This window comes from Notamacropus eugenii, chromosome 3 (assembly GCF_028372415.1).
Source record: "Notamacropus eugenii isolate mMacEug1 chromosome 3, mMacEug1.pri_v2, whole genome shotgun sequence".
Classification (NCBI taxonomy): Eukaryota; Metazoa; Chordata; class Mammalia; order Diprotodontia; family Macropodidae; genus Notamacropus; species Notamacropus eugenii.
Window position 1 is genome coordinate 367,018,012 of NC_092874.1, and position 144,179 is coordinate 367,162,190.

General features: G+C 35.4%; 3 pseudogenes; 2 read left to right on the forward strand and 1 right to left on the reverse strand.

The window, feature by feature from the left end:
- The first annotated feature begins 33,223 nt into the window (after positions 1 to 33,223).
- Positions 33,224 to 33,979, forward strand: LOC140531677 (kallikrein-14 pseudogene; annotated as a pseudogene).
- A 31,060-nt stretch (positions 33,980 to 65,039) lies between these two features.
- Positions 65,040 to 74,828, reverse strand: LOC140531678 (large ribosomal subunit protein uL3-like; annotated as a pseudogene).
- A 15,498-nt stretch (positions 74,829 to 90,326) lies between these two features.
- LOC140532201 (fructose-bisphosphate aldolase A pseudogene) lies at positions 90,327 to 109,442 on the forward strand (annotated as a pseudogene).
- Positions 109,443 to 144,179: the final 34,737 nt, after the last annotated feature.

A 144,179-nucleotide genomic window follows, 5' to 3' on the forward strand; every position in this document is an offset into this window, starting at 1 on the left:
TAATTGCTATGGCTAACATTTCTAGTACCATATTGAATAATAGTGGTGATAATGGACATCCTTGTTTCTTCTCTGATCTTATTGGAAATGCATCTAGCTTATCCCCATTGCATGTAAAGCTTGCTGAAGGTTTTAGGTAGGTACTGCTCATTATTTTATGGATGGTTCCATTTATTTCTATGTCCTCTGGTGTTTTCAATAGGAATGGGTATTGTATTTTGTCAAAAGCTTTACCTGCATCTATTAAGATAATCATGTGGTTTCTATGAGTTTTGTTGTGGATATGATCAATAATGTTAATAATGTTCCTAATATTGAACCAGCCTTGCATTCCTGATATAAATCCTACCTTATCATAATGTATTATTCTCATGATTAGTTGCTGTATTCTTTTTGATAAAATCTTATTTAAAATTTTTGCATCCATATTCATTAGAGAAATTGGTCTATAAATTTCTTTCTCTGTTTTGGCTCTTCCTGGTTTGGGTATCAAAACTGTATTTACATCTTAAAAATAATTTGAGGTGGTGGAGCCAAGATGGTGGAGTAGAAAGATGCACATACTCTAGCTATTCCCCCACCGCCCATAAAATGCCTGTAAAGAAAGACTCTCAACAAATTCTAGAGCAGCAGAAGCCACAGAATGACGGAGTGGAGGAGATTTCCAGCCCAGCGTGACCTGGAAGGCCGACAGGAAAAGTCTGTCTCACCTGAGGCAGAGCAGAGCCCAGCCCAACCTTCACCATGCAGAGCCGGGAGAAGGACTGGAGCAGGCCTGGGGTACAGAATTCCCAGTGGCAGCTGTTCACAGACCCCTCAACTCACAGGCGTCAAAGGCAACTTCAAAGGTCAGTGAAACGGCTTTTTCACTGCAATGACAAGGGAGTAAGGTCCTCCCCTATCGTAGTCCCCAGGTGGCTGTGGCAGTAGCACCAGTAACAGCAGGGGGCAACATCTCTAGTGGCTTGGCAGGCAGCAGGCAGGATCCATGGTTGAAAAAAGTCCCTGGGGGAATTGAGCAGCTGGTCTAAGTCTAAGCCTCAAGCACCACCAAGGATTAAACACCTCTCCCTTGATTGTGTCACCTTGGAGGAACTGAGATCTTACACGTCCCCAGAGGATACCCTACTCTTGACAAAGGACCAAAAAATTAAGTAATTGATTGGAAAAATGCCCAAAAAAGGTAAAAAACAAAATGATAACATAGAAGGTTCCTTTTCTGGTGAACAGCTATTATCTCCCATCCTTTCAGATGAGGAAGAACAATGTTTACTATCAGGAAAAGACAAAAATGTCGAGGCTTCTGTATTCTAAGTCTCCAAAATAAATATTCAATGGTCCCAGTTCATGAAAGAACTCAAAAAGGATTTTGAAAATCAAGTAAGAGAGGTGGAGTAAAAATTTGGAATAGAAATAAGAGCAATGCAAGAAAATCATGAAAAGCAAGTCAACCGCATGTTGAAGGAAACTGAAAAGAAAATGCTGAAGAAAATAATGCCTTTAAAATAAGCTAATTCAATTGGCAAAGGGGTTCAAAAATCCAATGAGGAGAAGAATGCTTTAAAAAGTAGAATTAGGGCGGTCTCCCCACGTAAGCTGGGAGCTCCTGGAGCACAGGGGATGCTTATCACCTTTTCGTTTATTTTATTTATTTTTATTTATTGCCCCAGCCCTTCGGGCCTGGTACGTCGTAGGCGCTTAATAAATGCCCACTGAGGGAAGGGACCTGAGAAGCCCGAGAGCGGCGGGCGGAACCAGTGGAGCAGGAGACCAGCCAAACCAAGCCGGTGAGAACCGCTGAGCGCCAGATATCAGCGCAGCAGCCCTTGAAACCTTCATCCTGAAGACTAAACTTCAGTAAGTCACCTACTTGAACTTACGGGAGCCAGGATGGCGGAGTGATAAGTAAATGCTCTCTCCTCCCCCCTGATGACCGTGAAAGAACCATAAAATATTTCCCCAGAAAAATCCTGGATCAGCGGGAACAGCAGAAGGGGGCAAATAGTCTCATAACACCAGAGGCTAGGAAAATAGCAAAGGGGGATTCTTCCTACTGTGGTGGAGGCAATCCGGAAGGACAGAAGACCCAGGGCAGAGAAAATTCGCACGGAGACCCAGGCAAGCCTCAGCACCAGGAGACCAGCCCCAGGAGGGGAGGAAACACGCATTAGCATCTAGGCGTGCCTCAGCCCTCCAGGGGAAAAGGGAAGACAATAGAGAAACTGGGATTACCATCCCCTGAGCTTGCCTTTGCCTCAGTTCAGCTGAGGAGATCTCCTGTGACCAGACCACCTCTCCCACACACTTAACAAGCTAACCCCAGGGTTGATCTGGGAAACAAAAAACAAAAACCTGCTTTTAGCTTTTTCACACATCAGCTCAACACAAAGTTCTATACCTTCTGACTGAAAGAACCAGAAGCTACAACACTCAGCCAACATCATGAATAGGAAAAAGCAGAAGGGAGAAAAAATGGTAGAATCATTCTATGGGGATAAGGACCAAAACACAAACACCAAAGAGGTCAGAGCTGAGACTGTACTTCCATCTGAAACTTCAGAAGGGACTATGAACTTCTCGCAAGCACAACTAGCTTTCCTGGAACAGCTGAAGAAGGAAATAGAAGAAAACCTGGCCAATGATTTTAAAATTATAAAAAAAGAATTCACTGATGAGAACATCACTTTGAAAAGGAAAATTGAACAAATGGAAAAGGAAACACAAAACCTAACTGGGAAAATTGGTCGAATGGAAAAGGAAGTACAAAAATTAAATAGAGAAAATAGCTCCATAAAGGGAAAAGTCGGTCAGATGGAAAAGGAGGTGCAAAAGTTAACTGAAGAAAACAATTTGATAAAGATTAGAATTGGGCAAGTAGAAACTAATGACTCAATGAGACAGCAAGAATCAGTCAAACAAAATCTAAAGAATGAAAAGATAGAAGAAAATGTAAAATATTTAATTGGAAAAACAACTGACCTGGAAAATAGATCCAGGAGAGAAAATTTAAGAAGTATTGGCCTGCCAGAAACCCATGATGAAGAAAAGAGTCTGGACAATATATTCCAGGAAATCATCAAGGAAAACTGCCCAGAAGTACTAGACTCAGAGGGCGAAATAGTCATTGAAAGAATCCACTGTTCCCCTCCCGAAAGGGATCCCAAACTCAAAACCCCAAGAAATATCGTGGCCAAATTCCAGAGCTATCAAGTGAAGGAGAAAATACTACAAGCAGCCAGAAAGAAACTATTCAAATGTCAAGGACATACAGTCAGGATCACACAGGACCTTGCAGCTTCTACATTAAAAGATCGAAAGAATTGGAACCCAATATTCCGTAAGGCAAAGGAGTTGGGACTTCAACCAAAGATCAACTACCCAGCAAAGTTCAGCATAATATTTCAGGCAAGGAGAAAGTCATTCAACGAAATAAGGGATTTCCAGAGCTTCCTGACCAAAACGCCAGAACTCAATAGACAATTTGATCTTCAAATGCAGGTCTCAAGAGAATCATAAAAAGGTAAACAGGGGGGAAAAACAAAAACAAAAACTTGTTACTCAATTAGGGCAAACTGTTTACCTCCCTATAAGGGAAGATGATACCTGTTAATCTTGAGAACTGTGCAGTTATTATGATAAAAAGGATATACATAGAGGGAACGGGTATAAAGTAATTGATGTCATGTCAAAAATATGATTTAAGTATGAGAAGGGATTGTAATAGGAGGTGTGAAAAGGAGGAAGCAGAAAATGGCAAATTACATCACAGGAAGAAGTACAAAACTATAGTAGAGGGAAGGAGGGGAGGGAGATGAGCATTGTTTGAGAGGTACTCTCATATGATTTGTTTAAAGGAGGGAACAATAATCTTAAGTAGATATTCCTAACTAGCTCTATAGGTAGTAGGAGGGGAAGGGGGAAGAAAGGGGAGGGAGGCTAAAAGGGAGGGAAGCAGCAATAAGAGTAAAGGGGAGTAAAAGGGAGGGGTGCTAAAAGAAGGAGTGGAAGGCTGCAGGAGGAGGGGGTGACAAGTGAATACTATTGAGGAGGGGAAGGGAGACAGGAGAGCTAAAAGCACAAATGGTGGGAAAGAGGATGGAGGGAAATACACAGATTGTAATCATAACTGTGAATGTGAATGGAATGAATTCTCCCATAAAACGGAGATGGATAGCAGAATGGATTAAAAGCCATAATCCAACAATATGCTGCTTGCAAGAAACACATTTGAAAAGGGGGGATAAAAATAAAATAAAGGTCAAAGGATGGAGCAGAATATATTGTGCTTCAGCTCATGTAAGAAAGGCAGGAGTAGCAATCCTAATCTCAGACAAAGCAAAAGCAGAAATAGATCTAATCAAAAGGGATAAGGATGGAAACTATATCCTGCTAAAAGGCACCATAGACAATGAAGCAATATCATTACTAAACATGTATGCTCCAAGTGGGATAGCATCCAGATTCTTAGAGGAGAGGTTGGGGGAGTTGAAGGAAGAAATTCACAGCAAAACTATACTAGTGGGGGACCTCAACCTCCCCCTCTCTGAACTTGATAAATCTAACCTCAAAATAAACAAGAAAGAGGTTAAGGAGGTAAATAAAACTCTGGATAAGGTAGATATGATAGATCTTTGGAGAAAGTTGAATGGGAATAGAAAGGAATATGCCTTTTTCTCAGCGGTACATGGAACATTTACAAAAATTGACCATGTACTGGGACATAAAAATCTCACAATCCAGTGCAGAAAGGTAGAGATAATCAATGCATCCTTCTCAGATCATAATGCATTAAAAATTACATGTAATAAAAGGCCATGGAAAGATAAACCAAAAATCAATTGGAAACTAAATAATCTAATCCTAAAGAAGTGTTGGGTTAAAGAAGAAATCACAGAAACAATCAACAATTTCATTCAAGAGAATGACAATAGTGAGACAACATACCAAATCTTATGGGATACTGCAAAAGCAGTTATTAGGGGAAGTTTTATGTCTTTGAATGCTTACATAAATAAAATAGAGAAAGAGGAGACCAATGACTTGGGCTTGCAGTTTAAAAAGCTAGAAAAAGAACAAATTGAAAATCCCCAAGTAAATACCAAATTAGAAATACTGAAAACCAAAGGAGAGATTAATAAAATTGAAATTAAGAAAACTATTGAATTGACAAATAAAACCAATAGTTGGTTTTATGAAAAAACTAATAAAATTGATAAACCTTTGGTCAATCTGATTAACAAAAAGAAAGAAGAAAATCAAATGACTAATATTAAAAATGAAAGGGGTGAACTCACCTCCAATGAGGAGGAAATTAAAACAATAATTAGAAATTACTTTGCCCAACTTTATGCCCACAAATTCGATAATCTAAATGAGATGGATGAATATTTTAAAAAATACAAATTGCCCAGAGTAACAGAAGAGGAAGTTGAATACGTAAACAACCCAATCTCAGAAAAAGAAATAGAACAAGCCATCAATGAACTCCCTAGGAAAAAATCTCCAGGGCCAGATGGATTCACAACTGAATTCTATCAAACATTTAAGGAACAGTTAATTCCAATACTATATAGAGTATTTTTGAAAATTGGGGAAGAAGGAGTCCTCCCAAATTCTTTCTATGACACAAATATGGTTTTGATACCCAAACCAGGAAGAGACAAAACAGAGAAAGAAAATTATAGACCAATTTCCCTAATGAATATAGATGCAAAAATTTTAAATAAGATTTTAGCAAAACGAATACAGCATCTTATCACGAGATTAATATATTATGATCAGGTAGAATTCATACCAGGACTACAGGGCTGGTTCAATATTAGGAAAACTATTAGCATTATTGATCACATCAACAACAAAACTAACAAAAACCACATGATTTTCTCAATAGATGCAGAAAAAGCTTTTGACAAAATACAACACCCATTCCTACTAAAAACACTGGAGAACATAGGAATAAAGGGAACTTTCCATAAAATAATAAGCAGTATCTATCTAAAACCTTCAGCAAGCATTATATGCAATGGCGATAAGCTAGATGCATTCCCAATAAGATCGGGGTGAAACAAGGATGTCCATTATCACCACTATTATTGAATATGGTACTAGAAATGTTAGCTGTAGCAATCAGACAAGATAAAGATATTGAAGGAATAAGAATAGCCAAAGAAGAAACTAAGTTATCACTCTTTGCAGATGATATGATGATTTACTTAGAGAATCCCAGAGATTCAAGTAAAAAATTACTTGAAATAATAAACAACTTTGGCAAAGTTCCAGGTTACAAAATAAACCCACACAAATCTTCTGCATTCCTATATATTGGCAACAAAGTCCAACAGCAAGAGATAGAAAGAGAAATCCCATTTAAAGCTAGGGTAGACAGTATAAAATACTTAGGAGTCTACCTGCCAAAACAAACCCAGGGATTATATGAACACAATTACAAGACACTTTTTGCACAAATAAAGTCAGATTTAACTAAATGGAAAAACATTAGTTGCTCATGGGTAGGCCGTGATAATATAATAAAAATGACAATTCTACCTAAATTAATTTACTTATTTAGTGCCATACCAATTAAACTATCAGACAATTATTTTCTAGAGCTGGATAAAATAATATCAAAATTCATTTGGAAAAACAAAAGTTCCAGAATATCAAAGGGACTAATGAAAAGAAATGCTTGGGAAGGTGGCCTAGCGCTACCAGACCTCAAATTGTACTATAAAGCAGCAGTTATCAAAACCACTTGGTATTGGCTAAGAAACAGAGAGGTAGACAAGTGGAATAGACTTGGCACTCAAGACGCAGTAGGCAAGGAATATAGCAACCTCCTGTTTGATAAACCCAAGGACCCCAGCTTCTGGGATAAGAACTCACTGTTTGACAAAAATTGCTGGGAAAACTGGATAACAGTGTGGCAGAAATTAGGCATAGACCCATACCTGACACCATACACAAGAATAAAGTCCAAACGGGTACATGATTTAGGTATAAAGATTGATACCATGAATAAACTTGAGAAGCAAGGATTAGTGTATTTATCAGATCTATGGAGAAGGGAAGAATTTTTTACTAAAGAAGAGATAGAAAGCATTATGAAATGCAAAATGGATAATTTTGATTACATTAAACTGAGAAGTTTTTGCACAACCAAATCCAATACAACCAAAATCCGGAGGGATGTAGTAAATTGGGAAAGAATTTTTACAGCTAAGCTCGGGGATAAAGGCCTCATTTCTAGAATATATAGAGAACTGACCCATATGTATAATCATACAAGTCATTCCCCAATTGATAAATGGTCAAAGGATATGAACAGGCAATTTTCAGAAGAAGAAATTAAAGATATCTATAATCATATGAAAAAAATGCTCTAAATCACTATTGGTTAGAGAGATGCAAATCAAAACAACTCTGAGGTACCACAATCACACCTATAAGATTGGCAAACATGACAGAACAAGAAAATGATAAATGCTGGAGAGGATGTGGGAGAGTTGGAACACTATTTCATTGTTGGTGGAGCTGCGTGCGCATCCAACCATTCTGGAGAGCAATTTGGAACTATGCCCAAAGGGCTACAAAAATGTGCATACCCTTTGACCCAGCAATATCGCTAGTAGGACTGTATCCCCAAGAGATCATAAAAATGGGAAAGGGTCCCACATGTACAAAAGTATTTATAGCAGCACTCTATGTAGTTGCCAAAAACTGGAAGTCAAGGGGATGTCCATCAATTGGGGAATGGCTGAATAAATTATGGGATATGAATGTAATGGAGTACTATTGTGCCATAAGAAATGATGAACAAGAAGACTTCAGAGAGGCCTGGAAGGACTTATATGACCTGATGCTGAGTGAAAGGAGCAGAACCAGGAGAACTTTGTGCACAGCAACGACCACAGTGTGTGAGAGTTTTTTCTGGTAGACTTAGATTTTTGCAATAACACAAGAACTTCTTACAAAAAAAAAAAAAAGAAAAATCCCAGTGGTGGTTCTCAAAGCAAAATGCTTTCCACACTCAGAGAGAGAAATATGGCAGTCACTCACATAATGTAACAGATCATGTTTGTGTATGTGTATGTGTTTGTGTATCATGTTCTGATTTGTTATACGATTTCTTTCATTTATCTTAGTCTGACTACATAGCATGACTATAGTGAAAATATACTCAATAGGAAAGTATATGTAGAATCTATACAGAATTGTATGCAATCTTGGGGAAGGAAGGGGGGAATGGGGGGTAGGGGGGGGATAAAATCACAATTGTATGGCAGTCATTGTTAAACATTAAAAAAAAAAAAGAAAAAAAAAAGAGAACTGACTCAAATGTATAACCATACAAGTCATTCCCCAACTGATAAATGGTCAAAGGATATGAACAGGCAATTTTCAGAAGAAGAAATTAAAGATATCTATAATCATATGAAAAAATGCTCTAAATCACTGTTGATTAGAAAGATGCAAATCAAAACAACTCTGAGGTACCACATCCCACCTATAAGATTGGCAAACATGACAGAACAAGAAAATGATAAATGCTGGAGAGGATGTGGGAGAGTTGGAACACTAATTCATTGTTGGTGGAGCTGCGAGCGCATCCATCCATTCTGGAGAGCAATTTGGAACTATGCCCAAAGGGCTACAAAAATGTGCATACCCTTTGACCCAGCAATATCGCTAGTAGGACTGTATCCCCAAGAGATCATAAAAATGGGAAAGGGTCCCACATGTACAAAAATATTTATAGCAGCACTCTTTGTAGTTGCCAAAAACTGGAAGTCAAGGGGATGTCCATCAATTGGGGAATGGCTGAATAAATTATGGGATATGAATGTAATGGAGTACTATTGTGCCATAAGAAATGATGAACAAGAAGACTTCAGAGAGGCCTGGAAGGACTTATATGACCTGATGCTGAGTGAAAGGAGAAGAACCAGGAGAACTCTGTGCACAGCAACGACCATAGTGTGCGAGAGTTTTTTCTGGTAGACTTGGAATTTTGTAATAACACAAGAACTTCTTAAAAAAAAAATAATAAAATCCCAATGGTGGTTCTCTAAGGCAAAATGCCTTCTACACTCAGAGAAAGAAATATGGAAGTCATTCACAGAATGTAGCAGATCATGTTTGTGTATGTGTATGTTTTTGTGTATCATGTTTTGATTTGTTATATGATTTCTTCCATTTATTTTAGTCCGACTACATAGCATGACTATAGTGAAAATGTACTCAATAGGAAAGCATATGTAGAACCTATACAGAACTGTATGCAGTCGTGGGGAGGGAGGGGGGTAGTCGAGGGTAGGTGTGGGGGGGATAAAATCTCAATTGTATGGCAGTGATTGTTAAACATTAAAAAATAATTTTAAAAAAGTATAATTAGCCAAATTAAAAACCAGGTTCAAAAGCTCACTGAAGAAAATAGTACTTTAAAAATTAGAATGTAACATATGGAAGCTAAAGACTTTTTGAGAAACCAAAATCTTGCAAAACAAAACAAAACAAAAGAAAGAAAAAAATGGAAGATAACGCGAAATATCTCATTAGAAAATACACTGACATGGAAATTAGATGTAGGAGAAAAAATTTAGAAATTATGGGACTACCTGAAAGCCAACATCAAAAAAATGGCCTAGACATCATCTTTCATGAAATTATCAAGGAAAACTGCCCTGATATTCTGGAACCAGAGATAAAATAAATATTGAAAAAACCCACTAAAATAAATATTGAAAAAACCCCCTAAAATACATATTGAAAGAACCCACTGATTACCCCCTGAAACAGATCCAAAAAGAGATATTCCTTGGAATATAGTAGCCAAATTTCATAGTTGTCAAGTCAAAGAAAAAATATTGCAAGCAGCCAGAAAGAAACAATTCAAGTACTGTGGAAATACAATCAGGATAACCCAAGATCTTCCACCTTAAAGGATCGAAGGGCTTGGAAGATGATATTCCAGAAGTCAAAAGAACTAGGATTAAAACCAAGAATCACCTACCCAGCAAAACTGAGTATAATACTTCAGACTAAAAATGATCATTCAATGAAATAGAGGACTTTCAAGCATGCTTGAAGAAAAGACCAAAGCTGAAAAAAGATTTTACTTTCAAACGCAAGAATCAAGAGAAGCATGTAAAGGTAATCAGGAAAGAGAAATCACAAGGGACTTATTAACGTTGAACTGTTTACATTCCAACGTGGAAAGATAATATTTGTAACTCTTGAAACTTTTTGCAGTATCTGGGTAGTTGGAGAGATTACACACACACACACATACACACACACACACACACACATACACACACACATATATATATATATATATATATATATATATATATATGGAGAGACACATACAGAGAGAGAGAGAGAGAGAGAGAACAGGGGGAGTTGAATAAGATGGGATCATATCTAAAAAAATAACATTTAGGTGTCAGAGAGGAGTATATTGGGAGGAGAAAGGGAGAAATGGAATGGGGCAAATTATCTCTCATAGAAGAGGCAAGAAAAAGCTTTTCCAATGGAGGAAATAAGAGGAGAGATGAGAGGGAAAAATTGAAGTTTACTCTCATCACATTGGGCTCAAGGAAGGAATAACATGCAGAATCAATTTGGTATGAAAATCTATCTTACCCTACAGGAAAGTAGGGGAGAAGAGGATAAGCAGGGTCAGAGAGATGATGGAAGGGAGGGCAAATAGGAAGAAGGAGCAATTAGAAGTAAACACTCTTAGGGAGAGACAAGGTCAAAGGAGAAAATTGAAGAAATGGGGGCAGGTTAGGATGGAAGGGGAAATATAGTTAATTTTTACAACATGACTATTATGGAAGTCATTTGCAAATCTACACATATATAGCTTATATTGAATTGCTTGACTTCTCAGTGGGGATAAGTGGGAAAGGAGGAAGGAAGAGAAGTTGGAACTCAAAGTTTTTGGAACAAGTGTTGAGAATTGTTTTTGCATACAAGTGGGAAATAAAAAATACAGATAGCAGGGTATTGAAATTTATCTTGCCCTACAGGACAAGAGAGAAGATAGAGATAAGGGAAGGGAGGGGTGTTAGGAGGAAGGGCACATTGGTGGAAGGGGCAATCAGAATGTACAGCCTTTGGGGGGGAGGGGATAGATGGGGAGGAAATTTGGGACTCAAAATTTTGTGGAAGTGAGTGTTGAAAACTTAAAATAAATGAATAAAAGACTAAAAAAAACAAATTTGGGAGAATTCCGTCTTTTCCAATTTTCCCAAATAGTCTTTATAGTATTGAAATTAGCTGTTCTTTAAATGTTTGATAGAATTCACTTGTGAATCGATCTGGCCCTGGAGATGTTTTCCTAGGGAGTTCATTGATGGCTTGTTCAATTTCTTTTTCTGAAATGGGGTTATTTAAGTATTCACCTTTCTCTTCAGTTACTCTGGGCAATTTGTGTCTTTTAAAATAGTCATCCAACTCATTTAGATTGTCGAATTTTGGGCATACAGATGGGCAAAGTAATTTTTTATTATTGTTTTAATTTCCCCCTCATTGGAGGTGAGTTCACCCTTTTCATTTTTGATATTGGTAATTTCATTTGTTCCTTCTTTTTTAATCAAATTGAACAAAAGTTTATCAATTTTATTGGTTTTTTCACAAAACCGACTCTTAGTTTTATTTATTAGTTCAATTGTTTTATTAATTTCAGTTTTATTAATCTCTCCTTTGGTTTTCAGTATTTCTAATTTGGTGTTTACCTGGGGATTTTTCAATTTGTTCTTTTTCTAGCTTTTCCAGCTACATGTTCAGTTCATTAATCTCTTCTTTTTCTGATTTATTCATGTGGGCACTAAAAGATAGAAATCTTCTGCAAAGAACTACTTTTGCACTATCCCATAAAATTCGGTAGGTTGTCTCATTTTTGTTATTCTCTTGAATGAAGTTGTTGATTGTTTCTATAATTTTTTTTTGTTTATCCCACTCATTCTTTAGGATTAGATTGTTTAGTTTCCAATTAGTTTCCATGACCTTTGATTGCATATAATTTCTATTGCGTTATGATCTGAGAAGGATGCATTGACTATCTCTGCCCTTCTGCACTGGGTTGTGAGGTTTTTATGCCCTACTGCATGGTCAATTTTTGTATATGGGCCAAGTATCACTGAGAAAAAGGTGTATTCTTTTCTATCCCAGTTCAATTTTCTCCAGAAATCTATCATATCTACCTTATCTAGAGATCTATTCACCTCCTTAACTTCTTTCTTGTTTATTTTGAGGTTAGATTTATCAAGTTTAGAGAGAAACAGGTTGAGGTCCCCCACTAGTATAGTTTTGTTTTCTGTTGCTTCCTGTAACTCCCTTAACTTCTCCTCTAAGAATATGGATGCTATACACTTGGAGCATATATGTTTAGTGATGAAATTACTTCATCATCTATGGTGCCTTTTAGCAGGATGTAGTTTCCTTCATTATCTCTTTTGAGTAGATATATTTCTGTTTTTTCTTTATCTGAGATTATGATTGCTATCCCTGCTCTTTTTACATCAACTGAAGCACAATAAATGCTACTCCAGCCTTTTATCTTTACCCTATGGGTATCTCCCCTTTTGAAATGTGTTTCTTGTAAACAACATATTGTTGGATGATGGTTTTTAATACCTTCTACTATCTATCTCCATTTTATGGGAGAGTTTATGTCATTCACATTCACAGTTATGACTCTTGTCTGTGTCTTTCCCTCCATCCTCTTTCCCCTGCTTTATGCTTTTACTTCTCCTCTCTCGTTTCCCCACCCTATCATAATTTTAATTTTTGACCTCTGTCTCCCTCAGTCTTCCCTCCCTTCTTTCAGCCCCCCTCCCTTTTAACCCCCATTCCCTTACTACTTCTTCCCTCCCTTTTAGCTTCCCTCTCTTTTCTTTGACCCTTCCTCTCCTATTGCCTATAGAGCTAGTTGTATTTCTATACTTAACTGTATTTGTTGTACCCTCCTTGAATCCAATCAGATGAAAATACCTCTCAAACACTACTCATCTCCCTCCTCTCTTTCCCTCTACTGTAAAATATTCTTGTGCTCCTTCTTGTGAAGGAATTTTTTTCTGCCTCTTTCTTTTCACATTTCCCATTATGATCCCTTAATATCCTTAAATCACATTTGTTTTCATCACATCATTTATTTTATACTCACTCCTTCTATATATGGAAATCCCTTTTACATTTCATAATAAATATACTATTCTTAAGATTAACAAGTATCATCTTCCCTTATAGGGATGTAATCAGTTTGCCCATATTGTGTAACAAGCTTCCCCCCCCCCCCCCCCATTTACCTTCTTATGCCTCTCTTGAGACCTGTGTTTGTAGATCAAATTTTCTATTGAGTTCTGGCCTTTTCATTAGGAAAGTCTGGAAATCCCTTATTTCATTTAATGTCCATCTCCTTGTCTGAAATATCATGCTCATCTTCACTGGGTTGGGTTGTACTCCCAACTTCTTTGCCTAATGGAATGTTGTATTCCAATTTCTTCCATCTTTTAAGGTAGAAGCTGCAAGATCTTGTGTCATCCTGACTGTAACTCGTTGATATTTCATTTGTTTTCTTTCTGGCTGGCTGCAGTATTTTCTCCTTCATTTGATTGTTCTGGAATTTAGCAATAATATTCTTTGGTGGTCTTAGTTTGGGGTCCCTTTCAGGAGGTGAAAGGTGGATTCTTTCAATGTCTGTTTTGCCCTCTAGATATAGGACTTCCAGGCAATTTTCCTTGATGATTTTTTGGATGATATTGTCCAGGCTCTTTTTATTCATCATAGCTTTCTGGTAGAGCAATAATTTTTAGAATTTTCTCTCCTAGACCTATTTTCCAGGTCAGTTGTTTTTTCCAATTATATATTTTACATTTTCTTCTGTCTTTCTATTCTTTAGATTTTGTTTGACTGATTCTTCATGTCTCACAGATTCATTACTTTCCACTTGCCCAATTCTATTTTTTATCACATTGTTTTCTTCAATTAACTTTTGTATAAATTTTTCATCTGTCTAAGTGTTCCTTTTAGGGAGTTATTTTCACCAGGTAAGTGTTGTATTTCCTTCTGCATTTGTCTAATTTTCCTTTTTAAGGAACTGTTCTTTTCGGTGAATTCTTTTTTCATATTTTTAATATCATTGTTCAGTTTTTCTTCTGTTCTGTAATTTTGGTTTTAAAATCCTTCCACAGCACTTTCAAGAAGGGTCTTTGTTCTTCTGAGCAGCTCATATTCCCTTCTAAAGTGTCAGATGGGAGCACAGTCTCAATACTGACCTCTTTGATTTTTGTATTTTGGTCCTTGTCCCCATAGAAAGATTCTATGGTCTTGTCTTTTCTGCTTTGCTTTTTGCTCATGATAATAACACTTTTCCTGGCTTTTAAGGTAGATCTCTGCGTTTGTGGCATAGGGAGTTCTATTTCACAGTTCTTGTGTCTAAAACTTGAGGCTTTTTGTGTTGTGGTCTATGGTTATTTTAGCTAGAAATTAAATGCTGCAGTTTACCTGGTGTTGAGTTCAGTGTTTGAAAGCAGTGGCCAGTTAGGTCTTTTTCGGTTTCCCCACAGTCACTCTGGATGTAACTTATTAAGTGTGGGGGAGGTGTGATCTGGACACCAGAGGCTCCTCTGCTGAGCTAGAGCATAGACAAATTCAACTTTCTGTGCTAATGTCTTCCTGATTCCACTGGTTTACTGAGGCACTGGTTTACTTGTGTTAGCGGTTGCTGGTTTCACCCTCTGGGGTTCAGGATCTTCACACAGGTTGTTGAGGTGGAACTCTCTGGGAAAGCTCCAATCCTGTGCTGGTCGCTTTTGGCCACAGCAAGAGGAACTCTCCTTAGCGATCTTTCTAACCTCCTGTACCGAGAGTCTTTTTACCCCTTCTGCTACTCCTACTGTGCCAGGGTTTTTTTCTGGGGAAGTAATATCTGAGCTGGTCGAGGTCAACAAGGTGAGGGATAATAGTTATTGATCACTCTGCCATCTTGTCTTCCAGCACCAAAAATCTAAAGAAACGTCAGAAAATTTGACTTTCAAACACAAGAATCAAGAGAAGCATGAAAAGGTAAACAAGAAAGAGAAATCATAAGGGACTCACTAAAGTTGAATTGTTAACATTCCTATATGGAAATATAATATTTGTAACTCTTGAGACTTTTTTCAGTATTTGGTTATTTAGAGGGATTATATACATGGAGACAGAGAGCACAGGGAGAGTTGAATAGGAAGAGATGATACCTATAAAACAAGAAGGAAAGAGAAGGAAAAGTCAAAACCTTCCAGTATCTTTGCTTATCATACATCAAATGGGGTCATGAAGAGTCAGATATGACAGAAATGACTGAAAAACAACTATGTACCAGGTACTTTGCTAAGCTTTAGTGACTAAAAAAAAGTGGCAAAAGACAATCCCTGTCCTCAAGGAGTTCACAATCAAGTGGAAAAAGTTACAGTTTAATCCAGGAGCTTGTAATCTAATAAGGAACTGTTTTCTAAGGCAGCAAGTTTTGTTTTCAGCTAGTTCTCATTGTTAGGAAGTTTTTTGTTTGAGTCTTTTATATCTGCTATCTTTGCAACTTTCCCCCATTGCTCTAAGTTTTACTTTCTATGGACAAACAAGGCAAGTCTAATTCCTCTTCCATAGGAGCTTCCATCACGTATTTGAAGATAGCTATCAAAATCACAACCCCCATTTTCCCCCTAAGTTTTCTCTTCTCCTGAGTTAATGTACCCAGTTACACAAACCAGGCCCTATATTACATGAATTCAAGATCGTTCACCATCTTAACTTCCTCCTTTTAGATGTTTTCCTGATTATAAACACGATTCCTAAAATGTGATTTCAGAAATGAATATAATACTAACCACTGGGTCTGGTCAGATAAGAATACATTTGGACCATTATCTTATTTCCAGAACATATGACTTTCTTTTTACAGTTGAAAATGATATTCATTAGGTTGGACAAGGGAGTACCATAGCACATTGTTGAATTGTTGAATTTTTAGTATACCAAAAAAATATGTTTTCAGTCAAACATGCCTCTCTAACAGTATGGTTGGGAAGTAAATCTTTTGAAGCATAGTGTGTCATTTTATGTCCATTAAATTTTATCCCTTTATAACTTTCATTCAACTTTATTAACAAGCATGTATGACGTGTTTGTGACATTTTAGGCTCTGTGAAAAGCCTCAGGAGAGATTGAGACTGGATAAATAAATCTTAATATTATCTATGTAGTGATGGTATTGAATCTCTGAGAGTGAATGAGACCACGAATCAAAATAAAACACATAGAGAGAAAATAAGGAAGTTTTGGATAGATCCTTAGGGAATTGTTTACTGAGTGTGACTTGACTGAAGATCCAAGAGAGGAGACTGGTAGGAGAAGAACCAGAAGAGAGCAATGTTACAAGGACCTAGAGAAAAGAGAGTATCAAAGAGAAACAGATGATCAAAAACACCAGAAGCTACAGAGAGTCCAAAAATGAAGATTGATAAAAGGCATTCTGATTTGACAATTAAAATATTATTGTTAATTTTGGAGAGAAGAGTTCCAGTTGAATGGTAAAGACAGACTCAAAATTTCAAGAAATTTAGGAAAGTGTGAGAGAATGTGAAGAGGTAATACAAGCATTACCTTGTATATGACTTGCTCAAGTATAGCCAGTAAAGCAAGTAGTAGTAGGCAATTATATAGTTCCTACTACATTCCAGGCACCAATACTAAGTACTTTTTATAAATGATATTTCATTTGATCTCCTCAACAATCCTAAGAGTATTAGTATACCGATTTTATAGTTGAGGATGTTAAGACAAACAGGTTAAATGATTTGCCCAAAGTCACACAGCCTATAAGTATCTGAGGCCAGATTTGAACTCAGGTCTTCCTTACTCCATGCCCAGCATTCTATCCACTGTCCCACTTAGCTGATGATAGAAATATAGAATGATAGGGAAAATGGTTAGATTAAGTGAGGGTTCTTTAAAAGTGGAGAAAGACAGCGTGTTTATAGACATTAAGTAAACAACAGATAGATACAGAGAGATAGAAGGTTACTAGGAGAGTCTGGGTAATAGAGAAGTCTTCTGAAGAAGGTGTGATGAAGTTGGATCAGAGTGAATATTGAGAGGTTTGCCTTGGGAAGGGAAAAAACATGTCTTAGTGTGAAAAGAGTGTAAAAGAGCAGTACTGGTGGAAGACATTTGACATTTGAAATGAGGAGGAGGGAAGAAAAAAGATCTCTCAGTAAGTAACCTCAATGTTTTTGGTAAAATATGAAGGAAGATCCTTAGCTGAGAGGGTGGGAAAAGGAATGTCTTGGAACTTTTGAGGAGGGATAAAAAGGTTTATGGGATAGTGAACTGATTGAGGAGGTACAAAATGATTACCTTGGTTTAATGAGGACCTAGCTTACATAATTTTACATAAATTTATAGTGGACCCAGTCTTCATGATTTTCTCCATTTTTTTCAATAACAAATGAAAATGAATAAAGACAAATACATAGTCTGAGTAACCTAAGGTTGAGTCTTGCAAAAGTATTGTTAATTATAGGATAAAGGGAAAAGGAACTTGAATGTAGAGTAGAACTGGTTCACTCAAAACTCAAGAAAATGAGGGAAAATAATGTAGAGTATATGTGTATGATAACTTCTTATTACCAGTTTCTTCCAATAATCTCATAGAGAATTTTGTTGTGGTGTCTATTCCTCTCACCATCCAAGAGACTAGAGATAATGTAATTACAATGCCAATTAGAAGTATGGGTTGTTATCTCCTTCCATCAAGCCTCATAGTCTTCATGCCCCAGATTTCTGGACCACAGTAGCATTTTTTCCCACAACTTACTCCATCTCTCTGGTACAGGAAAGAATCATCAATATAGGAGCCAATGATTATTTTCACGTTTTGGAGAAAAATAACTCCTAAAAAGTGAATGGAAATTACTATTAAAGTCTGAGCCTAGTTATTCAAGCAAATTCCAGAGCTGAGGACTATTTTTAAGTCATAGAATTATATTCCTCTTTACTTTTCTCTCCTTCCCAATACTATCTCTTCCTATCTGGATTGGTCTTAAACATGCCTTCCTAGACTAACAGTAGACAGAATTCCTCCTTTCCAATTCATTTAAGGTTGATTAGAATATTTTGCCCCACAATGTCCTTGATTGTAAAATGAGGCATAATACTCAAAGTGGGACCATTTTCATAGCAACAAATTCATGTCACATATACAGTATTATGATTTCACAAACTGGAAAGGAAATACAATACACGTTAAGAACACACATATTGGTAATAGATGTATTCACCAATGATGTCAAAAACAAAAAAAGTCAAAATGAAAAAAACAATTAATTAGATTTGATTCATGTTGATTATGTTGAAGTTTTATTAGTATTGTGTTTCTGTATACTTTTATTAGTTTGACAATGTTTTTGTAAAGCATCATGCCTTTCAATTAACCCTGATAAAATAATAATATATATTTGCATAAAGAATTTTCAGTTTCCACAATGTGGAGAAAATCTATCTATGTCTTAGCTTTTTAGTTATAGATCATTATATTATGGTATTATAGAGAGTGATTAGGGATGAGACCTCAGGTTTCATCAAATAGTGCTAATTATCTCATCAAATGTTCTCTTATTCAGGAAAATGAGTTGGTCACTTTTTAAAACTCCTGTAGTTATTCTATGTTAGATATTAATTTATAAGTAGAGATGAAATGAAATCTTTCAGACAAGAAGCCAAGAGATCAAAGGCCAACTTTTAACCAACATTTGCATAGGATTTTAAGGTTTGAAAAGTGTACTAAATATGTATTGTTTCATTTTATCCTTACAGCAACCCTTTGAAGTAAATGCTATTTTTTAATTTAATTTTTATAAATGAACAACAGAACTTCAGAAAGATAAAGCAAGTTGCCCAGGGTCACATTGCAACCAAGTGTCTAAGCAAGACTCCAAGTTCTAGTCTATTTCTACTATACAATTCTGCCTCCCTGCTTCTACGTTTTCTTAAAGGGAAAGAAAATAGGGCAGGACAGGCCATTTGAATAATTAATAAAATTTGGTTTAATTAAATGTTTAAAGTGAAAGGATAGCCTTATTATATCATCATATTTCAAACATAGTGGACATAGTTATCAGCTACTCCAATAATTTGTCAAGGGCAAAGGTTCAGGGGTGCAAAGGATAGGAGAAAGGCAATAAGAGAATCAAAAGAGTTTAAAAGGAATTGAGAAGTATGGTATATATTAATTCTGCCAGGCAAGAATGTATATGAATTATCTAAGGCAAATTATAGTGTTAGATTGTAAATGACTTAAAAAGAAGACCTGCCATTCATTTTTGTATCCCCTAAAATCCCTAACTCTCTTGCAGATAGTTGGAGATAATAAGTGTTATATGAATGAATTTACCAATATAATTTACTTAGGAGTGAACCAGTGAATATTAATCAGTGATAATTTTAAATTAAAGGGTCTATGACTTTATTGGTAACAGTTTTATTATGCATCATTTTGACTTTTTCCAAAGTTCAAAAGCAAAACAAATTTAATCAAAATTACTAAAACCTGCAATGCATTTTTATCGATTCTGATTTTAATACTCCATTACTGCAGCACCATGGGGCAGCTAGGTGGTGCAGTGGATAGAGCACCAGTGCAGGAGTCAGGAGGTCCTGAGTTCAAATCTCACCTCAGACACTTGACACTCATTAGTTGTATGACCTTGGGCAAGTCACTTAACCCCAATTGCCTCATCCTGGGTCATCTCCAGTCATCCTGATGATTATCTGGTCACTGGATTCAGATGACTCTGGAGGAGAAGTGAGGCTGGTGACCAGCACAGCTCTCCCTCACTCAAAACAAAGTCAAATGCAAGTCTTTTCATTACTTCTCTGATGGCATGGTGGTCTTCAGCAATGAAGGATGAACACACACTGCAGCACCATAAAGTTGGAAGTCAATTATCATAATAGTGGTTATTGATCTTCAGATATTTTATTGCTATTTATTTTCTAAGATACTGCAAAATATACAATAATCAAGAATGTAATGGATCTGACTTATTAAAAGATGCATAATAAAAACATAAATATGGTAAACATCTTATAGATGTTTTTCAAAGCAACTTCTTAAAAATATGTACTACATCCCTACCCAACCCTCACTTTCGTCCACCCCTGAGTACTCTAAGAAAATAGATATTTTTATGTAAACTGATGCTATAAAAATGAGACTGAGAAAAAAAAGAAAATATTAAGAGAACTGTTTCCCAAAGTCAGAATTGTATTTTTTAAAAAAACTGATCAGTGATATATTAGTACATCTCCAAACTTTGAAAGACTTAAATATTAAGTTAGGATGATATGCAACCACATAGTCATTTACATATATGCATACATACTCAATGCTGTCTGCATAATGCAAAGAAAAATGGAGAGGAATAAGTAATAACTGGATAATTTAGAATGAATGAAATAGATAATCTGTGGTAAAAAATATGAAATGAAAAAAGGAAATGTGGCATATTGAAACATATTAGGTGGGGTGTTTTGTACAAAAAGCATAAATACAGCTAATAGACAAATTCAAAGTTCATCTTGCTCCTAACATTTTATAATTTGACCTTGGCTAGGTTGCTTCACTTTGTCAAGTATCACCTTTCTCTTCCAAAATATGGAGTTCCATTGTGGACAACAACTTGGAATTATGATTTCAAAAAGACAGCTAAAATACACATACCCTTTAGTGTATAGATACCAAGAATGTCCAAAATAGTCCTGATTCAGGCTGGTTCAATAGCTCAGAGTTGAGATTAAAACAAAATGACCCATTCATAGATCATCTAACATCTAACAAAAGGACTTTGCTTTCCAGAATTTCGGGTGCTAGTAGATGCTACTATTTTCAAAACTTCAAAGACAGAAAGAAAGGTCCTATACACACTACTATTTTTATATTGACCCTTTTTTATGACAGCAAAGCATCAGTCAGTCCATCAGGTGGAAAATGGCTAAATATATTGTGACATGAATGTCATGAATTCTTACTGAGTGGTACAGAATGTTTAATAAGAAAAATTTCCAGGAACCTGGGAAGTCTGGTTGATGTGGAGTGATATATGTAGAAAAACCAAGGGAATAATATGATCTGTAACTACAAAAATACAACTGGAAAGAGCAACAACAAAATTCTATATAGTTATAATGACTAAGCTTGACTAGAAGAGACAAGAAAATTCACCTCCTTCTCTTTTTGCATAGGCAGGGTACTCTGAATGTAGGACCTCATTTATCAGCATATTCAACTGATGTGTTGTGTAGTGTTACTGAATTACTTTTTTTCCTCTCATTTTATTCTGTTGTACAAGAAATGTATGATTCACTGAGAGGGGGAGAATGAAAGGAGGGACATATTTGGAAATAAAAATGACATAAAACAAATATGTTAATAAAAATTTTAATTGATAAGAAAACAAATTTCACAAAAATAATGAAGGGATTAAACTAAATGATCTTTATTAGGACACACTCAGCTGTAAAATTTTTGTTCTGTGAAGTTTCATATGTCCTTTAAAAATTTGGCCAGACACTTAAATTTATACATGTAAATATTCTTTATATTGATCACCCTTCAGATTAAGCACACACAATTGTCCTTCTGATTTTAATTTTGCAGATTGTAATCTTGTACTTTGGAGCAGCCTTGATTATATGCATCAGTTTTTAATTACCTGAAACTTAACAAATCATTACCAAGGCATTTGCTTTAAAAGTGTAAAAGTATTTACAAGTGCTAATCTATTGCCTGTGGGCAAGTTTTCCTTTCCTTTTGGCCCTAAAATCACAAAGCCTTCTACAAATATTTGCTGAAGATGACCGGTCCCAAATGTGAAAGCTGTAAAGTCTTTCGACTGCTCTGTTTGAATCCTCCCTTCACTAATGATACAGAAAACCTTTTGAAAAGAAGTCATTACAGAAAGTATATTTTCTCTGTGTCTCTTTTGAAAACGAATGGTAGCTGCTATTATACTTCACATCTCTACAGATGCAACCTTCACAAAGCGGTGGCCAACATTTTGAGGGATAATTACTCTGTGCTCATTATCAGATTATCAGCTGTGTGCAGTCATTACTACATAATCTTCATAATGGTGTTTACCTAACTTTTTTCAGTAATGAACTACTCATAACCTCACCTAACTGAAAAGAGTATCCAATGGAAAGATTTGAAAAAATATTTTTCCTAATACTAAGAAGTGATTATTCTATTCTAACTGCTCATGTCTCGTATAAAGTTGAACTTAAAAAAAACGGTGCATTGGGAATCAAACTCTAGGCTCCAATGTTGATGTGAATTCTTGTTTTTCAACTATTTCCTTAATTTTTTTCTATTTTAAAAATATTTTATTCTTTCCAGTTACATGTCAAGATAATTTTTAACTTTCATTTTAATTGATTTTGACTTCCATTTCTCTTCTTTCTCCCTCTCCTCCTCTCTTCTGAAAATGGTAAGCAATTTGATAAAAGATTATACATGTGCTATTATGTAAAACATAGTTTCATATTATAGTTGTGAAAGAAAAAAACAAATAAAAAAAGTCAAAAAGAATCACGTAAGTGAAAAAATGTGCTTCGATATGCATTCAGATTCCATCACTTCTTTGTCTGGATGTGGATACCATTTTCCTTCATGAGTCCTTTGTACTTATCTTGGATAACTGTGTTGCTGAGAACAGTTGAGTTATTCATGTTGATCATCACGCAATGTTGCTGAAACAACAACACAGTGTGAGTTGAATAGAAAGGGATGTTACCTAAAAAAATTAAGGGGTGAGAGAGAAATATATTGGAAGAAAAAGGGAGAAATGGAATGGGGCAAATTATATCTCATAAAAGAGGCAAGAAAAAGCCTTTTCAATGGACCGCTCCATTGAAAGAGGGGAGGTAAGAGGGGAAAAAGTGAAACTTACTCTCATATTTGGCTTAAGGAGGGAATAATGTGGCCACTCAATTTGGCATGGAAATCTCTTACACTACAGGAAAGAAGGGGAGAAAGGGATAAATGAGATGTTGGAGGGACGATAGAAAGACACTCTGTGCCCTCTGTCTATTTCCTGTTTCTTCTCATTTCACTTTGCATCACTTTGTACAAGTGTTTCCAGATTTTTCTGAAATCTTTCTCTCCATATTTCTTATTGTACAATAGTATTCCATTACATTCATATACCACAGTTTGTTCAATCATTCCCCAATTGATGGACATCTATCTGAAATTGATGAACTGAGGGCAATTTCCAATATTTTGCCAACATGAATAAGGCTGCTATAAATATTTTAGGACATATAGATATTTTTTCCCTTTTTAAAGATTTCTTAGGAATACTGACTAGTAGTGGTATTGCTTTGCTGGATCAAAGGGTATAAACAGATTGGTTGCTCTTTGACCATAGTACCAAATTACTCTTCAGAATGACTGGATCAGTTCACAACTCTAACAACACTGCACAAGTGTACCAATTTTTCCACATCCTCTGCAATATTTATCATTTTTCTTTTCTGTCAGATTATCCATTCTGACAGGCATGAAGTGGTATCTAAAAGTTGCTTTAATTTTCATTTATTTAATCAAAAGTTATTTAGAACACTTCTTCATATGTCCATAGAGAGCTTTGATTTATTCATCTGAAAACTATCTGTCAATATTCTTTCACCATTTATCAGTTGTGGAATGGTTTGTATTCATATAAAGTTGACTCAGTTCTCTATGTAGTTGAGAAATGGGGCCTTTATCAGAGAAACCCTATAAAGTTTGTTTCCCAGCTTTCTGTTTTTCTTCTAATGTTGGTTACATTGGTTTTGTTTGTACACAAGTTTTTTAAATTAATTAATTTATTTTTAATTTTTAGCACTCATTTCCACAAGATTTTGAGTTCCAAATTTTCTTCTCATCTCTCCCCTCTCATTACCCTAAGACACCAGGCATTCTGATTACACCTTCCACCAATCTGTCCTCCCTTCTATCACACTCCTCCCTTCCATTATCCCCATCTTCTCTTTTTTCTTGTCTGCCAAGATAGATTTCTATACTCCATTATCTGTATTTCTTATTTCCAAGTTGCATGCAAAAACAATTCTCAATATTCCTTCCTGAAACTTCTTCCAAAACAATTGCAACAAAGAGTTCCAAATTCTCTCCCTTCCATTCTCCTATTCCTACTGAATAAAAAAGCAATTCAATATAGGCCATACATCTGATCCTGCTTCCCATTTATTCTCTTTTGACTTTGTCCATCCTCAAAAGTGTTTACTTCTAATTATTCCTTCATCCCATTTGCCCTCCTTTCTATCGTCCCTCCAACATCTCATTTCACTTTTTCCCCTCTTACCTCCCTTCTTTTCCCCTCCATTGAAAAGGCTTTTTCTTGCCTCTTTTATGAGATATAATTTGTCCCATTCCATTTCTCTCTTTTTCTTCCAACATATTCCTCTCTCACCCCTTAATTTTTTTAGATAACGTCCCTTTCTATTCAAATCACTCTGTGTCCTCTGTCTATATCTATCTATCTATCTATCTATCTATCTATCTATCTATCTATCTATCTATCTATCCATCTATCTATCTGTGTTTGTCTGTCTGTATGTATGTCTGTATGTATGTGTATATGTATGTATAAAATCCCTCCAAGTAATCAAATACTGAGAAAAGTCTCAAGAGTTACAAATATTATTTTTCCATGTGGAAATGTAAGCAATTCAACTTTACTAAGTCCCTTATGATGTCCCTTTCCTGTTTACCTTCTCATGCTTCTCTTGATTCTTGTGTTTGAAAGTCAAATTTTCTTTTCAGCTCTGGTCTTTCCATTGAGAAGGCTAGAACATCCTCCATTTCACTGAATGTCCATTTTTCCCCTGAATTACTATAATCAGTTTTGCTGGGTAGGTAATTTTTGGTTTTAATCCTAGTTCCTTTGACTTCTGGAACATCATATTCCAAGCTCTTCAATTCCTTAATGTAGAAGCTGCTAGATCTTGTGTTATCCTGATTGCTTTTCCACAATGCTCAAATTGTTTCTCTCTAGCTGTTTGTAATATTTTCTCCTTCACCTGGGAACTCTGAAAATTGGCTCCAAAATTCTTAGGAGTTTTCCATTTAGGATCTCTTTCAGGAAGTGATAGGTGGATTCTTTCAATATTTATTTTACCCCCTTGTTCTAGGATAACAGGGAAGTGTGTTCTGATAATTTCATGAAAGATGATGTCTAGGCTCTTTGTTTGATCGTGGCTTTCAGGTAGTCCTATAATTTTAAAATTGCCTCTCCTGGATCTGTTGTCCAGTTCAGTTGTTTTTCCAATGAGATATTTCATATTGTCTTTTACTTTTTCATTCTTTTGGTTTTGTTTTGTAATTTCTTGGTTGCTCATAAAGTTATTACCTTCCATCTACTCCATTCTATTTCCTTCAGTGAACCTCGTTTTCCATTTGGCTGTTTCTGCTTTTTAAAGCATTGTTCTCCTCATTGGCTTTTTGGACTTCTTTTGTCATTTGGGTCAGTCTATTTTTAAAATAGAGAGATTTTCAGCCCACAGAAGCCTGGAAGGCTAAGAAGAAAGGTCTGTTACACTGGTCTCAGAGCTGAGCACAGTCCACAGAACACAGCCCAACCTTGGCAACGAGGGGCAGCACAGAGCAGCAAAGACAGGACTGGAGCAGACTTTAGTGCACAGAATCAGGGGCAACAGCTAGGGTTCTCAGATTCCTCAACTCACAAACACCAAAGAAAGCTTCAAAGGTCAGTGAGAAAGCTCTTTCACCCAGGTGAGAACAGAGCAGGGTCCGGCCTTAGCCTCAGCCCCAGGCACTAGCAGTGACCATTTTAGGAATCCTTGATCTAAAGACCCTGGGAGAATTGAACCACTGATCAAGAACTCAGCCCTGAGTGGAGGTCCTGGGGTGAGGAGGAGTACTCGATGGTGCAGCTGGTGGAGGCTCTGGAAAGAGAATCTATTTGCAGATCCTGGGCAGAAAAAATGCTTGTGTTTTCTCCCAGAGCAGAGCACAGACCAGGAGAGGGGTAAACTCCTCTCCCTTGATTTTTCCACCTTGGAGGAACTGAGAACTTATAGGTCCCTAGAATATATCCTCCACTTTACAAAGCAATCAAAAGTCAAGTAGCTGGCTTGGAAAATGCCCAGAAAAGGGGAAAAATAAGACTATAGAAGGTTACTTTCTTGATGAACTGATATTTTCTTCCATTCTTTCAGATGAGGAAGAACAATGAATACCATCAGAGGAAGACATAAAAGACAAGGCTTCTGCATCCCAAATCTCCAAAATAAATATGCAATGGTGTCAGGCCATGGAAGAGCTCCAAAAGGATTTTGAAAATCCAATAAGAGAGGAGGAAGAAAAATTGGGAAGAGAAATGAGGGCAATGCAAGAAATCATGAAAAGTGAATCAACAACCTGTTAAAGGAGACCCCAAAAATGCTGAAGAAAATCTCTTTCACTCTGTCATTTTCTGGCTTCTACTGCTCTAGAATTTGTTTACAGTCATTTTTAGAGGTATTTTATGGGCTATGGGAGGAGAGCTACAGTAGTCAGTCTTTCTACTCCACCATCTTGACTCTGCCTCCCACAAGTTATTTTGAATACGATCAAAATTACCAGTTTTGCATTTCATAATGCCTGTAACTCATTTAGACTTCTCCTTTAAGAATTTGGGTGGTATAGTACTTGGTGCATATATGATTAGTTTTGATATTACTTCATTATCTATGATACTTTTTATCCAGATGAAATTTATCCCCTTATTTTTCAATTAGTTTTATTTTTTTCTTTTATTTTGTCTCTTTTTTTTTGTTTCAGTTAAAGTAAAACAGTTTCTAGTCCAGGCCTTATATTTACTCTGTGTTTGATTTATGGTTGCTTGGAGGTGATTATAGGAGAGTTATGGGAATTTACTGCTTACTCTGCCACCTTTACTCCTAGAAGTCACCAATTATCTTCAACAATTATATATTATATGCAGATTTTTAATGTTTCATTGTGTTCCATAAAAAGTTACTTCTCAATATTATAAGTGTCATGAAGATGTTATTAACTAAGCAGGTCATATGATTGTCAGGGGACAGAATCAGAAGGGGGAGGGAGAATGAGACAAATTTAGGCTTGATGTAAGCAAATAAACAGAAATAACATTTCTAATAATTAGAAGTATGTGAAAGTAAAATGAACTAAATTGAGAAGTAAAGGAATTTCCACTACTAGAGATCTTGAAGCCCAGTTTAGCAGTTCAGTTATATCACATTGATTATTGCATGCATAAGATTTTGCCAGTGAAGTCTCTTCCAACTCTATAGTTTTGTAAGTCTCTGGTTTTTCACCTGTTCTAACAACAAGAAGAAGCTACATTTTTAACGTGCTTTTATCCAGGTGGATATTCTCTTATCCTGAAGCAGAGATAAGGGGTTAACACTTAGTCTTATACGTATAGGTATTAAACTAGCAGTTAATCTTGTACTTATACTCATCCATTCCATCTTATTGGTAAGAACATGTTCCTTGTCCTCCTATAAGGGTCTACTCAATCTGCCGAGGTGTTTCCTTAATGTCTCTTGAAAATACCAGGGGTGCACATGGGCTGTTGACAAGCTATCCCACACTTTCAGCCTGTGTCCACCCTATCTTCATTTTAGCTCATAAATTTAAGAGTTTTCCTTTGGGATTCTGTTTGCAATCTGTTGTAGTTTGCTCACATCTTCTGCCAATCTCTCTACTTCTTTCAGGGTGATAACAATTTTCAATTCCGAGACTATGGTGCTCTGTATCAAGCAGCCATACAACTCTAGGATAATATTACTACTAAAAAGGGGGAGGAATTTGTTTATTATGTTTATTGAAAGGACTTTGGACTTTATAAAAAAAAAGTCTTACTTTCTCTTTTCTTCCTTTTCAGTTCCCAATGATAGTTAGAAAATACAGTGGATAGAGTGTTGGTCCTGGAGTCAGGAAGACATAATTTCAAATCTCACCTTAACATTTGTTGACTGTGTGACTCTGGGAAGATCACTAAAACTCTGTCTCAGCTGATTATTGAAAGGATCAAATGAAATAATATTGATAAAATTGATACCTGGTAAACAGTAATAGTCAAAAATAATTATTCCTTTTTTTGGTTGGTTGACTGAGTGCTTGTTTTCCTCCATTCTCAAAGAGTACCAAAATGACATAATAATGTTGCAGTCAAGGTACAGCATACACAGTCAGATGACTGTGGCTGGTCAGACTGATAGAAACTTGGAATGCTACACCACAACTCAGATGAAAATAGTTCATATAAGCATTTGGGAGTGGGAATTCCTCTAAATGTGTGCATCTCACATGTCTTTTGAGCTACTTCTGAGTTACTCCTGCTTTACTTATACAAACAGAGTTTTCTTTGATGCAGATATACCATGCTGTGCAGTCCTTGGCCAGCATCTCTCATGTCATGCAATAAATTTCCTTTTTTTTTCAAAATGATCTGCTACATTCTGTGATTGAATTCCATAGTTCTTTTTCTGAATGTTGAAGGCATTTTGCCTTAAAAGACAACTGGTAATTTTTTTTTTTAATATCCTTGAATTACTATGAAGATCCAAGTCTACCAGAAAACACTCTCTCACACTGTGGTCGTTGCTGTGTACAAAGTTCTCCTGGTTCTTCTCCTTTCACTCAGCATCAGATCATATAACTCTTTCCTGGCCTCTCTGAAGTCTTCCTGTTCATCATTTCTTATGGTGCAATAATATTCCATTACATTCATATATCATAATTTATTCATTCATCCCCTTGACTTCCAGTTTTTGGCCACTACAAAGAGTGCTGCTATAAATATTTTTGTACATGTGGGACCTTTTCCCATTTTTATGATCACTTGGATATACAGTCCTAGAAGCAATATTGCTGGGTCAAAGGGTATGCACATTTTTTAGCCCTTTGGACATAGTTCCAAACAGCTCTCCAGAATTGTTGGATGAGCTCACAGCTCCACCAACAATGAATTAGTGTTCCAACTCTCCCACATCCTCTTCAATATTTATCATTTTCCTGTTTTGTCATGTTTGCCAAAATAATTGGTGTGATGTGGTGCCTCAGACTTGTTTTGTTTTGCATCTCTCTAATCAAAAGTGATTTAGAGCATTTTTTCATATGATTAATGATATCTTTAATTTCTTCTTCTGAAAATTACCTGCTCATATCCTTTGACCATTTATCAATTGGGGAATGACTTGTATTGTTGTACATTTGATTCAATTCTTTATATATTCTAGAAATGAGGCCTTTATCCCTGAGATTAGCTATAAATATTTTTTTCCAAAATACTACATCTCTCCAAATTTTGGTTGCATTGGGTTTGGTTGTGTAAAAACTTCTCAGTTTATTGTAATCAAAATTATCCATCTTGGGCTTCATAATGCTTTCTATCTCTTCCTTAGTCAGAAATTCTTCCTTTCTCCATAAATCTGATAAATACACTATCCGTCGCTCCTCCAGTTTGTCCATGATATCAATCTTTATACCTACTCATTTGGACTTTATTCTTGCGTAGGGTGTCAGGCATGGGTCTATGCCTAGTTTCCACCACACTGTTATCCAGTTTTCCCAGCAATTTTTGTCGAACAGTGAGTTCTTATCCCAGAAACTGGGGTCCTTGGGTTTATCAAACAGGAGATTGCTATATTCACTGCCTACTGTGCCTTGACTACCCAGCTTATTCCACTTGTCTACCCTTCTGTTTCTTAGGTGGTACCAAGTGATTTTGATAATTGTTGCCTTATAGTACAATTTGAGATCTGGTAGCACTAGGTCAACTTCCCTAGCATTTCTTTTCATTCATCCCTTTGACATTCTGGACCTTTTATTCCTCCAGATGAATTTTGATATTATTTTATCTAGCTCTAGAAAATAATTATCTGGTAGTCTAATTGGTATGGCACTAAATAAGTAAATTAATTTAGGTAGAATTGTCATTTTTATTATGTTGGCTCGGCCTACGTATGAGCAACTGATGTTTTTCCACTTATTTAGATATGAATTTATTTGTGCAAAAAGTGTCTTGTAATTGTGTTCATATGGTCCCTGGGTTTGTTTTGGCAGGTAAATTCCCAAATATTTTATAGTGTCTACCCTAACATTAAATGGGATTTCTCTTTCTATCTCTTGCTGTTGGACTTTGTTATTAATATATAGGAGTATAAAAGATTTATGAGAGTTTATTTTATGACCTGCAACTTTGCCAAAGTTGTTGATTATTTCAAGGAGCTTTTCACTTGAATCTCTCTGATTCTCTAAGTATATCATCATATCATCTGCAAAGAGTGATAACTTAGTTTATTCTTTGCCTATCTGTATTCCTTCAATTTCTTTATCTTGTCTAATTGCTACAGCTAACATTTCAAGTGCCATATTGAGTAATAGTGGTGATAATGGACATCCTTGTTTTACCCCTGATCTTACTGGAAATGCATCTATCCTATTTCCATTGCATATAATGCTTGCTGATGGTCTCAGGTAGATACTGCTTATTATTTTATGTAAAGTTCCCTTTATTCCTATGTTCTCCAGTGTTTTTAATAGGAAAGAGTGTTGTATTTTGTGAAAAGCTTTTTCTGCATCTATTGAGAAAATCATGGAGTTTTTGTTAGTTTTATTGTTGATATGATCAATAATGCTAATAGTTTTCCTAATGTTGAACCAGCCCTGCATTCTTGGTATGAATGTTACCTAATCATAATGTATTATTTTCATGATAAGATGCTGTGCTAAAATTTTACTTAAAATTTTTGCATCTACATTCATTAGAAAAATTCGTCTATAATTTTCTTTCTCTGTTTTGTCTCTTCCTGGTTTAGGTATCTAAACAGTATTTGTATCATAAAAAGATTTGCGGAAGATTCCTTCTTTCCCAGTTTTCAAAAATAATCTATATAATATTGAAATTAACTGTTCTCTAAATGTTTAATAGAAATCACTTGTTAATCCATCTGGCCCTGGAGAATTTTTCCTAGGGAGTTCACTGATGGATTATTCAATTTCTTTTTCTGAGGTGGTGTTGTTTAAGTATTCAACTTCTTCTTCTTTTAATTTGGGCAATTTGTCTTTTTTAAAGTACTCATGCATCTCATTTAGGTTATCGAATCTGTGGAAGTAAAGTTGGGCAAAATAATTTCTAATTATTTTTTTAATTTCCTCCCCATTGGAGGTGAGTTCACCCCTTTCACTTTTGATATTAGTAATTTGATTTTCTTCTTTCTTTTTTTAAATCAAATTGACCAAAGGTTTATCAATTTTATTAGTGTTTTCATAAAACCAACTATTGGTTTTATTTATTAATTCAATAGTTTTCTTAACTTCAATTTTATTGATTTCTCCTTTGGTTTTCAGTATTTCTAATTTGATATTTACTTGGGGATTTTCAATTTGTTCTTTCTCTAGCTTTTTCAGCTGCATGGCCAGGTCATTGTTCTCCTCTTTCTCTATTTTGTTCATGTAGGCATTCAAAGATACTACTATCCATCTTCATTTTATTGGAGAGTTAATTCCATTCACATTCACAGTTATGATTACAGTCTGTGTATTTCCCTCCATCCTTTTCCCCACCAGTTGTGCTTTTAGCTCTCCATCTCCCTTTGCCTCTTGGATGGTTTTCATTTTTCACCCCCACCTTCTGCAGCCTTTCCTTCCTTCTTTTAGCCCCCCTCCTTTTTACCTCCCTTTACCCTTACTGTTTCTTCCCTCCCTTTTAGCTTGGCCTCCCCTTTCTTCCCCCTTCCCCTCCTACTGCCTATAGAACTAGGTAAAATATATACTTAAGTTTATTGTTCCCTCCATGAAGCAAATCAAATGAGAGTTCCTCTCACACAATGTTAGTCATACCTCCTGTTACAATCCATTCGCATACTTGAATCATATTTTTAACATGACATCATTTACTTTATATCTGTTCCCTCTATGTATATCCCTTTTATATTTCACAATAGATGCATAATTCTCAATATTAACAGGTATCATCTTCCCTTATAGGGAGGTAAACAGTTTGCCCAAATTGAGTAACAAGTTGGTTTTTTTTTCTACCCCCTGTTTGCCTTTTCATGCCTCTTTTGAGACCTGCATTTGAAGATCAAATTTTCTATTAAGTTCTGGCATTTTTATCCAGAAGGCCTAGAAATCCCTTACTTCATTGAATGACTATCTCCTTGCCTGAAAGGTTATGTTGAACTTTGATGATCCTTGCTTGTAGTCCCATCTCCTTTGCCTTCTAGAATATCAGATTCCACTTCCCTCGATCTTTTAATGTAGAAGCTGCAAGGTCCTGTGTGGTCCTGACTGTATCTCCTCAATATATGAATGGTTTCTTTCTGGATGCCTGTAGTATTTTCTCCTTCACTTGATAGTTCTGGAATTTGGCAATGGTATTGGGGTTTTGAGTTTGGGAATCACTTTTGGGGAGTGAACAGTGGATTCTTTCAATGAATATTTTGCACTCTGGATCTAGCACTTCAGGGCAGTTTTCCTTGATGATGTCCTGGAATATATTGTCCAGACTCTTTTCTTCACAGTGGCTTTCTGGCAGGCCAGTAATTCTTAAATTTTCTCTCCTGGATCTATTTTCTAGGTCAGTTTTTTTTTTCCATTTTCTTCTATCTTTTCATTCTTTAGATTTTGTTTGACTAATTCTTCCTGTCTCGTTTTGCCATTAGTATCTCCTTGCTGAATTCTAACTTCTATCAAATTTTTTTCTTCATTTACCTTTTGCATCTCCTTTTCCATCTGTCCAATTTTTCCTTTTAAGGAATTATTTTTCTCCAGTTAATTTTTCTACTTCCTTTTCCATCTGTTCAATTTTTCTTTTTAAAGACGTGTTCTCGGAGACAAGAGGAAGAGACCTTCTCCTGGACCAGTCCTTCTTCCCTTTCTTCCTGTGGGGACTTCTGGCTCTCGACCACCTCTTATCTGCTTGTACTTCCTTCTTCATTCAGCCTCCACATCCTCTATCCAGTCAAGGGCACTGTCTGTCTGCCTGTGGTACTCTGTCTATCTCACTCCATTGATTTCTGTATCTGCATTTCTGAGTAGAATTGTTTCTGTTAGCCATTTTTTTTTTTTTATCTACTTGTCCTCGGACCTTCCCAACCCCAATTAGATAACTCTTAAGAAATGTTCTTTTTCTTCTTAACACTGCCTCTTCTGTGGGTCACTGCCACAGCCAATGCGGAGAGGAATGAAGAAAAGATCATTGGTGGTCATATGTGTATTCCCAACTCCCAGCCCTGGCAGGCGGCACTCTTAGCCAATCGACAGTTCTGCTGTGGGGGTGTCCTGCTGTCCAATCGTTGGATCCTCACCGCAGCTCACTGTAACCACTGGAATCTTCGAGTGGTCTTGGGAAAGCACAATATTAGATGCCTGGAGCCCTCTCAGCAGTCAGTTGGGGTGGAGCGTCGAGTTCCCCACCCCTCCTATAGCCCCAGAACCAGCAACAATGACCTCATGCTCCTCTATCTGGAGAAGCCAGTGAAGTTGACCAACCAAGTAAAACCCATTCAGCTGGCAAAAAATTGTGCCAATCTTGGCACAGACTGCCTGGTGTCCAGCTGGGGTACTGTGTCCAGTCCTTTCGCCAAATATCCCAGCACCCTCCAGTGTCTAAAGATCAGTATCTTTTCTGAGGAAAGCTGCAAAAATACTTACTATGGAAAAGCCATCACTCCTGGTATGGTGTGTGCTGGGGACAAGAAAGGTGGCAAGGATTCCTGCCAGGGTGACTCTGGAGGCCCCTTGGTGTGCAGTGGGGTCCTGCAGGGTCTGGTATCTTGGGGCATGGAACACTACGCCCTGCCTGGGTATCCTGGTGTTTATACCAACCTGTGCCATTACCGGACCTGGATCTTAAATGAAATGCAGAAGAATTGAGCTGTCTCAGCACCACACCCCTACAAAGTAACCTCCTCCTCCCCCAAGGACAGGACTTAGCCCTCCTGATTTCCCTACCATGGGCCTCTAGAAGACCCAGATTTCCTAGACCCATTTCTAGTCTAGATTTGGATGGATGGGAAGAGAATCAAAAGGATTTAGAGATGTAAAGGACTTTAAACCCTGAAATAGCAGGTCTGAAAAGGACCTTTTAGAAAAACCATATACTTGAATTTTTACAAATGGGGAAACTGAGGGTAAAAGTGACTTCCTAATGTCATATAGCTGGGGTGTAACAATTCAAGACTAGTGTTCTCTGCCTGATGCTGGGGTCTGAAGGCAAATCTATCCTCAACTTCCCAGGTATCCTCACTCCTTTCATGAATCCACTGCCTTGCTCAGATATCGAGAGTGATAGGTAACTTAGCAGGTCCCTCTTGGTCACTCCTCCCCCAACAATTTTAGATTAATAAAACCTATGAGACTTTCGTGAAAAAAAAAAAAAGAGAGGTATTCTCATCAGTGAATTCTTTTTTATATACTTTTTAAATCATTGGCCAGTTTGTCTTCTATTTCCTTCTTCAGCCATTCCAGGAGAGCTGTTTGTGCATGTGAGCAGATCATAGTCCCTTCAGAAGTTTCAGATGAAAGTACAGTCTCACTACTGACCTCTTTGGTATTTGTGTTTTGGTCTTTGTCCCCATAAAAAGATTCTATGGTTTTCTCATGCTTGTTTTGCTTTTTTCTTGTTCATGATGGTGATTGTGTGTTGTGGCTTCTGGTTCTTTCAGTTAGAAGCTCCAGAACTTGGTGTTGAGCTGACTTGTGTGGAAAAGCTAACAGCAAGTGTCTTTTTATCTTTTTGCTTTGTATTTCCCCAATCTGCCCTGGGGTTAGCTTCTTAAGTGTGGGGGAGGGATGGTCTGGTCACGGGAGATCTCCTCAGCTGAAGTGAGGCAAAGGCAAGCTCAGGGGATGGTGATCCCAGCTGCCCTATTGTCTTCCCATTTCCCCTGGAGTGCTAATGCACACCTAGATCCCAGTGCATGTTTTCACCCCTCCTGGGGCTCCTCTCCTGACACTGAAGCTTGCCTTGGTCCTAGTGCGAGTTTTCACCACCCTGGGGCCCGTCTTCTTCTGGTTAGCCTCTGCTGTAGTAGGAGGAATCCCCCTTAGCTATTTTCCTAGCCTCAGGTGTTATGAGACCATTTGCCCCCTCTGCTGTTCCCATTGATCCAGGATTTTTCTGGGGAAATATTTTATGGTTCTTTCAAGGTCATCAATAGGGGAGGAGAGAGCATTTACTTATCACTCTGCCATCCTGGTTCCCAGAAGTTCAAGTAAGTGACTTGCAGATCTTTAATCTGAGGGCTGAAAGTCTCAGGAGCTGCTGTGACTGCTATCTGGTGCTCAGTGGCTGTCACTCGCTCAGCTCTGCTGGTCTCTCACCCTGAGCTGCCCTTGCTTCCACCTGCTGCTGTCTCAGGTTTCCCCTGGGGCCCTCCTGCCCCACTGCACTGGACATGCTGGGGTGTGTGCTGTGGGCTCACTCCTGCAAAACAAATCCTTCTCATGCACCTTCCAGTCTGTCCTTGGCTTTGAATCTGCCACAGTCTGTCTCCTATTGGATTCTGTACGTCCAAAGTTTGGTCAGATTCTCTTTTTAGAGGTATCAGAAGGAGTTTGTCTAAGAGCTTAGGTGAGCTGCTGCTCTCACTCCACCATCTTGGCTCTGCCCCTCGAGCAATCAATTTCAAACTTCTTCAGAGGGACTTTGAGTGTGTCCTTGTATCACTTCTTCTGAACACCGTGTGAACATTTTCCTTGCATGAGGTATCCATAAAATAATCTGTTAGGCAAATACACTTTTAGGTATTTGAACAATGTAGCCAGCACCTTAGAGTTGTATTCTCTGCAGTAGAGTTTGAGTGCTTGGCAGTTTAGCTTGAGAGAGGATTTAAGTACCTAGGACCTTATCTTGCCAGAACCTTCCTGAGATAATTGAAATGCAAGAGATTTGGTTTCCTGGCACAGTGCTGTGGTACTGTTCAGGTTTCACAGGCATACAACAGTGAGGTCAGCACAATAGCTCCATAGACCTTCAGTTTGGCAGGCAATTTAATATGAATTTTCTCTCAAACTTTCCCTTGGAACCTCCCAAACACTGTGCTGGCTCTGGCAATTCATGCATCGTCCTCATTATTAATGTGAACATCCCTAAAAAATACACTCCCAAGATAAGTGAACTTATTCACAATATTTCAGAAATAGATGTAGTACTGGTTGGTGAAGAATATTCTTTCTTGATGTTAATCTAGGCCACATTTAGCACAAGCAGCAGAAAAATCAACCTATGCTCTGTGGCATCTTAGCATCAGAAGTTGCACTGTGTGCACAATCATCTGCAAATAAAACATCACACACTAACTCTCCTTCCATTTTAATCACGTCTTGTAACCTTTTGAAGTTAAATAATTTACTTTAATGTGGTAGCTGACTTTGATGTCTGACAACATCGGTGAAAAAATCATATTAAAAAGCACTGGAGCAAGCACATAGCCTTGCTTCACTCCATTAGTGACTGCGAAAGTGTGAGAACATCATCCATTATCTAGAATCCAGGCAATTATGCCATCATGAAATTTATGTACAATACTGATGAACTTGTCCAGACAATCAAATATTGTCATATATTTTCATAAACCCTTAGGACTAATAGTATCAAAAGCCTTGTGTATGTCAATGAATTTTGTCTACAGACCTCTGTTCTGCTTCAGGCATTTTTCCCTGTAGTTGTCAGTAAACAAACACCATATCAAGCATTCCTCAGCCTTTTCTGAATCCATACTGGCTATCAGGTAGATTACAGTCTTCCAGGTGAAGTATCAGCTATTAAGGAAGAATATGGCAAGAATTTTGCCAGCAGTGATGAAGAGACAGCCTATGATTGTCAGAGGACAATCTATTTTCTTTCACTTTATAGAGATGAAAAATGGAAGCATCCTGGAAATGCAGGGGAATTACATTATCTTGCCATATATCCCTGAAAATTTGAGTCAGCTTTTGTGTGAGCAGTGGACCCCCTGCTTTGCAAATCTCAAGTGGAATAGAATCAGCATCAGATATTTTGCCACATGAGAGGATCCTGATGGTATTCAAAACCTCTTCTTCAGTTGAAAATTTGACTGCAGAAGGAATGACTTCAACTTCCAGTATATGGTCAATGACTTCAGCATTGCTTGATGATGATCTGCTGAGAACACAGTGAAAATGCCCAGCCATAGGATCATGTCCTTATCAATGTGGATCTATCACCATTGGATAGTTGAGAGGCATCATAGATCTTTGGCCCATAAATAGCCTTCCAGGGATCCTTAGAGCCCTTTGGATTATTACTATCAGCATAAAACCAAATTTCATCTGCCTTCTTACTGAGCTAAGAAGACTGCATGTTTCTATGCTTTGTTTGTGCTTTATTCTCTAAAAATTTAAGTTTTCAACATTCACTTCCATAAAATTTTGAATTCCAAATTTTCTCCTCATCTTCCCACTCCCACTCCAGGACAGTATATATTCTGATTACCCTTTCCTCCAGTCTACCTTCCTTTGTAACACCACCCCCTTATCCCCTTTCCTTCCCTTTTCTTGTAGGGCAAGATAGATTTCTACATGCCTTATTGTTAAAAACAATTTTTAACATTCATTATTAAAACGTTAAGTTCCACATTCTCTCCCTTCTCCCCTTCCTATCCACCCTCATTGAGGAGGCAAGCAATTCAATGTAGACTGCACATGTGTACTTATGCAAAATACTTCCATAACAGTCATGTTGTGAAAGACTAACTATATTTACCTCTTTCCTGTCTCATCCTCTGTTTATTCTATTCCCTCTTTTGACTGTCCCTCTACCAAAGTATGTGTTTCCAATAACCACTTCCCCCAATCTTCCATCTCTACGATTATGCCCTATCTCTTATTCCTTTTCTCCCCTGCTTTCTGTGGGGTAAGATAAACTTCCATGCCTAGTTGAGGGTGTATCTTATTCCCTCCTGAAGCCAAATCCAATGACAGTAAGCTTCACTTATTTCCTTGCTTTCATGATTTTCTTTCATCACTCATTTCTCTTCCCAGTTTTTTGCCTACTTCTCTTACTTGATTTTCGAAATTCTTTTTGAGTTCTTCCATGGTCTGAGACCAATTCATATTTTTGTAGGCTTTGGATACAGGAGCTTTGGTTTTATTGTCTTCTTCTGGTTGTATGTTTTGATATTCCTCACCAGTGATGTAATGAAATACCTCTTCACTTAGAAAGTAAGAATCTATGGTTTGTTTCTTTTTTCAGTTTGCTCATTTTCCCAGTCAACTACTTGATTTTTGAGCTTTTGGTTAAGTAGAGGGCTCCAGAAGCAGCCTCAGCTTCAGTAATGGCTGCCACCACCCTGTTGAAGGGGTTTGGGGCGGGGGATGTATGCCAGATTGGACCACTCTCCCCTCTCAGCCAAGTGAGAGACCCTGTCCACTGACCTTCGAAGCTGTGTTTGGCATAAATGGGTTGAGAAGTCTGGAAACCACAACAGTCGTATTCGGTCCCCTAAGGCCTACTACAACTCTGTCCACATCATTGTGACTCATGCCAAACTACACTCTCCTCTCTGCCTTGTGTGATAGACCCTTCCCACTTTCCAGTTTGTCTTAGGCTGGAAATTTGCTTCAGTCTGTCATTTAATGACTTCTGCTGCTCTTGAATTTGTTTAGAGTCATTTTCCAGGTTTTTTGATGGGTTTTGGAGGAGAGCACTAGCAGGTCCCTGCTTGTATTCAACTATCTTGTTTCCACGCCATTTTTACTTTATTTTCCATGGAGTTGCATACTTCCTTCTTAGAGATGGATGAACTATTCTGTTGGCAAACCTTGTGGAATTTTCATTTTTCATTACAAGGTTTTGAATTTCCCTGTCATTTTCATCAAACTAATCTTGATGTTGCAAGTGTTCTGATCCAGATGAATAAAGGCATATTAAAAACTAAGTTTCTGAAAAGGTCTACTTCTTTTCTAGTCCCCTATTGCCAACTATGTGTTGACTAAATTTGCCCTCCAAGTTAACAATTAATTTTTACTTCTCAGAGAAGCACTGTAATCTGTTGACATTAAGTCTTCTGGGAGTCATTTTGCCTTGAGGTCATTGCTTTTGTTGAATGTGAATATTTATTTAGAGAGGATAAGTGTATGATCAATCCAGCACACTTTGCCACACATTGCTCACACTTTCATCACTCTCACGTTATGTCTGTTTCTTTACATGTAACTGGAAAACACGATATAGTGGCAATGGGGTATAGAAATATTTCTTGCCCTGCAAGAAATAAAAGGGAGGAGAATAGGAGGGAAATTGGTTTATAGAAGGGAGGGCAGACTGGGGGAATGGGTAATCAGAGTGTATGCCATCTTGGAGTAGGGGGAGGGAAAATTTGGAATTCAAAATCTTGTAGAAATGAATGTTGAAGACTAAAATAAATAAGTTAATAAAAAAGAAGAATTCTAGAGATCACCTTGAAAAGTTGTGAATGACTTTCTATTATTATTATCCATGACCCCCCCCCATTTATTTATTTTCAATTAGCCAGCCAAAGATAATCAGCTTTTAAAAGAGAATCATTTACTAAGATGATGTAGTAGGAGCAGTTGGTACAAAAACATCCACGTAAACGTATTGGACATTTTTTTTCACAAGTGCATGCTCTTCTTAAGAAACAATGGCCTTGAGATGGAAGAGTACATTGGCAATGGAGTAACTTGTAACTAAATTTCTTCTTAATTTCTTTTCTCTCTTCTTTGAATCTTCATGAATTTCCTTTAATATATAGGAAACTCTCTCTTTTGCCTTCTAAGGATTGTGGCCTCTGCAGAATTCTGAAGTTGCTCCTCTTTCTGTGCCAAAGAGGTCGCAACTTGTAAATCTGTTTTTCCTCAGAGTCTGGTTTGTCTCTTTCATGTCTCATCTGGATGCATTACTTATTAAGTTGATCTTATCTCTGATGATATATATGATGATGGATAGGTAGAGGGAATATGGGACACTTTCTGTGTGCTCACTTCTCATCCCCTTACTTCTCTCCCCAGTATTGAATAAGGTCCAATTTGTTTAATTGTATTTTGGTAGGTAAATAGGTTTGAGAGCTAATGTATATATCCTGTATATGTCTTTCTTGTAACTTCCACTCCTTCATCATTTATTACCTATTGGACATTTTGAACATGTCCCTTTGGCATCTCAAATTCAAAGTCAAGAACACTTCACTATGTTTTGCTAAAAAAATTCACCCCTCATCTGATTACTATCAAAGAAGGCACACTCACCATCAGAGCCATATGGATTATCAACCTCAGATTCATCCTTTTTTCCATTTATTAGTTAGTTGACAAGTTTTGTTCAATCTACTTCAACGACATCTTTCATATCTTTCCCTGTCTCTCAGTTCACTCTACAGTTCAGGTCAATGGTCCTATTTGCAGTTCTACACACATATATCATGGCATTTCTATTTCCAAGGCTTAGCCCTGGTGTTACTAATACCTGAAATAATTCTTTCACCTCAATCTCCTTCATTCTGTTTATAAATATATGTGATTATATGCACACAAACAATACAAGAATATAGCTTCTCCTATAATAGAACATAAGCTTCTTGAAGGCAGGGGCTATTTAATTTTTGTCTTTGTGTAAGTAACACTTCCATAATGTGTAACACATTATATGCATTGGGCAAAACTAGGACCTGAAAGGAAAGAACTATTTGCAGTGAAGGAAAAGGTGTACACTTCAATCATGGAACATAAATTATGCAAAGGTGTAGAAAGAGGAGTTATAATGTAACATAATGTATACAAAACTGAAAATGACCAGTTTGGTTTGAATGTAGAGTGTGTGGGGGGAAAAATGTGAAAGAAGCCTATAAAATAAGCTAGAGAAGATCATGAAGCAAAGCCTTTAAGTGTCAAGCAAAGGAGTTTATATTTACCATAAAAGCAATAGAGAATTCTATGATAGAATGTATCTAGCTCTAATAATAAAGCAACGCAAATCAAAACATACCTGAGCTTCCAGAAAATTGGTAAAGATAATGAAAATTGAGAAGAGTGAACATGAATTAATGTATTATTCTTAGATCTGAAAATTAGTATGACCATTTTGGACAACAAAAAATAAACTAGCCAAAATGTCTTTATTTTGACTCAAGCATTTAACTGTCAGTTCTACACAGCAAGAGGCTTACTGAGGAAAAAAATGAGGCTCCATATAAGCCAAAATACATATTGTGGCAGCAAAATTGGAAACAAAGAAGGCACACATAAATTGATGAATAAATTGTGGTAAATTAAAGCAATGGAATATGCCCGTGCAATAAGAAATAACAAACCTAAATGACAAAAGAGAATTATTAAAAGTTTCAAATATGTTGATGCAGAGTTAAATCAACAGAGTCAGGAAAACAATCTATACAATGACTACCGCAACAAAAATGGAAAGAATAAGTGCAAAGCAATTAAATAAATGAATGTTGGAAAATTACAAAGAATGAGCCTAACCACAAACCAGAGATATCAAAAGGTATGTTTACTGTTCCTTTGCAGAGGGAAGGGGAGGAAGAAGGTTCATGTATATGTATTGACTGTAAACCATATGAGATTTTCTGATTTATTGTTCAATTTTGCAGATTTTTCTCTTCCTCTTCTTTTTTCTTAAAAAAAAAAAAAACAACAACAAACCTTTGTTATGATGAAGGGTTCACTGTGGAGGAAGAGGAGGAGCAGCAGGAGTGATAAGAAGAAAACCTAGATTATATAAAAATTAAAAACATAAAAGACATATTTTTAAAATGTTCTTCTGAATTTAAAGCAGAGACAATTTAATTTTATCTGTCCACCCACCCCCACTTTATTTTGTATGGTTAACAGGTGTACAAAGAGAAACATGACTTATAATGAAAATCTATCATGTTTTACTTGGAGTTCTTTACCTGGAGTCAGGAAGATCTGAATTTGAATCCTATCTCAGACAATAGCTGTTGTTGTTGTCTTTTGTTCTCAAAGAGGAACAAAATGGCATGATCATGATAAGGTGAAGTTTCAATGTATATGATTGTTACTGATCAGACCACTACAAGCTTGGAATGCTCTACCACAGAATAGGCACAGATAGTCTATGTGAATATTTGGGGTGGATACTCCAAATTCATGCATCCTACATTTCCTTTGTGCTGTTTCAGTTCTGCTTTGTTTTTAGAGCATAACACCCTTTCTGATGTAAGCACGCCATGCTGAACAGTCCTATGCCAGTGTCTCCCATGTCACACAATCAAATTCAAAGTTCATGAGAGAAACCTAGAGAGTGTCATTGTATTGCTTTTTCTGACCACCATGTGATCGTCTGCCCCATGCAAGTTCTCCATAAAATAGGTTTTTTGGCAAGCATACATTTTACATTATTATTGAACAAGGAGACCTGCCCATCAGAGTTGTGTTCTCTGGAGCATAGTTTGAATGCTTGGCAGCTCAATTTGAGCAAGGAACTCAGTGTCTGTTACCTTAACCTGCCAGGTAATCTTCAGAATCTTCCTAAGACAGTTCTGATGGAAATGATTCAGTTTTCTGCCATAGTGCTGGTAGATGGTCCATGTTTCACAGGCATATAGCAATGAGGTCAGCACAACAGCTCTATAGCCCTTAAGTTTGATAGTCAGTCTAATATGTCTTCTCTCCCAAACTTTTCTTTGGAGCCTACCAAACACTGAGCTAGGTCTAGGAATGCATGCATCATGCTCATTGTCAATGTGTACCTACCTGAAAACTACACTACCAAGGTAAGTGAACTTATCAGCAGCATTAAGAACTTCTCTGTTTGTTGTAACTGATGTTTCCATGTATGAATGGTGTGGTGTTGCCTGATGAAGCACCCAACTCTCACCCATGGCTCCAAAAAGTTGCAGCATGCACAACGGCCACACCCTGGTAAACTGTTCTGACAGACCAATCAAACCAGGTTGAGGGTAACTAAGGGGTCTCACACCCATTGGTGAGTTAGGGGGATGTCTACTACAAACACGTGAAGACTTCCCTCTTGGAATGGATGGATGAGAATAATTGAATCCTATGGCCCTGAAGGCAGGTGAAACAGGCAATGTGGAGCACTTACAGCTTGGTAAGACACCAAGGTTATCCAGTGCATCCTAAGCCATTGCCAGTCGTCTTGATTCTGTCCTGCCACTGTACTATGATGACTCTGGAGGAGAGGGTGAGGTTGACAAAATTGTGCAATCTGTCTCAATTAAATCCAGTTTACAAATGAATCAAGACATCACCCATACCATTTCACTTTTATACCTCAAAGTCCCATGGAAACAGGCAAGTGATGAAACAACAGGTGTGGATACTTTGGAAATTGTAGTCACAACCCTGCACACAGATGGCCCAGGTTGTAGGGTCTTTTCTCACTGGAAGCAGCAGTGGGATGCAGCAGCCTCCTGGGTGTCTGAGCAGTCATTTAAGAATTACACTGCTCACCTCCTGACATGAGGAAGGGGGCTAGAAAATGTGCCCTAAAAACTGTCTGCTTACCTAACCCTGTCCTGATTACCACAGTAGGCAGGGAATCCCACTCTGTGATTGAAACACAAAAAAGTGTACAAAATGTACAAAAACATCTGCAAAGATGATTCCAATCACCATTGGCACATGGAACATGTGCACACTTATAGACAACACAAAATCCATTTGGCCTGAAAGACCAACTATACTTGTTCCAAGAGAATTCAACAGGTATCAAATATAAATGGAGCCCTGAGTGAAACAAGGCTGGTAAATGAAGGCCAGCTTACTGAAGTTGATGCTGGATACACATTTTTCTAGAGTGGCCAAAGAGAAGGGAAGCACCATGAAGCTGGCATATGTTTTCCTATCCAAACTAATCTAGTCAGCAAGCTAGTATGTCTGCCACAAGGTGTTAATGTTATTCTAATGACAAAGGAATTGCCACTGGTAGGAAAATATCATGCCACCATTATCAGTGCCTATACTGCCACCATGACAAACACAGATGAAGTCAAAGAAAAATTTTATGAAGACCTAGAGACTCTAATCATCAAGGTGACAAAAGAGGACAAGCTTATAATTCTGAGTGACTTTAATACTAGAAGAGACCCAGACTACCAAATTTGGCAGGGAGTCCTAGGGAGAAATAGAATTGGAAATAGCAACTGCAATGGTCATTTGCTGCTGAAGACATCTACATCACATGACCTTCTTATCACCAACATCGTTTTCCATTTACCTAAACACAATAAAACTTCATGGAAGTACCTTTGCAGCAAACATTGGCATCTAATAGACTATGTGGTTATAAGGAGAAAAGACAAACAAGATGTGAGAGTGACAAAAACAATGTGTCCTTCTGGCTATGTGATTCTTGGTTTCAATTCCAGTTCCTTTGACTTCTGGAATATCATATTCCAAGTCTTTCAATCCCTCAATGTAGAAATTGCCAGATCTTGTGTTATCCTGATTGTATTTCCACAACACTTGAATTCTTTCTTTCTAGCTGTTTGCAATACTTTCTGCTTGACCTGGGAACCCTGAAATTTGGCTACAGTGTTCCCAGGAGTTTCTCTTTTTTGAGTCTCTATCAGGAGGTGATGGGTGGATTTTCTCAATATTTATTTTGCCCTCTGGTTCTAGAATATCAGGGCAGTCTAGGCTCTTTTTTTGATCATGGATTTCAGGTAGTCCCATAATTTTTAAATTGTCTCTCCTGTATCTATTTTCCAGGTCAGTCGTATTTCCAATGGTATGTTTCATATTGTCTTCAATTTATTTTTCATTCTTTTGGTTTTGTTTTGCATTTTCTTGGTTTCTCATGAAGTCATTAGCTTCCATCTGTTCCATTCCAATTTTTAAAGAACCATTTTCTTCAGTGAGTTTTTGAACCTTCTTTTCCATGGGGTTAATTCTGCTTTTTAAAGCATTCTTCTCCTCATTGGCTTTTTGGACCTCTTTTGCCATTTGCATTAGCCTATTTTTAAAGTTGCAATTTCTTCACCATTTTTTGGAATGTCTTTTAGCAAACTGTTGACTTGCTCTTCATGATTTTTTTTGCATTGCTCTCATTTCCCTTCCCAATATTTCCTCCACCTCTCTTACTTGATTTTCAAAATCCTTTTTGAGCTCTTCCATGGCCTGAGACCACTGCACATCCACTTTGGAGGTTTTGGATGCAGAATCCCTTACCCCTAGGTCTTCCTCTGATGGCATGCATCACTCCTCCTCATCAGAAAAGATGGGAGAAAATACTTGCTCACCGACAAAGTAACCTCCTATTGTCTTATTCTTTTTCCCTTTTGGGGACATTTTCCCAGCGAGTTAGTTGACTTTTGAGTCCTTTGTCAAAAGGAAGGTTTACTCTGGGGACCTGTAAGTTCTCAGTTCTTCCAAGGTGCCACAATCAAGGGAGAGGTGTTTCTTCCTCTCCTGGCCTGTACAATGATATGGGAGCAATCAAAAACTTTTCTGCCCAGAATTTGGAAGTAGTAGAATTCCCTCTGCACAGTTGCCCTCAGCTCTGCCAGTGCTCCTCCTCCTCACACCAGGGTCCAGCTCAGGGTTGAGATCCAGATCAGCTGCTCAATTTCCACATGGGTTTTAGGTGGAGGGCTCCAAAAATGAATACTACAGTTGCCATGGCTGCTGCTGGTGGGGCCAGACCACATTCCCTTGTCATCCAGACAAAAAAAATCTTTCTCACTGCACTTTGAAGCTTTCCTTGGCATTTGTGAGTTGTGGGATCTGAGAACCGTTATTGCTCCTGGGAATTTCCTGTTCCAGTTCTGTTCCTGCAGGTGCTGAGTAGCCAGGGCTGGCCTCCATGGGCTGCACTCTGCTCCATGCCCCATTTGGTAGACATTTCCAGTCAGATTTCCAGTCTACTTTGGGCTGGAAATCTCTTTCCCTCTGTCGTTTTGTGGCTTCTGCTGCTGTAGAATTTGTTTAGAGTCATTTTTACAAGTATTTTATGGGCTGTGGGGAAAGAGCTGGAGTATGTGAGTATTTATATTCTGCCATCTTGGCTCTGCCCAACCTGGCAAGATTCTTGTTGGAGTCCTCCTTAGTGAGCTAATCCTTCACCTGGAAGATGTCCACCTGTTCCACCCAACAATCACTCTCACCTCAGATACTAGCTGCATGATGATGGGGAAGTCACTTAATGGTATATGTATCATTTTACTCATCTATTAAAATGGATGTTAATACATGAGAGAATTTTTATGAACTCACTTGTAATTATTTTATCACTATATAAATAACAAATCTTATTGTTAAAATTATTATTATTTATTATGAATTTGACTTTTATTTTGTTGTATTGAATCTTTCAGTTTAAAATACGGAAATATAGATTTAAAAAGGCAAAAATAGAGATTTCCAGTTCTGGGAGTCAAGATGGCTGATAGATTGGTAATTGCTGTCTGCCTCCCCTTGTTGACCTTATGAGCCCAGAGAATATCTCCCTGGGAAAAACCCTAGAACAGTGGGAGCAGCAGAAGGGTTGAAATGTCTCTTAGTCCATGAGGCTAAGAAAGTTGCTAAGGAGAGTCCATATTGCTGTGGCTGAAGAAGACCAGTGCAGGACCACATCTCTCCCACACAGCCCCAATTCAGCAAACTGGAAGAAGATCCTGAGCTCCATGGGTCTGAAGACAGCAAAGACCAACATCAGGACCCCAGGCAAAATCCAGAACCCCAGGGGAATCAGGAAAACACTAATGTAGAGTAGATCACCAACCACTGAGCTTGCCTATGCTCTAGTTCAGCAAAGGAGACCTCCTGTGGCCAGATCACCCCTCCCCCACACTTAACAAGGAAGCTACAGAATAGCTGCCAGGAAACCAACAAAGATCTCACCTGGCCTCTGCTTTCCAATATTAACCAGCTCAGCACCAAGTAAGCTGCAGCATTTTAGCTTCTAGCTAAAAGAACAAGACACCACAAGACACAAAGTTTAAGTTTTAGGCTCAATAATTGTGGGACAGAACTCCCTGTGTCCCAGACACAGAGGTCTACTTTAAAATCTAGGAATAGGATGATTATCATAAGTAAGAAGCAAAGCAGAAAAGAAAAGACCATAGAATCTTTCTACAGGGACGGACCAAAACACAAATAACAAAGAGTTCAGCATTGAGACTCTACTCCCATCTGAAATTTCAGAAGGGAGTATGAACTAGTCTGAAGCACAAAGAGCCTTCTAGGAGGAGTTCAGAAAGGATTTTAAAAAAACGAATTAGAGAAATAGAAGAAAAACTGACAAATAACATTAAAAATGTGAATAAAGAAATCATAGAAGAATTTAGAAGGACAATTGGACAAATGGAAAAGGAAGTACAAAACCAAATTGGAGAGAATAACTCCTTAAAAGGAGCAGTTGGGCATATGGAAAAGGAGATGTAAAACTTAACTGAAGAAAACAATCTGATAAAAATTAGAATCAGGCAAGTAGAAGATAATAAATCTATGAGACATCAAGAATCAGTCAAACAAATCTAAAGGATGAAAAGTTAGAAGAAAACGCAAAATATTTTTGGGAAAAACAACTGACCTGGAAAATAGATCTAGGAAACAAAATCTAAGGATTATTGGTCTAACAAAAATCGATGATGAAAAAAAGACCCTGGACAACATCATCAAAGAAATCATCAAGGAAAATTTCCCAGAAATCCTAGATCCAGAGGGCAAAATAGTTATGAAAACAATCCCCTGTTCATCTCCCAAAGGAAAACACAAAGGAATATAATTGCCAAATTCCAGAACTATCACATGAAGGAGAAAGTGCTTCAGGCAGCCAGAAAGAAACAATTCAAATATCAAGGAGCTACAGTCAGAATCACACAGGACCTTGCACCTTCTGCATTAAAAAATTGAAGGAACTGGAATACGATATTCCATAAGGCAAGGGAGATGGGACTACAACCAAGAATTAATTACACAGCAAAGTTGAGCATAATATTTCAGACAAGGAGATATACATTCTATGAAACAAGTAATTTTCAAGCCTTCCTGACCAAAAGGCCAGAACTCAATAGAAAATTTGATCTTCCAACACAGATCTCAAGAGAGTCATAAAAGGGTAAACTAAGGACAAAAAATTTGCTACTCAATATGGACAAACTGTTTGCATACCAATAAGCAAAGATGATACTTGCTAATCTTGAGAATTATATATTTATTATGATATATAAGAGGAATACACTAGGTAGATGTAGTGGGTATAAGTTAAATGATGTGATGATAACAAATGTGATTAAAGGGTGTTAAGGGATTGTAATGGGAGATGTGAAAACGAGGAGGCAGAAAAAATAAATTACATGACAGAAAGAGGCACAAAAAAATATTACAGTAGAGGGAAGGAGGGGAGGGAGATGAACATTGTTTGAGAGGTACTATCTGATTGGATTCAAGGAGGAAACAGCAAATTCAGTTAAGTATAGAAATACAAGTAGCTCTATAGGCAGTAGGAGGGGAAGGGGGAAAGAAAAGGGAAAGGAGGCTAAAAAGGAGGGAAGAAGTGGTAAGGCTAAAGGGGATTAAAAGGGAGGGGGATTGAAAGAAGGGAGGGAAGATTGAGGGAGGCAGTGGTCAAAAATGAAAACTTTATTGTGGAGAGAGAGGGAGAACTAAAAGCATGAACAAGGAGAAAGGGGATGGAGGTAAAGACACAGAAAGTAATCCTAATTGAATGTGAATGGGATGAACTCTCCCATAAAGTGGATATTGATAGCAGAATGGATTAAAAACCATAATGCAACAATATTTTGTTTGCAAGAGACACATTTGAAATGGAGACATCCACACAGGGTAAAGGTAAAAAGTTGGAGCAGAATATATTGTGCTTCAGCTGATGTAAAAAAAAGCAGGGGAAGCAATCCTAATCTCAGTCAAAGCAAAAGCAGAAATAGATGTAATCAAAAGAGATAAAGAAGGAAATTATATCTTGCTAAAAGGCACCATAGACAACGAAGCAATTTCATTAGTAAACATGTATGCTCAGCATGATATAGCATCAAAATTCTTAGAGGAGAATTTAAGGGAGTTACAGGAAGAAATAGAGAGCAATTATATTAGAGGGGGACTTCAGCATCCCCCTCTCTGAACTTAATAAATCTAACCTCAAAATAAACAAAAAAGGAGCTAAGGAGGTGAATAAAACTCGGGATAAGGCAGATATGATAGGTTTCTGGAGATTTTTGAATGGCGATAAAAAATGAATAAACCTTTTTCTCAGTGGTACACAGCCCATATACAAAAATTAACCATGTAGTACGTCATAAAAACCACACAATCCAGTGCAGAAAGGCAGAGATAGTCAATTCATACTTCTCAGATCATAATGCAATAAAAAATATATGTAATCAAAGGCCTTGGAAAGGCAAACCAAAAATTAATGGAAACTAAACCATCTAAACCTAAAGAATGCATGGGTTAAATAACAAATTATAGAAGCAATCAAGAACTTCATTCAAAGAATGACAATAGTGAGACCACATACCAAATCTTATGGCATACTGCAAAAGCAGTTTTTAGGGGAAGTTTTATATCTTTGAATGCCTACATGAATAAAATAGAGAAAGAAGAGATCAATGAATTAGGCATGCAGCTGAAAAAGCTAGAAAAGCAACAAACTGAAAATCCTCAAGTAAATACCAAATTAGAAATACTGAAAACCAAAGGGGAGATAAATAACACTGAAATTAAGAAAACTATTTAACTAATAAATACGACTAAGAGTTGGTTTTATAAAAAAAAAACAATAAAATTTATAAACCTGTGTTCAATGTGATTTTAAAAAAAAGAAGAAAACCAAATTACCAATATCAAAAATGAAAAGGGTGAATTAACTTCCAATGAGGAGGAAATTAAAATAATAATTAGAAATTATTTTACCCAACTTAATGCCCATCAATTCAACAATCTAAATGAGATGGATAAGTATTTACAAAAATAGAAATTGCACAGGTTAAGAGAAGAAGAAGTTGAGTAATTAAATAGCCCCATCTCAAAAAAAAAAAATAAATAAATTAACATGGCATCAGTGAATGCCCTACGAAAAAATCTCCAGGGCCAGATGTTTTTACAAGTGAATCCTATCAAACACTTAAGAAACAGTTAATGCCAGTATTATATAGACTACTTGAAAAAATAGCTGAAGAAGTAGTCATGCCAAATTCTTATTATGATAAAAATATGGTTCTGACACCTAAGCCCAGAATAGTCAAATCAGAGAAAAAATTATAGACAAATTTATCTAATAAATATAGATGCAAAAATTTTAAATAAGATATTAAGAAAAAGAGTGCAGCATTATATCATGAGAATAATACATTATGACCAGGTAGGATTTATGCCAGGAATGCAGTGCTCTTTCAGTATTAGAATAACTATTAGCGTTATTGATCATATCAGGAACAAAACTTCCAGAAGCCACATGATTATCTCAATAGATGGAGAAAGAGTCTTTGACAAAACACAACACCTATTCCTCTTGAAAATACTGGAAAGCATAGGAATAAATGGAAATTTCCATACACTAATAAGCGGTATCTACCTAAAACCATCAGCAAGTAATAAGGACAAGCTAGATGCTTTTGCAATAAGATCAGGGATGAAACAAGGATGTCCATCATCACTACTGCTATTCAATATGGTATTAGAAATCCTACCTGTAGCAATAAGAGAAGAAAAAGAAATTGAAGAAATTAGAATAGGCAAAGAAGAAACTAAGTTATTACTCTTTACAGATGACATGATGATATACTTAGAGAATCCCAGGGAATCTAGTCAAACACTACTTGAAATAATAAATAACTTTGGCAAAATTGCAGGTTATAAAATAAACTCGCACAAATCTTCTGCCTTTTTATATATTAGTAATAAAGTCCAACAACAAGAGATAGAAAGAAAAATCTCATTTAAAGCTAGGGTAGACATAAAATATCTGGGAGTCTACCTGCCCAAACAAACCCTGTGACCATATGAACACTATTACAAAACAATTTTCACACCAATAAAGTCAGATCTAAGTAAGTGGAAAAGCATAAGCTTCTCGTGGGTAGAACAAGCTAACATAATAAAAATGACAATTCTACTTAAATTAATATGCTTATTATACTTATTCAGTGCCATGCCAATCATACTATCAGACAATAATTTTCTAGAGCTAGAAAAATGTCAAAATTCATCTAGAAGAACAAAAGATAAAGAATACCAAGGAAACTAATGAAAAGAAAGGGAGGGTGGCCTAGCCCTACCACATCACAAATTACATTGTAAAGCAGCAATCATCAAAACCACTTGGTACTGGCTAAGAAACAGAGAGATAGACCAGTGGAATAGGTTAGGTATGCAAGACACAGTAGTTAATGAATATAGCAATCTACTGTTTGACAAAACCAAGGACCCCAGCTTCTGGGACAAGAACTCACTATTTGACAAAAATTGCTGGGAAAACTGGATAACAATGTGATGACAATTGGGCATAGACCAAAGCCTGACACCATACACAGGAACAAACTCCAAATAGATACATGATCTTGGTATAAAGATTGAAACAAGAAACACATTAGTGGGTCAAGGAATAGTATATTTGTCAGATTTATGGAGAATGGAAAAATTTTTGACACAACAAGAGATAGAGAACATTATAAAGTGAAAAGTGGATAATTTTAATTACATTAAATTGAAAAAATTTTTCAGAAACAAATGCAATACAAGCAAGATTAGGAGGGAAGCTGAAAACTGGGAAAGAATTTTTGCAACTAGTGTCTGTGATAAAGGCCTAATTTCTAAAATATACACAGTACTGAGTCAAATGTACAAAAATATGTCATTCCCCAATTGATGAATCATCAAAGGACATGAACAGGGAGTTTTAAGAGGAAAAAATTAAAGCTATCTCTAATCATATGAAAAAATGCTCTAAATCACTGTTGATTAGATAAATGCAAATCAAAACAACTCGGAAATACCACATCACACCTATCAGATTCCCAAACATGGCAAAACTGGAAGATGAAAAATGTTATAGAAGATGTAGAAGAGTTGGAACACTAAATCATTGCTGCTGGAGCTGTGAGCAGATTCCAACCATTCTGGAGAGCAATTTGGAACTTTGCCCAAAGACATATAAAAATGTGAATGGCCTTGGACCCACCAGTATTGCTTCTGGGACTCTATTCCAAAGAGATCACAGAAATGGAAATGGGTCCCACATGTACAAAAATATTTATAGCACCTCTCTTTGTGGTGGTCAAATACTGGAAATTAAGGGGATGCCCATCAATTGAGGAATGGCTGAACAAATTGTGGTAAATGAATGCAATGGAATACTATTTTGCTATGAAAAGTGATGAACAGGAAGGCTTCAGAGAAGCCTGGAAAGGCTTATATGAACTAATACTGAGTGAAAGGAGCAGAACTAGGAGAACTCTGTACATAGTAACAACTATAGTGTGTGAGGAATTTTTCTGGTAGACTTAGTATTTCATTGAAATGGATGGCCTTAAAAAAATTTCCCATTAACTCTTGAGGAAAAATGCCTTTCACATCTAGAGAAAGAACTATAGAACTGGATCACAGATAGAAACAGACCATTTTCTTTTGTATCATGCTTTATTTTGTTTTATTTTACAGTTTCTTCCATTCATCTTAATTGTTCTCTACAACATGCATTTAATAGGAAAGTACATGTAAAACCTATATAAAATTGTACACCATATCAGGGAAAGAGTAGAGATGTAGTGTGAGGGAGGGGGAGAGATGGGAAAAAATCTAAAATATACGGAAGTGATTGTTGAGCACTGAAAACAAATAAAATATTTTAATTTAAAAAAAGGCAAAAGAAAGTCAGATGAGCTTCTTGATTAGGTCAGTGAAGTGATCAGATTTATCCTTTAGAAATATCAGTTTAACAGTTGTGTGAATGATTGATTGGAGAGGGTAGAGATGTGAGACAAAGAAATCAATTAGGTACATATTACAATAGTATAGGTGGGAGGGGATGAGGCTTGAACTGAATTGATAACCTTATCTCAATCAACTGGGGTCAAAATCAGGATATCATTTTGAGTTCCTTCCTCTCTCCTATTTTTCTGTCCATATGCAATCTGCTATCAAGTCATGATGATTTAGCAATGGATTGGTTATGGAGGAGCATGGTTCCTTCCCAATGTCTTCTATATACACTCCCTTCTCTCCTTTCACAGTGCCACTACTCTAGAATAGATCCTCATCATTTAATGCCTGGACTATCAAAATAGCTTTCTGTTTGGTTTCACTGCATTAAGAATCTCCCTACTTCAATCTATCCTTTTCTCAGCTATCAAATTGTTTTCTTAAAGTGCAGGTCTGACCATATCATCACCTCTTTACCTATTAGCTCCAGGATAAAATACAATACCTTGGTTGGGCTTTTAAGGCCCTTCCTCAACTGACACTTTCTTGCCTTTTCAGTCTTCTGATTCAAAAACTGGCCTTTTTGCCTCCTGTCCTCCAAGGAACAACTTAGAGAAAACACTGCACCTCCAGAGTCTGTATTTTCACTGGCTGTCTTTCATGTCTAGAATGGACTGTCTCTTGTTCTGTACCAATTGGCTTCCCTAGATTTCTTTATGTCTCAAATAAAATTCCACCTTCTACAAGAAGCCACTACCAGTCCCCTTTAATTTTAGTGTCTTTTTTTTCTGAAATTATCTTAAATTTATCTTGTATTTGGGCTGGTAGGTGGGGAAGTAGTTAAAATACTAACCATGCAGTCTTAAAGAATTGAGTTCAAATCCAGCCTTGGATATTAGTTCTGTCACCCTCCACAAGTCATTTAACCTTTGCCTTCCTCTGTTTAGTTTTCTGCGAAATGGAGGTAATAATAGCATCGACCTCCCAAGTTTGTTGTGAAGATCAAATGCGATACAATAAAGCACCTTACAAACCTCAAAGTTTTATATAGATTTTTGCTGCTGTTACATATCATATATATATATATATATAGTTTTTATGTAATCTCATCTATTAGATTATAAGATTTTTAATTTAATATTCAAACACAAAACTCAAAAGAAACATAAAAAGATAAATGAGAATGAGAACTTATAAGGGACTCAACAAGGTTTTTTAACAGTCCATATTTGATGATGATACATGTAGCTAAGTCACGAGGGAGCTATTAGGACAGTTAAAGGGAGTTTACATGGATAAAGGACATGGGTGTTAGTCAAATATGTTTGAAGGATTTAAAAAAAAAGAAAGACATAAGAAAGAGGGATGTACTGGGAAATGGCAGAAGAAAAAGGTAGAATGTGGAAATTTTCCCACATAAAACCAGCAAGCAAGGAAGAGCTTTTAATGTGGAGGGGAAATGGAAACACCGTGATTATTTCATCAGAATTAATTCAAAGAGGGAACTACACACACACACATAAGTATATGTACACACATAAATAAACATACATACGTACATATACATATGAATTTAGTTGTGCAAAAAGTATATCTTGCCTTCCTTACCCAGAATATAGGAGGAGAAAAGAATACTAGAAGGGGTGGAGTAGGGTGGGAATGATCAGAAGGAAACTGAATTAAGGGAGGCAGTAGTTAGAAACAAAATAGACTTTTGAGGAAAGACAATAAAAAAGAAAGAGAAGAACAAATAGAAGAAAATGAAATACAGGGAAGTATAGAGCAATCTTGGCTGTGAATGTAAATGGGATGAACTCACTCATAAAATGGAAGTAAATAGCAGAGGATTATGAACAAGAATTCAACATTGTATTTTTGTTTGTTTTTGTTTTCTATAAAAGACACATTTGAAATAAAAAGATGAATACAGAGTTAAAATAAAGGGCTGGAACAGAATCTAACACACTTCAACTGAAGTAAAAAAAAAAGGAGGGATAGCAATTACAGCCTTAGACAAATCAAAAGCAAAAATACGCTTAATTCAAAGAGGTAATTGGGGAAACTACATTTTGCTAAAAGGTACCATATGCAATGAAATAGTATCAGAAATATTTACAGTTAAGTTTCTCTGTTAAAGATCTCATTTCTCATATTTATACTGAGCATAGAAATGAGTCAAATGCATAAAAAATAAGAGCCATTCCCCAACTGATATATTGTCAAACGATATAAAGAAGTAGTTTTCAGAGTAAGAAATCAAAGCTATTTATTGACATGTAGAAATGTTCTAAATCACTATTATGAAAGAAAGGGAAATTAAAACAACTCCAAGAAAGCAATTACATCTATCTGAAATGACAAATGCTGGAAAGGATGAAGGAAAGTGGGGACACTAATGAACTGCTGGTAGAGTTGTGAACTTGTACTATCAATCTGATTAACAGTTTGGAACTATACCCAAGAGGCTATAAAACTGCCAACCACTTTACTCAGAATTGTCACTACTTCTTTGTATACCAAAGACATAAAGGAAAAGGAAAATTTTATATATACATGTAAATATGTATATGTGTATATATGTATATGCATATGTATATATATATATATGTATGTATATATATACACACATATATATTTGAGATTTATATATATATGTATATGTGTATGTGTATATGTATATGCATATGTATATATATATATATATATATGTACATATATATATATATATATACATATTTGACATTTATAGCAATTCTTTTTGTGGTGATAAAGGATAAGAAATTTACAGGCTACTCATCAATGGGGAAAGGATGACCAAGTTGTGGCATATGATTTTGAAGAACTTTTCTGCTACAAGAAATGCTTGGGATGTTGGTTTCAGGAAAGAAAAATGCCAAGAGCTACATGAACTGATGCAAACTTCAGTGAGAAGAATTGGAAATAGCAGAAATCTCACAATAATGATCAACTGTGAAGGAATTGGTACTTTGATCAATAAAATGACCCAACACAATTCCAAAGCACTTATGAACAAGTACTGTTCCCTTCCAGAGACAGAAATGATGAACTCTGAGTGAAAATGTAACTAAAATTTTCTCACTTTATATTTTTCAATATGGATAATAGGGAACTACGTTTTATAAGATTTTACACATGTAATTAATATCACATTTGTTTACTTCTCTGTGGGAGGGGGAGGTGATGGGAAAGAATATGAAACTCAAAATTTTAAAAGAACAGAACGGTTAACATATATAAATAATAATTTTAGGAGAACTACAAGTCTATTCTGTTCAGGGTTTAATACTTATCTGTATAATGATTCTACTCATTTTCACTTATCGTGAAAATTTTTGACTGTCTCAACTTCACATGTACTTGACATTCACAAGAATTTATTTGTTTCCAATGAAAGTCTACTCATGACTAAGAGAAAATTTTTTAAACTTGAGTCTAAATTAAATTTTCATTGATATGAAGCTCTTATATGAAATAGAGTGATCACAAAAAAATGAATGTGCATTTATTCCTTAAAAAAGCTGTCTAATTCAATACCAACATTCACTAATCTACAGTAAATTAAGGGTCTGAGAAACTAAACAAAGGTCAAGTGGTACTTATCACTGTTTCCTTTCCAAATAAGCAATAACATTATTTAGATTAGATTATATGAATTAGCATCAAAAAAGTAGTCAGATTTTAGCAGTATGTTAGGTAGTTACAAAACATATGATACAGGTGATGTTTTGAAATTATTGGTTTTGTCTTTGGTATAATGGGGCAGCTTATTCTCTGCTATAACCACTGAAACAGATCCAGAGAATTTGATATTCTTTGCTTTGTAAATTAAGGGTATTGTCTCATGGACTTTTATTCTACGATTGTTTGTGTTTTTTTTTAAATCAATTTTGCATCACAACATCACACAAGCCCCTACCTGCTTTCAATTAAATCGCTCAAAATGAACACAGTATCTGAAAATAGTTAAATAAAATAACATAAAAGTGACTTGAACCTCTTTACACTTTAGTAGTTTAGCATTATCAAAGGAAAGATCAACTGGATGTTTATATTTATCTTAACAATGTTCAGAATTTTAATTAATTTAATTCAATTAACATTGTTAACTGAAGTTTGCTTACATCTAAAGCTGTTTTAAATATAATGCGCAGTTGTAGTATTTTTCTTTCATCTTCATTCACTTGATATAACTTCATAAAGGCCTTTTATGCTATTTCTGTCTTTACATTTTTTTAAATTGAGTATTTTATTTTCCCACAATATAAGTAAAAACAATTTTCAGAATTAATTTGTAATTTGAGTTTCAAATTCTCTCCCTTCCTTTACACTACCTTACTGAGACAGCAAGCAATTTGATATAGGCTATACATGTATGTCAGGCAAGTATATTTCTTTTTTTTTCCAAATGATTGGCAAGTTTATTGATTGATTGATTGATATTATTCATTGCTTTCAGATACAAACTATCAAATACGAAACAAGAAAAATACAAGACTATAGTAATTAAAACCTGAATCAACCAGATGCAAGATAAGGTATTCAAAACTAAACAATTTAAAATCTATTTGAGATATAATTCACAACTGAAATGCTTAAAGTTCTTCCTCACTCAACAATGGACATAGCCAGTATGATTTAATTGCCTTTTCTCCCTATAACTGTCCTCAGAGTCTGGTGCCTTAGTGTTCTAGAAAATCCCTCCACCATGCTGGACTCTTTTTCCCACTGGCCAATTCTTTCTTGGGTCTTCATTTGGGAAACAGGCCCAAGATGTTCAAAGTTCATTTTGCTCTTTGGCTGTGCTTTTGACTCAAAGGACTTTGCCACAATGCCTCTTTTTGGGTACCTTCTCCACTACTAACTTGTTAGCTGTTTTTATGTGTTATTTTCCTCCACTAGAACATAATCTCTTCAAGGGCAGAAAATTTGCTTGTTTTTATTTTATTTATTTTTTAAGTTAATTTTATTTATTTTCAGTGTTCTACAATCACTGCCATGTAACTTAGATTATTATTATTCCCTCCCTCCCCCCATCTTTCCCCTCACTCCCCAGACTGCATACAATTTTATATAGATTCTACACATACATTCCTATTAAATATATTTTCACTATAGTCATGCTGTGTAGAAGAATTTAAAAGAATGAGAAATCATCTAACAAACCAAAATGCAATACACACATACACACACACACACACACACACACACACGCACACACACACACACATGCACACAAATGATCTGCTACATTCTGCTGTTGAATTCCATAGATCTTTCTCTGGATGTGGAAGACATTTTGTATTAGAAGACCATTGGAAATGTCTTTTTTTAAATCCTTGCATTGCTATGAAGTTCCAAATCTACAAGAAAAAAACTCACACACTGTGGCCGTTGCTGTACACAGAGTTCTTCTGATTCTTCTCCTTTCACTCAGCATCAGATCATATAAGTCATTCCAGGCCTCTCTGAAGTCTTCCTGTTCATCATTTCTTACAGAGCAATAGTATTCCATTACATTCATATACCACAATTTATTCAGCCATTCCCCAATTGATGAGCATCCCCTTGATTTCCAGTTTTTGGTACCCTTTCCCATTTTTATATCTCTTGGGGATGTAGTCCTAGAAGCGATATTGCTGGATCAAAGGGCATGCATATTTTCATAGCCCTTTGGGCATAGGTTCCAAATTGCTCTCCAGAATGGTTGAATCAGCTCACAGCTCCACCGGCAATGTATTAGTGTTCCAGCTCTCCCACATCCTCTCCAATATTTATCAACTTCCTATTCTGTCATATTTGCCAATCTGATAGTTGTGATGTGGTACCTCAGAGTTGTTTTGATTTGCATCTCTCTGACCAAAAGTAATTTAGAGAATTTTTTCCAAAAGTATAAATATCTTTAATTTCTTCTTCTGAAAATTGCCTTTTTGACCATTTATCAATTGGGAAGTGACTTGTATTTTTATACATTTGACTCAGTTCTATATATATTCTAGAAATGAGGCCTTTATCACTGACATTAGCTGTAAAAATTCTTTCCCAGTTTTCTACATCCCTCCAAATTTTGATTGTGTTGGGTTTGGTTGTGCAAAAACTATTCAGTTAATGTAATCAAAATTATCCATCTTTCACTTCATAATGCTTTCTATCTCTTCTTTAGTCAAAAATTCTTCCCTTCTCCATAAATCTGATAAATGCACTCTTCCTTTCTCCACCAATTTGTCCATAATTTCAATATTTATACCTAGCTCATACACATTTGGATTTTATTCTTGGGTACAGTGTGTGGCATGGGTCTATGCCTAGTTTCCACCATACTGTTATCCAATTTTCCCAGCAATTTTTGTTGAACAGTGAGCTCTCATCCAAGAAGCTGGGATCCTTGGGTCTATCAAAAAGTAGATTGCTATATCATTGTCTACTGTGTCTTAAGTATCCTAGCATATTCTACTTGTCTACCCCTCTGTTTCTTAGCCAGTACCGAGTGGTTTTGATAATTTCTGTTTTATAATACAATTTGAGATGTGGCAATGCTAGGCCACCTTCCCTAGCATTTCTTTTCATTAGTCCCCTTGATATTCTGGACCTTTTGTTCTTCCAGATGAATATCGATACTATTTTTTCCAGCTCTGGAAAACAATTATCTGTTAGTTTAATTGGTATGGCACTAAATAAGTAAATTAGTTTAGGTAGAATTATCATTTTTATTATATTGGCTTGGCCTACCCCTGAGCAACTGATGTTTTTCCACTTATTTAGATATGAATTTATTTGTGCAAAAAGTGTCTTGTAGTTGTGTTCATATAGTGCCTGGGTTTGTTTTGGCAGGTAAACTCCCAAATATTTTATAATGTCTACCCTAGCTTTAAATGGGATTTCTCATTCTATCTCTTGCTGTTGAACTTTGTTACTAACATATACAAGTACAGAAGATTTGTGCGAGTTTATTTTGTAACCAGCAACTTTGCCAAAATTGCTTGTTATTTCAAGTAGTTTTTTACTTGAATCTTTGGGATTTTTTAAGTATATCATCATATCATCTGCAAAAAGTGATAACTTAGTTTCTTCTTTGTCTATTCTAATTGTTTCAATTTCTTTATCTTGTCTAATTGCTATAGCTAACATTTCTAGTGCCATATTGAGTAATAGTGGTGATAATGGACATCCTTGTTTCACCCCTGATCTTATTGGAAATGCATCTAGCTTATCTCCATTGCATATAATGCTTGCTGAAGGTTTCAGATAGATACTGCTTATCATTTGTGGAAAGTCCCCTTATTCCTATGCTTTGCAATGTTTTTAATGGGAATGTGTGTTGTATTTTGTCAAAAGCTTTTTCTGCATCTATTAAGATGATCATGTGGTTTCTGTTACTTTTGCTGTTGATATGATTGACAGTGTTAATAGTTTTCCTAATATTGAATCAGCCCTGCATTTCTGGTATGAGTGCTACCTGATCATAATGTATTTTTCTCGAGATAAGTCACTGTATTCTTTTTGCTAAAATCTTATTTAAAATTTTTGCATCTATATTCATTAGAGAAATTGGTCTATAATTTTCTTTCTCTGTTTTATCTCTTCTTGGTTTAGGTATCAAAACTATATTTGTATCACAGAAAGAATTTGAGAGTACTCCTTCTTCCCCAATTTTCCCAAATGGTCTAAATAATATTGGAATTAACTGTGATAGTGATAGCATTCACTTGTAAATCCATCTGGCCCTGGATTTCCTAGGGAGTTCATTGATGGCTTATTCAATTTCTTTTTCTGAGATGGTGTTGTTTAAGTATTTAACTTCTTCTTCTGTTAATCTGGGCAATTTGCCTTTTTTAAAGTACTCCTGCATCTCATTTAGGTTGTCAAATCTGTGGACATAAAGTTGGGCAAAATAATTTCTCATTATTTTTTTAATTTTCTCCTCATTGGAGGCGAGTTCACCCCTTTTGCTTTTAATATTGGTAATTTGACTTTCTTCTTTCTTTCTTTCAATCAAATTTACCAAAAGTTTACCAATTTTAAGTGTTTTTTTCATAAAATCAACTATTAGTTTTATTTATTAGTTCAATAATTTTCTTAATTTCAATTTTCTTGATCTCTCCTTTGATTTTCAGTACTTCTAATTTGGCATTTACTTGGGTATTTTCAATTTGTTGTTTTTCTAGCTTTTTTTGGCAGCATGCCCAAGTTATTGATCTCCTCTTTCTCTATTTTATTCATGTAGGCATTCAAAGATATAAAGCTTCCCCTAACAAGTGCTTTTGCAGTATCCCATAAGTTTTGGTAAGTTGACTCATTATTGTCATTCTCTTAAATGAAGTTGTTGATTGTTTATATGATTTGGTGTTTTATCCACTCCTTCTTTAGGATTAGATTATTTAGTTTCCAATTAATTTTTGATTTAGCTTTCCATGACCTTTTATTACAAATAATTTTTATTGCATTGTGATCTGAGAAGGATGCTTTGACTATCTCTGCCTTTCTGCACTGGATTGTGAGCTTTTTATGCCCTAGAACATGGTCAGTTTTGGTTTATGTGCTATGTATCCCTGAGAAAAAGGTATATTCCTTTCTATCGCTGTTCAGTTTTCTCCAGAGATCTATCGTACTTATCTTATCCAGAGTTTTATTCACCTCCTTAGCTTCTTTCTTGTTTATTTTAAGGTTAGATTTATCAAGTTCAGACAAGGGGAGGTTGAGGTCCCCCACTAGCATAGTTTGCTGTCCATTTCTTCCTGCAACTCTCCCAACCTCTCCTGTAAGAATTTGGATGGTACACCACTTGGAGCATACATGTTTAGTAATGATATTGATTCATTGTTTATGGTGTCTTTTAGCAGGATATAGTTTCCTTCCTTATCACTTTTTATTAGATCTATTTCTGCTTTTGCTTTGTCTGAGATTAGCATTGCTCCCCCTGCTTTTCTTACATCACTTGAAACACAGTATGTTCTGCTCCATCCTTTACCTTTACCCTGTGTGTATCCCCCCATTTCAAATGTGTTTCTTGTAAACAATATGTTTTTGAATTATGGCTTTTAATCCATTCTGCTATCTGTCTCCATTTATGGTAGAGTTCATCCCATTCACATTCACAGTTATGATCACAATTTGTGTCTTCCCCTCAATCCTCTTTCCCAACGTTTGTACTTTTAGTTCTCCTGTCTGTCTTCCATTCTTCAATAGTTTTCACTTTTGACCACTGCCTCTTGCAGTCTTTCCTTCCTTCTTTCAGGCCCCCTCCCTTTTACTGCCCTTTATCCTTACTATTTATTCCCTCCCATTTAGCTTCCCCTCCCCTTTTTCTCCCTTCCCCTCGTACTGCCAATACAGCTAGTTATATTTATACATTTAATTAAGTTCATTGCTCCCTCCTTCAACCAATTCAAATGAGAGTTTCTCTCATGTAACAGCTCTTTTGCCTTATGGAATATCAGATTCCAATTCTTTTGATCTTTTAATGTAGAAGTTGCACGGTCCTGTGTGATCCTGACTGTAGCTCCTCAATATTTGAATGGTGTCTTTTGGGCTACCTGCAGTATTTTCTTCTTCACTTGACAGTCCTGCAATTTGGCAACAATATTTCTTGGTGCTTTTAGTTTGAGATCCTTTTGAAGAGGTGAGAGGTGGATTCTTTCCATGACCACTTTGCCCTCTTGATCTTGCACTTCTGGGAAGTTTTCCTTGATGATTTCTTGGAAGATATTGTCCAGACTCTGTTTTTCATCAGGGCTTTCTGGTAGGCTAACGATTCTTAAATTTTGTTTCCTACATCTAGTTTTCAGGTCAGTACTTTTTCTAATTAGGTATTTTACATTTTCTTCTATCTTTTTATCCTTTAGATTTTATTTAACTGATTCTTGATGTCTCATAGAATCATTAGCTTCTACTTGTCCAATTCTAATTTTCATCAAACTGTTTTCTTCAGTTAACTTTTGCATCTCTTTTTCCTTCTGTCCAATTAGTCCTTGAAAGGAATTATTTTCTCAAGCAATTTTTTTGTACTTCCTTTTCCATTTTTCCAATTTTCCTTTTTAAAAAGGTGTTCTCTTTAGAGAATTCTTTTTGCATACTTTCAAAATCATTGGCCAGTTTTTCCTCTATTTCCTTCTTCAGCTACTCTGGGAGAGCTCTTTGTGCATATGAACAGTTCACAGTCCCTTCTGAAGTTTCAGATGGAAGTACAGTCTCACTACTGACCTCTTTGGTAATCATATTTTAGTCGTTGTCCCCATAGAAAGATTCTATGTTCTTTTCCCTCCTCCTTTGCTTCTTGCTTGTGATGGTGAGACTTTATGTTTTGTGGCCTCTGGTTCTTTCTGTTGGAAGCTGGAGAATCTGTTGTTGAACTGCTAATGTGGGAAATCTAAGGACAGGTGCCTTTGCTTTTCCTTTTGTTTTGTGTTTCCTGGCTTAGCCCTGGGGTAGCTTGTTAAGTGTTGGGGAGCAGTGGTCTGGTCATGGGAGATCTCCTCAACTCAGCTAGAGCAAAGGCAGGCTCAGCTCATGCTTAGGTCCTACTGTGATTCTCAAGCTTGAGTTCTAGTGGGAGTTTTCACCCCCTCTGGGGCTCCTCTCCTAGCACTGAGCCACACCTGTATCCTAGTGCAATTTTCCACCCCCTTGGGGCTCCTCTCCTTCCTGTTAGCCTCCAACACAGTAAGGAATCCCCACTTAGGTGTTTCCTATCCCCAGGTGCTCCAAGACTTTTGTCCCTTCAGCTGTTCCCACTGATTCAGGATTTTTCTGCGGAAATATTTTATGTTTTTTTTGAGGTCAATGAGGGGAGGGAGAGAGAGCATTTACTGATCACTCTGCCATTTTGGCTCCCAGAAAATCAAGTAGGTGACTTACAGATGTTGAATCTGAGGGCTGAACGTGTCAGGGAGTGGCTGCAGCTGATACCTGGGACTAAGAGGCTGTCACTCACTTGGCTCCGCTGGTCTCTTGCCCTGGGCTTCCACCCTGCCTTTTCACTGTGCTGCTGCTGCCTGTGGCTGCCCCAGGGTTTTGCTGCTCAGCCAAGTTACTGTGGAATCACCTGCACTGTGTTCTGTGAGCTAACCTGGGAGGAATAGATCCTTCCTGCCAATCTTTCAGTCTGTCCTGTGCTGTGAATCTTCCACAGTCTGTCTCTTATTGGAGTCTACACCTCCAAAATTTGGTCAGATTCTCTTTTTAGCGGTATCTGAAGGAGTTTATCTAAGAGCTTAGGTGAGTAGTTGCTCTCACTCCACCATTTGGGCTCTGCCCCCAAAACACATTTCTATATTAATCTAATTTATATTAATTTCTAATTAATCAGTCATAATCATATAATCTATACTATTGTAAAAAAAAATCATACATCAAAGAAAATTTAAGTGTAAATAAAGAAAAATTTAAAAAAATTAAAAAATATACTTTGATCTGTATTCAGACTCCATTAGTTCTTTCTCTATGGATGGATAGCATTTTTCATTACAAGTCCTTCAGTTTTCTTGGATCATTGTATTGCTGAGAAGAGCTAATCATTCATAGCTGATCATCTTACAACATTGCATCAATTCATGTAAGTCCAGATTTTTTCTGAGAACATCTAGTTCATCATTTCTTACAGCCCAACAGTATCCCATCACAATCATATATCACAAATTGTTTAGCCATTTTCCAATTGAAGGGTATCCCTACCATTTCTAATTCTTTGCCAATCTCAAAAGAGCTGCTATGAGAATATGTATAGGTTCTTTTCCTTTTTTTTTTCTTTTTTCAATCTCTTTTCAGGATACAGGCCTACTAGCAGTATCACTAGTCAAAAGACGTGAGTGGTTTCATAAGCATTTGGTTATAATTTCAAATTGCTCTGCACAATGGTTGCATCAGTTCACAACTTCACTAAAAAATGTATTAGTGTCTCAATTTTCCCACATCCCCTCCAACATTTGTTGTTGTTGTTTTTTTCCTTTTCTGTCCTATTAGTCAATCTAATAGGAATGAAGTACTACCTCATTATTTTTTTTCAATTGTGAAAAATTTATTGAGAATCCACCAGCTCCAAATTGGTCTGGAAACATCAGGCAGCTTCTTCTTTTGTGACTCAGTCCTTTTTGAGTGGTCCCATGAAAGATTTTTTCTTCTCCACAGTCTGGAACCGACCATGGCCAAATTTGGATGTGGTGCCAATAAACTTCAGGTCGATCTTCTCCAGGGCACAACGTTTGGTCTGTACCAGCAGAGACTTTTGCAGGGTGAGGACATGCTTCTTGGTCCCAACGACACAGCCTTTCAGCATGATAAAGTCATCAGTCACTTCACCGTAGTGGTCAAAGCCTCCCAAAGGATTGATGCTCTTGTCAGACAGATTATAATCTGTGGATGCATTGTTTTTTATCAGTTTGCCATCCTTGATCTGGTAGCCCTGGCCAATCTTGTAGATCTTTTTGCTGATCTCAGTGCGATGGTGGTAGCCCTTCTGACCAGCTCGAGCCACAGAGAAGGCTACCTGGAAGGGATGCCAAGCTCCAATACATGCCACCTTACGCAGTCCTCAGTGGATTTTTCAGGGCAGTTTCTTGGTATGCCAGCAGCTAGTGACACCTTTGCAATCCTTGTCCTTCCTCTTCCCAATGACATCAATCATCTCATCTTGCCCAAACACGGTGGACATGGGCACCTGCTGTTCCAGCTTCTCACGGGCCCAGTCCAGTTTCTCAGCCATGCTAACCACCATTCACCTGGATCATCAGGTGAGACTTTTTCTGCCTCAGAGGGAGCAGACGCATCTGGGTGTGGGCAATGATGCAGATCACCTGGCAGTACTTCTTCATGCTGCTCAAGTCTTTCTCCAGCTGCTTTTTGCCATCCTCATCTTGCCACTTTTTGCAATACTTGGTGAAGGCCTTTTTCTTGGACTTATGGCAATTCTTATAGAATCGTCTAAATCGTCTCTTAACACTCATTGCTGATGTGCTCAGCAAAGATGGTTTTAAAGCCCCGCAGGCCGCGTGGGGTTTGCACGAAGCCCACGATGCCCACAATGACCATTGGGGGGGCATCTCCATGATTGTCACAGCCTTGACTACTTCCTTCTTATTGACCTTTGAGCCAGGCCTGTCTGCTTCTCGAACAATATGGGTCATGCTTGCCTTGTAGCCCAGAAAGGCAGTCAGATGGGTGAGCTTGGAGGGGTCATCTTTGGGGAAGCTCTTAACCTTCTCCTGGTGCCTGCTGCTTCTTTTTCGAGGCAGGAAGCCCAGAGACCAATGCCTGGGGAGCAGATAACTTCCAGTGGGACATGCTGCTGCTGATGTACCTGTGGCTGCTGCTGAGGCAAGTTTGGAGCCTACCTCATATTTTTTAAATAGTATGTTTAAAGCATTTTTTAAAAAATATGGCTATAGATGAATTTTATTACTTTTGCTGATAATTGATTTAATATGCTAGTTTTTTTTAATAACTGGAGGATGGCTCTTATGTTTTCAAATTTAACTTATTTTTTATGTATTTGAGAGATCAAGTCTTTATCAGAGAAACTTGCTAAAAATTTATGATTGCCAACTTCTGTACAATATTTTCCTCCTGCTTATTCGATTCTTTCTCTTTTTGCCCTATCCCTCTTCAAAAGTGTTTTGTTTCTGACTACCACTACCCAAAAACTATTCTCCCTTCTACGAACACTTCCCTTTTCTCATTCCCTTCCTTTCCTACTTTCATGTAGAATATGATTTCTAACCCCAAATAAGTGTCTATATTAGTCCCTCTGAGCCAATTCCAATGTGAGTAACATTCAATCATTTCCTCTACTACCCCTGTTTCCCCTCCACTGTAAAAATTCTTTCCTGACTCTTTTATGGAACGTAATTTGCTCCATTTTACCTCTCCCTTAAACCTCTTTCAATGCTTTCCTCTTTCTCACTCTTTAATTTTATTTTTATTTATAATACCAACATGTTCAACTTACACCTGTTCCCTCTATCTACATATATTTCTAACCACCCTCATAATGAGAAAGTTCTTATGAGTTACAAATCTCATCTTCCCATGTAGGAATGTAAACAGTGTAACCTGATTAAATCTCTTATAATTTCCTTATCCCATTTACCTTATTAGCTTCTCTTGAGTCTTGCATTTGAAAATCAAATTTTCTATTTATATCTGGTCTTTTCATCAGCAATTCTTGAAACTCTTGTAATTGAATATTTCTTTTTTTCCTGAAGGATTATATTCAGTTTTGCTGGCTAGATGATTCTTGATTATAATCCTAGATCCTTTGACTTCCAGAATGTCTTATCCCAACCCCTCTGCTCCTTTAATGCAGAAGCTGATAAATTTTTTGCTATCTTGATTGTGGTTCCACAGTACTTGAATTGTTTCTTTCTGGCTACTTTCAATATTTTCTCCTTGACCATGGAATTTAAGTATAATATTGCTGGGAGTTTTCAGTTTGGGATCTCTTTCAAGAAGTCATTAGTGAATTCTTTCAATATCTCTTTTACCCTCTGGTTCTGGAACATCAGGACAGTTTTCCTTAATAATTCCTTAAATGATGATGTTTATATGTCTTTTTCCTCATGTCTTTCAAGTAGTCTAATAATTTTAAAGTTATCTCTCCTGGATCTATTTCCCAGGTCAGTTGGTTTCCAATGAGATATTTTACACTGTCTGCCATTTTTCATTCCTTTGGCTTTGTTTTACAATTTCTTGATTTTTCATAAAGTAATTAGGCTCTGTCTGCTCCATTCTAATCTTTAAGGAATTATTTTCTTCAGTGTGCTTTTGTACCTCTTTTTCTATCTGGCTAATTCTGCTTTTTATGACATTCTTCTCCTCATTGGCTTTTTGGATCTCTTTTGCCATTTGGATTAGTCTATTTTTAAAGTGTTATTTTCTTCAGCATTGTTTTGGGTCTCCTTTAGCTAGCAGGTGACTCATTTTTCAAGATTTTCTTGCATTGCTCTTATTTCCCTTTCCAATTTTTACTCTGCTTTTCTTACTTGATTTTCAAAATCTTTTTTCAGTTTTTCCATGGCCTGAGGCCAATTAATATTTTTTTGGAGATTTTAGATGGAGAAGTTTTGACTTTGTTGTGTTTTGTTTGTATAGTTTGGTCTTCCTTGTCACCAAAGTAAGATTCTAAAGGTTGATTATTTTTTTTTCTGATTTTTGCTCATTTTCCCAGCTATTTACTTGACTTTTCAGCTTTTTGTCAAGGTAGTTCTCTGCTTCCAGTGGGGGTGGATGGTGTACTGTGAGCAGCTTGATTCCCCTACAATCTGTGGGCCTGGAGATCAAGAAATGGTAGCTGCCACTGCTTCTGTCCCTGCCTGTGCCTCTGCTGCTGTTGCTGCTGATTCTACCTCCTCCATCCCCTTCACCACTCTGGAGTTGGGCCCTGACCACTCTATTCTCTCACACAGGTCCCACTTTTGCCTTTAAAGGAAAAACTTTAAGATTTTTTTCCAGTAAAAATGTATTCAAATTTCATTTTGTTAATTTTTTGAGAATTTTCTTTTTCATATTCTGAGGAGAAATCGAATTAGAAACACTTTTAGGTGCCTGGGTTTGGGAAAACCAGACTTTAGTCTTTTCCAGAGCTGTGATTCTATGACCTTACTTCATTATGCAAGTAAATGCTCTGCTTATTTCAGGAGGTTTTAAAGAATTGCATTGCTTGCAGAAACATTTGGTTAATGTGCTGTTACCTGTTTCAAGGAGATCACTATATAGAACTTTATTCTTGGTCTATATTTCTCATACTTGTGTCATTGGATGGCCAGTGATGAAACAATAGGATTTTGTCTCTGTGAAATGAGACAGAGCATATTATCATCTTTACCTTAATACCTTGAACACCTCAATGTTAAATTCTAATTTCTATTCTACTACCTCCCTACCCCAAATTAGAGAGTGTGAGATGAAAGGGGGAAAAATGAAGACTGGTTCTGGAGATGATGATTTTCCTGCTAGTATAACTTACAAAGACTATCTATTTTAAATCTTGAAGAGATATTATTTGCATTGGTAGAATGAGTATTCAATACTGATGAAATCAGAACTTCTTGAAGTATGAAATTTAGCACTAAAGTTAAGTTAAGACATCTTATCTTACAAGTTGTTTTTACATATTTGTCTCAGTTATCTGGCTCTTCTAGTTAAAAATAAAAGATAGGGATATATAATTCCTTAATTTATTCACTCTGTGTAAATATTTACATGTTACTCCATTGTTCTCCAGATTCATTTGGCTTTTCTTCCATTTCTAGTCTTTTTGAGGGTAGATGTCTCCAGTGAACTATATGTGACAAATAATAACAGGATGAAAGAAATTTGCATTTAAATTATTTGCCTACCACCAACCAACTATTTAATCTTGGACAAGCAATTGTCTTGTACAAGACAATAGTTTCATCTTTAAATAAGAGGGTTGGACTAAATTATCTCTAATTTCTAAAATATCTAAAAAAGATTTCCTGTTTTATACACATACACACACATATATACATATAAATATATGTACATATGTAAATGCACATACTACATATATATACAAATACACACATACAAATATATATTTATATACATTTGTATATGTATATACATGTATATATATATATATATAAATTATTCCAATTTATTTTTGAAGACTACATTTTCTGAAGCACATAAAACTCATCTTATTGAATCATTCTAAAATTTACACTGATAAGAGTTTGTTGAAAACATCTTTCTCTCATAAAGTGAATCATTTCACTATATCAAGCTACTATTTCTTCCTTGAAACATTGTTTCCTTAATCTGCACCATTATGAAAGATTCCATCGATGCAATGCATGTTTTCTGATATTGCACTTTTACTCATTAATAAAGTGAAGCATTATTTAAATAATTTGGCCCCAAACATGCCCTTTCTATAGTATAATGTCCATAGGAGGAAAGTAACAAAGTTTCAGTGTGTTGTTTTATTATGTATGTTTTCCCCCTCGAATATGTATGGGGAATTAAAGTAAATATATGACCAAAATCTTTCCCTCAGTTGTTAAATTGCTAAAGTTCATGAACAAGCAGTTCTCAAGAGGAAATGCAAATGAATTGTAAATGTAAATGAAGAAGTGTTCCAACTTAATAATGGTAAGAAAACATGAAAACCAAATATTTTTGTGGTTTCACCACAAACACCAGAAAATTGGTAAGGATGACAAAAGGGGAATAGTCATTGTTGCAGGAAATGCAGGAAAATAGAAAAAAAATACACTTTTTGTGGATTGGTAAGATAGCCCAAGGATAATGGAAAATAGTGAGAAATTATACTGAATAAATGACTAAAATAAAAAGGGGGCTTATGTACAACCAGATGTTTATCTCAGCACTTTCTGCAGTACAATTGTTTGTTTGAAGGGGAGGAGGGAAAATTTATCAGGGTAGGCCGTGTAAGTTGATTTGCACTCAGCCCAGAATACAAAGACCAGTGATCAAAACAGTAAGGTGTTAAAATTTTAAAACATAAGAAGGCTTAGTTCTTTTTTCCTTCTTTACAAAGTATGAAAAAGTTCTCTGATGTATCTAGAGTTAGAAGGCAGCTAGCTATCTGCTGAACAAAGTTCAGTCTCTGGAGGCTCTTTAAAAAACAAGACACTGTGAGACTATAGTTAGTCTTGTTTATGATGAGTCAAGCTGTTAGGAAAGCCACTCCTCTGGAGTCCAGCTGAGTGACCTTCCCAGAAGGGACATTGTTCCCAGGAGGATGAGCATGAACTCATGTATAAGAACAGCAATAAACTTAAAAATGTGACAAAATTATAGTTTCTTTGTCCAGTACAAAGTGATCCATTGGAGCTATTGGCATTCTTGTAGTTTTCCCAAAACCTTTCTAATGTCAAGGGTAAAATTCCTTAAGTATCTCCTCTAATACTTCTTGGCTTTTCTTTTGACTAAGGGTTAGGGAAATAGCAGTACAACACTAAGGAAACCCATCAAGATTTTCTGCTGCTATAAATATGAATAAAAGCTATGTGGAAATAGTTTGTTACCAATAGTACTGTAAATGTTGGCGAGTGTGTTTCTTTTCCCTTTTCCTTTTTCTTTTTCCAATAAATTAGATTTTTTTAAAAATCACGAAACACAAGATGATTGTCTTTCCCTCCATAAACAGCTTTGATCTTAGACATCTGATAGTTTATGTAAATTTTGCAGTGTTCCAAGAGGTTGAGTGCCCTCCACATAATCTTATGTTTTACTTGAATCTCCTCTTTTCTTGATATTTAGGAAGATTTTTAAAATTATATTACTCTATTTTATTTAGAAAGTGGTTGCAGGTCATATCAAAGCACAAATCTCCAAAATACACACAGCAAACATGATGATTAGTTAATAAAGACACTAGGTAAATGGAAGCGTCACTCAAATCAAAAGCTGGATATGAAAATGAATGAAAGCAAATTCTCTTTTCAAACATTATCCGACGTGGCTCCTTCTTTTCTCTGCAAAAATTAAGCTCTTGCTTGACAAAACAAGAAAAAAATAGAAATATAAGTAATATGTTTCCCAAATATATTTGTCATTTTTCTTTGCAATCAGAAAGTCCATTAGAAAATCGACTGCCCCATGAAGTCAAAATGCCTACTAAAAAGTCAACCACATAATTTTAGGCTGATTTCCAGGATACCAATTAACAGATTTAAGAGATAACTTTCTTTTGAGTCAAAAGAACTGGCAAATTGCTGTTAGCGTCATACTTTGAGTTATACTTCTTAAATGCACAGAAAAATGAGAATATATAGCAGATATATGCAGATGCAGATAAGTAACCTGTTTATAACTTTTAGTGTTATGGAATTCTCTGGCTTACTGAAAAGTTAAGTGATTTTCCTATGGTCACACTAATAGTGTTTCAGAGGCAAAATATCAATCCGGGTCTTCCTTATTTCAAGAATAATCTTACTCTTACAGGGAGAATATGTACCCAAAATAAACAAAGCACAGTATAAATAGGTTAGTTATTTAACACTAATATAATATTTAAGGACAAAAGAGGCGGGGAGGTGATTCAGGCCTTTGTGTCATTGACTGGATAACTTCGAATCTTCATCATCATAGTGGATTCCCACTCAAACATCTTCAGTTTAAGCCTTTACTGTATTAATCATATAGGAATCCCAAGATATTGTTTGACAAATCTACATATTTCAGCGACATTTTCCTTTTAACCTCTTCTGTTCTATTAAGTTAATATTATATCTAAAATTGAACTTACCATCTTAGCTTTAAAACTAGCCCCTTCTATTCTTCACTGTTTAAAAAAATATGTTTTCTAATCATCCAGCTTAGAATTTCAGTATGTCTTACTGATTCTTCCTTTCTAATTATTTTGTGTGTGGCATATGGAAAGAATGACTGATTTGGCATTAGACAACCTTGGTTCAAATCGTGTTTTTGACACTGACTACCTGTGTGACCTTGAACAAGTTCTCTGACTTTTCTGGAATCTCAATTTCCTCATCTGTAAAATGAAGAAATTTAAAAGCCGTTATATCTCTAATATATGATCCCATAACACTCCCCTTTTTAGACTTGATGCCACTTTTATAAAATTTAAACTTTTATTGTATATCATAACTATGTTGATTATCTTCTAATAGATCTTACTGTTCATAGTCTCTACCCTCACAAACCCATCCAATGCAATTACCAGATTTGTCTTTCTACAGTACTCCTTTTTTATCATATCTTTTCTCTGCTTAGGACATTCAGTGTTTTTTTTTTTAATTTATAAGTGAAGTCCAAATTCTTTAGTCATTAAGCAAAGTTTTCTATAATCTATCTCCTCATACATTTCTAACTTTTCCTCTCAATACTCACCAGGATAGAATCTCATCTTTAGAGAGATTGCTATCATCACTGTTACCTTAAAAGAAAGAAACAGACAAATGAAATACTATCCACCTTACTTCCTTCATACATTTGCATATTCAATCACACTTCGTTCATTCTCACCTGCCATCTCTTAATATACAAGCTTTAATGTCATTAAATAATGTGATATTCCCTGGAAATTATTGTTAGAATATGTGTTTCTTTTTTTTATTTAAGTTCTATAATGATTCAGGTAATATAACAATTGAAAGGGAAAACAGACCATTTGCTATATAATTGGACCCTTTCTAAAATGACATTTTGACAACATCTTAGAGGCATGGTCAACAATTCCTAAAGCCTATTAAAGATTATAATTTAATATGAGGGCCTAATCCACATTCTTAGAGCAAGTGAACTGGAGAGGCCAAAATCTAAATCCCGTTATTTAGAGTTTGTTTGGGGGGTGCTGATTTTCATATTCTCTTTTCAGTAATAACTTATAGTGGGTAAGAATATGTTATATTTCTTCATTGACAAGATTTCTTTTTTCCAGATCTCAAACCTCAGTAGGATTACTACTGTTAACTAAACATGAAACTTCAATCTCTTACCAGTGGAATACTTTCATTGGAGATATTCCATTGGGCAATACAAGTTTATTAATTTGGAGGCCTTCTGATCATTCACATCCTCCTGTGAAATGAACTCTAGGAAGAAAGAAAAAAGGTATTTGTTACTTACCTACTATTTGCTAAGCAGTTTACAAATATCATATCATTTTATCCTCACAGTAACCCTGTGAGATAGATACTTGTTTTCAAAAAAAATTCAGGCAAATAGACTAGGCCAGACTGGGATGGAGAAAGATTCCAGACAAAGAAGCTTATATCTGATCTTGGGAGCAAGAGAGAGCTATCGAAATCTGATGACCAGGAAGACAGCACACTCAGATTTGTCCTTTAGAAACATTATTTTGGTGACTGTGGAACTATTGATTCTATAGAGCCAACTTAAGGTGTACAGAACAATTAGGATGCCGTTAAAATAGACCAGACAAAAAGAGATGAGAGACTAAATAAGAGTGGCAGTCATGTGAGTAGAAAGAAGAGAATATGTAAGAGAAATGTATTGCAGATATAATGTGAGCTAATGATGTGACTAACAAGACAACCATTTTTTTCGACTCTTTACTCAAAAACAGGTCTTTCTAGTTTTGAATGAATTATGCAACAAATGCAACAATGAATCATGTAACAAAAAAACCTAAAAAGACAATTTGCCTTACAAACACTTCAAAAAAAGAAACAAAGAAATACCAAGGAAATACCAGTAATGAAACAAATCACTGCAATTCTAGTTAGTATTTGTTTTTTTAAATAGATATCTACGGAGTTTTTAAAAAGAAAAATAACAACAAAGGCATCATTAAATTAATTTCACTCATACATATACTTAGATAAACATAAAATTACCATATTAAAACAGTAGAAATAATGGTAGAGGAACAGATCTGAAATGTCATGAACTAAACCTCACAATCACCTTCCTCTTTATCAGAGGTTCCCAAAGTGGGTGACACCACCCCCTGGAGGGCACTGCAATGATCTAGGAGGGCAATTGTAGCCTTGGGTACAATTTGGGGGCATTGAATAAAAACAAAGGAGGGTGAAAACATAAGGAAGTAAGAAAAATAAGAAAATATTGAAAAGCCATTCATATATGTTCATCTTTTGTGTAATAGAGGTAAAGTAGGAGTAATTATATTATGTTCACAATAAACATACAAAATGCAAGTCAGTGATCAAGTCTACTGATAGGCCTTAATGAACTAGTCTTGGTAGTTGAGTGTGTAGGCCATTGTTCGTAAGTCCAACATGCATCACCAGGAATATGTGTGTTTAAGGATTTGTTTACAATATACTATACAGTTACATGATGTTGCTTCAAAATTTCAGTGCAGGAACAACCCCCCACAAATTTACAATAAATTACTAAATTTAAGATGTGTCATAGATAGATAGATAGATAGATAGATAGATAGATAGATAGATAGATAGATAGATAGATATTTAAGCATTAGGGGGTTAAAGAAAGTAGATTTCCAAGAGACATTGTCATTTTTATTAAAGGGGGCAATAGGCTAAATAAGTTTGAGAACCTCTGCTCTAGATGAACCAATGTTCTTTAAGGAATTAACAATAGAATGGGAATGGTTATAAAATGAAAGAAAGGGAAAGTAGAAGGAAATATATGTTACCTCAAGAAAATCAGTGGTAAAAAAATGAAGTGAAAGCTACTCCTGTAGCTTCAGGAAGAAGAAGGTCTACAAGAGAGATGGTAAACTAAGGAATGGGAACAGTGAAAACGAAAGAAAAAAAATCTTGGTTCATTGTGGAAAAAGGTCTGTTAGAAGCAAACTTCCACAGGATGAGATTCTGTACTAAGAGATGGGGATTTAATGATGGACATAATTTGTAAGGATTTGATATTCAAAGAGATCATCACTTTGAAACAAGATAATATGTCCATAGACTCCATCCTAAGGAGAAGATAAATTGGAGCTCCTGTGGGACATTCACATCAAGAAAGTTTCCATGATATGAATATAGATTTAATAACAAACAAGAAAGAAGAAAATGGTCTTGCAGAATATAGTGGGGTCAAATTAGAGTGTACAATAAGGGACATGGGGAAATTGTTATTATAGGAAAATTTTTCAATGCTCAGAATCTACAGGAATTGATGCTGCCAAGAGTAAGGGAGGGGGAAAAATGTACAAGCAAATAGAAGTAGTTTAGAAGAGGGATCTCAAAATCAGTACTTTAGATACAGAAACTAAAGAAAAATAAGTATTAACTATAAGTATAAAGAGGATGATTCAAAATACAAAAGTCAAGAATAAATAGAAATTTGAGAAGAAACTCTAATCTTTTAGAAAATGAAAAAATGATTAGAAAAATAAAAGGAGAGGTGGAGTAAATTTAAGTAACTAACTGACAGGAAAACAAGAGAAAGCTTTAGATAATTAAAAGGAATAAAGGAAAAAAATATAAGTAGAACTCCAAAACTAGAGAAATAGTGACAAATGAGGGGAAGGGATGAAGGGCAAGTCAATGTAACGAGGGTTGCTAACTAGATATAGTGAAAATAACTGAAGTGACAATACACTGTATTAAAAGAGGAAAGGGAACTATACCAAAAATTTTAATTCAGAAAAAAAAAGCAGTGTTAAAAATACAGGGAAATAAAACTCCAAGTGGAAGCATTAAATAACCCTATGGAATGAGATTGAAATATTGAATAAAAAACAAAACCCTGTACTTTTTTTCCAACAAGAAACTCAACTAAAATGTTAAAATGTACACAAAATAAACACGAGGAAGTAAAATAAAGTTTCCTATGCATTGGGTGTATTGAGATACAGCAAAAATTACAATCATGCCATCAGAAGAAATAAAAACAAAATTCAGGAGAAACAAAATCTTAAAGGAAATTATATTAAGTTTAAAGGAATTCTAGACAACAAAGTAATCTCAATATTTAGTTTGTATGCTCTAAATGTCATAGTTTTTCATTTGATGACAGAAAAAATTAATTTGATTATGAGAAGGTATGCATAGGAATGCAATGACAGTAGGAGACTTTAATGTATTCTCAGTTCTGAACAAATCTAATAGAAAAAAATAAATAAAAATGAAGTTGTAAAGTTGAAACAGAAGAAACTAGGGATAAAAACTATCTTTTTTAAAAATAGGACTTCTAAATGATAAATGAATTTCCATATTTTAATGTTCAAATTTTATCAAAATTTTAATAAAATATTTTTGCAAAAATTTATCAGATTTTACCAAAAATAATGATGCAGATATTAAGGCAGAACGCTACTCCAAATAAATGAAAATAATAAGGATGATCATACTATTAAACTAACATTTAATAGCTACCTAAGTTTTGCAAAACACTTTTCCTATTTTAACTTATTTAGTCAGAAATAATGATATTTTATGCACTACAAACAGTAAAATTATTAAACAGTTCACAGAGCACAAACAATATACATGGACCCAAATTGAGAATTTAAAAAGAAATATGAAATATGAGTGAAAATTATTAATTTTATGGGAAAAACGAATTATGGGGAAAATTCTGCATTAACAGTAACAGTTATGAAAAAGGCTAAAACTGAGTGGATGATGATGAAGCAAAAATTTTCTTTAAAGAAAAAATTTTTAATGTTTTCCTATGCATGTCACTAAAACAGATTATTAAAAAGCAGAAAAAGAAGGGATTAATTAATTGAATATGGATTTTTAAAAACTTAGAAATCCAACTGAAAACTTAATCATAAAAGAGGAGATATTAAAAATAGAGAATAAACAGATAAATTAGAAGCCAAGAAGTCTGCAGAAGTTATAAACAAAACTGATGTTTTAAATAGTATTAAGACATAGATGAAACTTTAGGAATGTTATGAAAGAGAAGAAAGCAGAAAATCAAACCAATATTACAGTAAATGGACAAGTTGAAAATCACATTCAGTAAAAGAAACTAAAATAATTTTGGAACCTACTATGTATAGCTCTATATTAACAAAACTGAGAATATACAAACAAAATGAAAGATAGGTAAACCTCCTTTCTGTTAAATGTTCAACCACTTGTGGGTGTCTGAAATCTAACCTGAACAAGACAATGCTAGTGTCAACAGCTGGGCCTTCTACAGTATCCAAGCTATAAAAATGTGACCAAAAGTCATTTCTCATTTGATAAAGGATTCAAATTATACGAACAAATATTTCTCAAAAGAATTATTCTAAACTATTAAAATTGTGTAAAAGAGTGTTTCAAATCCCTAATACTAAGAGAAATGTAAATCAAAACAACTTTGATATTTCACCTCACACCTAGCAAATTGGAAAAGGTGAAAAAAGATTTGAATAGTCAACATTCAAGGGAGGATAGAAATATAAGCACACTGCTGCACTGTTGTTGCAGCTGTGAACTGATATAACAGCTTTGGAAAGCAATTTAGAATTATGTAAATAAAGTGATGAAAATTTCCATACCTTTGACCCAGAAATTTCATCATTAGGCATATACCCCAACAAGGTAATTTACTGACAGAAATAAATTTCTCTTTTACAATAAAATATTCCTAGAAGCATTTTTTTTTTTTGCATGTGTGGTAGCAAGGAATTGAAAACAAAGTAGATATCCACTGGTTGTTGAATATCTAAATAAATTATTGCACCTTGATATAATGTAATATAACAGTTATTGAAGAAATGACAAATATGATAAATATGGAGAAGTATGGAAAAAGTTATAGGAACTGATTCACCAAGAAGTAAGCAGAGGCAGGAAATTTTATGTATGCATGTATGTATGTGTGTATGTATGTGTAATATATATATATGTAATATATATATATACACACAGATATATGGATATATAGGTGCGTGTGTGTGTGCGTGCGTGCATGAACACCATGATATAAGGTGAAAGAACAACGGTAGCACACCAATTCAAAGTGAATGGTGCAAAATTACAAAGAAAAAACATGACTTCAAAGAAGATATATTGATATGACACACCCTCCCACTCCTTTGAAGGAGCAGGAAGTCCACAGGTTTGCCACACACACACACACACACACACACACACACACACACACACACACACACAAATTCTTTTTTAATTTACCAGTTTTGCTGATTTTTTTCTCTTAAAACGTAGTTGTGGCTTTTTTGTTCGTTTGCTTGTTTTCTGTTTGTTTCTTTTTTTCCTAGGATAGCTTACTGGGAGAGAATGGGGGAGAAATACTGGTGAAAATTTAGGTGATTAGATATACATAAGATATAATTTTTTAAAAGGCAAATTTACGTTAAGCATACTACTCATTTTTTGAAAGCAGAGACTGTCTGACTTTTGTACGCATATGCCCAGAACCTAGTCCTATGTATAGCCAATGACAATATTTAAAACATATTCATTGAGTAAATGATTATTGACTAAAGCAGAATCCACAAGACTTTAAACTGATTAGAAATATTGGCTTGATGAACAGTTATGAATCAAGGATGACTGCAAAGTTGAAAACCTATGAAATTGGAAGGATGATTTTGTTTCTCCTTTATTTTTGAAGAGGACCAATGACATCACAGGATAGTCTTTAGTTGTAAATGCATTGTATTTAAGTGAGGCAGAGTTGCATAAGGTTGTCTGCCTCACTCTCTCTTCCAATCACTGAAGTCCAGTGGAAGACAGAAGTCAAAATAACTAACAATGACTCAGGATGCAGCAGATGACCTTGGTGTCTTCCATGTCTGACCAAACTCAAAGTACTACAGAACAGCAACTTCAACTGTCTCAACTGCTATTGGATTAAATTGTTTTTATGTCAATTCCACAGGAGATGCCTTCACATGCTAGACATCCCCATAACTCACCAATGGATTTGAGGCCTTTTGGTTACCCTCATCCTGGTTTAGTCCATCTGCCAAGAACATTTACCAGGGTGTGACTGCTGAGCATACTACAGTTTTGGGGACCCACAAGTGAGGGTTAAGCGCCAGTTAAGACACCAAAGGTGGATGAGCAGGCCTGAAAAGGCTTTGGCAAGCCTTCACCCCAGAGACACTAGTCTTCTTTGAATAACTTTTATTATCCAAGATGGATGACACTGCATTAGATATGAAAAGTGAGACTGTTACTAGAAGTCTGAAGCAAATTCATCACTCATTAAAATAATCTAGACGTATAGTAAGAGCAATATCTACTAAAGTCCCTGCTATGTATATTAGGATGATTTTCTTTACAGGGTGATGAAACTGTCTTTGAATTTTGATTTGTCCAACTTAAGAGAGTTCAAGTCATCAATTTAGATTCCACATCAGGTAAGTACAACAGTGCAGCACATGAGTCATCATTGACTCCTCAAGCTTTTAACTATGCCTTACCATTATGACAAATGTGGAGTTAGAGAATACTACTTTGTTACTAAATACCTTTGCATGATTTTGTTAAGCACACTTGTTTTTGTTAAATGTTATATGACCCATAAGTGTCTCATTTTGTTCAAAAACTGAGCCTGAGCCATAGAGTTGAGATGAGTTACATATAGTCCAGAGCATTTAACTTTGGTCCAACAGATTGAATCTATATGACTTTATGATTCACCAAATAGTTGAACCAGAAGGCAAAAATCGAAATAGAAAGGCACTTATTGAAAAGAAAAACTCCAAAATAGAATCTCTAAGAAAGATTATCGTCAACATGCAGAGAGTCAGGATCAAAGAAAGAAGTACTAAAAATAGTGAGATAGAAAGAAATCAAGTATTTAGAAACCACAATTAAGATCACAGAAGATTGAGCAGTTGATATTCCAAAGGCAAATAGTACAAACCTATAACCAAGAACAAATTATTAAGGCAGCCAGAGTATAATCCAATAAAGGAAAAAAAATGTAATTGTAATGAAATAGAGGACATCCAAATATTTCAAAATAAAAGACCAGTGCTGTATAGAAATTTTGATGTACAAAAATAGAAGTCAAGAGAAGCACAAAAAAATAAACAGGAATTATCAAGCATAAGGGACTAAAAGAAGATAAACAATTTTCATTCTAATACAGGAAGATGATACATATGTTTTCTCAGAATCTTATCATCATCAGAGAATCTAAGGTTGATTGAGGAAGCTTAGAAGGAATTTTGTCATTTTTTGATGATTTTAAAAACAAAATGGAGAAGGGAAGAAGAACACAATAGGGTAGGATATAGATAAGTATAGTTAAGGAAATTGTCTCATATCTCAGGATGTACACGTAGAAGTTTATATAAATAAAGAAGAAGAGTTGAGGGGAGTTGATGACACTTGAATCTCACTTTCATACTAACTGATCAAAGGAGAAATTTATAGACACAAACATATACATATATATATATATATACATATATATAGGTACATTTGTGTGATACATATATTTATACATGTGTATCTCTGTGCATATTTTTGACTACCCACATATATGCATATAATTGAGTACAGAAATACAAAATTAGGAGATGACAGAAGGAGTTCATAAGAGGCAGGATGGATTAAAGGAGGAGTTAATACATATGTATATACATAGACATACACACACATAAGTACATCTATGTGTAGGTATGTATGTAAGTGTGGGTACACATATACACACACTATGGTAGTGTAGTACCTCTTCTAGGCCTATTCCTCCAAAAGAGAAAAGACTGAGAAAAATTACACATAAGTACCAAATACTTAAAGCAGTTTTGTACCCACCTCCTGAAAGAAGGTTAGGGATGAAATATGACATATTTTTTTGGAGGGGAAACAGACAATGAAGGAATATATTTTCTCTACATATGCACATTAGTTACAAGATTTTTTGCTGATTTGGAAGGGAGAAAAAAATCAATATTATTTCAACAGAAAAATATAATTAAAATTAAACATTTGTGACTGACTTACAAATACAGCATTTATCAAGTGTATACTTAATATCCAATGCAATATTGTGATTTCATGATAAAAAATAAAAGAATCTCTATTAAAAACAAGTAAGTTCAATGCCCAGTCATTAAAACAGGTATTTGAAGTAAAAGGATACATTGTATGCTAAGTTTTTTTAAGATGGAAAAAGCAATAATGTTTCTTGTATAAATCCATAAATTTACCTATTTCATTTTGTCTGAGTTAATTCATGCACTGTGTAGGTATTCAAATATGTCCTCGTGGGTTAACTTAAAAAAAGTCCATGAATATTATTATAAGAAGATTTATACGAACTGATGCAAAATGAAGTGAGCAGAACCATGAGATAAATTTATGCAATAAAAATAATGCTGTAAGGACAATCAGTTCTAAAAGACTTATTAGCTCTAATCAACATAACAGAATCAACTAGTTCCAGAGGACTCAAAATAATGGCAACAGGTTTTGTTTTTATTGGTTTCTTATGGATAGAGGAAAGCAGGTATTCAGAACTGAAAACTAAGTAAAATGGGAAGAGGGAAAATATACTGTCCCTCAAGCCTGATTGGATAATGTGCCATCACAATCTTTACTGTGCTAATCTCCACTAAATTAGGACAAGCTTTGGCTTTAAAATATCCATAGACTATCATTAATTTTTGTTTCTAGGATTCTCATATACACTAAGATCGTGTTAACAGTGAAAACGCTAAAGCAAATCTAGTATGCTGTGTCAGCTTCAAAGGCTCTTTTACATCTATAGAGAATCTCCTTTTTAATGTTTTTTTCCTAAAAAATTGAAATTCATGATAGATACTGTGTATCTCTGAAAGAAAATGTGATACGACACAGGAAAAGACTGCTTAAAAAGAGGAGACTTTATCCTTTTTTTGGAAAAGTAAAGGTCTTTATTTAGGTGGTGTCAAATATATAGCTAATCAACAAATCTTTAATAATAACTCCTTAAATTAATGAGAGAAATTAAAAGCTCTTCAACTTTAAGATAGAAGTAGAAAGGATATAAGAATCAAATCCCAAAAGAAATAAAATGAACATATTTCCATTTTTACCCTCTAAAGTTGACTGTCAACATTTTATCAGTGTATTCTTGGATTAAAAATCCAGCGTTGTGTGTGTCAATCCAACTTCTTTATAATGGAATACATATTTTCTGAACCTTTTCCCTAACATGCCACTTAGGAAAAAAATAATCTATTCTATAAAATACCCCCAGGTTGAAACCTTTCTTGACTTTACTTCAAATTATCAGAGCTATTTGGCATTTTCTCCCCTGGATAATTCTGAAACTCAATGAGGGGTGCAATTCAATCTATTACATCAGTGCATTTTAGTACAAGATTTAACAGTAACCCAGTCAAGGTCCCATTCAAAAAGTGTAATTGTGGATGCAAATAGCTATTAAAGACTCTTTGTAGCTCTTGAAAAGCATTTTACAAAAGCATTGTATAGTGAGACCAAAAATGTGCTTGAAAAACCTTCTGTTAAATACTTTTTTACATTCATATCATTAACTTTAAACACATGGCCTGCTTCTTTTGGCCAAATGTTCTTATATATAGATCTTGGACTAATTTACATCTCTCAATTCTGATTTTCATCTCCATATTGCACTTTCAAAGAACTTCAGTAGGTGCTAAAACCTGTCAATTCTTGAGCAGAATCACAGGACCTTTCTTCCTTCAGCAAACATAGTAAAATGGCCCAAATGATGAAAATACCTGTATTTAACACTGTTAAGAACAAACCAATGTTTTTATCCTTAATGTATTTTGTCTTATTGAAGCTAGTATTTCCAAGAGGATAAAGAGACCAATAAAACAGAATGATGGAAAAGTAATTACATTCTCCATTATCATGCCACATTTATACTTCCATTTTATTGAAGCAGAAAGAAATACCCTTCATATTTTGAGCTCTCTTTGTGAAGATGATGGAGAAAGAGGAGTAACTTATTGGGTTTACCTTTATCCCCAAAATGTAGGAAAAATAGTCTTCCAAGCCATAAGTGTGCCTTAATATTGAAATTTAATCATTGAAAACTAATTGGTATTTAAAGATTAGTTGAGATAACTTTTCTTTTAAAATTTCAAACATATTCTTTTCTGTTTTATTCTGAGATTCAGAAAGGAATACGAACTGCTGGAGGCCAAATATTGAAGGTCCCATATGGAAATGTAAAATGATCTTCATTGAATATGAAGGATGTTTAATTTACATTTGAGAGTGTCATCCAAAAAGAGGTTCAGTAATCTTAAAACACTCAGCTACATTGATGTTTAGGTTCAGCCCTGGCCTAGATAATTAAATACATAGCTTTAAGAATGAATTTTGTAGCCTCTCTCATCCATTGCACAGGACTCTGAAGGATTAACTCTGATTAACAGCATCTTGTTAGCCAGAAACATAAATGTACACATCAGTGATTTAAATTCAAAGGTAGCTGAAGAAAAGTGACAATTTAGCCCCAAAATTTTAGCCAGATGGTTTTATCCTCTGAGTAGAAATAATACAATTGGATTAATTCAAGCATTTCAACAGTTTCCATAATTTGAGTAAATACACATCTAATGAAAATGTATGCAAATACAGAGTTTAATTTTACATTGCATTGCTTGATTGACTTTGAGCTATTCATGTGTTCACACATAAAGGAATTTTCACTTGGTTTGGTTGAGAATTTGTAACTTTTGACAATTTCAAAAAATATATCCCATTGCCTAAAAGGTCAGAGTTAATGAATATCCTTTAAAATATCACTGTATTACTCACATTTAGAATATAACTGTGAAAAATATCTCTATCAACTTCTATGAAGGTGCATACATACAGCTTTGGCACAGAGGCAGTACTTAATGCAATGTCTGATTAACAGTACTGAAAAAGCCAGCTGTCTTGTTTTCTTCAGTTTTCAAGTTTTATACCCCTAGGATTTCTTGTCAATTACAAAGAACAAATAGATTTAATGGATCTTATTTCAAAATAACGGAATTTAAAGCTGTGATACATATGGATCTTTGGAGGAGATAATGAACTTTTCATGAAATATTCCTCAGCGTGTGTGTCAAAATCTAGTAGCAAATCTATCTTGTCTCATTTTTTAAATTGAGAACATTACTGATCAAAACTCATCTAAAGGTTTGTGTCACCTAGAAACTGGAATGAAAATGATGAAGTCCTCCTCTGAAAACAAGAGCTATAAAGTGAACAGAGCTCCAATGAAATTACAGCATCTGTAATGGGTTGTAATTCAAACAGATCCTGTTTGAAAAAAAAACAAACTATTGGACTACCTCTATGAGGCCATTATTTGAGACATTTTAGTTAAAGTCTTTAACATCCATCTACAAGCTTGCAACAAAAAAAATAAACAAAAGAAAGGGAAGAAAAAAGAAGGAAAGAAAGAAAACATTTTATGAAGCAGAGAAAGAAAAGGGAAATATTGAAGACTGAGAAAGAAAGGCCAATGCATACATACATACATCAACACCCAGCCTGTGGAAAAGGGGCATGGGTTAATAATTGAAAATGATAAATGAGAAAGACGATCAAATGCATTCTTTGATTAGTTTACTAGCCTCTTTCATTAATATTAATATGGAGAGAAGGAACTCTTTAATGCAATTTTAGATAGCTCAGATGGAAATTAAGTCATTAGTTTTAATGTTATCAATTCATAGGCATAATCCTGGTCTACACTTCTGCTGATTATATAACCTATGGAGTAGATAACTTTAATATATTGATCCTTCAACTAATCAGCTGTATAAATAGGACCCCCTATACCACTTATGAATTGCTTCAGTCAGTCTAGGCATTTACTATGATATAGAGAAAATAATCAAAACTTAATGTTGTATGGTCATGTGTAGTCATGTGTGGCCCACGGTTTGATTTTTAATATTCAGAATTATCACACCAATTTAATTCAGATGAAAAATACCAAATGAAAAATTCCTTAGGACAATTGGCATGCAAGATACATAGGGATTATGAAATATTATGTGATTAAAACTTAAAAGAAACAGTCCTTTTTTTGTTTTTCCAGAAAAATAAAATCCATCAAACAACACCTTGTTTCTACTGAATTAAATAGCACCAACCCTTTGATCCATATTCTCTATCATTGGGACAAATTGCTTCAGAAAATTTATAGTAAATTTTTAAAAATTCATTTCTTTTAGTTCTATTTTGTAGTTACATATAAAAACAAAAATAACAAAATGCTGTTCCAAAAGCAAGGTGATTAATTGATAGAGTTCTGCTCTGAGGTTACACTGAAATCACATATTGTTTTTCTTAATGCAAGATGGATTCTAATTTTAGTTGTCCAATTTTGAAACTACATCAATATGACAAGTTTCATAAGTACTAAATGGGTTGTAACTTTAGTCTTTTCTCTAATCATTATATGCATTTTGAGGAAGGTAATGTTCATGAAAACAAATGACTAACAACATTAGTTAGAGCCCAACAAATGCTTTTCTTTGTTGTCTTTCCACCCTCCCTCACTCCCTTTCTCCTGTATCCCAATCTTCCTTCTCCTTCTCCTCTTCTTCCTCCTCCTGTTGTTCTTCCTCATCTCTTCTTCTTCCTTTCTTTCTCCCTTCCTTCCTTCCTTTCTCTCTTTCCTTTTATATCTTTTCTTCCTTTCTTTTCTTGTCTTTTCATTATTGCTCTTTATTTCTTTGAATCAAATAATGCCTTTGCAAATGTACTTGTGTCTTAATAATAGCTTCATTTTATTCTTAGACTTTATCTAAGACATTCGTTATCACTTTAGACTGACAACTATATTGATAATTGTTTGGGACAGCTAGGTGATGCAGTGGTGATTAAGTGCTGGGCTTAAAATCAGAAGACCTGAACTCAAATTCAGGCTCAGACACTAGCCAGTTATGTGACCTTGGATAAGTCACAATCTCTGTTTGCATCAGTATCCTCAATTATTAAATGGGGATAAAAATAGCACCTACCTCATAGGGTTGTTGTAAGAATGAAATATAATGCAATTTTTAATGCATTTAGAATAGTGCATGGCACACAGTAAGCACTATGTAAATACTGGTTATTATTATCATAAAAATAAAAGGCATAAGAACTGGATTCTGGTAATATTATTTCTATTCTATTTCCTTATAGAATATAAAATTCTAACTATATCATTTATAGTTCAATGGAAAGTTTTCTATCTATTTTCTAGGATTGGGTCAACCTTCCTAAGAGATTTGTGTGATATATACTGTGGGGATAAACTTCTGGGCTTGAGACATTAGAGTTGAAAGGCAGCAAAATTTAAAATTACCAGGCAACACTTAAGAATACTTGTGATTAATAAAACAGCAAATACTTTTATATGACTGGTATTCTATTTCTTTCAAATATTACTTGAAATGACATTTATTTTAATATTAAAACATAAATGTCTCACTGAATCAAATTTATTTCTGTATATAGATAGATATATTTATCTATGTTGATTTAATAGTAATATTTTTAAATATTGAAAATAGAACTTGGCTGTGCCCTTTATAATATATCTGAGTCATAAGTTGGTTTGAATCAATAGTGTAGTTCTAATTCTAATGAGTTTGTTTAATAGATAGTGTCACCACCACTACCACTTGCTGGCAGAAACTTTATTTTCAATCTTAAAATCTCAGGGAAAAAGCATTCATTTCCTGTGGGCAATATCTTGCCAATTCAACTTCATTTAGTGATAAACTCTGTCACAGTTTCACTTTTTGTCAGTTCTAGGTCTTCTAAATTACATAATCCCTAGTCCTTTTAGTATTTGAATAAGGCGCATCTAATCAGTTTCCTCCTTAAAATATGTGACTATACCTAACCATAGTATTCTATATGTAGTCTGGTATAGATTACAAAAGGGCAATCATCTTACCTTACCTAGTAATTACAGTGTTAATTCTTACTAAAAATAAAGTCAATTAAAAATCTTTTTTATAAGAACTGACCTCTAAACATATTTCCCACAAACTGTACTTTCACAGTGGATTAAAAAAAAAATTCAAAAGCAATTCCCTTCTTCCCCCTTCCCATCATTTAAGTCTGTTGAGATTATTTGATTTCCTGATTCTGGAATGTAATAAAGTAGCTATCCTTTTTCACAATATTCACACGTGCTGTAGAAAAATGCTTAATTTTACTTCCATAGAAAATTGACATTTATCCCCAAAATTCCATGTTAAGGCTACAAAAATTATGAATTAAAGCAAATTTGTTTTCATACCTTTATCCTTCTCCTGTTTCTTCTCCTATCACCCTCATTTCAGTCCCTTCAGTACTCTTATTGTCTTTTATAATCTCTTCATTCTTAAAGAAAAGTAGTTTGATAAATTATGCATGTTGTCACATTCAGAACTGAAGGAATGAACGTTGCTTGAGGTTTTGAAAGACTACTAAGGAGAGTAATGATTAGTAAAGAACAAAAAATTATTAATAGTCAAATCATATGAAGTAGACAGAAAGTTTGAGTCAGGGAACTCCTTAGCCTGTGTAGATATGGCTTATATATGATCAGGTTTAATTTTATTTAAGTCTTAAGTTCACTTAGTCACAATTAAAATTCTTCAGTATATTCTGTACGGTAATTATCACACGGACAAGGCCTCATACTTACTAAAATTATGATAATGATGGAATTTAATTCTTTTTGTGTCTTCTGTCTTTGTTTCTGGCAATGTTTCTCATTCTCTTGTATATGGTCAATGCCAAGCTTATCTTTTCATTGATCCCTTTCTCTGAAAGTTTTGTACTTCTCAAGCACCTGCAATTCTGAAAAGTATTAAATTAATAATAATAATAATAATTTAGTTTATGTCTCTTAGTCTTTCATGGGCTATTGCAATCATATCGTCACCCTCTTCTTTAAACTCTCTTCTCTCTAGGTTTTTGGGTTACTACCCTCTCAAGACTATTTTGCATTTTCTGATGGCTCTTTCTTGCTCTTTTTTGCTGAATCTTTATCCAACTTATACTCATAAGCTAAGGATATCTCAAAGGTCTGTATCCTAGATCCTTTTCTCTTTTCCCTCTATATTATTTTATTTAGTGATTTTATCATTTCCCATGGCTCCATTTGATATCCCTACATAGATGATTCCCAAATCTATTTACCCAGCTGTAATCTTTCTGCTGACTTCCCATCTTGCATCTCTAAGTGTCTGTGAGACATTGAACTAACTGAATGTCCTATAGACATCATTATCTCAAAATATGCAAAACTGATCTTTTCCCCCCAAAATGTGATTCAATCAGTTAATAAACATTTATTTCACACTTAATAGGTATCAGGCATGGTGCTGAGCACTCAGGATACAAAGAGAAGATAGCGCTTACTCTCAAGAAGCTTGCAATCTAATAAATGAGATAACAAGCAAGCATGTATGCACAGTGAAGCTACATAGAAAATAAATAGAAAATAATTAAAAGAGGAAAGATACTAGAATTAAGAGAGATTGGAAAAAACTTCTTGTAGAAAATGGCATTTTAGTTTGGATATAATGAATACCAGGAAAGGTAGTAGAGAGAAATGAGAAACGAGCATATGCCAGGGACTCCAGAGAAAAATGCTCAGAACCAAGAGATGCAGTGTTTTTTTCAGGGAACATCCAGGAAGTCAGTGTTATTAGACTGAAAAATTCGTGAAGGGGAGTACAAAGTAAGAATACTGGAAAGATAGGATGCCAAATCATGAATCACTTTGAATACTAACAGAGGATTTTCATTCTGGAAAACTTAGGAAGTCACTAAGGTTTGTAGATCATTTTGATGTCCAAATGGAAGGTGAATTGGAGGAGAGAGAGACTTGAGGTAGACAGACTTACAAACTGCTTATTACAAAAGTCTAGCCATGAGGTAATGAGGACCTGATCCATAGCAGAGGCAGTGTCAGAAGTGATAAAGGGGATACTCAAGAGATGTCACAAAGGTAAAATTGATAGAAATTGGTAACAGATTGTATATGAGGAGTGAATGACACAAATTGAGAATGGCATATAGCTTGTGAGTCTGAGGGTCTGAGAGGATGGTGTTGCCCTTGGACATGAATAGAGGAAGTGGAAGTGTGGAGGGTTTAGAGAGAAAGATAATGAATTCCATTTTGGATATGCTGAATTTAAAATGTCCACTAAATGTCCCAGTTTGTTGTGCCTTAAAAGTAGTTGTAGTTGTGAGACTAGAGGTCTGTAAAGAGGCTTGGATAGGATAGGTAGATTTGAATATCATCAGCACAGAGATGGTAAGTAAATCCATATTGGAGCTGATGAGATCATCCAGTGAAATATCATAGAGGGAGATAAGAATGTCCATGACAAAACCCTATGGGACACCTATGATTAATGGGTATGATCTAGATGCTAATTCAATAGTGGAGACAGAAGTAGTCAGAATAGGTAGGAGGAGAAGCCAAAAAGAATATTTACTGAAAATCTAAAGAGAGGAGAGTATCAAGAAGGAGAGGGTAATCAATAACATCAAAGGATGATAATTGTCAAGGAGAATGGTAATTGAGAAAGTACTATTGTCTTCAGCAATTAAGATATACATATATCATATATATCTATATATATATCATATATATATCTTATATATATGATATATATAGATAGATATCTATATCTATATACAGATATAGATATATATAGATATATATATACACACTTTGGAGAGAACAATTTCTGTGGAATGATGAGGTATGGAAGCCCAACTGTAAGAGATTAAGAAAAGAGTAAAAGGAGAAAAAGTGAAGGCACCTATTACAGACAATCTTTACAAAAAGTTTGAGCACAGAGAGCAGAAATGATAGAGGATAGTAGCTACTGATTTATCTAGATAGATAAGAAAAATCAAGGGAGATTTTTTTTTTCTTTTTCAGGACTGGGGACACTTGGATGTTTGCATACAGTATGGAATGACCTAGTAGAAAAAGAGATATTGAAGATGAGTCATAAAGGGGGATAACAATATGTGATCCGATGGAGGAGACAGATGTGAATAGGTTTACTTATGCAGGAGGAAGGATACACTATGGTAAGGATCAAGATAAACTTTTTGTGTGAGACAGGAGTGAAGGACAAGTTAGTAATTGACAATCTCTGAAAGATGTGTGATGAGGCAAAGGGCACAAGAGGGAGCTGTGATGAATGGCCTCATTTATTTTTCTGGAAAATAGAAGACAAGGTTCTCAGGAAAGCGTGCAGAAGGGAGATTTGAGAAGGGATAAAAAGTTTTGGAAAAACTACTGTGGAGAGTAGGAAAGCGAATTTATCAGGGAGATGTAGAAGGATTTACTAATCACACTAAGGGCCTAGTTGAGATTGTTTAATGATAATTGGTAATGATTGAGTCAGAATAATTGCACAGAGGAAATATAATGAATTATGAATGTAAGTAATAAATGTCAAAAGAGATGTTAGGGTTGAATAAACAGATTTTTCCAGTCATAAATGAATGTAAAAATTGAATTTCTCTCAAAGTTAGAAGGTCCCCTTGTAGTATAACCTCTCAAGAAGATACATGTTTTACTTCAAAATCCAAGAGTTTACAATTCTTCTTTTGAGAATTGTTTATAACTTTTGACTGCTGCTCATTGAGAAATGGCTCTTGGTCTCATATACTGCTTTAGTTGACTATATCAAATATTTATCAGAGATATTTAACACAAATATTTTTTTCTAAATATGTCTCCTTTTATCCTAACTGAATAAATTTTGTTCACATAAAAGTTTAATCTAATTGAAATTATATGCTTTGCATTTTGACCAGTTTTATTCCTTTTTTTAGTTAAGAAATTCTGTGCTAATCATAATTTTTAAGGGTACATAAACTCATTCTTTTTTCTCCACTCATATATTTTATCACAAGTAACATTACGATAATGTCTTTCCTATCTTTTTATTTGCTTATTCCTCCTCATTCTCTTTCCTTGTGTTCTATTCTCACATATCTTTTGCATAATGCATAATAAATGCACTTACTTTTTCTTTCTTTTCTCTCTGTGTTAGAAACCAAAAAAACAAAACAAAACAAAACATGTTTATTGGTCTACAAATTTGTTATATAACCTCAACTGGACTTCCACTGAACAAGGCAATCTTTTTGATCTTCCTAATTGAATTACACTCCTACCTGTTAGAGGAGCTTTTCCAAATCTTTGTATTCCTCCTCAAATCTTCCATAGTTCCACTACCACCCACCCTCTCAGTTAGGAACTTTTTACTACATTACACAAAAAAATTAATGCCATTTGTTTAGAACACTATTTTATGCTTTGCTCATTTCATATTAATCAGATAAATTCTATCAATATTTTCTCCATCACCCCTGTCTTATATCACCATATGGTCTTTCTTCTTGCCAAAACAAACTTCCTACATCCCAGATAAACACATTTCATCCTGACTTTTCCAGCATATTGTCTCCTCTGTCATCCCTACTTCCTTAAAAATCTTAAATCACTTCTTGTTTAGTGGCTTTATTCCTACTACTTAAAAACACGTCCATGTCACTGTCATCCTCAAATTCTTACTTCATCTATCCATCTCTTCCAGATATCACCCAATATGTCTCCTTCCTTTATGGTTTAAATAACTTAAGAAAGTCATCTACATACTGTAAGCAAATTAGTAGAGCAAGGAATAGTTTACTTGTCAGATCTATGGAGAACAGAAGAATTTATGACAAAACAAAAGATACAGAACATTGTGAAATGTAAAATGGATAATTTTGATTACATTAAATTAAAAAGAGTTTTCACAAAGTCAAAGCAACCAAGATTAGAAGGGAAGCAGAAAGGTGAAAAACAGGTTTTATAGCCATTATAGCTAATAAAAGCCTCATTTCTAAAATATATAGAGAACTGAGTTGATTTTATGAGAATACAAGTTATTCCGCAATTGATAAATGGTCAAAGGAAAATGGTACAGGCAGATTTAAGATGAAGAAATTAAAGCTATATATATTCATAGCAAAAAAAGTACTCTAAATAACTTTTTTTATTATAGAATTACAAATGTACCACATCAACCTATCAGATTGGCTCATATGACAAAAAAGGAAAATGAAAAATTTTGGAAATGTGGTAAAATTAGAATGCATTGTTGGTGGAGTTGTGAACTGATCCAACCATTCTGGAGAGCAATTTGGAATTATGTTCAAAGGATGAAAAAACTGTGCATATCTTTAGATACAGTAATACTACTTCTAGATCTGTATCCCAACAAGATCATAAAAATGGGAAAAGGACTCACATGTATAACTATTTATGGCAGTTCTTTTTGTGGTGGCAAAGAATTGGAAATGAGGTGGTGTCTTTCAGTTGGGGAATGGCTGAACAAGTTGTAGTATATGATAGTAAAGGAATACTATTATTTCATAAGAAATGATAAGCAGGTGGATTTCAGAAAAACCCAGAAAGACTTACATGAACTGATGCTGAGTGAAGTGACCAGGAACAGGAGCACTATGTGATGACAACTTTGAGAGACCTAGCTTTTCTCAGCAATGTTATGATCAAGACAATTCTAAAAGAGTAAAGATGGAAAATTCTATCCGTTTCCAAAGAAAGAACTCTGGAGTCTAATTGCAGATTGAAGGATGCTATTCTCTCTCTCTCTCTCTCTCTCTCTCTCTCTCTCTCTCTCTCTCTCTCTCTCTCTCTCTCTCTCTCTCTCTCTCTCTCTCTCTCTCTCTCTCTCTCTCTCTCTCTCTCTCTCTCTCTCTCTCTCTCTCTCTCTCTCTCTCTTGCTTTTCTTTCTTTCTTGTGTTTTTTCCCTTTGGTTCCAATTATTCTTTACAACATGAATAATGTGAAAATATGTTTATTATGATTGTACATGTCTAGCCGATATCAGATTACATGCTGTCTTGGGGAAGAGGAGGAGGACAGAGAGGGAAATTTTAGTACTCAAAAATCTCATAAAAGTGAGTGCTGTAAACTAAAAATAAAAAAGTAAAATCTTAAACACACAAAAAAGAAAGCCAGCTATAGTCTATGCCTCTACTTCCTTTCCTCTCTCTTTGTATTATTTTTCTACTTCTTCATTCAACTCAAACTGATCTCTACCTATGATATCTTAATTGCCAGATTCATGATTTCTGTAAAACCTCTGATTTTGTTCTCCTTGATTCTCTCTCCTCTCTAAATATTCAATACCTTTCTTTCCTGATTCTCCTCCTACCTCTGTTAATTCTACTTCTCAGTCTTTTTTTTGTTGTTGTTGTTGCATATTCAACCATGTTACACTCACTAGTCCTGGTTTACTCTTAAAGTTCTTTCCTGGGCTGTCTTTAATTTCTATAAAATTCCATTTGATATAGCTCCCATATATTCCATTATCATTGCTATTTTGATGATTCATAGATTATTGATTTAACTAACCCTGAGTTCTCTGCTGATTTTCAGTTTTGATTTTGATTTCTCCTACATCCTATTAGAAATCTCAACCCCATCTTCTTGAGACATTTTAAATGAAATATATGCAAAACAATTTATTATTTCCTTCCCCTTCCTCCCCCAAAAAACTTTCAAAAAACCTTTTTTATGCTCTGAGAGCAAGGCTATCCTCCATCATCCAGGTTTACAAGCTAGGTGTTTTCACTTTATCCTTAATTTTCTCTCACTCACATTACCCAAACGAATTACCAGTCCTCTTTATTCTACCTTTGCATCATCTCTTCTGTGTAATATATTCTCTTCTCTGACAGTTGCCACCCTGATGCAAGTCCTCAATCACCTCAATATCTCGATTATTTCAATAGACTTCTGGTTGATCTCCCTGACTCTTTCTCCTCATTTCAGCCCAATTTTCACTCAGTTTTCAAAGAATCTTCAAAATCAGAAGTCTAACCATGTCGTACTCCTATCAATAAACTCAGTGTCTCTCTCTTACCTATAGGGTCAAATATAAAATCCACTGTTTTCACCGTCTAATGCCTGGAACTCTCTCCCTTACAATATTTGTCTTATTGACTTCCCTGTCTTTGAAGTCTCAGCTAAAAATTCTACATTCAATAAGAAGCCTACACTGATACTTCTTAATGATAGTGAATTGCTTTGATATTTTCTCCAATTTATCCTTCATATACTTTTGGTTTTGCATGGTTCTTTATTGTCTTCTTCAATAGATCGTGAACTCCTTGAGATCATGAAGGTTTTTCCCCTTTTTTTTGAAACCCTATCATTTAACATTTTGTCTGGCACATAGCAAATGTTTAATGAATGGTTCTTGACTTGACAATTTTTCATTCATTAGGATAAAAGTATATGTAGGACCACATTTAAACTCTCTTTTTCTATCCCTTTAATATGGTATTGCCTTCATAAATCTCACCCCATATCCACTCTCTGCTGCTATGCCTCACCTTAAGAAATGCCAATTTGTGAATGAAACAATTTCTTGGGAGTCATATGATCTAGTGGGAGTCTTATCTCCTACTTTTGCTAGGATTGATCTTTATTGACAAGTAAACATTTACCTATCTTTGGTTCTGCACCTCTCTTAGAATTTTTTGTGCTGCCCTTGAAGAGACATATATAGAATCTCCTACAGTGGGATGCCATCCAAGAGGGTATAATCCTTTCTCAGAGATGGTCTCCTATTGTGCAAGGTCCTCTCAAATGAAATCCATTATAAGGTCCTATGTGTCTTCCTGAGGCCATGGACTTCCTGTCACAATTAAATGTTATTTTATTGGTATCCTAACCTTGCTTTAATATTTTTGCTTTCCTCCATCATCACTATCCTATCCCAGCATGGTTGTTACCTTTTTATGAAACTTAAAGGGATTCTGATGCCTTCATTTTTTTTCATTTATATATTCGGTTAGAATATGTTAGTCACCTCTGTTACTTGACTTTATCATTGTTTTTGAAGCTTTTCTCTACATTATTCCTTCTCACAAAAGATGCTAATTCCCTTACAATGCATTAGGGATTTTAGTGCATGAGATATTGAACCAAATCTCTCCCTAGGTCACTTTACATTTTTCCTTCTTAGATATTTTCTTCTCTCTTCATGGTCTCTCTTTCACCACTCAGAATGTCTGTTTAAAAATCTCTAAATGTTGGTAATCTTTAAATATCAAAAGATTATTTTAATTTTTTATTTATTTTTTCACTTAGTAGTATTTTATTTTTTCTGAGTATATGTAAAGATAACATTGACTTTTATAAGATTTTGAGTTCAGATTTTTTTCTCCCTTCCTTCCTCTTCTTTCCTCCTCACTCCCGAAGATGGCAAGCAATCTGATAGAGGCTATTTGTGTACAATCATAAACATATTTCCACATTAGTCATGTTGTGAAAGATGAATCAGAACAAAAGAGAAAAGCCATGAGAAAGGAAAAAAAAACAAACAAAAAAAGAGAAAATAATATGCTTCGATCTGTATTCAGACTCCATAGTTCTTTCTTGGGGTATGGACAGCATTTTCCATCATGAGTCTTTTGGAATTGTCTTAGATATTTTTATTGCTGAGAAGTGCTAAGTCTATCAAAGCTAGTTATTTCACAATGTGGCTGTTACTAGGTATAACGTTCTCCTGATTCTGCTTACCTCACTCAGCATCAGTTCACCGAAATATTTCCAGTTTTTTCTGAAACCTGCCTGCTTATCATTTCACATAGCACAATAGTATTTCATTACATTCACATACCACAATTTGCTCAGTCATTTCCCAGTTAATGGGCATCCACTCAATCTGCAATTCTTTACCACCACAGAAAGAACTGCTATAAACATTTTTGCATACATGAGTCCTTTTCCCTTTTCCTGTATCTCTTAGGGATACAGACCTAGCAGTGGTATTGCTGGGTCAAAGGATATGCACAATTTTATAGCCCTTTTAGCATAGTTCCAAATTGCTCTCAAAAACAGTTGAATCAGTTCTTAACTTGTGGATTTTAAATGAGTGTTTTCTTGTCTTTTATTAAAAGTTTTAGATAAAATTATTTTATTATTTCTTACAGTAAGACATTTATGTTTCCTGATTTATTATGTTTTTCTTGAAGAACCATTTTCTGTGAATCTTACCTTCCAATTAAATCACAATACTGAAAGTTCACTTGTACACACTGCATCTGATATAGTGGTGATTTAAGGGAAAGGATGGGGTAGGTCTCTATTTAAATTCCTTGATTATAGTTCCTCCCACTTTTACTTTGCATGGTGTTTGTGTTTTTATTTTGTGAATTCACCTATGGTTACTCTATATAAAAGACAATCCCTTTTTCTGAAGAACTTGGCTTGTTGAGGTTACTGAAAGTAACTGAGGTACCCTCTAGAAGGCCTTGAATTCTCACATATTATGCATATGGAAGATATACCTATATACTGAAGAAAATAATTTGCTTTATGAATTATGTGCTTTATTTGATAGCTTTTTTCAAACAATCAGCAATTAATGGCTAAACTAGCACTTTGGTTATATTTCCATAGTTAGGGATTACTAGAAACAGTAAATCTATTCGGGTCACTTTACTTAGACATAACCTGTGATTTCTCTTTATTAGCTATTTTAATTTCCCTTATGCAGAATCTGCCTCAGATAGTTCACACTAGTGCTTATAAGTCAGACACTTTAACTGTGGTTACAGTACCACAGTTCTCAAATGGTAGAGAAAAATATTACTTACTCAATTATAAACTATATATCATGCATAGCCTATAAAGAGGTTGTGCTCTTGCAAGATGCTATGCATGAATAAGTCCATTCCCATCCAGTCACCTTTAATTGAAATGAATTTTCCATTGGCTCCTTTTCCACTTGTTTGCTAAATAAATGAAAATGTCCTTTAGCCAGAAACCAAATGAGTAATTAAATGAGAAGTTTCTATGAATGAAAATTGAATGACCTAATAACATGTGTCTAAAACAGTTCAGAACTTTTCAATACGTAAGAAAGACAAAGAGAGGAAACAATTAAATTTGAGGACAAGAAAATAATGAATTAAAGAGATTTTTTAAAATCAAATCAGAAATATCAAAATAGACTTAACTGAGTTAGGTAGAAGTAGAACCAAAAATCAGTACTGTGATAAACCACCTTTAAAACTCTTTTTTTCTATTAGAAATAAAATGCTTGATGTTGATGCAGTAAAGAAATATGGATTTCTTTCTCTCAGTCAATGTTTTGATCCAGAAAAAAATAATGAACTGTCAATTACTCAATTTTTTGAATCATTTAAAACATACTCACCATTCTTTTGAGTGGGAACTATGATTCTTCGCCTGTAAGAGAATAAAAGGATATACAAAATGATTGATCAAGGATCATTTGGAGAATTAGTCTGTGGATATAAATTGCTAGGTTAGCCATTGGTTACTACTTGTAATTTGCTTCTTTGTTCCTTGGATGTTGTAAAATGGAGACCTATAAATGGACTAGGTACAATTTTAGGTCTTAAAGCATTTTTCAAGAAAACTTGTCAGAATAAAAATAAAAACACAGTAACAGAATACTTTGGAATCACTCTCTGAATTGTAATGTAGTAAAACTACAGAGTTTTTTGCCTTCCTAATTACTTATTCTGATTCACATTTAGTTTTGGGGTACTTGAAATTATTTCTGATAAGCTTTTATGCCTATTTGGTACTGAACTTTTTCTCTATAAAACTCTTACAATACTTTATTTATTCCATTATTTTTCTCTTGTCATACTTCATTTCATATCATAGTTATTTGTGTGCATGTTTTCTCTTTTGCTAAATTACAAACCTCCCCTTGAGGATGGGAATAATATCATATTTAATTTTGCATCTGTCTTATAACCTAGCACAATGCTTTGCAGATTATAGGTGGCTGTTAAACATTTCAAATTGGATATCTATAGGACATCTCAAAATCGGTATATATGAAGCAGAACTCGTTACACACCCCTTACCCAAGTTGTCTATGTCTGTGTTGGTCAAATGCTCCATCATCTTTCCAGTCACCTAGGTTTTATCCTTAACTGCTCATTCTCTCATTCTACATATAAAAGTGTTGCCAAATCAGGTCCATCTCTTATGTTCATTTCCTTTTCTCTGCTCACACAGCCACCACCATGGTCCAGTGGCTTATAACTTATACACCTGTACAAATGGTCTCCTAATTAGTCTCTAATTAGTCTCCTAATTCGTCTCTCCACAACATCTCTCCACTCTTCAATATGTCCCACACAGTTGTCAAAGGAATTTTGCTGAACATATAATTTGACAAAGTATAATGTCTCCCTACTACTTCTACAATGAAATAGATATTATGTTTGGCTTTTAAAACACTTTGCAACTTGCCCCTACTTTTTTAACCTTATGAGAAATTTCCTTTTTTCACAGTCTATAGCCTTTTTGCTGTTCTTATCATATGACATTTCATCTCTATATATGTGGCTTTGCCCTATCTATATGTCTCATGTCTAGAATAAACTCCTTCTTTATCACCTCCACTTCTTAGAGGCTTTGGTTTCCTACAAAAATCAGTTTAAACACCACCTTCCATAGGAAATATTTCTTGTTTTCCTCATCTCCCTCACCCATAAATCACTTCTTATTTAACTTGTTTTTATTTTGTAAATACTTATAAATATATTGGCAGTCCTGCCCAATAGGATGTAATTTCCTTAAGGACAATTTTGTTTTTCTTAGACATTAACATAATGTGTGGCACATAGAAGAGTCTTAATTAATGCCTTAAGGCAGGTAGATATTATAGTGGATTAAGTATCTGGCCTGAAATCAGGAAGACTCATTTCTTACTATCGATGTGAATCGGGGCAAGTCACTTAATGTTGTTTGCCTCAGTTCTTTACCTGTAAAATGAGCTAGACAAGGAAATAGAAAACCACTCCAATATCTTTGCCAAGAAAACCCCACATAGTGTAATATGTGGCTTGAAAACTACTGAACAGTCATAGCAATAAAGTAAATTTGATGTTGGTAAATTTGAGTAATTTTTTATTTTTGCATTTGATTTCACTTCATCACATATAGATGCATAGAAAGAGATTCAGTGTTCTTAAGTATTAGTATTCTGACAACAGGAAGAACAGCAACAAAGAAAGTGTTAGAAATTTTCTAACATTGATATTATGAGACTAAGACCAGAATTATGGATTTGAGATCTAGATGTAACTTATCCTTCTTCTTATTGTTCCTATTGTACAACAACAATAAAGTTGGAACCCTAATATAACTATCATAATGGAAGTAATTCAACCTTACAATTTGTGATGGGAGTTGAAATATACAATGAGGCTGGACAAGAGTATGGAATATATTCTGAAGTAATCATATTAATATTCCTTTATTGTTTGAAGACACTATACAACTAAAATCCAAATTGAGGCATAGCATAAACCATTAATGAGAAATGTTTTTTTTAGTTACAGGTTAAAATTCAAAGCAAGGGTGAAAGAAATTGTTATATATCTCTAGCCTCAATTTGGTTCATCCAGGATAAGACTGGAGAACATTTCAAGCAACTAAACTGTTAAATGTTAAATTTAACTGTTAAATTAAACTGTTAAAATGTTAAATGTTAACATCCCCCAAAATACTGATGTTTCACAAAAGGACTGGGCAATTATTATAAAGTACCACAGAAGAAACTTGTGAAGGAATTTAAACCATAACAATGTTGAACTTAGTCTTCTTGACTTAGTGTTGACAAGTTGTAAGAATAAAAAAAAAAAAAGAATTGACAACAATTGTAGTCACACACAAAACTCATTTCTTTTCCCATTTTTCTTCTACCTCTCTTATATGATTTTTAAGTTTCTTTTTGAGCTCTTCCATGAGTTCTTTCTGGGTTTGAGAATACTTCCTTTTATTCTTGGGGGTTTTGCCCATGGATTGGGTATTTGTGTCTTCTTTTTGAGTTTGTGTCTTGATTTTCCCTATTACCATAATAACTTTCTATGATGCGATTTTTTTGCTGTTGTTTATTGCTCATATGTTTTGGACATTTTCCTTTCTTATAAATTTGAGCTCTGCTTCCAGGCAGGAAGGGGTACTGTCTTGGGCTTTTTGTGATGAAACTACAAAACCTGGCTTTTTATCTGATTCTGCAGTGATGTTGCCCTGAGACACACGGACACCCTCATGTCTAGTGTTGTGCTGAGGAGCTGGGATGAAAAGTGTCTGGCGCTGCTCGAAGTCTTAGGGGTCTAGCAACTTAACCGGTGTTGAACTGGGGTCTGGCATATGCTGAGACTGGTGATATGTTTCTGTATTTTTCCAGGGCTACACTGGAACATGTGACCATTCTCAGAGTTGGCTTCAGTCCATTCCCTTGGCTAAATTAAGGCATGTGTGCAATCCCGGTTTTGGTGTTTGCTGATCCACCACACTGGAGCTCAAGATCTCTTGCTCATTTGTTAAGTAGGCTTACTGTCCTGTTCTGTTGTCCCCTTTTACTTGAAAGAGAATGACCTTTCTTGACAATTTTCCAGGGTTTTTGGGCTAAACGACTGTTTCACCAATTCTTTCTGCTGATCCTGCTATTCTAGAAATTGTTCGGGGAAACTATTTTATGGTTGTTTAGAGGAGAATATAGGAGAGTTATGGTGATTTACTGGTTACTTCTCCATCTCAGGTGATGGAAATTCCACCTTAACTCAGGAATTCTTATTTCAAAAAAGAAATGACACGGAATTTGTATCAAATTCATTGTCTTGATCCAATAAACTGCAGTGGTAAAAAGAAAAACAAGGACATCAAAAAAATTTTATGAAGCAGGACTAAGAGCGAACAAGCATTTATTAAGCACCTATGATGTACCAGGCACTGTGTTAAGCAGTTTACAAATATTATCTCATTTAATCCTCACAACAAATCTGAGAGGTAGGAACTATCATTTTACCCATTTCAGAGTTAAGGAAATTGAGGTAGACAGAGATTAAGTAACTTGTCCATGGACATACAGCTAGAAAGTGTCTGAGGCTGAATTTGAACTCTAGCTTTCCTGACTCTAGGTGAGCACTCTATCCATTGTGCCAACTGATTAGGAAAAAACTGCAAGAAATGGGCAAATAAGTTAGAAAAGATGTCAAAGCAACATCTTTACTCAGATGCTATAAAAAACTTATTTTATTAAAATTATAATTCATGTTATTTTAAATTTATGTAACAGAAAAGCATTTCTGTAGCATAGCATAATAAAAAAGCTCATTGTATAAAAAACTGTAAACTTATTATGTGCAAATAACTATTCCTTTTAAATATATAATAAAGTTACCACATAATCTTTTTTCTTCCCTCTCCTCCACCTTACCATTAGATACAAATGTGTACATACATAGAAAAGCATTCAACATGTGCATCAACTTATCAGTTACTTCTCTGGATGCAGACAGTGTCTTTCTTCATATGTCCTTTGTAATTATTTGAGTGATTATAATAGACAAAATGACTTATTTGCTTAAAGTCACTCTTTTAAAAAAAATTGTTTCATTTTTCCAAATTGCATATTAAAACATTTATTAGGATTCATTTTTAAAACTCTGAGTTCTGAATTCTCTCCTTTCCACTATCCTAAACAGCCCAGCAGTCTCCTACCTCATGGAGAACGCAAGCAATTTGATTTAGACAATATGAGTAGTTTTTCCAAACATTTCCATAGTAGTAGTGTTGTGAAAGAAAACAGATAAAAACAAACAAACAAACAAGCAAAAATAAGACACTTCAATCTGTATTCAGAACCAAAAGTGCTTTCTCTGGGGAAGAGGCATTTTTTATCATAAGTCCTAATGAATTTTCTTGGATCACTGTATTTCTGAGAATAGCTAAGTCATTCACAACTGATCATCTTACAATATTGCTGTTACTCTGTGTGCAGCACATTTCTTATTCCATCACTTCATGTATGTCTTTTCAGATTTTTCTGAGAACAACCTGTTCATCTTTTCTTATACTAAAATAGTATTCAATAATAATTACATATCACTATTTGTTCAGCCGTTCCCCGATTGATTGGCATCCCCTCAATTTCCAATTCTTTGCCACACAAAAAAAGGTTCTATAAAAATTTTTGGAGAGGATTCTGTGAAGATGATAGAGCAGATCAGAAAATTGAAAGCTCTCAAGATTTTTCACCACCAGAGATAATATTGCACCTTAGGGCAAACAAAGTGGATATAAAAGCAAATAAGAATAGGGGCACAACAGGGATCTTCCTGGGGCAATTTGAAAAGATCAGAAGAACCATCCCAGGATATGGTTTGATACCTGTGAAGAGTAAACCACATTGAACTTCCAGGAGTGATGACTGAGTAAACTGTAAGTGCTTTCATCCTCCCTTGTGGACCTTGAAAAACCCAGAGAATATTGCCACAGGAAAAATTTGGGAATAGTGGAGCCAGCAGAAGTACAGCAGTCTTTTAGCTCAGGAGGGTAGTGAGATCAAAGGGAAGGGTTCCTCTTTCTATGGCTGAAGAGGACCAGTGCGTTATTCCCTCCTTAAGCCAAATCCCATGAAAGTAAGGCTCACTCAGTCCTGTTCATATACCCTCTCTTCCCCTTCACTGTAAAAGTTCTTTCTTGTCTCTTTTATGTGATGTGATTTGCTACATTCTACATCTCCCATTTTCTTACTCCTAGTATATTCCACTCAAAAGTAAATTTTATTTGAGGTATTCTACCTTCATATTCAGATCATCTTGTGCCATATATATATATATATATATATATATATATATATATATATATATATATATATATATATATATATAGTGTGTATATATATATATATAGTGTGTATATATATGTGTGTGCATATTTACATATATAGTATATATACATACATATATATTCACACATATACACACATATATATATGCACACACACACACACACACACACACACACACACACACACACACATATATATATTCCCTCTAACCACTCTAATACTGAAAAAGGTCTCATGAGTAACAAGTAACATCTTTCCATGTAAGAATGTAAACAGTTCAACTTTAATAAGTCCCTTATGGATTCTCTTTTCTGTTTACTTTTTCATGTTTCTCTATAGTCTCTTAATTTGGAAGGGGAATTTTCTATTCAACTCTGGTCTTTTCAACAAGAATACTTGGAAGTCCTCTATTTCGTTGAAATTCAATTTTTTCCCCTGACGTATTATACTCAGTTTTGCTGGGTAGGTGATTCTAATTTTTAGTCCTATTTCCTTTCACTTCTGGAATATCATATTCCAAACCCTTCCTTCCCTTAGCTTAGAAGCTATTAAATCCTGTATAATCCTGATTGTATTTCCACAATACTTAAATTGCTTCTTTCTGTCCACTTGCAATATTTTCTCCTTGACCTGGGAACTCTGGCATCTGGCTACAATATTCCTAGGTGTTTTCCTCTTGTGGTCTCTTTCAGGAGGTTATCAGTGAATTCTTTCCATTTCTATTTTACTCTCTGGTTCTAGAATATCAGGGCAGTTTTCCTTGATAATTTCTTGGAAGATGATGTCTAGGCTCTTTTTTGATCATGGTTTTCAGGCAGACCAATTATTTTTCAACTATCTCTCTCGAATCTCTGTTCCAAGTCAGTTGTTTTTGCTTTTTGTTTTGTTTTGGTTTTGCTTTGTTTTCATATTTTCTCTGTTTTTTTATCATTTTTTGGTTTTGTTTTATAATTTCTTAATTTCTCATAAAGTCATTAACTTTCATCTGCTCCATACTAATTTCTAAAGAATTACTTTCTTCAGTGAGCTTTTGGACCTCCTTTTCCATTTGACCAGTTCTGCTTTTTAAGACATTCTTCTGCTCATTGGCTTTTTTGGACATCTTTTTTTCATTTGGATTAGTCTATTTTTAAAGAATTTATTTTCTTCAGCTTTTGGGAGGGAGATCTTTAGCAAGCTGCTGACTCATTTCTCATGATTTTCTTGCATTGCTGTCATTTCTCTTCCCATTTCTTCCTCCACCTCCCTTCCTTGATTTTCAAAATCCTTTTTTAGTTCTTCCATGGCCTATGATCATTTCATAGGCCATGGAAGAACTTACAAAAGATTTAGAAAATTTTTGGAGGTTTTTAATGTAGGGGCTTGACCTTGCTGTCTTGCTCCAGTTGTATGCTTTGTTCTTCTTCTGATTGTATGCTTTGCTTTTTCTCCTCCATAAATATGGAAGAAAATACCTTTTCACCCAATTGTAACGTTCTATAGTCTTATTTTTTTCCCTTTTGTGGCATTTTTCCAGCCAATTATTTGACTTTTTTTCCTTTGTCAAGTGGAGGTTATACTACCTCCAGCTTCAGAGGTTTTATGCAGCTGTTCTCTGAGACACCTCTAGGCATCTGTAAGTTTTCATATTTTCCTAAGTGGTATAGTCAAGGGAGAGGTGTTTACTCCTGTCCCAGCCTCGTCTCTGGTCTGTGAGCAATCAAAAGCACTGTTTTCTGGCCTGAAAATGCTAATAAGATGCCTTCTCCACAGCTGCCAACAGCTATGTCATGCCAGCCCTCCTCCTCATCCCAGGACTGCCACTCAGGACTTAGACCCAGATCAGCTGCTCGATTCCCCCAGTTCTCTAAGCTGAGAGCTCCAAAATTGGATGTTGCAGCCCCCCTGGGGCTGGAACTGGGGACCAACTATGCTTCCCTCTAACCCAGGAGAAAGAACTTTCTCACTCACCATTGAAGTTTGTTGTTTGTGGATTGAGAAATCTGGAAACAGCAGCTGCCCGTGATTCAGCGCACTGAAGCCTGTGCCAGTCCCATCTATTCCAGCACAGCCCATGCTGGGCTATGCTCCATTGAAAGCTCAGTGCAGTAGACCCTTTTTGTCATCCTTCCAGGCTGTCTTGGCTTGGAAATAATTTTCACTCTGTCATTTTGTGACTTCTGCTGCTCTAGAATTTGTTTAGAGTCATTTTTACAGGTATTTTAAGGGCTTTGAGGGAGAGCTTGAGCAGGTCTGTACTTCTACTCTGCCATCTTGGCTCCACTCTCCACCAATCACTTCTTGAAATCTGATCATAAGTTGAAAATGCCAAAGGAGATTGTTGCCAAATTCTAGAAATATCAGATCAAGTAGAAAATATTGCAACCAGCCAGAAATAAACGATTCAAATATCAAGGAACTTCAGTGGGGATCACTACACTGGATCTTGCAGCTTCTACATTAAAAGATAAGAGGGATTGGAATATGATATTCTTTGAGGCAAATGAGATAGGAGTACAACCAAGTATCAATTACCTAGAAAAATTAAGCATAGTCTTTCAGGCAAGGAGATGGACTTTCAGTGAAATAACAGATTTCCTGACTTTCTGATGAAAAGACCTGTATTAAATAGAAAACTTGATTTTCACATACAGGAATCAAGACAGGCATAAAATGTGAAGCAGGAAAAACAAATGATATTTAATACGGGCAAACTTTTGACATCCCTATATGGGAGGATTACTCTTGTTAATCTTGAGAATTGTATATTTATCTTTACATTTAGAAGGGATACACATAGATAGAGGGAGTGGGTGTAAATTAACTGATGTGATGATAAAATCTAATTTAGATTTTATGAAATGAAGGAAGAAGAGGAAGGGAGAAGGCAGAAAAGGGTAAATTACATCATATGAAGTGACAAAAAATATTATAGTAGAGGGAAAGAAGGGAGAGAAATTAGAATTGCTTAACCTTTACACTCATTGGATTTGGATTAAGAAGGGAGTAACATACTCATTTAAGTACAGAAATTTAATTGGTCTTACAGACATCAGGAGGGGAAAGGAGAGAAAAGGGAAGGGATGGTTAGAAGGAAGGGAAGAAGTATCAAGGGAAAAAGGAAATAAAAGTGAGGGGAGCTGATGAAAAGGAGGGAAGATTGAGTGAGGTGGTAGTCAAAAGTAAAACTCTTTTGAGGGGAGGAAGGGAGAAGGGAGAAATGAAGAATAAATGGGGAACGGATGGAGAGGAAGAAACATATAGTAATCATAACTGTGAATGTGAATGGGATGAACTCTCCCATAAAATGGAGATGGAAAACAAAATAGATTAAAAAACATAATCCAACAATATATTGTTTACAAGAAACACATTTGAAACAGGGGAATACATATAGGGTAAAGGTAAAAGATTGGAGCAGAATATATTGGGCTTCAGTTGACGTGAAAAAAAGCAGGAGTAGCAATCCTAATCTCAGACAAAGCAAAAGAAGAAATACATCTAATCAAAAGAGATAAGGAAGGAAACTATATCCTGCTAAAAGGCACCATAGGTAATGAAACAATATCATTACTAAGCACATACTCCAAGTGATATAGCATCCAGATTCTTCGAGGAGAAGTTAAAGAAGTTACAGAAAGAAATAGACACTAAAACTATACTAGTGCAGGACATCAACCTCCTCTTTTCTGAACATGATAAATCCAACCTCAGAATAAACAGAAAAAAAGTTAAGAAGGTGAATAAAACTTTGGACAAGGTAAATGTAATAGATCTCTGTTGAAAACTGAATGGAGACAGAAAGGAAAATTCTTTTTTCTCAGCAGTACATGGCACATATACAGAAATTGAACATGTACTAGGGCATAAAAACCTCACAATTCAATGCAGAAAGGCAGAGACAGTCAACTATTGTACTATAAGAAATGATGAACAGGAAGACTTCAGAGAGGCCTGAAAGGACTTATATGAACTGATACAGAGTTGAAAGGAGCAGAACCAGGAGAAGTTTGCACACAGCAACAAGCACGGTGTGCAAGAAATTTTTCTGGTGGAATTAGTCCTTCACAACAATGCAAAGACCTAAAAAATTCCCAATGTACACTTGAGGCATAATGTCTTCCACATCCCAAGAAAGAACTATGGAATTGGATCTCAGAATGAAGTAGATCATTTTCTCTTGTATTATGTTTTGTTTTATGTTATGGTTTCTCCCATTCATTTTAACTCTTCTATGCAACATGACTAAGATGAAAATGTATTTAATAAGAATGTATGTGTAGAACCTATATGAAACTGCATACCATTTTGGGGAGTGAAGCAGGGGGAAGGGTAAAAAATCTAAGATATATGGAAGTGATTGTAGAAAACTGAAAACAAATAAAATAATATAAAAAAAGAATTAGTGAGTCAAACAACAAATCATAGAAACAATAAGAAAAAGTAGTTTTTAGGGGAAGTTTTATATCTCTGAATTCTTACATGAATAAAACAGAGGAAGAGGAGATCAATTAATTGGTCTTGCAACTGAAAAAGCTAGAAAAAGAGCGACTTGAAAATCCCCGACTAAATGCCAAAATAGAAATACTGAAAACCAAAAGATTATTCAATTAAATTGAAATTAAGAAAACTATTGAACTAATAAATAAAACTAAAACTGGTTTTATTAAAAAACAATCCAATTGATAAACCTTTGGTCAATCTGACTTAAAAAAAGAAAATGAAATTACCTGTATCAGAAATGAAAAAGGTGAATTCACCTCCAAAACAGAGGAAATTAAAACAATAATTACAACTTGTTTTGCCCAACTCTGTGTTCATAATTTTGACAAATTTAATGAAATGGATGAATATTTTCAAAAAACTAAATTTCCCAGATTAACAGAAGAAGAAGTAAAATACTTAAAAAATCCAAACACAGAAAAAGAAGTTGAACAAACCATAAATGGAAAAAGGAAAAAGTCCCTAGGGGCAGATGGCTTTACAAGAGAATTCTATTAAATATTTCAAGAACAGTTAGTTCCAATACTATATACACTATTTGGGAAAATTGGTGAAGAATGAGGTCTACCAGATTCTTATTATAATACAAATATGTTGCTTATGCATGAACTGGAAAGAGCCAAAAGATAGAAAGAAAACTGTAAATCAATTTACCTAATGAATATAGATGCAAAAGTTTAAATAAGATATTAACAAAAAGATTATGGCAATTTATCATAAGAATAACACACTTTGGGCAGAAGTTTGATTCTTGACCATAAGAGGTCTGCTTTCTGCCGGTAAGCCCAACACTGAGGTCTGCAGCCCCACTAATGGAGGCCAGAAAACTACCAGCACAGCCAAGGAAAACATACCTCACCAGTAACCAGCATTGACACCAGAGCAAAATAAAAAACTGTCTGATATAGGTCACTGAATTGTTGCTCCAGGCAAGGAAATCTTGGCAGCAGACGAGTCCACTAGTAGCATTGTAAAGTGGCTGCAGTCCATTGGAACTGAGAACACAGAGGAAAATCGACGCCTCTACAGGCACTTAATTCTGACAGCAGATGATCGAATGAACTCCTCTATTGGAGATGTTATCCTTTTCCATTAGAAACTCTTCCAGAAAGCCAATGATGGCCATCCCTTCCCCAAAGTCATAAAGGATAAGGGTGGCATTGTGGGCATCATGGTGGACAAAGGTGTAGTGCCTCTGGAAGGGACCAATGGTGAGACTACCACCCAAGGTCTGGATGGGCTGAGTGAGCACTGTGCACAGTATAAGAAGGATGGAGTTGACTTTGCCAAATGGCATAGTATACTGAAGATTGGGGATACTACATCTTCCCCTCTTGCCATCATGGAGAATGCCAATGTGCTGGCTGAATATGCTAGCATTTGCCAGCAGAGTGGCATTGTTCCCATCATGGAGCCAGAGATCCTCCCTGATGGAGAACATGATCTGAAATGTTGTTAGTATATCCCCGAGAAGATCCTGGCTGCTGTCTACAAAGCTCTGAGTGACTACCATTTCTATCTGGAAGGGAACTTGCTGAAGCCTAACATGGTCACCTCTGGCCATGTCTGTACCCAGAAATATTCACATGAGGAGATTGTAATGCCACCTGTAACTGCCCTTTGGCAGACTGTGCCTCCTGCAGTTATTGGTATCACCTTCCTCTCTGTGGGTCAGAGTGAAGAGAATGCCTCCATCAACCTCAATGCCATCAATACATGCCCCTTGCACAAACTAGGGACCTGACCTTCTCTTATGACCGAGCTCTGCAGGTATCTGCCCTCAAGACCTGGGGTGGAAAGAAGGAAAATGTTAAGGCTACCCAAGAGGAATATATTAAGTGGGCCACAGCCAGCAGCCAAGCTGCTCAAGGCAAATATATTCCTAGAGGAAAGTCAGAAGCTGCAACCAGCGAGTCTCTCTTTGTCTCTACCTATGCCTACTAACTTAAGTCAAGGTCTTCCACCTTAGTATGCCCTAATAGTCCAGGCCATCCCTCACAGTCCAGGAAGAGGCTGAGATCCGAGAGCTTTGTGCTGACCTCTCCCATCACTCCTAATTTATGTGGTATTGTTGCTCTATAGTGAACCTAGTGACCCCTCTTCAGCCCACTTTTTCCAATAAACAACTATTTAACAAGAAAAAATAGAATAACACACTTTGACGAGGTAGATTTTATACCACGAATACAGGGCTGGTTCAATATTAGGAAAACTATCAGAATAATTGATCATATTAACAACAAAATGAACAGAAACTTTATGATTATCTCAACAGATGTAGAAAAAGCTTTTGACAAAATAAAACACCTATTCCTATTGAAAGCATGGGAAAGCACAGGAAAAAACAGAGCCTTTCTTAAAGTGATAAGTTGTATGTACCTAAAACTGTCACCAAGCACTATATGTAATGAGGATAAGCTAGGTGCATTTCCAATAACTTTGGGAGTGAAATAAGGATGTCCATTATCATCACTGTTATTCAATATGGTATGAGAAATGTTAGCTTTAGCAATGAGAAGAAAAAGAAATTAAAGGAAGTAGAATAGGCAAGGGAGAAACTAAGTTATCACTCTTTGCAGACAGTATGATGACATGCTTACAGAATCCCAGTGAATCAAGTAAAAAACTATTTGAAATAATAAACAAGTGTGACAAAGTTGCAGCATGTAAAATAAACCCAGATAAATCATCTACATTTCTATATATTACTAACAAAGTCAAAAAGCAAGAGATAGAAAGGAAAATCCAATTTAAAGTTATTGTAAACACTATGAAATATTTGCAAGTCTATCTGCCAAAACAAAGTCAGGGACTGTATGAATACAATTACAAAAAACTATTACCACAAATAAAGCCAGTTCTAAATAATTAGAAAAACATCAGTTGTTTGTGGGTAGGCTGAGCTAATATAATAAAAATGACAATCCTACCTAAATTAATTTATTTATTCAGTGCCATATCAAACAAAAAGTTATTTTATAGAGCTAAAAAAATAGTATCAAAATTTATCTGGAAGAACATAAGGTCCAGAATATCAAGGGAATTACTGCAAAGAAATGCTATGGATTATGGCCTACTCAAACCAGATCTTAAATTGTATTATAAATTGTATCATCAAAACCACTTAGTACTGGCTAAGAAATAGAAGGGTAAATCAGTGCACTAGGTTAGGTACACAAGACAGTGGTGAACGACTACAGCCATCTACTGTCTGATAAACCCTAAAACCCTAGCTGCTGCGATCAGAACTCATTGTTTGACAAAAACTGCTGGTAAAACTGGAAAATAGTGTGGCAGAAACCGGGCATACACCAATGCCTGATACTGTATACCACAATAAAATCCAAATGGGTACATGATTTAATTAAAAAAGCTGATACTATAAAGAAAATAGATGAGCAAGGAATAGTTTATTTGTCAGATTTGTTGAGAATTGAGGAACTTATGATAAAACAAGAGGTAGAGAACATTATGACATGCAAAATGGATAACTTTGATTACATCAAATTGAAAAAGATGTTTTGCACAAACAAAGCCTTTGCAACCAAGATTAGTAAGTAACCAGAAAAGCAGGAATGAATCTTTACAACTAGAGTCTGTGATAAAGGCTTCATTTCTAAACTATATAGAGAACTGTTTCAAATTTACAAGAGTATAAGTCATTCCTCAACTGATAAATGGTGAAAGGATATGAGCAGGCAGTGTTCAAAGGAAGAAATTAAAGTTGTCTATAGTCATATAAAAATGCTCTAAATCACAATTGATTAGAGAGATGAAAATGAAAGCAACTCTGAGGCACCACATCACACCTCTAAGATTTGTTAACCTTACAAAACAGGAAAATGATAAATGTTGGAGATTTGGGAGCTTTGGAGCTCTAATTCATTGTTGGTGGAACTTCAAACTGATTCAACCACTTGGGAGAGCAATTTGGAACTATGCACAAAGAGACATAAAAATGTGCAAACTCTTTGACCCAGCAATACCTCTTCTAGGACTGTATCCCAAAGAGATCATAAAAATGGAAAAAGGACCCACACTGTACAAAAATATTTATACTAGCTCTTTTTGTGATGGTCAAGAACTGGAAAATGAGAGAATACCCATCAACTGGGGAATGGTTGAATAAGTTGTGATATATGAATGTAATGGAATACTATTGTGTTGTAAGAAATTACAAAAAGGCAGACTTCAGAAACCTGGAAAGACTCACATGAACTGATGCTGAGTGAAGTGGGCAGAGTCAGGAGAATATTATACACAATATTAGCCACAGTGTGTGAGAATTTTTCTGATAGACTAAGCCCTTCACAGCACTGCAAAGATGTAAAACATCCCCAAAGGATTCTTGATGGAAATGCCATCTACATCCATGGAAAAAACTATTGAGTCAGAATGCATAATGATGCAGACTCTTTTCTCCTTTGTTATAGATTTCTATATCCCATTACCGGTATGTCTTATTTCCCAGTTCCATGTAAAAACAATTTTTAACATCCATTTTTAAAACTTTGAGTCCAAACTTCTCTCCTTTCCCCATCCCCCATGCACCCACATTGAGAAAGCAAGCACCTTGATATAGGTTATACATGTGAAGTCATGCAAAACACTTCCATGATAGTCATGTTGTGAAAGACTAACTATATTTCACTGTATCCTATCCTGCCCCTCATTTATTCCATACTTTCATATGACCCTGTCTCTCCCCAAAAGTATTTACTTCTAATTATCCTCTCCTCCTATTGACCCTCTCTTCTTTCAACCCCCAGTCCCACTTCTCCCCTTCTCCCCTACTTCCCTGTAATTTAAGATAGAGTTTCATGCCAAATTAAGTGTATGTGTTATTCTTTCCTTTAACCAAATCTAATGAGCATAAGGCTCACTCTTTCTCCCTCATCTCCCTTCTTTTCACTTCCATTGAAAATGCTTTTTCTTGCTTCTTTTATGTGAGAGATAATTTGCATCACTCTATTCCTTCGTTTCTTCTTCTCCCAATATATTCCTCTCTCACCTCTTAATTTTGTTTTTTAGACATCATTCCTTCATGTTCAACTCACACTGTGTACTTTGTCTATGTATACATATAATCCCACCAATTACTCTTGTGCTGAAAAAAGTCTCAAGAGTTACGAATGTAATCTTTCCATGTAAGAATGTAAACAGTTCAACTTTAAAAAGTTTTTGTTAATTTCTCTTTACTATTTATATTTTAGTACTTCTCTTGATTCTTGTGTTTGAAAGTCAAATTTGATATTCAGATCTGGTCTTTTCATCAAGAATGCTTGAAAGTCCTCTCTTTCAACTAATGACCATTTTCCCCCTGCAGTATTCTATTAATTTTTGTTGGGTAGGTTATCTTTGCTTTTAATTCTAGCTCCTTTGACCTCTGGAATATCATGTCCCTCAGAAGCTGCTAAATATTGTTTTATTTTGATAGTGTTTCCATAACACTCGAATGTTTTTTGACTACTTACAATATTTTCTCCTTGACCTGGTAGCTCTGGAATCTGACTACAATATTCCTAGGAGTTTTCCTTTGGGGATCTCTATCAGGAGGTGATTGATATATTCTTTCAGTACCTACCTTATATTCTGGTTCTAGAATATCAAGGCAGTTTTCCTTGATACTTGCCTGAAAGATGATGTCTAGGTATTATTTTGATCAAGGCTTTCAGATAGTCCAATAAATTTAAAATTGTCTCTAGGATCTATTTTCCAGATCCGTTGGGGTTTTTGTTTGTTTTTTAATGCCTCTGAGATTCCCTGGTTTTATTTTAAAAAATCACTACAATATTCACCATAACAGAACACACAGATTGCAGTGACGGGAACCTCAAAAGATGAGAATTCAACTGGGTAAAGCAGCCCATTTCTCTTTCTTTCATTTTTTAAGTTGAAATATTTTGTTTTCAGTGTTCAACAATCACTTCAATATATCTTAGATTTTTTCCACTCCCTTTCCCTTATTCTTCCCTCTCCCCACTCTCCCTCCCTGAGATGGTGTACAATCTTATGTAGATTCTACACTTGTATTCCTATTAAATGCATGTTGCATGGAAAAATTAAAATGAATGGAGGGAACCATAAAATAAAATGAAACATAACTTAAAACAAAAGAAAATGATCTGTTTCTGGCTGCAATTCAATTCCATAGTTCTTTTTCTGGATGTGGAAAGTGTTTTGCCTCAAGAAATTTGAAATTTTTTAAGTCCGTGCCTTTCAATGAAGTACTGAGTCTACCAGAAAAATTCCTCGCACACTGTGTTTGCTGCAGTGTACAAAGTTCTCCTGCTTCTGCTCCTTTCACTCAGTAGAAGTTCAAATAAGTCTTTCCAGGCTTCTCTGAAGTCTTCCTGTTCATTTTTTCTCATAGCAAAATAGTTTTCCATTATAGTCATATAGCACAACTTGTTCAGCCATTCCCTAAGTGATGCACATCTCCTTGATTTCCAGTTTTTGGCCATCACAAAGAGAGTTGCTATAAATATTTTTGTATGTGTGGGACCCTTTCCCATTTCTACAATCTCTTTGGAATACAGTCCCAGAAGCAATATTCCTGAGTCAAAGGGTATGCTCACTTTTGTAGGCCTTTGGGCATGATTCCAAATTGCTTTCAAGAATGGTTGGATCAGCTCAGAGCTCCAGCAACAATGAATTAGTGTTCCAACTTCTCCAGCATTTATCATCTTCCCATTTTGTCATGTTAGCCAACCCAATAGGTGTGATGTGGTACTTCAGAGTTGTTTTGATTTGCATTTCTCTGATCAATAGTAATTTAGAGCCTTTTTCCATATGATTAGGGATAGTTTTAATTTCTTCCTCTAAAAATTCCCTGTTCATATCCTTTGATCATTTATCAGTTGGGGAATAATTTGTAACCTTGTACATTTCACTCAATTCTCTATATATTTCAGAAATGAGGCCTTTATCACAGACAATATTTGCCAAAATTCCCAGTTTTCAACTTCCCTCCTAATCTTGTTTACATTGGATTTATTTGTGCAAAAACTTTTCAATATAATGTAATCAAAATTATCCATTTTGCAATTCATAATGTTCTCTATCTCTTATTTGGTCATCAATTTCTCCATTCTCTATAAATCTGACAAATACACTATTCCTTGGTCTCCAAATATGTTTAGAGCATCAATCTTCATATGTACATCATGCATCCATTTGGATTTTATTATTGTGTACAGTGTCAGGCATTGATCTGTGACCAGTTTCTACCACATTGTAATCCAGTTTTCCCAGCAATTTTTGTCAAACAGTGACTTCTTATCCAAGAAACTGGGGTTCATGGGTTTATCAAACAGTAAATTGCTATATTCATTAACTACTGTGTATTGAGTACCTAACTTATTCCACTGGTCTACCTTTTTGTTCCTTAGCCAATGCTGCTTTACAATTCGATTAGATATCTGTCAGTGCTCGACCACCTTCCCTAGCATTTCTTTTCATTAATTCCCTTGATGTTCTGGACGTTTTGTTCTTCCAGATGAATTTTGATATTACTTTTTGAAGCTCCAGAAAATAATTATCTGGAACTTTCATTGGTATGGCACTGAATAAGTAAATTAATTTTGGTAGAATTGTCATTTTTTATATTATATTAGATAAACCTACTCAGTAGCAACTTATGTTTTTCCACTTACTTAGACCTGACTTTATTTGTGCAAAAAATGTTTTGTGAGTGTGATCATATTGTCCCTGGGTTTGTTTTAGCGGAAAGACTCCCAGATATTTTATAGTGTTTACTGTAACTTTAAATGGGATTTCTCTTTCTATCTCTTGCTGTTTGGCTTCCTTAGTAACATATAGAAATGTGAATGATGTATGTGGGTTTATTTTTTAACCTACAACTTTGCCAAAGTTGATTATTACTTCAAGGAGATTTTTATTTGATTCTCTGGGATTCTCTAAGTATATCATCATGTGATCTGCAAAGAGTAATAACTTACCTTCTTTGTCTGTTCTAATTCCTTCAATTTCCTTTTCTTCTCTTATTGCTACAGATAGAATTTCTAACCCCATATCGAATAGCAGTAGTGATAATGGACATCCTTGTTTCACCCCTGATTTTATTTCAAATACATCTAGCTTGTCCCCATTGCATGTAATGCTTGCTGATGGTTTTAGGTAGATACTGCTCACTATTTTATGGAAAGTTCCAATTATTCCTATGATTTTCACTGTTTTCAACAAGAATGGGTGTTGTATCTTGCAAAAAGCTTTTTCTGCATCTATTGAGATAATCATATGGTTTTGTTGTTGATATGATCAATAATGCTTATAGATTTTCTAATATTGAACCAGTCCTGCATTCCTGGTATAAATCCTATCTGATCATAATGCATTATTTTCATGATAAGTTACTGTATCCTTTGTTTAAATATCTTATTTAAATTTTTTTGCATCTATATTCATTAGATAAATTAGTGCATAATTTTCTTTCTCCATTTTGGTCCTTCCTGTTTTAGGTATCAGGACAATTATTTGTTTCTTATAAAGAATTTAGTAGGGCTCCTTCTTTGGCAATTTTCCCAAATAGTCTATGTAGTGTTGGAATTAACCATTCGATAGAGTTCACTTGCAAAACCATCTGGCCCTGAAGATTTTTTTCCTAGGAAGTTCACTTATGGTTTGTTCAATTTCTTTTTCTGAGATGGGGTTACTTCAGTACTCAAGTTCGTCTTTTGTTAATCTGGGTATTATATATTTTTTTAAAAAAAAAATTATACTCCATATCATTTAGATTGTCAAATTTATAGGAATAAAGTTGGGTAAAGTAATTTTTAATTACTGTTTTAATTTCCTCCTCATTGGAGGTGAGTTTATGCTTTTCATTTTTGATATTGGCAGTTTGGCTTTCTTCTTTCTTTTTTTTAATCAAATTGACCAACAGTTTATCGGTTGTATTGGTTTTCTCATAAAACCGACTCTGACTTTTATTTTTTAGTTCAATAGTTTTTTTTTTCAATTTCAATTTTATTAATCTCTCCCTTGATTTTCAGTATTTCTAATTTGATATTTACTTGGGATTTTCTATTTTTTCTTTTTCTAGCTTTTTCAGCTGCATGCCCAGTTCATTGATCCTCTTTCTCTGTTTCATTCATGTAGGCATTCAAAGATATAAAACTTCCCCTAAGAACTGCTTTTGCAATATCCCATAAGATTTGGTAGGTTGTGTCATTATTTTAATTCTCTTGAACGAAATGGGAGACTGTTTCTATAATTTTTTTTTTAACCCACTCATTCTTTAGGATTAAATTCTTTAGTTTCCCATTAGTTTTTGGTTCATATTTCAATGGCCTTTGATTACATACAAGTTTTATCATATTATGATCTGAGAAGGTTGCATTGACTTTCTCTGCCTTTCTGCACTGGATTGTGAGGTTTTAATGTCCTAGTACTTGGTCAGTTTCCCCATTCACTTTTCTTCAGTGGCCTCTCATATCTACCTTATCCAGAGTTTTATTCACCTCCTTAATTTCTTTCTTGTTTATGTATCAAGTTCACAAAGAGGAAGGTTGAGGTCCCCCACTAGTATAGTTTTGCTGTCTCTTTCTTCCTGTAACTCCCTTGAGTTCACCTGTAAGAATTTGGATGCTATATCACTTAGAGCATATATGCTTAGTAATTAAAGTGCTTCATTGTCTATGATGCTTTTTACCAGGATATAGTTTCCTTCCTTATCTCTTTTGATTAGATGTATTTCTTCTTTTGCTTTGTCTGAGATTAGGATTGCTATATCTGCTTTTTTTTTACATCAGCTGAAGCACAAAATATTCTACTGCGAGCTTTTACCATTACCCTGTGTGTTTGCCCCCATTTCAAATGTGTCTCATGTAAACAACATATTGTTAGATCATGGTTTTTAATCCAATCTGCTATCCATCTCAGTTTTATGGGACAGTTCATCTCATTCACATCCACAGTTATGATTATTATTTGTGTCTTTCCCTCCATCCCCTTTCCACCTGTTTGTGTTTCTAGTTCTTCCTTCTCCCTTCCCCTGCACAATAGATTTTTAATTTTTGACCACTGCCTCCCTCAGTTTTCCCATTCTCCTTTCAGCCCCCCTCCATTTTAATTCCCTTTAGCCTTACTACTTCTTTCCTCCTTTTTAACCTCCCCTCCCTTTGTAGAATATTGAGGGGAAAGGTAAATTCGTAGAATATTTCTATGGGGACAGAAAGGTAAAAGATAGTATAGAAAGGTCTTTAGGCATATTGGAATGAGAGGATAGGGGATGATTTCATGGAGGGAGGTAGACTAGTAATATGATGGCAAGGTTAACAGGTAGAAATAAAGTAGGGAAGGAAGGAGCACAAACATAGAAGCAAAAATAAGAAGTAGATTTTTTTGGAAACTATATGTCTATAAATATATGAGGCCTGCTTCTGGTTTGCTGAAGATGGATCTCTCTTGGTGTGACCTGTTCTGGACTATGCTCCACTCTCATCCAAGTCCAAGAATCTTTCATGCTGATATTTTAAGTTGTCTTTGGCTGGAAAATTTTTCACCTGGTAGTTTTGTGGGTTCTTCTGCTCCAGAAATATGGTATTACTAATGAAGGTGACTTTGTTATCATCTCTTGGCTAAAGTCAATCTTTGAAAATTATACCTCAATTAAAATAATTAAAAATGAAAGTGTAAAAATAAATGAAGCTCAAAAATTGGACTGTAGGAATTTAGACTATACCACATTTGCATGGAGAGCCAAGAAATGGCTCATCACAACTTCACAGTTTTTGAAAAATCATAATATTCTTCTTATTGCACAGCCTATAGAGTAAGATGCACTAGCCAGCAACTAAAATTATATTCTCAGCTAAGACACTAATGGGAAACAAGAATGGGGAATATTTTCTGAGAAAAGTTACAGATGTCATAAGACTTTCATACAATAGCAACAGTTATTCTACATGCCTAGACTGACTTCTTAAGGAAAAACATGAGGGAAAATGTCAGCAATTCCTTTATTACAGGTCAGATTCCATCAAGAACCTAGAACATCCTTGAGTGTCTTTCAAATTTATCTTTGATGTCTGATAATGTGGGTAAAAATGAGCTTTTTCATATTCCTAAGTATTTTTAAACCCTTTTTCTTCCTTAGAGTAGTTTGAATGCATTATTTTCTTACATTTTGCTATTTCTGATATTGGTTAAAATACGTAAAGTCAAAATTGATGTATCCATAATTCACGATAAAGCATTTCTTCTAAATTTCATTTTTTTTATCCATATAATCTATGTTTCAGTCAGATGACATATATTTTTCTATTTGGGATGAGTCTGTAATTGTGTATGCATTTATCACATAATGGAAAAAAAAGATGTTATGCATATTCATATGCATGAATGGATATTTATGTATACAATTTTGCCACTGAATCTTTTATTACTTGAAAGTTTACTAATCTGGTTTCTTTCTGTGATGTTATCAATATAGGTAATATAGATAATTTTAATTATTTAAAATTTTAATAACTATACAAATCAAAGCAATATAGCTCAACTTATAAGAGAATTGGAAATTATTTGGGGGGGATCTTAGCAGCAAGTTTCTCTAATAAAAATTTCATTTCTAAGATTTATTGGGAATTGATATAAATTTATAAGAATCATTATCAAATTGAAAAATGATCAGAAAATGTGGATAGGTAATTTTCAGTGGATGAAATCTAAGATATTTTCTGTATAAAAGAACTACTCTAAATCACTAATAATTAGAGAATGGTAAATTATAACAACTCTGAGCTACTAACTCATACCCTTCAGATTGACAAAGTTTATTAAAAAAGGAAATGATAAGTGCTGAAAGGCCATGGAAAAGCTTGTATTTCAATGGATTGTTGGTGGAGTTGTACTCTGGTCTGAAATTTCTGGAAAGCAATTTGGAACCATATCCAAGTCCATTAAATTGCACATACACTTTGATTCATTGATACTGCTAGTGAGTCTATTCTCCAAAGCAATCAAAGAAAGCAGACTATTATCAACAAAAATATTTATGGAAGTTCATTACATAATGGTGAAGAATTTGAAAATAAGGAGGGGGAGTCCATCAATTGGGAAATGACTGAACAATTTATGATATATGAAAGTGATGGAAAATTAATGTGTAATTAGAAAATGTAGAAGGATGCCCCACAGAGTGTTTCTGTGCCCAGTGAAAAAGAAAGTCACAGGGCAGGCTGGATGCTAGAGGGCAGTCCATTTATTATTCTGATAGTCAAGGTATTTAAAGATTAAAACCACAATCTTGTGCCAAGCGAACTCATCCCCTGACCTGATCATATCCTTGTATCCCAGGCTAGTTCCTGTCTTTCCCAGACTCTGAGACTCCACTTCATCTGCAAGAACATTAAGTTCCCATGGTCATGGAGAGCTTCACAAGGCTTGTTTAAGCACAAGTCTCCAGGGAACAGGCTTCACCTAAGCTGTGGCCTGGATCTCAGGACTCACACTCCTCTCAACCCTCTATATCAGGACACCTTTTCAGAAAAAAAATAACTGAGAAGTCTTGTTTGAACTGATGCAAAATGAAGTGAACGCAGTCAGGAGAACAATTTATACATTTATAATAACATTGCAATATATTGTAATAATTTACAATAATATTGTAAAGATAAACTCTTTACAAAAGAAACTTAGAAACTCTAATCAATACAATGACCAACTACAATTCCAAAGAATTCATGATTAAACATGCTATCCACCTCCAAATAAAGAGCTGGTAATATAATTAATCTACAGAAAAGTCATATGCCACAAAAGTAAACATTTCTATAAAACAATAACAAAATTCAAATTAATAACTGAATTGATTTTTAAAAATCAAAGCTGTAATCTCAAGAGAATAGAATATGATAAAATTGAGGAACAAAGGGGGAATATAACTTCCAGACTTTAAATGACACCCTAAAGTAGTAATAATTAAAACTGCTTGGTACTGGTTAAAAAAAATGGAAAAAAAACAAAGAAACAATTGAGTTCAATCAGTCAATGAAACAAAAGCTTTGATTAAATGCTTTCTATGTGCCAAGCATCGTTCTGGGAACCTAAAGGCAAGAACAGTCTCTTCTGTCAAAGAACCTAAGCAAGTATAAATGAAGAGGAACACACGGAATAAATACAAAGTGCATGGAAAGTGACCTTAGAAGGGAAGGGCTAATATATGGGGGGAACTCTAAACGTTCTCCTTCAGAGGGCAACGTTTTTGCTGAGTCTTGAAAAAAACCTGTGATTTTAAAAGACAAAGATTAGGAGGGACAGGATTCTAAGCATGGGTGACAACGAATAGAAAATCACTAAAATAGTTGATGGAGTGTCATGTGCAAAAAAATAACAAGTTGTCAATTTGAGAAATTCCTATTTTGGAAATACCTAGGACAGTGTAATAAGTAGAAGAGAATGTGTAAAGTGTCAAATTCAGAGAAATAATGTGTGAGAAGAGTGAAATATTTAGAAGGGACCACATGACACCTAATTCATAAACCTGGATGACTGGCAGGGTAATGAAATCCTTTGCAATGGCAGGTGAGTTGGAAAGAAAGGATAGTTTCAGGAGCAAAAAGGATTTGTTATGGACGAGTTGCATTTGAGAAGCCTACAGGATATGTAGTGGAAAATGTTCATTCAACAATTAAAGGGTAGGATTGCATATTCCTGAATATCATCTGCATAAGGATGGTTATGGAATCCCTGAGAGTTGATGCAATAAATAAGTGAAATAGTAAAAAAAAGAAGAGGGGGGGAGTAAAGACCCCAGGCCAGGACTTCTAAGACCCAAGATGGCAGAGTAAGTTGCTCTCACTCTCCCTTATTGACCTCTAAGAACACAGAACATATCACCCCAGGAAAAACCTTGAAACAGCAAAGACAGGAGAAAGATGGGGTGAAGCAGTCTTGTAGTCTGGGAAACTAGGAGTACTAATGGGAAGGGTCCCTTTTGCTCTAGTGGAAGGGGAGCAGTACAGAATGGAGGGCATCCCAGCAAGCCAGCAATAAGCTTCACCTCAGCAAATCAGGGGCAAGTACCAGCAGTAGGACCCCTGAGTGCTTTAGCACAGGCAGGGGAACTGGTAGATTATAGTTTGGAAAACCACCATGTGCCCTGAAGGCCAGGCATCCTCCCTGTATTTCAGCCCAACTTCAGGAAGCACAACTCTAGGAAGTATAACTCCAGGCAGGCAAGCATTTTCCAGTCTCCAAACCTTCTAGTGCTCCAAAGCTGCCTGGGTGATCAGCTGTCCTCTAAGGTCCAGATCTCCCATCCCCACCCCAAGAGCTTCAGTGTTACTGACCCCAGCTCAGCACCAGGTAAGCTGCCAGACTCCAACAGGCTCCAGCTGCCAGAACTTCAGGTCCCAGCATACAAAGCCAGGTCCCTGGTCTTCAGCAAAAGGAACTTGGGTCAGTGCCCCTTGTACTCCAGCAGGAGAGCTTACCTGAACAAAACGCAGAAACAGAAAATAGATTATTACTATGAGAACAGGGAATATTAAAACATAAATTCAGAAGAGAGCAATATTGTCAATATATCCATATCCAAAATCTCAAAGGGGAATATGAACTGATCTCAAGCCAAGAAAGCCTTCTTGGGAGAATTCAAGAAGGATTTTTAAGGTCAAATAAGAGGTAGAACAAAATTTTTTTTTAAAAAAAAAAGAGGTATGCAAGAGACAGTCAATTACTTGGTGCAACTGCAAGAACTCCAACATACACAGGAGGGTCTGCTGTACAGATTATTAGATCTACTTTTCTAAAAGGAAAGCAACTTCTGAGGGGTCAACAATCACTTTAATCAAACATATACCAACAGACAAAATACAAGCAGAGAAATAAAGACCAAAAAACAGGGCTTCCAACTGTTGGATAATAAGTAATACATGTATCACTGATCAACAGACAAATACAGCTCTCTGATCATTACACACATAAATAGTTATCAGAGAGAGAAACACCACCATCTGAGTTTTCAAAGCCGGGAGACTCCTTAGTGGCTACCCAGAGTCTCATTTGGCCAAACAGACAATTCCAATGAGTAAGCCTTAAAGTAAAACATCACCTCAGACTATACATACACTATTCAGAACTGAAGGGCATGACCCTCTTGACCCAGTACCTCATTAGAAATTAACAAAAGGTATCTAAGGCCTATTAAAGGGCAGGAAAGATCTTTGACTCTTCCCCTCACCCACCATTAAACCTTACATTAACATTAAACTTGGAAAAGGAAGGACAAAAAATGACTGTATAAAACACCTCCTTAAAAAGCAGAATTGGCCAAATGGAAAAGGTGGCACAAAATTTCACTTAAGAGAACTCGTTAAAAAGCAAAATAGGCTAAATGGAGAAAAATGTACAGAATGTAATTGAGGAAAACAATTCATTAAAATTAGAATTGGGCAAGTGGAAGCTAATGATTCTATGAGACATCAAGAATCAATCAAAAAAAATCAAAAGAAAATATAGAATAAAACTTTAAAAACATCATTGGAAAAAACAACAGACCTAGAAAATCGATCCAGGAAAGATAATTTAAGAATCATTGGTTTACTTGAAAGCCAGGGTGGAAAAAAAAGAGCCTGAATAGCATCTTCCAAGAAATCATCAAAAAAAACTTCCCTGACGTCCTAGAACCAGAGCATAAAATAGTAAGTGAAAGAATCTACCAATTACCTCCTGAAAGAAATCTCAAATTGAAAATACCAAGGAATATTGTAGCCAAATTCCAAAATTATCAAGTCAAGGAGAAAATGCTGCAAGCAGTCAGAAAGAAGCAATTCAAATACAGTGGAACTACAGTCAGGATTGCACAGAACCTTGCAATTTCTACATTAAAAGGCTAGAGGGCTTGGAATATGGTATTCTGTAAGGAGCTTGGATTACAACCAAGGATCAACTACCCATAAAAACTGAGCATAATCTTTCTGGGGAGGAGATGAACATTCTATGAAATAGGGGACTTTCAAACCTTCCCAATGAAAAGATCAGAGCTCAACAGAAAAACTGATGTTCAAATACATGAGTCAAGAGAGGCATAAAAAAAGGCAAAGAGGAAAGAAAAAACAACCCAATATGTTATGTTATTCAATAATGCATAACTGTTTGCATCCTTACATGGGAAGATGATCCTTATAACTCTTGAAAACTGTATCTTTATTTTGACATTTAAAAGGGATATATGGAGACAGAGGCATGGGTATAGGTTGACTTTGATGTGATGATAAAAAAATCTAATTAAGTGATGAAAAATGATTGTTCTGGAAGAAGAGGAAAGGAGGAGGCAGAAAACAGTATATTACATCACATGAAGAGGCCAAAGACCTAATACAGTAGAGGGAAATAAGGGAGAGAGATGAGCATTGTTTGAACTTTACTCTCATCACATTTGGCTCAAAGATGGAGTAGCATATGCGGTTAGGTACAGAAAGCTAACATCCTATAGGAAGAAGGAGAGGAAAGGAAAAAGAAAAGGGAAGGGTGGATAGAAGGAAGGGAAGAAGTAGTAAGGGAAAAGGGGAAGAAAAGGGAGAAAGAAGGGCAAATTGAGGGATATAGTGATTGATACCAAAACTCTATAATGAAAAGGGAAAGGGAGAAAGGATAGAGAAAAGCAAAAAAAGGGCAGGATGGGGGAACAGGATGAAGAGAAAGACACAGATAATAATCATAACTGTGAATGTAAATGGGAGTGACACTCATATAAAACAGAAGGGGATAGCAGAGTGGATTGAAAGCCAAAATTATCCAATACATTTTTTACAAGAAACACAAATGAAGAAGAGAGATACACACAGAATAAAGATAAATGGCTAGAACATAAAATATTATGCTTCAGCTGCATTTTTTAAAAAGCTGAGGTATCAATCTTGATCTCAGACAAAGCAAAATCAAAAATAGATCTAATTAAAAGAGATAAGGAAGTAAACTACATCTTATCAAAGTATCATAGACAATGATCCACAAAATATATGAGAAAAAAAGTTAACAAAATGGATAGAATTTTAGAAAAGTTAGAAGTGATAGACATCTGGAGAAAAGTGAATGGGAATAGAAAGGAATATACCTTTTTCTTGGTGGTACACGACATCTACATAAAAATTGAACATGTTTTGGGTCACAAAACCTTATAATTCAATACAGAAAGGCAGAAATATTAAAAAAGGATCCTTTTCAGTACCTGAGGCAATAAAAACTACATGTAATAAAGGGCCGTTGAAGGATAGGCAAAAATGAATTAGAAACCAAATAATCTAATCCTAAAGAATGATTGGGTCAAACAAGACTTAATACACACAATAGAAAACTTCATCCAAGGGCATTACTATAATGGGATAAAATATCAATATATATGGGATGCAGTGAAAGTGGTTCTTAAGGGAAGGTTTATTTCTCTAAATGCATACATAAAATAAAGAGATCAATGAAACTGAGCATGTAACTAAAAAAGCTAGAGAAAGAACAAATTTAAAATCCCCAAGTAAATTTCAAGTTGGAAATTCTGAAAATCAAAGGAGAGGTTAATAAAATTGGAATTAGAAAAACTATTGAAGTAATAAATAAAACCAAGACCTGGGTTTTATGAGAAAACTAATAAAATAGATAAACCTTTGGTTAATTTGATTAAGAATATGAAAGAGGAAAACCAAATTACTAAGATGAAAAAGTAAAAGGGTGAATTTTCAACCAGTGAAGAGGAAATTAAAAGAATAATAAGGAGCTATTTTGCCCAACTATATGCCAATAAATTTGACAATATTGGTGAAATAGATGAATATTTGCAAAAAATATAAATTGCCAACTTAAGAGTAAATAAAATACTTAACCCCATTTCAGAAAAAGAAATTGAACAAGTCATCAATGTACTCCCTAAAAACAAATCTAAAGAAACAGATGGAATGGATTAGCTAGTGAATTTTATCAGACATTTAAAGAATAATTGATTCCAATACTTCATGAACTAGTTGTGATTACAGGCAAGAAGAACCCCTAACAAATTCTTTTAATAATACAAATAAGGTTCTGATACCTTAACCAGGAGGAGGCAAAACAGAGAAAGAATATTATAGACTAATTTCCCTAACAAATATAGATGCAAATTTTTAAAATAAAGTATTAGCAAAGAGATTACATGTCATGAGGATAATATATTGTGACCTGGTGAGATTTATAGCAGGAATGAAGAGTTCTTTCAATATTAGAAAAGCTATCAGCTTAATTGACCATATCAACAACAAAACTAACAGAGATCATATGATTACCTCAAAATACAGGAGAAAAAAGGTTTGAAAACATGCAACGCCCATTCCTATGAAAAACACTGGAGAGCCTAGGAATAAATATAGTCTTTCTTAAAATGATAAGTAGCATCTATCTAAAACCATTGGCAAGCATTATATGCAAAGAGAATTAGCTAGAAGAATTTCCAATAAGATTGGTGTTGAAAGAAATATGACCATTATCATCACTGCTATTCTATATTGTACTAGAAATGTTAACTTTAGCAATAAGAGAAGAATAACAAATTAAAGGAATTAGAATAGACAAAGAAGAAGCAGAACTAGCACTCTTTGCAGATGATATGATGGCACACTTAGAGAATTCTACAGAATCAAGTAAAAAAATTACTTGAAATAATAAACAAATTTACCAATGATTCAGGATATAAATCCAAATAAATCACCAGCATTTCTATATTTTAACAACAAAGTCCAACAGTAAGAGATGGAAAAAGAAATTCCATTTAAATTTACTATACATATTATAAAACATTTTTGAGTCTATTTGCAAAGACAAACCCAGGAACTATATGAACACAATTGCAAAACACTTTTCACATGAATAGACCTAAATAATTGGAAAAGCATCAGCTGCTCATGGGTAGGCTGAGCTTCAATAAAAACGACAATTCTACCTAAATTAATTTACTTATTCAGTGCCATACCAATCAAATTACCCCAAATTACTTTATAGGGCTACAAAAAGAACAATAAAATTCTTCTGGAAGAACAAAAGGTCCAGAATATCAAGGGAATCAATGAAAAGAAGTACAATTGAAGATGGTCTAGCCAAGATCTTAATTTGTATTATAAAACAACACTCATCAAAACTACTTGATACTGGCTAAGAAATAGGGTTGTGGATCACTGGAATATGTTAGGTACAAAAGACACAATTGTTGGTCACTGTTATACTCTTCTGTTTGATTAAACCCAAATTCTCCAGTTTCTAGAATAAGAATTCACTATTTGACAAAAACTGCCCGGTAAACTGGAAAACAGTATTGTAGAAACTAGGTATAGACCAGTATCTTACACCCTATATCAAGACAAAGTGAAAATGGGTACATAAAAATCTACAAAAAAAATGCTGATACTACCTCAAACAAGAAGAGTAGGAAATAATTTACCTGTGAGATCTATGGAGAAGGAAAGAATTTATGACCAAACAAGATAGAGAAAGTTACAAAAAGCAAAATGAATGATTTTGATTGCATTAAATTAAAAGGTTTTTTACAGAAAAAGAGAAAAATTAGAGAGTGTAGTAGAGGACTTTGGAGACAAAATTAATAGACATTACAAGGACTGTCATGATATCATAGATAATGACACGGGTGAGAAACCAGCTATGAAGCCTGAGAATCAGCCAGACAGGTAAAAGGAACCCTGACAGAACATAAGAACCGAAAGAAAGAAAGAAAGAAAGAAAGAAAGAGAGAGAGAGAGAGAGAGAGAGAGAGAGAGAGAGAGAGAGAGAGAGAGAGAAAGAAAGAAAGAAAGAAAGAAAGAAAGAAAGAAAGAAAGAAAGAAAGAAAGAAAGAAAGAAAGAAAGAAAGAAAGAAAGGAAGGAAGGAAGGAAGGAAGGAAGGAAGGAAGGAAGGAAGGAAGGAAGGAAGGAAGGAAGAAAGAAAGAAAGAAAGAAAGAAAAGGAAAAAGAGATAATACCAAGTAAGAGATGGTGATCTACATTGTTAAACCCAGTGGAGAATTTAAGAAGGATCAAGACTGAGAAAAGACCATTAGATTTGACAATTAAGAGATCATTGATAACTTTGGAGAGAATAGGTTGTGAGGGGCAATGGAGGTGAGCTAAATCATAAATTATTTTTCCCCATTCTGCTGAAAAGGGAAAGAAAATTTGGAGAAATATCACAGCTAGTAAGAAGGGTAGATTCAAGTTGATTTTTCTTTAAGTTGGGGATAGACACAAATATGATTTTAAGCAGAGAAGGAACCAGTAGATAGTGAAAATTTAAATATTAGAGAGTGAGGCCATCAATAGGCACAATCTGGTGTAAAAATAAATGACTTATGGAATTGAGTCCATATGAAAAGGGTGGCCTTGGCAAATTCTTTGGTCAAAAATAAAAATAGAACTATCCTATATATACTATATAAAAAAATTAGCAGCACTTTTTGTAGTAGCAAGTAAATATACACAAAGTAGATGTCCATTATTTGAGAAATGGACACAAAAAGTGTAATACTTAATGTTATAATGGAACATTACAACATTTTTCAAAGTGATGGATACAATGAAATATTGTATTAACCAACACAAAATGCAAAAAAAAAACCAGGAAAATAATATGTTCAATCATTACAACAATGTAAATGGAAAAGTTAATAAGAAACTAATGAAAACTAGTTTTTATGAATTTATGATGACCAAGCTTGGTGCCAAAGAAGAAACTGGAGAATGTAATTAATTTTTTTCCCTAAGAAGGGATGAACACTGAATATAATGCCAGATGTGGTTGGTGTGTTAATTAGTTTTACTGATCTGATTTTTTTTCTCTTTTTCATTAATAAGAAATGTCTTGGGTGGGGAGAAGAGTTACATTGTGAGAAATGTAGATGATGTGAAAAATAAGATAATTAAAAACAAAATGTAATATGAGTCTGTTTTAGACAGACACATGAAGTCTTTAAAGGAACTATATACTTTCCCGAAGGGAATCAACTCCTATTTATTTCCGGGCTTAAGCAATTAAATAATACTAGCTCATGCATACTTTTTGATGAGTTCTATAGCTTTTTCATCCAACAGTATGACACAATCAAGGAAAACATATGTTCATCACTTTTTTTTCCTTTATAGATAATTAACCTAGCTTTTTGGAGTAAGGATGGATCTCATTTAGGAGATTCTGCAGTGTTTTGGAGTTTCATACAGTCAACACAACGTCATCTAAAAAGGAACACTTGAAGGACCTTACAACCTAAAGGAGATTATACATCAATTTAGAATCTATGGTGAATATCCCAGTTGTTTTGTGCCTTTTTAATCTTAATATCAACTGATCAATTATTACAAAATAATGATTAATAATCAAAGGGTAAAAATAAACACTAGTTATTTTTCTGCTTTACCTATTTCACTGAGCTTTCTCAGCAATTATACATACCATTACTCTATGTTTAAGAGCCAAATGGATTTTGAGAAAAGCAGTTTGTGTTCACAGTCAAGGATCAGTAAAAAAAAAAAAATCTTACTGTAAAAAATGTTTTGATCTCCCTATAGAATCTGGAAGTTTGGATATATAACTCCACTCCAAACACATTTTGCCCTATAGCCTTTGACTTCATCAGCCTAGGGATCCATGGTAATTATGGTTCTAACCTCTCCGGTATCTGTTGCTGATTTTATGTTACTCTGAACAATTTAACATCTGTAAATCTATTGCCATTTAATTGAACTCCTGGTTTCTTTAATATGTCATTGATAAAGTTTGTAAGTATTGTGTTCCCAATCTTGTTTTTCCCTTAAATTCTGCAGTTTTTATCGTACAATTTATATTGTAAAGCACGATTTTTAGGAAGAAACATGCCACATTATAGTAGAATTGACTGTACATTGATTATCCGCTATTTCCTACTTGTCAAATGTTACTTACTTGTGAAAGCTATTTGAAACTTTCTATTGTTTCTTCCCCATTCTTCCTCTTTGACTTTATTTACAATGATTTTGGAGAAGATAAGAGAGAGAGAGAGAGAGAGAGAGAGAGAGAGAGAGAGAGAGAGAGAGAGAGAGAGAGAGAGAGTATATTAACCGTTGGTTATATACCAGGCATACTTTTAAGCACTGGGGTTGCAAATACAAGTCCTCTCTACCCCCTAAAAACGATCCTTACGTTTTAGGAGTTCACGTTCTAAGAAGAGGAGAAAATAGAAGAGAAGTGGAAAGTAAGATTAAGGTGAGGGAACAGAAAGGAATTATACTCACAACGGGGCGAGACCATTGTGAGGGAAGAAAAAAACTGAATAGTGAAAAGCTTAGCATCTCATGAGATGTTGGTCTAAGACAATGATTCACCAGTTAGGAGAAAGATCACAATTTAAAGCCATCTCTTCTATGTAAAATAGCAATAAATACTTTCTATACCCCATTTCATCAGTTGTATCTACCCATGATGCTATTATCAATATTTTTAATCTGAAAAAACAAAGAATTCTCAATACACTCCTAAAATTACATGTTGATCCTAACGGCCTTAAAGATAACCTGAGAATTTTCTAGTACTATCTTTTAGACAAATGTTCATATAGAGAATCCCATTCTGAAATAAGGTCCTGATGACATTTACAATATTTTAAATTTTAAAAAAGCTTTTATATAGCAAAAGATAGCTTAAAATTAATAGCCCTGAACAGTAATGAACAGGAAAATGAGAACACTTCACATGATGTCCTGAAATTAAAAAAGACTTTTTAAGTCAGATGATTTTTATGCTTAAACATTACTATTAGTCACCAAATCATGCTTTGTTCTTATTTGGGTTTTATAATTACTTGGTTCTCATTCTTCACTATGCTAGTGAAATGATTCATCTTTATTAACATTTACTTTAATTGTGTCATTCAGAAATTGACAAAACATTCTTCAGATGACATAAATCATTATTTCTTGGAATTATGAAAGGTGACAATATGTTTTATGTAGTTTTAGGAGTAAAATCTCGTACTACTTTATAAAAGTTATAAGGAAGCAGATTTTTTGACTCAATTTCAGACTTTTCTAAACAACTCATTCTTTTCCAATCATTTGAATTCCACAAGAAATGTTCTCATATATTTAAAATCACAGTTTCATTGAAACATGATCTTTGTCAAGGGAAGTATTTAATCAAAAGCTGAATGACCATTAGCTATGTATATTCCAGAAATATTTTTCCATTGTATGAAATAGAAGACTACATGACTTTGCATTACCTTCTAACTCTTTCAATTGGTATGGTAAGGTAACTTTTTTATCTGCTGGATCCAACTTCTAAAGAGTTATATATATGCATTAACCACATTCTTTGGAGAATATCCTCTGGTCCCTTGAAAAAGGACATGAATTTCACTGCAACTCTTCTTTGTTCCCTTGGTCTGCATGACTGGGAGTTTTGTTGGAAATTATTGAAAACAGTATAAAAGAGTCACTCCCTCAGTATGTTATTAAAATGACATCTACAATGAGTATCAAACCTTATTTTGAATCCTTTGCTCTTTGAAACTCTTCATATCTTCCCTTAAATATTCAGCAATTGGGGCAGGAAGCCTTTCGAACCGCTCTTCCAAACTCAGTAAGAACATGTGCTTGTCTCAACAAGTGTGAGATAAAGCTTCTGATTGCTCTCTGTTTTATGTTTCTTTCTCTGAGCACTGATCACCAAATATTGACCCAAGAGATGACCATTTCCAGCCTTGGTGGTTAATTTGGGAAAAAGAAAATTCTGAATTCCAAAATTGGTGTCATTTGCTCAGCAAGAGCTTATTCTTATAACTACAACACTTCTTGGAGAAGAAAGAGAACACTGGCAGGTCATGCTAAATCTAAAAGGAATAAAGAAGCATTTTTAGATGGCTAGCAGATCTGGAACTTATAAATCACTTGTACAACAGGCCTGAGATGAAAGTGAAATATGTACCTGATAGTCCCAAAATAATCTAAGTCTTTAAGAGAGCCTACAATGATACTGATGAGTTATTGTTTTATAAGGTACACTATGAGTCCTGTGTTTAAAACATTTCTTATTTTCAGTCCCTCCCTCTCCAATTCATTCTGTTCCACCTACAAACATATCCCTGTATTCCCCATCTTGAAAGAAAGCCCTCACTTGATTTTTCTATTCCCACTAATTATAATCCTATATCTCCTCTGAGTATTATAAGCTAAAGTTATTGAAAAGATTGCCTACAATAGGTGTATCCACTTTCTCTTCTCTCATGCTCTTCTTAACCACCCAACCAAAACTGCTCTCTCCAAAGTTAAAAATGATATCTTAGTTCTCAAATTCTATTGCTTTTTCTCAATTTTTATTCTCCTTTATCTCTCTTCAGCTTTGCATTTTCCATATTTATTTTGAGTTTTAATTGCTAATCCTTATCTCATTTAAAAACATTCCTTGAATGATTTTTTTTTAGTTTTTATGGACATCACATAAATATTTTACCTGTTTGCTATTCTCTTTCATTAAAGATTTCCAAGTCTCTATGCTTCACTTTGTAGCATTAATTCAATGGGTAATGTCCTTTTCTGGACTGTTCTTTCATGTTTCCATCTCTATCAGTCTTACTGACAGTTTAACTCAGTGAGACTTTGGATTGTGCCCAACATTTCTCTCTAGGCATTCTTGTCTTTTGCTCCCTACCTCCTGTTTCTAATAGTTTTACATCTGTAGCTATATTGTTAGGCTCCCCCCACACACACATAGACACTGTCATCCTTTTTTCTCCTGTCTAGATCTCTAGGACTGTGAAACTCTAAATCTCTCAGTTAAGGGGATAAAGTGAAGGTCAAGACTCAGTTAAACTAGGTAGGCTACAACTCATTTCATAATACATAGTTTTTGACATTTCACAAAAGTGTAAGGATAGTGATTTCACAAAAACCTGGTTGAGAAAACTCCATCTTTCTAATGCAGATCTATAGCTGGTCTGCAAAAAAACTAGCTCAAGTAACTTGCACAGGCTCACACAGCCAAATGTATGAGAGGCAGCACTTGAAACCAGTTCTTCCCGGCTTCAGATCTGTATCTCTATCCACTATACTAACAAACTATCCTAGCCCAAATGTAGAAGGATAGATTTGTAATGTAATATTTTAAAAAGACAATTGCTCCTTCTTGATGTAAAATACATAACAACAAATACATATGTAAATAAATATGTTAGGACACACGTACCTACCTTTGCATATTTCTTGAGACACAAAAGCTAACTTTTGTTCTAAGGAAGCATCCTCCTGCTTATTTCATCTGACAAGATTTTTTTATAGATTTAAAAAATCTTAATATAGGCCAGTGAAGAACTTGGGTGAACATAGTCTGGAGATTGGCTCAGGGGTGATTAATCAATTCAGAAATTCAGGCAATGGAAAATATATGTACTGGTTTGTTTATTCATTGATTTGCTGTGAGATTTGTTATGAGCCACCTAGACAGAATAATGAACTCATGCTCTGGAATTCTTTCTACAGAGTCCAGGAAAGCCATAACAGCTAAGATACTCATGATTACAAGAATTGCCTTGGGGTATAAGAAAAGCCTTTCTCTTCTCCTCCCTTGGATTGTTTAATCAAATATAAACTCAATTATTCTGAAGCACAGATTTGGAATTTAAGGTAACAGATCACATCTTGATTCTCTATCACTGACCTGGAATATTCAGAAAATGAGAACAACTAACAGGTGTCATAGATATTACTATTCTGATACAAAAAAAAAATTGTTTTTATTTTGTTTTTGCTTGTTTTTGCCCCTGCTGCTAATATACCTTCTGATACCCAGGTATCCAAAAGGCCAACTTGTATCTACCTTATTATGCAGACCAAAAATCTCCTGTCATTTTCTGTATCTGGTTTTCCTTTTGCCTCAGTAGATGGTAAATTGAATTTCATTGGGACATGTTTTCTTATTCAATTTTGGTCATTTCTTTTTCTTTTCTTAGCATGGCTACTTATTTACCACAAAATCATTCATTTGCAGAGGCATTTCTTGCCAATTGTAGGAATTAATGTGCATAGGAGAGATTGATCGCCTTTTCTTTCTATTTTAAGGGAAGAATCTTGTCAACACAAGGTGGAAAGGGGTGATGGAAATATCTAATTCAAAGATTTTGACTGAATTCTTGTTGCTTTGAAATTGCAAGGGTGGCTTCTGGCTTATATGTGTGTTTGTGTGTGTATGTACATTTGTGTGGAGAAAAATAGAAGTGGAGATTCCTAACTACTGCCTATCAAATAGCCTCCACCTTTTGCACATAGAGAACTTTCTCCCTTTCTTCAAATAAACCCTGTAGGCATGACTTTCTTAGCCAATCCTTCCAATCTGTTCCTCACTCTCTTCTGCATTTACACACATTTTCACTGCTGATAGACCATAAAGACAACTAAAATTGACTAAGACCAGCTGCCTCTAAGGCAGGGGTTCTAAACCTGTGCATAGTGAACCAGATTTTTATAAACTATTTTGACAGTTACATTTCAATATAGTTAGCTTCCTCTGGAAGTCTATGTATTTTATCTGCTGCATTTAAAAACGTTGCTCTAAGAAGTGGTTCATAGTCTTCATGAGAAAACCAAAAAAGTTCATGACACAAGCAAAAAGAGTTAATAATCTTTTCTCTAAGGAAGCATACACCTGCTTGCCTAACTTCTTTACCCCTATTCAACAATGATTACTCATGATTCAGGCTTCATTATTCTTGATTCAAGATATTAGTTTGGATTTCCATGGATTCAATTTTTCTTCTGATTTTCAAGGAGTTATGATATATTAAGAATCACTAAGATTCTCTCTTATATACTTTTATGTTACAATTCCCAGCAAGGATCACAGCCATAATTTCTCCATAGTTATCTACTCTTTTCTCTCATTTGTATACCTTGCTGATCACTGTTCTGTTTTCTAACTTCCATTTAAAAATAATGACACATGGGGGTGGAGCCAAGATGGCAGGTAGAAAGAGAGACCTTTAAAAGCTCTCCCAATTAGCAATAAAATACCTGTAAAAATGAATCTAAACAAATTCTAGAGCATCAGAAACCACAAAACAACAGAGTGAAGGAGATTCCCAGCCCAAGACAGCCTGGAAGGCTGACAGGAAAGGTCTATTGCACCAGCAGCAGAGCAGAGCCCAGACCAATCTTGACCACATGATACCAGTAGGAACAGGACTAGAACAGACCTCAGGGAGTGGAAGCCCAGGCAGAAGTTGTGATTCTGAGATTGCTCAACCCACAAACACCAAAGACAGCTTTATAGGTCAGTGAGAAAGTTCTTTCACCTGGGTAAGAAAGGAATGTGGTCTGGCCCGGCTAGCAGCAGCCACTGCAGTGGCAGAGTTCATTTTTGGAGACTTTGCTTAAAGACCCAGGGGTAACTGAGTCACTGATCTGGCTCTCAGCCCTGAGTGATGGTCCTGAGGTGAGGAAGAGTGTTGACATGGTGAAGCTGGTGAAGGCTCTGGACAGGGAATTCTACTAGCAAATTTTGGGCAGAAAAGCTTGCGGTAGCTCCCAGAACAGAGCGAAGGCCAGAACAGGAGTAAATTCCTCTCCCTTGATTGTGCCACCTTGGAGAAACTGAGAAGTTACAGGTCCCTACAATACAGCATTCTCTTGACAAAGGACTCAAAAGTCAAGTAACTGACTGGTGAAATGCCCAAAAAAAGGGAAAAAATAAGATTATACAAGGTTATTTTCTTGGTGAACAGGTATTTTCCTCCATTCTTTCAGATGAAGAAGAACAATACATAGCAGTAGAGGAAGACACAAAAATCAAGGCTTCTGGATCCAAAACCTCCAAAATAAATATGAATTGATCTCAGGCCATGGAAGAGTTCAAAAAGGATTTTGAAAATCAAGTAAGAGAGGTGGAGGAAAAACTGGGAACAGAAATGAATGTGTTGCAAGAAAATCATGAAAAACGAGTCAACAACTTGGTAAAGGAGACCTAAAAATGCTGAAGAAAATGCCACCCTTAAAAATAGACTAGCTCAAATGGCAAAACGGATCCAAAAAGCCAATGTGGAGAAGAATGCCTTAAAAAGCAAAATCACTAAATGGAAAAGGAGATTCAAAAGCTCACTGAAGAAATAATTCTTTAAAAATTGGAATGAAGTATATGGAAGCTAATGACATTATGAGAAACCAAGAAATTACAAAACAAAAATAAAAGAATGAAAAGATAGAATAATATGTGAAATATCTCATTGGAAAAACAGCTGACCTAGAAAATAGATCCAGGAGAGACAATTTAAAAATTATGAGACTATCTGAAAGCCATGATCAGAAAAAGAACTTAGACATCTTTCATGAAATTGTCAAGGAAGGACTCCTTTCCCCCAAATTTTGCCAAATAATTTAAATAGTATTGGATTTAACTGTTCTTTAAATATTTGCGTGGAGGGTGGAGCCAAGATGGCAGAGTGGGAAGATGCACATACTCTAGCTCTTCCCCCACAGCCCATAAAATACGTGTAAAAAATGACTCTCAACAAATTCTAGAGGAGCAGGAGCCACAAAACGACAAAGTGAAAGAGATTTCCAGTCAAACATAACGTGGAAGGCCAACAGGAAAGGTCTATCTGATGGGATGCTGAGCAGAAAAGAGCCCAGCCCTAGCCACACAGCACCAGGAGGAATAGGATGAGAACAGGCCTCTGGGGCAGAATTCCCAGTAGGGTGGGTCTCAGATCACTCTACCCACAAGTGCCAAAGAAATCTTCAAAGGTCAGTTGGAGGGCTTTCTCAACTGGGCAAGAGGGGAACAGAGTGCCCCCCAGCACTGGCCCTAGGCAGTGGTAGCAGGAGCAGGAGCAGCAACAGTGGTGGTGGCAGCTTCAGTGTCCATTTGTGAAGCACTTGACCTAAATTCCTGGTGGAATTGAGCCTCAGATCTCAACCTCGCCCTTAGTGGCAGCCCTGCCCTCACCTAAAGACTGGAGGAAATTAAGCAGCTGGTCTGAATCTCAGCCATGAGAATGGTCCTGGGGTGAGGAGGAGCCCTAGGACACTCCTCTTCAGAAAGGATTCAGAAGTCAAGTGACTGGCTGGGAAAATGCCCAAAAAAAGTGGAAAAAAATAAGATCCTAGAAGGTTACTTTCTTTGTCATCAGGTATCTCTTTCCATCCTTTCAGATGAGAAAGAACAATGCATACTGTCAGAGGAAGTCAAGGCTTCTGCATCTAGTACCTCTATAATGAATATGGAATGGGCTCAGGAAATGGAAGAGCTTGAAAAGCAAGTCAATAGCTTGCAAAAGAAGATCCAAAAAAAAAATGCTGAAGAAAATAACACCTTTAAAAATAGGCTAATTCAAATGAAAAAAGAGGTCTGAAAAGCCAATGAGGAAAAGAAGACTGTAAAATCAGAATTATTCAAATGAAAAAGGAGCTTCAAAAGCTCACTGAAGAAAATACTTCCTTAAAAATGAGAGTGGAGCCGAGGGAAGCTAGTGACTTTATGAGAAAACAAGGAATTACAAAACAAAATCAAAGAATGAAAAAAATAGAATACAATGTGAAATATCTCACTGGAAAAACTACAGACCTGGAAAACAGATCCAGGAGATACAATTTAAAAATTATGGGACTACCTGAAAGCCATGATCAAGAAAAGAGCTTAGACATTATCTTCCATGAAATCATCAAGGAAAACTGCATTGATATTCTAGATCCAGAGGGCAAAATAAATATAGAAAGAATCTGCCATTCACCTCCTGAAAGAGACTTGAAAAGAGAAACTGCTAGGAATATGGTGGTCAAATTTCAGAGTTCCCACGTAAAGGAGAAAATACTGAAAGCAGCTAGAAAGAAACAATTTGAGTGTTGTGGAAATACACCCAGGATAACACAGGATCTGGCAGCTTCTACATTAAGAGATCAAAGGACTTGGAACAGGATAATCCAGAAGTCAAAGGAACTGGAATTAAAGCCAAGAATCACCTACCCAGCAAAACCAAGAAAATACTTCAGGGGAAAATATGGTCATTCAATGATACAAAGGACTTTCAAGCACTCTTGATGAAAAGATGGGAACTGAAGAGAAAATTTGATTTCCAAACAGAAGAATCAAGGCAAACATGAAAAGGTAAACAGGAAAGAGAAATAATAAAGGACTTTCTAAAGCTAAACTGCTTACATTCCTGCATGGAAAGATAATATGTATAACTCTTGAGACTTTTCTCAGTATTTGGGTAGGTGGAGGGATTACACACACACACACACACACATACACACACACACACACACACACACACACATACACACATATAGACAGAGAGCACAGGATGAGTTGAAATAGAAGCAATGATATCTATAAAAATTAAAATTAAGGTGTGAGAGAGGAATATATTAGGAGGAGAAACAGATAAATGGAAAGGGGAAAATTATGACTCATGAAAGAGATAAGAAAAATCTTGTTCAATGGAGGAGAAAAGACAAGAGATGAGAGGGGAAAAGTGAAGTTTACTGTCTTCACATATTGTTTAAAGAGGGAATAACATGCTCACTCAATTGGGTATGAATATCTAACTTACACTACAAGAAAGTATGAGAGAAGGGGACAAGAGGGGTGAGGGAAATGATAGAATGGAGAACAAATGCGAGAAGACTGCAATTAGAAGTAAACACTTGGGGGGCAGAGCCAAGATGGCGGAGTGAAAGCAATGACTCACCTAAGCTCCTGGACAAATTCCTCTGGATACCTCTGAAAGGAGAATCTGACCAAACTTTGGAGGTGCAGAATTCAGTGGGTGACAGACTTTGATGGATTCGGAGCCCAGGTTAGACTGGAAGGTCCACAGGAAGGATCTGTTCCGTGGGGGTGAGCCCCCAGCGCACAGCACAGCACCGTCACCACAGCAGGGCAGAAGGGACCTGAGAAGCCCAAGAGCAGCAGGCGAAACCAGCGGAGCAGGAGACAAGCCAAACCAAGCCAGTGAGAGCCGCTGAGCACCAGATATCAGCGCAGCAGCCCTTGAAACCTTCAGCCTGAAGACTAAACTTCGGTAAGTCACCTACTTGAACTTCCGGGAGCCAGGATGGTGGAGTGATCAGTAAATGCTCTCTCCTCCCCCCTGATGTCCGTGAAAGAACCATAAAATATTTCCCCAGAAAAATCCTGGATCAGCGGGAACAGCAGAAGGGGGCAAATAGTCTCATAACACCAGAGGCTAGGAAAATAGCAAAGGGGGATTCTTCTTACTGTAGCGGAGGCGATCCGGAAGGACAGAGAACCCAGGGCAGAGAAAACTCGCACTGAGACCCAGGCAAGCCTCAGCACCGGGAGACGAGCCCCAGGAGGGGTGGGAACATGCATTAGCATCTAGGCATGCCTCAGCCCTCCAGGGGAAAAGGGAAGACAATAGAGAAGCTGGGGTCACCATCCCCTGAGCTTGCCTTTGCCTCAGGTCAGCTAAGGAGATCTCCTGTGACCAGACCACTCCTCCCACACACTTAACAAGCTAACCCCAGGGTTGATCTGGGAAACAAAATACAAAAACCTGCTTTTAGCTTCTTCACACATCAGCTCAACACAAAGTTCTGTACCTTCTGACTGAAAGAACCAGAAGCTACAACACTCAGCCAACATCATGAATAGGAAAAAGCAGAAGAAAAGTGAAAAAACCATAGAATCTTTCTATGGGGATAAGGACCAAAACACAAACACCAAAGAGGTCAGAACTGAGACTGTACTTCCATCTGAAACTTCAGAAGGGACTATGAATTTCTCGCAAGCACAACTAGCTTTCCTGGAACAGATGAAGAAGGAAATAGAAGAAAAACTGGCCAATGATTTTCAAATTATAAAAAAAGAATTCACTGATGAGAACATCACTTTGAAAAGGAAAATTGAACAAATGGAAAAGGAAGTTCAAAAATTAACTGGAGAAAATAATTCCCTAAAAGGAAGAGTTGATCAAACGGAAAAGGAAACCCAAAACCTAATTGGGAAAATTGATCAAATGGAAAAGGAAACAAAAAAACCTAACTGGGAAAATTGGTCAAATGGAAAAAGAAGTACAAAAATTAAATGGAGAAAATAGCTCCTTAAAGGAAAAAATTGGTCAGATGGAAAAGGAGATGCAAAAGTTAACTGAAGAAAACAATACGATGAAGATTAGAATTGGGCAAGTAGAAACTAATGACTCAATGAGGCAACAAGAATCAGTCAAACAAAATCTAAAGGATGAAAAGATAGAAGAAAATGTAAAATATTTAATTGGAAAAACAACTGACCTGGAAAATAGATCCAGGAAAGAAAATTTAACAATTATTAGCCTGCCAGAAACCCATGATGAAGAAAAGAGTCTGGACAATATCTTCCAGGAAATCATCAAGGAAAACTGCCCAGAAGTACTAGACTCAGAGGGCGAAATAGTCATTGAAAGAATCCACTGTTCCCCTCCCGAAAGGGATCCCAAACTCAAAACCCCAAGGAATATAGTTGCCAAATTTCAGAACTATCAAGTGAAGGAGAAAATACTACAAGCAGCCAGAAAGAAACAATTCAAATACCAAGGACATACAGTCAGGATCACACAGGACCTTGCAGCTTCTACATTAAAAGATCGAAAGAATTGGAACTCAATATTCCGTAAGGCAAAGGAATTGGGACTTCAACCAAGGATCAACTACCCAGCAAAGTTCAGCATAACATTTCAGGCAAGGAGAAAGTCATTCAATGAAATAAGGGATTTCCAGAGCTTCCTGGCCAAAACACCAGAACTCAATAGACAATTTGATCTTCAAATGCAGGTCTCAAGAGAATCATAAAAAGGTAAACAGAGGGGAAAAAACAAAAACAAAAACTTGTTACTCAATTAGGGCAAACTGTTTACCTCCCTATAAGGGAAAATGATACCTGTTAATCTTGAGAACTGTGCAGCTATTATGATAAAAGGGATATACATAGAGGGAACGGGTATAAAGTAAATGATGTCATGTCAAAAATATGATTTAAGTATGAGAAGGGATTGTAATAGGAGGTGTGAAAAGGAGGAAGCAGAAAATGGCAAATTACATCACAGGAAGAAGTACAAAACTACAGTAGAGGGAAGGAGGGGAGGGAGATGGGCATTGTTTGAGAGGTACTCTCATCTGATTTGTTTAAAGGAGGGAACAATAATCTTAAGTAGATAATCCTAACTAGCTCTATAGGTAGTAGAAGGGGAAGGGGGAAGAAAGGGGAGGGAGTCTAAAAGGGAGGAAAGAAGCAATAAGAGTAAAGGGGAGTAAAAGGGAGGGAGGCTAAAAGAAGGAGGGGAAAGCTGCAGGAGGAGGGGGAGAAAAGTGAATACTATTGAGGAGGGGAAGGGAGATGGGAGAACTAAAAGCACAAATGGTGGGAAAGAGGATGGAGGGAAATACACAGATTGTAATCATAACTGTGAATGTGAATGGAATGAAGTCTCCCATAAAACGGAGATGGATAGCAGAATGGATTAAAAGCCATAATCCAACAATATGCTACTTACAAGAAACACATTTGAAATGGGGGGATACACATAGGATAAAGGTCAAAGGATGGAGCAGAATATATTGTGCTTCAGCTCATGTAAGAAAGGCAGGAGTAGCAATCCTAATCTCAGACAAAGCAAAAGCAGAAATAGATCTAATCAAAAGGGATAAGGATGGAAACTATACCCTGCTAAAAGGCACCATAGAAAATGAAGCAATACCATTACTAAACATGTATGCTCCAAGTGGTATAGCATCCAGATTCTTAGAGGAGAGGTTGGAGGAGTTGAAGGAAGAAATTGACAGCAAAACTATACTAGTGGGGGACCTCAACCTCCCCCTCTCTGAACTCGATAAATATAACCTCAAAATAAACAAGAATGAGGTTAAGGAGGTAAATAAAACTCTAGATAAGGTAGATATGATAGATCTTTGGAGAAAATTAAATGGGAATAGAAAGGAATATACCTTTTTCTCAGCGATACATGGAACATTTACAAAAACTGACCATGCATTAGGACATAAAAATCTCACAATCCAGTGCAGAAAGGTAGAGATAATCAATGCATCCTTCTCAGATCATAATGCATTAAAAATTACATGTAATTAAAGGCCATGGAAAGATAAACCAAAAATCAATTGGAAACTAAATAATCTAATTCTAAAGAAGGATTGGGTTAAAGAAGAAATCATAGAAACAATCAACAATTTCATTCAAGAGAATGACAATAGTGAGACAACATACCAAATCTTATGGGATACTGCAAAAGCAGTTATTAGGGGAAGTTTTATGTCTTTGAATGCTTACATAAATAAAATAGAGAAAGAGGAGATCAATGACTTGGGCTTGCAGTTGAAAAAGCTAGAAAAAGAACAAATTGAAAATCCCCAAGTAAATACCAAATTAGAAATACTGAAAACCAAAGGAGTGATTAATAAAATTGAAATTAAGAAAACTATTGAATTAATAAATAAAACCAATAGTTGGTTTTATGAAAAAACTAATAAAATTGATAAACCTTTGGTCAATCTGATTAAAAAAAGAAAGAAGAAAATCAAATGACTAATATTAAAAATGAAAGGGGTGAACTCACCTCCAATGAGGAGGAAATTCAAACAATAATTAGAAACTACTTTGCCCAACTTTATGCCCACAAATTGGATAATCTAAATGAGATGGATGAATATTTTAAAAAATACAAATTGCCCAGATTAACAGAAGAGGAAGTTGAATACTTAAACAACCCCATCTCAGAAAAAGAAATTGAACAAGCCATCAATGAACTCCCTAGGAAAAAATCTCCAGGGCCAGATGGATTCACAAGTGAATTCTATCAAACATTTAAAGAACAGTTAATTCTAATACTACATACACTATTTTCGAAAATTGGGGAAGAAGGAGTCCTCCCAAATTTTTTCTATGATACAAATATGGTTTTGATACCCAAACCAGGAAGAGACAAAACAGAGAAAGAAAATTATAGACCAATTTCCCTAATGAATATAGATGCAAAAATTTTAAATAAGATTTTAGCAAAACGAAGACAGCATCTTATCACGAGATTAATACATTATGATCAGGTAGGATTCATACCAGGATTACAGGGCTGGTTCAATATTAGGAAAACTATTAGCATTATCGATCACATCAACAACAAAGCTAACAAAAACCACATGATTATCTCAATAGATGCAGAAAAGCTTTTGACAAAATACAACACCCATTCTTACTAAAAACACTGGAGAACGTAGGAATAAAGGGAACTTTCCATAAAATAATAAGCAGTATCTATCTAAAACCTTCAGCAATCATTATATGCAATGGGGATAAGCTAGATACATTCCCAAAAAGATCAGGGGTGAAACAAGGATGTCCATTATCACCACTATTATTCAATATGGTACTAGAAATGTTAGCTGTAGCAATTAGACAAGATAAAGATATTCAAGGAATAAGAATAGGCAAAGAAGAAACTAAGTTATCACTCTTTGCAGATGATATGATGATCTACTTAGAGAATTCCAGAGATTCAAGTAAAAAGTTACTTGAACTAATAAACAACTTTGGCAAACTTGCAGGTTACAAAATAAACCCACACAAATCTTCTGCATTCCTATATATTAGCAACAAAGTCCAACAGCAAGAGATAGAAAGAGAAATCCCATTTAAAGCTAGGGTAGACAGTATAAAATACTTAGGAGTTTACCTGCCAAAACAAACCCAGGGATTATATGAACACAATTACAAGACACTTTTTGCACAAATAAAGTCAGATTTAAGTAAGTGGAAAAACATTAGTTGCTCATGGGTAGGCCGTGCTAATATAATAAAAATGACAATTCTACCTAAATTAATTTACTTATTTAGTGCCATACCAATTAAACTATCAGAGAATTACTTTCTAGAGCTGGATAAAATAATATCAAAATTCATTTGGAAAAACAAAAGGTCCAGAATATCAAAGGGACTAATGAAAAGAAATGCTTGGGAAGGTGGCCTAGCGCTACCAGACCTCAAACTGTACTATGAAGCAGCAATTATCAAAACCACTTGGTATTGGCTAAGAAACAGAGAGGTAGACAAGTGGAATATACTTGGCACTCAAGATGCAGTAGGCAAGGAATATAGCAACCTTCTGTTTGATAAACCCAAGGACTGCAGCTTCTGGGATAAGAACTCACTGTTTGACAAAAATTGCTGGGAAAACTGGATAACAGTGTGGCAGAAATTAGGCATAGACCCATACCTGACACAGTACACAAGAATAAAGTCCAAATGGGTACATGATTTAGGTATAAAGATTGATACCATGAATAAACTGGAGAGGCAAGGAATAGGGTATTTATCAGATTTATGGGGAAGGGAAGAATTTTTTACTAAAGAAGAAATAGAAAGCATTATGAAATGCAAAATGGATAACTTTGATTACATTAAACTGAGAAGTTTTTGCACAACCAAACCCAATGCAACCAAAATCCGGAGGGATGTAGTAATTTGGGAAAGAATTTTTACAGCTAAGCTTGGGGATAAAGGCCTAATTTCTAGAATATATAGAGAACTGACTCAAATGTATAATCATACAAGTCATTCCCCAATTGATAAATGGTCAAAGGATATGAACAGACAATTTTTGGAAGAAGAAATTAAAGATATCTGTAATCATATGAAAAAATGCTCTAAATCACTATTGATTAGAGAGATGCAAATCAAAACAA